This window comes from Molossus molossus, unplaced genomic scaffold, assembly GCF_014108415.1.
Source record: "Molossus molossus isolate mMolMol1 unplaced genomic scaffold, mMolMol1.p scaffold_m16_p_5, whole genome shotgun sequence".
NCBI lineage: Eukaryota > Metazoa > Chordata > Mammalia > Chiroptera > Molossidae > Molossus > Molossus molossus.
This window is the reverse complement of record NW_023425388.1, coordinates 79,413,409-79,557,587: the sequence shown is the minus strand read 5'-3', so window position 1 is coordinate 79,557,587 and position 144,179 is coordinate 79,413,409.

Genomic DNA, 144,179 nt, shown 5'->3' with positions numbered 1-144,179 from the left:
TTTATCCAACATTTTTCCCTCGGTGATTTAATCTATTCCCTTTTATAACCTCACTCTCATTTATCCTTTAATAACTCCCAAGTTCATTTCTTCAGGATGCAATCATCCAAACAGCCTACTCAACATTCCTACTTGAATATCTCACAGGCAGCTCAACTTGCTACCTGCAATATCAAATCATTGCTTTTTCTCCATCTCCAGTTTTCCTCATTTCAGGAAATGATGAATGACCTGTTTACTGAAGACAAGCCTGAAAATAAATACTAAACACTTCCATCTTTCTTACTTTTTAGATCCAATCAGCCACTAAGCACTGTTGATGCATATATATACACACACATATATATGTATATGTATATATATATGTGTGTATATATATATATAATTTTGCCATCTATTTCCAACTCAGTGGCCACCTTCCTAGTATAAGGTATTGCCTGACTTACTGGCATAGCCTTCTACATAGCATCCCACATTCACCTTTCCTCAACTACAATCTATTCACTGCACTGTGGTCAAGGGATCTTGCAAAAATTGCAAATTTTATCATGTCATTTCTTTGGTTAAAAATTCTTCTGTGACTTCCACAGTGCTCTTAGAATTATGCCAAAGCTTTCATATGGCCTATAAGATGCTGTACTGGATGCTCAGTTTTTCTTTCCTTGCTTTCTCTTCTCTTAGTTTAACTCCTGCTCATTCTCCATTAATCATCTTCTTCGAAATTCCAGAATGGTATAACCATCTTTCCCAATTAGATACCTTTAAAATACCTTTTACTTTTCCTTTTTTTACATTTGTCATTGCTATAACAAATTACTAATTTCTATAATTACTTCTCTACATTTATTTGACATGATGTATTTAAATTTTCATAAAGTCAGGGGTTTTCTTGTTCATCAGCATTAATGAGAGTGCTGGTCTATAGTAACTTCTCAATACACATTTCTTGGACAAATTAATAAGTACGTGGATGCATCAATCTTATCCCTTGCCATTCCCTACATCTCACTCCCAAGCTTAACTATACATGTATATCTGCCAGTTATGAACTATATCGTATTTTCTCTAACCTTGGCACCTTTCCACAAACTAGAATCTGTGCCTGGTTGCTCCTGCTACCTTCATTGGTTAAGTGATGCCATTTTTTAGCCCTCAACCCAGTGCCAACCCCATCACACGTGCTTCACTATCCACCAGCTGGGTCTTGCACTCCCCTCACCCACAACACTCACAGTCTGATGGGACTTTGCCCTCAGAGTATAACAGTGCTATCTCCTGCCCGGCCACTTTTCTCTTTGGAGTTTGGTTACCTGTTCTATGTTTATCTCCTGAGCTTTAAGTTTCTGGAGAGTGGACTAGCATGTTTTAGACGTGCATCTTCAGAAGCTAATACTATGCCTGACATTTAGATAATAACTAATCTATACCTAGAACAATGAATAATTTTTGAATAAAGACAATGTATTTGACATCTTTACATCTACCACTGGGTTTGGTACAATTATAAATAAGAGATGTTCAGCTAATATTAAATGGCTAATTATCTCTTTATTTCATTTAATACCTGTGACAGCTTCTCATTCTAATCCTTCCACTGTACATTTTTCTTTTGTATCATCCCTATACATTATAAGGCTCTTGATGCAAAAAAAAAGAATTTGCAGAAAGGGAAGTGCCAATGATAAAAAATGGAACTAGCGGTAACTACTGATTTATGTCCTTAACAAATTTTCTACTTAAAAACTCTCAGTGAAATATGAAACTAGGCAGGCATTTGAGGTGCATTTATACACTTCATTCTACCTGAAAAGTACCATTTTTATCTGATAAACTTTTCATAAAAGTCAGTAATTTAAATACAGCACTAAGTTTTAGAAATGTCTGTTCTTTTCTTGTCCATATATTTTCATGGAAAATCTTAGTTCTTTCTCTATATTAGTCTCCATTTTATCTTCTTTTCCACTTGAAAAAAGAAAAAGCAATACACCTGGGTCATGAGGTTTTAGCTATAAAAGTTACTGCTTATATTTTAATAATGACAATGATTACATGTGAGTTAAGTCACTTGACTTTTCAGGCACTATATAGTATAGACCTTTGTAGGAATAGATTTAAAATCTCTTGAAAATAGATCTTGAAGGAAACACATATTAGTAAACTACTATTTCCTTTCTTGTGATATATTATTGTACTTATTGTTTGGGTTATTTTTTTTTAATACATCCCAGATATATATTTCTTCCTTAATTTTTCTAGGAGAGTTTTTTAAAAGTTCCAAAAATCTTCTGAAAGATGGCACAATACTATTATGCTCTGTTCTTGTCACTCATGATCTGTGCAACTTTGGTGACAATTTATGATGGCTAAGGAGATCCAGCAACTGCTGTTTGAAAATAAAAGTTGTTGATAATATAATTTGAAGTCCTCGAATTTTTTACCAGACATGTAATTCTATAGCAAAATATGAAAATTAGTTGCTTTTAAAATTATAGAATCACTGACATTTCAGTAGGATCATTATCTAAAACTGCTTTTTAATAATTTGTTCATTACTCATTCAGCTATAATCACACGTCATTTAAAATGTGAAACATAGCCTTTATTCTTACTTAAGTATTATCTTTAAAATATATTGAAATAGTTTCTTTACAAAAGTAGTTTAAAATAATAACTTAAACACGAAAAAACTGTCAGTTCTCTGCATGACTAACAAATAAATCAGATCCCATTTGGTACTAATATAAATGGGTTGGAAACTTTCTGGACATTATCAGGGATTTTCCACTGAGGGCTCTGACCTTTATCCAATTGAAAAATAAAATCCCCAATGGTCAGAGAATTTTTTCATTTCCTATTTCTTACTTCATACAAAAATCCAAATTGAATGTTTGTCCCAGATGGTCCATGCTATTATTTCCTATAAGGCTAACTTTTCAGGCCCCTGTACATTTGTAATAATTCCTGAATGAGTACAATTGGCCCAAATTGATGTAAAATATATTGGTTCATTGAAATATATTCCCTTTGAGGCATTTTCTTTGCTAGGGGAGCTGATATTAAGTGGACCTAGCTATTTTATATTAGTAATGGCATTTTAATGCTGAGTCAACCTCACACATAGATCTTGGCTGACCCTTAAGAAAGACCCTCACAAGACTAGAAATGTAAATGGATTGATAGAGTAAGAAAAGCATGCTCCTTTTTCCTCTCCCATTAGTGGCCCTCACTTTCATCTTTCATTTCCCCTGCCTGGAGGTACCTGTAGTCCCTGGAATCCATCTGTAATATACTGACCATAATGGCTTTAATCAGAAGAGTTACAAATACTTATGTGGAATAGAGCTATTCGTTTGGGCTGAAAAGATGCATATCAGCATCAGATGTTTTATCCTTTCTTGGTACCAATTTTATGTTGTTGTTTTTTTTTAAATCCTCACCTGAGGATATTTTTCTATTTATCTTCAGATAGAGTGGGAAGGAGGGAGTGAGAGGGAGAGAGAGAGAGAAACATTGATGAGAGAGGGACACATCCATTGGTGGCGTCCCACACAACCCTGACCAGGGCCGGGGAAGAACCGCAACCAAGGTACATGCCCTTGATCAGAATCAAACCTGCAATTCACTGTTCCACGGGCCGACGCTCTAACTGCTGAGCCAAACTGGCCAGGGCATTTTGGTACCAATTTTAAAATCACCTAAAATATCTTGAGAACGATCATCTTTAAAGAACTCTACAAGGAAGGTATCAGTGAGATTTTACCATAGGAATTAACAAATATACCATTTAGCATATAGAATTACATGACATTAAATAAGATTAAGCTTATGTGTTGAGTAGGTTATGTACTAAGTATGAATGTATAGATATAAGTTGGAATGAGTACCGACTGAGTAGGCTGGAGACCTAGGCGAAGGCTTCCGCACAAAAACTAATGTGTACTAAAACTGAAGATACGTGTTGGAGCCCAGGCCTTCAGTTCCAGGGAATGGACCCTTGGCTTTAATTCTTAGGTAAGGGAGAGAACTTTGGGTCCAGAGACATGATCAAAGCAGTTAAGTATTCCACAGCCCTCAGCAATCTTCAGGTTCAGTGGTGACTCTCCATCACGCTGTGAAGCAAGATGCTTTTAATTCTAACGGCTCTGGAAACCTCAGGAAAGCAATTCATAAGGCTGATCATTTCAAACTGATTTTTAAATTCAGAAGTGCCACCTCGGGATGAATAGCACTCCTTCAGTTTTAATCTCTGGGAAGGTGCCAGCAGCTTCAGCTGGATGAAATAGATGGACACTTGAGGTGAAAATGAGTGACAGTGGGGGAGTTCGCATGCTACACGGCAGGGAAGGTTGGAAAACGACAGCGAGAAGTCAAGGTTAAGGCATGAGAGCCTATTCACAATGAGAGAGGGAAGATAAAAACCCACCTTCTATAATGACATAAAGGGATATTAAGTAGAGGCCAGGGAGCTATTATTTCTTTCAGACAAGGGGAAAGAAGTAGGATATAATGCTCATGTGCCGCAGTAGGGACTATTTAGGTCAAACTGAGAAAATTTCAACTTAAAGAACATTTAAACACGTATTCACTGGAGGTTTGAGAAGCCACTGTCATACTATGTTTTTAGCCGGAATCTTGGCATTTCTTCTTTAAGTAAGATTGAATAGCCTTCGACATGCTAAACTGACTCTGAGTGTCTTTGAAGAAAAATAATGTTCCTTTGACTGTATTTTATTATCAATTGGTTTGTGGAAGGAAGGAGAGCACATACTATAGAAACCACAATTCTTCTGAACTTGCATACAGTGTGGTTTAGATTGTGCTATCCCTAAGTGAAACAATTCACAAGCAGAGACAGTGACATCACGGGGCTTTAGTTACTAAGGAAAAAAAAAAAAAAAAAAAAAATATATATATATATATATATATATATATATATATCACAAAGCCTGTAAAACATTAAACAGTTTTCAACACCTGCTAACCGAACAGGTGATATGTTCTTTTCATTCACTAGTGGTTGGCGCATAAATCATATGGGCTGTAAGTTAACTTGAGTATAAAAGAGAGATCCCTTTATTTTCTGTAACCATCTAATGCCTGACTTTGTATTCAGTGGGCTAGTGGAAAATGGTAACCTCAATTCCTCTTTCTCTTCTCCAGGTTTGGGTCACAGCCCAGGGTTTGAACTTTGCCTCTGGTTCTGGGTTCTGAGTTCACATTCAGGGTTAGTCAGTGTCACTTGTTCTGGGTGCATGCGCAATCCCCGTCTGACTGAAACTTTCCGGTCAAGAGATCTTTGGCTACTTCCACTACCGGAGGAGAGAGGAAGTAAGGAGAGTGTGCGGGTCCCAGCCCAAGTGAACGGCCTCTGACGTCCCTGAGATAGGAAGAGTACAGCCCCGCTAAGAACCTGAAAGAAGGGCAATGTGGCTAGAACTCAGAGAATAAGGGGAGAGGGACAGAATCACTGGTAGATCTGCCCCTGGACCTGTCTGCTCACCCATCTTGCTAATTCTGCCTGCTAGTTATACTACTAGGGAATAGGACTTGGTCTTGAATTTCAGAGAAACATAGCCCAAAAGAATGTTTCTATGTATGATAAGAAAGGTTACGCCCCTTTCTACTCCTTGCTTCTCTAAGACATTTTCTTTTCCCAAGAATCCTCCTTCTCCTCTTTAGTTCCTACATAATCTTTAAAAAAATTTTTTTTTTTCCTTTACTGATTTTAGACAGAGAGGAAGGGAGAGGGAGATAGAAACATCGATTAGAGAGAAAATTGATTGGCCGCATCCTGCATGCCTCCCACTGGGGATCAGGCCTACAACCTGGGCATGTGTCCTGACTGGGGATTGGACCGGCAACCTCTTGGTGCATAGGTTGACGCTTGACCACTGAACCACGTTGGCCGGACTTTCCTACATAATCTTTAATGTATTTTTCTATGGCTTTAGATGTACCACACACCTTCTCAGAATCAATATAATGGAGATCCACTGTAGTTGAATAAAAGGAAGGGAAAGGGGGAAATATACTAAGGAAAAAAAGTATGTCAATATCTCCAAATATTATTCATTTCCATTTAACAGCAATAATTGAGTGCCAACAATGTACCAGGCACCGTGTTATGAATTCAGATAATTTGCCATGCCTAGGGGCTTCTCATAGCCTTGTGGGAGAATATATAAAAGAAAAAGGACAATTACTGGTAAATACATTTATATTCAGAGCATATTTTTGTAAGCTTAGAGTTTTGAATTTTAAAACTAAATTTACCCAAACTATTAGAAAACACTCAGATCCTATTTTCATAGAACCATAAATTCCAAATGGGAATGAATCTCAGCAGTCACTTGGTCTTCTCCTTAGGGATATCCAAATGCCCTCAGATATGGCCCATAAGTGATCATACAATTGTTGCTTGAAGATTTTCAGTTTGGGGTAAATTTATTCAATTTTTTAGCAGTTTTATTTCTTGGAAATGTGTTTCTAAAAAAAAAAAAAATGTACGTTTTATAATTCCACTCACTGGCCCTTACTCTGTCCTCTGGAGCCGAACAAAAAAGGACTAATCACTCTGACACTGTAGAAGTCTTATAATTAATTATGGAGCCATAGTTGACATATACTTCTCAAGAATCAGGAGCTTAACTAGGTGGCCCCCAAATGCAAAGATTTATCAGGGTGATTTGCTTAGTAATGCCTCACAATTAACGTTTAGGAAATTGCATGCAATTTAGGAAATTTATTGTTATTTTTGCATATTACCACATCAATATAGAATGCATTACTATGGATGTTCTATATGAACATGTTCATACATGATGAAACAGCTTTATTTGTAGCTAGGTTCACCAACATATTTCTGTTTTCAAAACCTAAGCATATTTTTTTTCACCAAATTAGAAGATATAAAGACTCTAATATGTTCTTTTCTTAATATAAAGAGAGAAAATGCACTAAACTTTTGAAATAAAAAAAAAAGATGTTAAAGAAAGGAGTAATTGAGCTGCTAAGTCAGGAACTGTTAAGGTGGTGATAAACTTGGTGTGGTTACAGGCATAGGGTGTGGCCATTAATTTTGCTGACCTAGAATCACAAACTTACTAGTTAACTCAAAATTAATTATCTCTTGCAAATGAACTTTCAATAACCAAACTGTCAATATGAGCAATGATATGTGTTTCAGAGACCACAGTTCACAAGAATTTATTTCTAGGAATGAAGGGTTGAGTTAAGCTGTCCTTCTCCCCTTGCTTTTCCATGGTACATTAAAAAAAATTCCCAAGCACCCCCTTTTCTTCTTTACTTCTTTCACCACATTTAAAGTGTTGTTTAAGGGCCTAGATGTTACTGCACACCTCCCGAGTCAGTGTAATTGAGATCTAGTTTCTAGCTAAATGGCAGAATAGGAAAGAGGGAAATATCTTTAGATTTTTGTGACATTAGAGAACCCCAGTGCCTAGGGTCCAGGGTACTAGTCTTTTCTCTTTCAGGGCACCCAGAACATAAAACAAACAAACAAACAAAAACAAACAAATAAAAACCCTCAAAGAGAATATAGCTTAATTCAGGAAAATTATTTATTCATGTTCTTACTAAGTATTGGCTAAAAACTAAGATGAACTTTGACTCTCCAAATTATTTTTTGGATTATTTCTCTCTAGTATCTTATGTCTACTAGATAAATTGAGCAGTTCTCTGGACAGTACTGGATATACACCAATACATTATTACTGTTCAATTATTTATTTTTGTTTTTTTTTTCATGGGGATTACCTTTCTAACTTGACATATTAAGCAGGCAATAAAACAGCTTCATTCTCTAAAGTTTAAATTGTAGCCTTGAGAATATATTTTGGTCACTTTAATTAGATTGAGGCACTCCACATTTTTTTAGCCATAAGAGATGACTTGCTAGTTTTGCAAATGGCTTGCTGAGTCTCATTAATACCCCTTTCAGATACTGTCTTATAGATGGTTGAACCTATCCATTTTATATTGGTTATTTATCAAAGAGCCAGTTTTCTAACCTGATCTTGTCACTAAATTAAACATAAGATTACATAGTCTTTCTAGAAATTCTAGGAAGAACTAATAACAGTCATTAACAAAAAACTAGATGATCACTGGATAATTTGTGAAATCTGTGAAGTTTATATTCAGATGAATCAAGATTATCACTCTACCCTTTATATTTTTTTCTTGAAATCTCATAAAAGAGTAATGTAATTATTCACCTTGAGATTCACATAACAAATGAAATAGTAATAACCTTTTAAAAAGTTGCATGCTTAAGATTCTCAAGCAATTTACTGTATATCATTTTATTTAATTCTTACAGCATAGCCCGGGGATAATATTTAGTAATTTTTAATGTTTTCACTAGAGTAGTAGTTCTTGAAATGTGGTCCCTGTACTAGAACATCAACATCACCTGGGAGCTTGATAGAAATGAAAAATTTTGGTGTTGTCCAGATGTACTGAATCAGAAACTATGTTTGTTTGTTTTGATATCAAAATGTTTTTCCTCACCTTAAGGTATTTAAATCTCTTGGGCACAGAGGTGGGAGTTTCCTCAACAATATCCTTTCCCATGTGTAAAGGACAACCATTGTTCTTGCTACTCAGCATCCACTTTCCCTGGTTTCCTTCTGTGGGACACCCCATTCTCATTTGCTTTGAGTGAACTACATTGCAGAACACTCCCACTCACTGGCTTGGGGGTGGAATGCTCATCGAACTTAAGCTAATCAGCCCAGTATATTCCCCTAACACAGTGATTGGCATATGGATGGGGCATATGGCCAAATAAAATCCAAGGCGTAAAGCATTTTGCTAGATTATACTTTTAAATATATATACTAGGGATATTTTCTCATATATACATAAGAGGTCATAGATGCTTATTTTAGGAATATCTGTTTTGTTCACTGATGTGTCTAATGTGCCTAATACAGTATCTGGTGCATTGTAGGGGTCTGTCACATTGTGAATAAATAACTTGTTTATAGTGTAGAGAATTGGGAGCAGTCTAAATGTCTATCACTAAAAAAAGTAAAATCTGGTAGATGTATGCTGTGGGGTATTACATAGCAAATGGAATAAATGGATTAAATGTACAGTAGTAATATAATTGGAACTTAAAAACATTTGCTTGGTGAAAAAGTAAGATACATAACATCTGTTTAGATAAGTTAAAACATAATTACACAAAAGGGTGCACATTTTGAAAAAACACAAGAACATAGAAAGGTATACATTAAACAAATTAAAATAGTTTTAATGGGGAGAGCAGAATAGGATTAGCACATAGTGATAGAAATATATAGGTAAATATATACATATGTACTTAAAGCAAGCTGCCTTGCAAGGTCCAATGTCGATGTGTCATGAACTGAGAGGAGTAGTTGACTCAAACCTGGGCACATGATTTAAAAATAAAATCGCTGAAAATTCTGAGAAAGAGATACTTGTTTTTCTTCTGTGTGAAATCCAGGTAGGATATAGCCCCCAGGAGCTATATGGAAAGAGAAAACCTGGAACCTGATCACATCACTAAAAGACCTTGGATCTAGGCTTGCCTGGAATGTGTTCACATACGGGGTATGTTTAGTTACCACTCCTCACCCCCAACCCCAGCTGGTTTGTTTGTGTTTTTTGTTGTTGTTGTTGTTCTTGTTATTTAAGATCATTAGAATTTATGTTTTCTTTCTCTCATAACCAAGAAAACCTTGACTGATATATCAAGACTAAGATTGAACACTTTTGCTTTGCTTCTTCCAACCAATTTGTGAAATACCTAATCTGTGTTCACTGTCTTCATCTCACCACAAACACACTCTTGCATGTGGCTGAGGCAGGTGTCACCCGTCACCTCTCTACTGATACTGCTTTTATTATTACCAAGAATTCCAATTGGCACATATGTTTGACATCTTCTTTAAAAGGTCTCCTCCTGTTATTTCACAGATTGTTCATCCTTCAGACTTCATCCTTTAAATAAATTTATTTTTTATCCTCCTTAAATAAAACAAATTTTAATTCATGGTGGCTGAAGATAAATATCTAACCAGCTCTGGGTGTCTGGTCCTGTGAACCAGAGCAGAGGCACCAACCATCGAGAACAGCCACTGCCCTGGAGACAGTGGGAATGGCCTTCTGGTGCTGGCTGGATATCAGCCTGGGTGGGAGGTATCCCTGTCCTTACTGGTAGTATTCATCTCCAAATTACTCCATCAGCTTTCTGTGAATTATATTTTCTCCCTCAACTAAAGTAGATCAACTGAAGCATCATTTCAAAGCTGAGGTCTCCCAGTTTTTGCTTTTATCCCTGACTTCTCCTGAATTCCAAACCTGACAAAAGACCAAGATTGAACACTTAACCTTATAGCATCCACTGACAATCTCTCCCATGCTGAGTTGCTTCTTTGGAAATGGCATTACCAGAGACCCAGTTTCAAAAGCTATAAATACTAACACTTTTTCTTTCTTCCTTTTTCTTTAACTATCTATATCCTCTCCTCCCTGAACAAATATATCAGTAGCCAATTATGAAGATTAAACTCTGTTTTTTGTTTTGTTTTGTTTTTTATGAATATGTCTTTTGTGTCCTTCTCACTGCTATTATACTAATTTGAGCTTCACAATTTTCCATCTAGATTATTGCATTAGTCAGCTAACAGTCTTTCCTTGCCTCTAATTTCCTGACTTTCTAATTTACCCTTTACATTGCTATTGGGATATTTTTTCCTAAATCACAGGTTGGATGATGTCACACGTCTCTTGTAGTCTCAAGTATATTCAGTGGTTTCCTGCTGTCTGCAGAAGTTGGTATACTCTCACACAGTAGTCCAAACATTTCCTGAAATAGCCATAAAGAAAATTTATCTTCCACTGAATCCTTTCATGAACTCTAGAATTCAGTCAAATTAGGTTTATTGTCATCCTGGAGGAGAAAATGAAATTCTAAGACTATGACTTTTTCAAAATACCATTTCTTGAGCCTGTATTTTTCCCCCTCCCTTTATATATATAACCCTTCCACCTCTTATACTTTAAGATCCAATTCAAGTTTGCTGTTTCCTTTATGGTTTCTCAAACCATCTAGTCAGAATGAATAACTTCTTCACTTACAGTCCCATAGCACATCTGTTCTGCTCCCCTCAGCACTTATTTGAATTGACTTTGTAGTATGACTTTTCCCCTTACAAGTCTCCTCACCCCTATCCATGACCCAGAATCTAAGCAACTTTAAGATAAAGAGTCTATCTTGCACATCTTTGGGACCCAACTCCAAGAACAATACATGACAAATAGATGGCTAGTAAATATTTTATTTAAATTAATATTTATTCATGTTTGTAAAACTTTTCTGGATTATAAACCCTTTGTGAATATGAGTAAAGTTACATTCCCTAAAAATAAAGAAACAAAAAAACCACCAACAAAAAAACCACACATAGACAGACATGCACGAGGATTTTGCATATAACTTAATGAGATTTGCGGTCAACTCTTGGACTGGCATACTCAACATTTGCTCCCAACTCATCCCATATATAGAGTCTAAAAAGCTTAAAATTACTTTGTAGGCTCCTTTGAAACTTTCATTTCCAGCTTTGGGATTTAGTTTTTCAAAATATCCTCCTCATTCTCCCTGCTTGTTAGACTCATCCTGAGATATCGTAGCCACTCCTGGCATTGCTTGAAGATTCAACTCCTGGCTTCTTTGTCGTTCCTTATAACACAACCTATTTTATAACTTATAGTGACTTAAATATTTATGTAGATAACCCTCTCATATGTTTGGTTTTACTATTTCTTGGTCTTCTACCCTCCATTGATCTTTTCCTTGGGCTTGCTCTGAGCCCCTGTTGTTAAGATTGTGCACCAGATTGTTTCACTATTCAAAACCACACTGACTCTGTGTTCTCAATCTCAGACCCCTCACTCTGTCAACTACTTCCCATGTTTCTAGCACGTTGCTTCTTTTATCCCGATGGTAAGAATGTTATGAGACCAGTACATAAAATTTAATGATCTTATCAATTTACTATTATTATTGCATGGTTCATCTTTCTGAGCATATTATTACTTATGATTTCAACAGTGTTGCTTCTTTATTCCTCTTTCACACCCACTTGGAAAAGTACTAGTGCTGATTAAATCCAACTCTCTTTATACTTTGCCAGTACCTGAGCAGGAAAAAAATGGTTACAGAAACCAACCACACTAATTAATCTTACTTAAATTCAATACCCTTGCCCTGGCCAGTTTGGCTCAGCAGTTGGATTATCGGCCTGAGAACCAGAGAGTTTCGGGTTTGGTTCCCACTAGGGGCATATACCCTCCCCCCAAAAATTCATGACCCTTAACTTCCGCTGCACTCTTTGTTCTGCTTTATAAGTGCACATTTCACCACTCGATTCACTCTTCTCCCAACCTAGATGACTTTACACACCTTCTTTTCTCAGAACTCACAACACCACCTTCACCCCTCTCATCCTCACTTTTAGTTCACTGAGAAAATATAAGCAACCAAACAAGATTGTTCAAACACCATCACCATTTACTCTTCTTGTCTCCTATAAGTTTAAATGGATTTCACTTGTTTTTCACTTGTGCTCAATGACCTTTTGACTTCTCAATGATATCCTTTTATTTTTGCTCCCCCTTTATCAAAGGCATCATCAATTTTTCAGCCTCAAATTAATCATTACATCAGAATATGAACATGCTATAATATCTCTTATTTAAAAACTCATTTGACCCACATCCCTTTCAGCTACAGCCCTTTGACTGACTATCTATATTTGTTGTCTCCTATTATCTTTCCTTTTATTCTACATTGATCCTATCTAATCAAATTTTCATTCTTGTAATTCTCCTGACTCACCTGTCAAGATCACCAGTGACTTCAACAGAGCTGCATCTAATGGTCAATTCCCTGTTCGTGTGTTATTTGACTTGCCAACAGCATTTGATACTGCATATTATTTCTTTCTGAAACATGTTCTTTTAGTGTACAGACAGGTACTCACTCTGGATGTCCTTCTTAGTCTCGATTGATAGATTTTCCTCTGTTTTCATACTACTAAACCTAACAGTATCTTGGAGTTCAATTCTCAGATTTCTTCTCTTCTCTACTTCATGTACATGTACTTTTAGGTAATGTTATCTGGTGAATGGCTTTTATTTCATATGTTGATAAGTACAAAATTTATATCTCTAGCTATCTTCCTTGAACTCCAAATGTACATACAATCACTAACTCAACATCTTTACTGGATGTCTGTTAAGCTTCTCAAATTTAACATGTCAAAATGAGACTCTTAATATTTCCTCTACTCCAAACCTGTTCTACCTCCGGTATTCATCATAACAAATAATGGTAATTTTATTCTTTTAGTTTGTCAGGTTAAAAATGTTGGTGTCATCCTTGACTTATACTTTTACATTTGACAGCAAATCCTACAGACTCTACCTTCAGAATACATCCAGAAATGGATACCTTACTACTTTCATCTCCGCGATCCTGGTCCAATTTAGTGACTTCTTGACTGTATTACCCTAGTCTCTTCACTTGTTTCTGTGTTCCTCTGCTGACCCTACGACTCTCTTCCCCATACAGTAGTCAGAATAAAATAATACAAAATTCTTTGCTTAGAGCCTCCTAATGTCTACTTCATGTAGAGAACAGCTAAGGTTTTAGAATGGTTTAAAAATCACCAATATAGGCCACTCACACCAATTTGGCCCCTTTCTCTTCCACTCACTTTTTTGCTCACCCCAACCTTCCTCATTGGCATTTATTTGCTATTTCTTGAACAGATCAGGTAGGCTCCTGCTTCAGAACCTTTGACCACTTTCTCTTCTCTTCCTAGAATCCTCTTCTCAAGGATATTTTAATAGATTTTTTCCCTCACTTATTTCAAGTCTCTGCTCAAATGTAACCATAATTATCATACATCATTAAAGCTTACCCTGATAGACGCACATTAAATAGTAATCCCTTCTGTTTTAACACTGCCTTTCCACCTTATTCTATATTAATTTTCTCAAAATCATTTATTATCATATTGCATAGTATATAAAGAAATTTATATTTATTTCTTGCCTCTATGAGGAAGAGAGTTGCATGTATTGTTTTCTGCTGTATCGCCAGAACCTTGAGCAGTGACTAAGTATATGGTAGATATTTAAGGAATGAATGAATGAATGAATGAATGAATGAATGAGGGAGGGAGATGCAATCTCCAAAATCTTTAACTAAAAAGTGTTTATGTTAAGAGAGGAAGGAAGTGAAACATCTTTTCCTGACCTGGATTGTGTAAGAGGTAACATGGCTTTATTCTCAGGAGCAGAAACAGCATTCAGTCTTCAACCTTTTGTAGTAATGTACTTGTGATAGAGGATTCTAGAGAGTGAGGTGTTTCTCAGAACTTAGTCTGAAGTCTGCTCCTGTACAGTTTTGCATTCATCTAATTCCCTCTATTAAATCTCCCCTGCTTGAACTAACTAGAATGAATTCTGTTGTCTAACTTCAGGTAAAATTTGACTGGTACAATAATTGCTTCATGAAGTGTTTGCAGGTAATCAGCGTTCAAAGAAATAGAAATCTCTTGGCTATGTAATCAGAGTCCAGTTACCATTAGAAGATAGGTATGTTCCCATGACAACTGATTGCAAAACAGTTAGTCAAATTATCTCTTATGTTGATCCAGATTTAGGTACTGTTTGCATAGTTCATTAATGCTTGTTCAAACATAAAAGAACTGTGTGGGTGGAATAGCTAACTGAAGTGCACTGTGTAGAGCTTTGAATTCCTCAAATTATCACCAGAGAACCAAATAATTTATATGATTGCTTTAAGATGATATCTTATCTCTTACATCATTAGAGTTGAAGTACTAAAAACATCAGAAGACTTTTGTTTTCCCAGTGTTATACAAACGAGCCAAAGATGGACTCTGCATGTATTGGTTATAACAGACTAAGTCCTGTTCACTCAAAAGCATTCCAATCCTAAATTTTTACACATCCAATTGTTTAAATCATGGCCCAAATAATATGTTTAGTTATTGAGAGACTGCCTGTTTTCCATACCCCCATGAAACTATACCCAACATTTGCTAGCTGTCAATAAAATGAATCCTGTAGGTACAAAAGATGGCAAACAGCTCTCTGACCCAGCCTCCCAGATGGACGGTTCTATGACATTACCTAAACAAGCTAGCACTGCTCTCTGGTCTCTCTTCCCTGGTAGTTCCCTCACCCTCCTCTCCTTCTGAATAGTGGTCTCTGTGCCATAACCTCTGGATGATCTCAAGCTGAGAGAGACTTCTCTCACATGCAAATCTGTCAAAGTGTTGGCAAGATCAAACTCTTTGTCTGGTACTGCCACCTCATTAACTTTTATCTTTTTTTTTTCTTGATCAGCACCAAAATCTCTAAAACTCACTATATCAGAATAGCTAAATTGTACTGTAGAAAGAATTCACAACCATCCTCAGGACTTTTGAGTAAAAATTAAGGCAATGCTTGGTAATAAAAAGTACTTGGATTGTCCATCAATGACATTTGGTGAACTGAGTAACTGTGAGTTCCTTGAATCCCCTAACTCTAATGTCAGCAGGAGCAACTCTCCTTCTCTGGCTCACGTGTCTGGTTCTTTCTGGCATGATGACCCAGTAAAGAGTTGTCTTGACAAGAGAATGCCAGTTATTCTCATTTCAATATGTCCACTTCTTTTTTTTTTTTTTTTTTACCTCAAGGCCCATAAATGGAGACAGGCTTCAATATGTCATAACAAACCAGGAGAAATAAGGCTGCCTTATCAGAATAATTATAAGATTTTGTTAATGTGTAAAGGAAAAATTTGAGGAATATTTATGGAAATAAAGTCTGAGAACCTAAACAAGGATGGGAAGGGTATCATTTTTGAATAGGCTTGATATTGTTAATAAGGTTTTATGTAGGGAACACATTTCATTATCTAAGAGGCAGACATTTTTCATCTCGGAATGGACTCATTCTGCATATGAATGGAATGACTAAATAGATCAGCTGAATATTATAAATAATTTAATAAGTTACTACATAAAAATAATTTATCTGTCTCTACAAATCTAATGAGAATTATTATATGGGTCTAAGCCATCACTATTTAACATCAAATCAAGGTCTAAGAACTAGAATAAATACAGGTTGAAAGTTGCTTGAAGCATTGGAAAGTGCTTGCTGAGGACTATTCTTTAATTCTTCTTAACAAAGTTAGGTATCTGTAATAGTCAGAAAGGATACGTTATACTGCCATCAAACAAAACCCCATATCTCAGTGCCTTAATATAATAGAATTTTATTTCTTGACCATGCCTCTTGACAATTATACATTGCTAGGTACTCATCACAGGAATTGAGGGATGCAGGCTAATTGACCTGTCAACACCTTGAATCTTACATGTTGTGCCAGAGGGAAAAGACTGCTCTGATGTGTTTCACGGTAGCCCAGAAGTGATTCCCTTCACTTTTGTTCACACGTCATTTGCCAGAAAAACCAGTTACATAGCCCCAGAAAACCATAACAGTTAGGAAGTTCAATCCTGTAATGAACTTGGGGCAAGGGGAACCAGGACAGTACTGCTGACTACCAAAGTATTTGTTCAGGAATTCTGTCAACCTTTTCTCAAGGCATTAATATTATTTTGGGAAGATATATGATAGATAGGTTTTAAATTTTTAGGCTTGATACATTCATTTATTTTATATTCTTCTTAGATTTTTCTTGGAGCTGTGGTGCCTTGCCTGATTTCCTTTTTCTCCCCTCTCTTTCTCCATTTCCCTTCCCCCCTGGTGTTGGAAGGCACTCTAAGAGTAACACATTTCATGTGAAAGCATGAACTAACTCAGTATAAGCAAGGGAAACGGTTCTGTTAGGAAAAGGTCAAGGACTTAGAGAAGATGATTCTGCAATATATTTTGTTGAAGGATAAGAAGCATTGCCTAAATTTAAATTTTATTCTAGCTATCTCAAAGTACTTGAAGAACAATAAATTAAAAGATTGGTACTAGAGTGACTGGAGGAAAATGTGGCCTCCATTATCCACTTAGCAACAGTTCAAACAGAGATGTGGATATTATAACCTGGTTTTGTAAACTGCACTATGAAAAGCTACCCAGGCCACCTCTGTTATTTCAAAGTGCCATGAATCTCTTTGCTTCCATCTGACATCCAGATGGACAGGAAGGACTGTGTAGATGGAGTGGTAAAGGAGGAGCATTTTATAGTCTGTCTCCTAGGGGGTGGTGGAGGAGACAGAGACCGAGGAAATACAATGCTGCCACAGATGCTAAAATGCCTATGGTAATAAAGCAAGCTAGATTGAGGACATCTCACCTAAATGGAACTTCATTAATATTAATTTTCCTATTACTATTATTGTTTAAAAAGCCTTCAACTTAATATTATATTGTATTGATGACTTAACTGGCATTTATTGAGTATTTGTTATGTGCTTAGCACATTGTAGTATTCAAACATGTTTCAGCTTCGAGTAGTTCTCCAAAAACTTCATAGAAGTGCTACAAAGATGATCACTGTATTGGAGAATTGCCTTTACAGTGCACTGTATTAGTGTAACAAAGATAGAGACCAGGAGTATGCTTTCACTACTAAGAAAAAAACAATGGGAATTAAAAGAGAAATACAAATTTATAAATGAGGCAGGTTTAAAGTGAATGGCATGATTTGCCCCCAAAATCTTAAAAGCAGTAAATTCTGAATGTTAAAATAAATTATTTCCCCCCCTGAACGTGTACACTTGAAATTCTGAACCCTGACATGGCTCAATTACACACTTTTAGACTTACATAGTATCTCTTAACTGATGAACTCAGAGCACATCCATTTTACTAATGTTTGCTTACAATATTCTCAAGAACCACAAAGGAGAAAATCTAATCTTCGTGTTAAAGGCAGAGCAACTGGGTCCAGATGAGAGATCATGAAAGCACCACCTGAACCTGAAATAGAATTAACTTCTCTCTTCCTGACTCACAATCTTCCCCTAGATCACGTTGTCCGTATGGTTCCCAAGTGACTCACTCTGTTGATAAACTAAAATAATGCTGAATCTCATTTAATTATGCCAACCAAGCAAGATTTAATGACTGTATGATATCCATCCCTCCAGAGATGGAACGGACGTGCCATTATCATTCTTCAGCAAATTACTGAGCCGTGACTAAAAAAAGTGTGACTCTAAATGCCATACTTTGAAGTCTACATTATGAATTCTGTCGTACAACTTTCACTTTCTTCTTCCCCAGAAGAAAAGTTGCCAAAACAGTCTGTAAGCTAATTAAGAAAACAGAACTAATGAAAAAAAAACAAAACTGAAATTAAAATTAAACTAATGCTCAAGCTAATAAGTAAAATTGACTTCTAATTAGTGTTGTTTATGATGTATACTGAATATTGTATTCCTTATGAAGGTAGAAAATTAGTTGCCCTTGTTAGACTTTCAATTGCTTTTATATAAGCCCCCTGATTGATAATGAGAAATTGAAGTATTTGAACCTTTATCTGCATTAAGTCCCAGGATAAGCTCAGTGAGAGGTCTTGGATTTCTTGGATTGTGCCTAATCCTCAGATAATATGTGTGGACACATTTGGATAGACTTAAATTATTGGTAGTTTGTGATGATGCAGTCAGGTAAATTATCCTTAGAAGACATATGAAATTCCACCATTCCACAGTGGTCTTAGTTCAGTGACAAAAGTCATTAAACTTGTCATGGCTTATGAGGGATCTAGATAGAAAAGAGGCACGCATTGTCGCAAATGTAAAATCCTGGCTTCAGCTCATGTCAGAGGGATAATGGTGTATGAATACATATTTTATAGTGAAAAACCAGCAGTTGGTAAGTGCTTCGGATTGTGTGTAACTTCTCTGAACCTGTAGAAGTGAGCCCAAATTAGTAAACTTTAAGCTTAAATTAACTACCTTGAAGCCTAAATTAGTAATTTCTATATATTTACAGGAAGATGAAAAATTATCCATGTCATTCTAATGGCAGAAAGATGTATGAAGAGCTGACATGGTGCAGCAGAAGGAATACTGAAACAGAAGACATGACACCAGAATTCTAGCTGGGCTGTGACTTTGGATTTTATTTGTGTTTTTTTGGCTTGGCCAAACTGGCCAAGGCTGCGACTTTAAATTTTAATCATTAGAGATATTTTCCTCATCTATAAAATGATAACTCATATAACAATTATAGTGGAAATAATAAATGTATAAAATGCTGTGCAACCATAAAACATGATTATATTAGTAAATTTCACATGTGCTAATGGATTATTAGCATGTTGTTTTATAATTATCTAGATTAATGTTTATTTTTCTTTGAATTACAATGGCTGTGTCTGTACTGTTTTCAAAAACATTCTCTGAAAAGAAAAACATTCTTTTCCAACAGTTGATACATTCATATCTGCATAGCTCAAAAGACACCGTCTCAAAGACATGACCATGAGATGTTCAGACAGCACAGTGAGGTGTTACTACAAGTACAAGTACTAGTAAACTCTGGCAAATGTCTCAATTTGCTATGTGGTGAAAAACACTGAAATTTTGCATTTCTAGTCCATATCTTACAGTGTTATGAGTTTCAGGACTTGTTCACAATAAGTATTTTAAAGTTTTTAATTATAAATAAATTCTTAGACTGAGGAAGCATGAGCATGTAGTCTTGGGATTTATGGGTCATGTCACTTATTCATATATCTGGAAGTGACTGATTTATTCACCCAAGGAGTTGTTTCCAAGTCAGGCAACTGTTTTGAGAACATGACTGATTTATAATCTCAGGAAGTGGTGAATGGTTCAGGCACTTGATTTATAAGATGCATTTCTGACTTATAATTCCTCAAGCTGAGGCAGAAGTCAGTGCTTTCTAGTTTGGATATAAATATCTGTTTTATTAGTAAAATAAATGATTTATTTTACTGATTTGTGTATACAGACTTTAACTTGTAGCTATAGTCGTGCTCTAGTCCCTGTGATTCTCCAGCGGGTCTCTTCTCTAAGGTACAGATTGTGTAATTATAGTTTATTTTAAGGAAGCATCTGTTGCAGGCTGCACAAGTTCTTTCAGAACATGCTTCGACTGAGATGGAGTCTTTGCTTATTTCTCTTTCATTTTAGGGCTGAATACACAAGTCTTGGCTTGTCTTGCCTGTCACCTCCTATTCTGTGCTCTCATCATTTTTTTTTTAAATGCATACAATCACAGCTGACACTTTGGGGCCTTAGCTGCCACTTCAGGAGCCAAAGCCTGGCTTCACGATCCCTTGTGAGTGTTACTGTTACGTGTTAGGGTGTCTCACGCGGGAAATGTTCCACAGCTTGCAACCAGCCCAGAGCCATCTGGACGTGGAGGACTCAGGGACAGACTAAAGTGGACTCGCTGCAGACACTCGAAGTGAAGAGAGCAGCAGGGTCTGGCCAAGAGCTTGAAAGGACCATGTCTGAATTTTGTTTGCGAAATTCTTGGAACTGAGGCCATCTAATCTCATGACTAAGGCACAGCATGTATAGCAGCTTGGAATTCATTTAGTGATCAGATCATTGGAAGCCAGGTGTTAACGATTCTGAGAAATAATACTAGTGACTAATATTTAGCAAGTGCCGACTGTATGCTAGATACTGCTCTGAGTGTTTTATATATACACTCGTCCTCACAACCATCTTCTGAAGTGGATACTAATAAGATCATTTTTCATAGAAGGACAGAGACCCAGAAATGTTACATATCTTACCACACAGAGAGAAAGACAGAGAGCTAGTAATCAGATGCAGCCTGTTCTCCATTGTCTCGCCAAAGGACAGAGAAGGTGGGAAGTTGGGCCCACATCCAGAAAAGGAAAGTTGAAAGAGAATGAGTGTGAGACTGTCAGATTGTCAAAATTTCAGCAAGAGCTTGAATTGTGCTTAAGATAACCAGTTAGAATGAAGACAAACAACGGTAGACTGTTGACGAGGTATGGGGAATTGGAGGTGGGCTCTGAGTGAGGACTAGAGAAGGACTTGGGTTTCAGGGTTCACTCGGAAGATCACTCAGTCCCGTAGTACTGTGCAGTCCCGAGTACAGCTTGGAATGGAATTGAGTGGATAAAATATTGTTAAAAGAAAAAGACTTGGAGAGAGACATTACAATCTATTCCAGACATTTTGAAGCCCCATTAAATTTCTGAGTTAGGCTATTTGTATACCTATCAATTGGCAGAGGAGCCAGGGAAGTGTAGAGGAACTGAGTCAGGGTAGACATTTACCATAAAATATTTGAAAAATACAGATGTTATAATGTTCTTGTCATAAACCAATGAGATACATGTTAGCTTTTAAAATTGATCATTTAAATTTTAAAATGAATTTATTACTGTGGTAAAAATAAATGTTTAAAGGCAGGACTTTCCTCTTCTTGCCATAAAATAGCTGGGCTTGGACATAACCTCTCATCATAAACCACTTAGAAAACTGAACAAAATACATAAAAACATCTGTTTTCAGACATTGAATGTCAGGAAGCACAGATCTGTGGTTGTTGTAAGAGGAAAACATGTGAGGTGAACTTTCTGTCTCCATGATCTTTCTAGATCTCAAACAAAGCACAGTGGCCCTGTGAAGTTGAAGAGGCAGAGACTGGAGGCAGAGGACACAGAGGTGACCTGAATTTGAAGGATGCATTATGAGATGGGAGGGCATGAGGCAGAAACAGAATTCCAAAATCTGCATAGGAGTCATTTGGAACCTTTGCCCAGATTCTCATATGTGCATGTAAAGGGTGTTGTGCAACATCTGTAACCAAATATCAAAACCAAATAAATAAAAACCAAGAACTGTGAAGCAGGAGGGTGAGGGTTGTTTCTTCTCCTCAATAAAAACATGTTCTTTCCCTTTGCTCTCATACCTGAGCCAGTTTTCAGATCCCAAACCCATTGACTGAAGTAATTGCTGGGTCTCTGGGAAGAAGGATCTTGCAAGACCACGGGACATATATACCCCCAATTTTTCCCCAAAGGGGCCTATGGCCAGTTACTTGTGTGCATATCTACCTTGGGGACAATTATAGGCATACCTCTGAGATAGAGTGGGTTTGGCTCCAGACCACCAATAAAACAGGTATTGCAATAAAGCAAGCTGTAATCTTTCTGCTGGTAGAGGATTTGGCCCTCAATTTGTAAAAAATACATTTCTGAACAGCAACAAAACAAAGTGCAATAAAATAAGGCATGCCTGGTCCTGACCAGTTTTGCTCAGTGGTTAGAGTGTTGGCCTGGGGACCAAAGAGTTGTGGGTTCAATTCTGGTCAAGGGCACGCACCTCAGTTTCAGTTCGTCCCTGGCCCTGGTTGGGGTTGTGCAGAAGGAAACCAGTCGATGTGTAGCTCTCACATTGATGTTTCTCTCTCTCTCTCTCCCCCCTCCCTCGCCCTTCCACTCTATCTGAAGATTAATGGGGAAGTATCCTTGAGTAAGGATTTAAAAAAAAAAAATGAAGCATGCCTGTATTGAATGCAAGGTCAAAGTTGACACAGATACCCAAAGTTTACAAAATCATCACAGTATCCCTCTAGAGTGGGGGGCCTATGTGAGTCAGGTGATAAACAGAGTCCTAACGCAGAGTGAGCCAATGTAGTAAATTCCCTGATTCCTGGGTGTACAGTTGGAATTCCTGTACTTGCAATTGGACTAACACATTAAGTTCCTGGCCTCTGGGATAAATATTATCATAGTGTGGAAGGCATAGCTGTGATCATGGCTACTTCATGTTTAAGTAAGAACTAGTCTACACTCACGTCCTATTTTCTTTAGGGGCCAGACTGCCAAATTAAAAAGAGACATGACAGGGACCACCACTCTTGTCTCCTCTCATTTTTAATGGTGATACCAATCTCTTCCATAACCTCCACCCTCACCCTGGCATACAATATTATTTTGAGAACCACTGCATTAGATTGACATAATGCTGACTGGACAGGGCAAGCAAAAGGTGGCCAGTATGCTGGTGGCTTTGATAAAACACTCCAGAGGGTGGGAAATAAATCCTGCACAGATTTAGGAAATAGCCACTTACTGATATATAGAGTCTAGTGGTCAGAGCTATGCTAGAATATCCTTTCTAAAGTCAAAGACAAATTGTTGCATCATGCATTAGTACAAAATAGTCTGGTAGGCTTCTTTAAATTCTGGAGGCAACATAATCTGTACCTAGAAGTATTAATGGTAGGAAAAGATGCACATAGAAATTATGGCAAACTCCTATATTGTGCTCCTCCAGTTGGAGGAGCACAAATGCTGGTCCCTAGGATTCTGGAACTTTCCATGGTATCTAAAATGTTTATATTTATAAAACTCTGATAGAGATAGATTATTTTACCAGGGAAAATAAAATGGCATATTGTTGAGAAGCAAGTCTCTATGGGTCTTTTGCATTTCTGCTTATAATAGCAGAGGCACTGACCACTGGCTGTCTTTATTCTGTGCCATCTTTTTAGAGATATCATTATAGCAAAGAGCTTTGCAAAATAGAGGTAGCCCCCCCCCCCCCCGTCCCCTCCACTTCTCTCTTGTGAGCAGCGATCAAAAGATGGGTTTGTTAATTGTCTAGTGTAATAAAGGCAATATTTCCTTTCAAGGCAAATGTAAGGTACTCTCATTACACATGACTGCCCATTAAAAAAATATCTAAGCTCAGCATCCCTCTCTTGTAATATAATCCACTGCTACATGCTGGTGTGACCTGGCCTTCTTCACATTTTCCTATTCAGGAAGTCAGCTCACATGTTGAACTCTGGTTACTGATGTTGCTGTGTGCACTAACATCCTTTTCCTCTTAACATCCTTTTCCAGGTGTAATACTGGAGTTTATAATAAGAAATATATATTTGGTCTTCATCCCCCTTTCTGGCACAGAACTCCCCAAACCCTTGGAATTTCCTAAGTGTTCGTAGAGATCAAATTTCTTTTGTTATGTTAAAGAAGTGACGTTTAGAAATCCTGGAAGGATGGGAACTGGTTGCCAATGAAGTCAACCAAGTGATGAAAAGGTTGGAACTTTCAGTCCTACACCCTGAGATCCAGGAAGGGAAGAGGGGCTGGAGGTTGAATCAATCACCAATGACCAGTGATTTAATCAATCAAGCATATGTAGTAAAGACTCCATAAAATCCCAAAAGGATGAGGTTCAGAGAGTTTCTGATTGGTGAACACATGGATATTTGGAGAGAGATTTGGAGAGAGAGTGGCCAGCTTGCTAAGCAAGGGCATGGAAGCTATGAACCCTTTCTCCATACCTTGCTCTATGTATCTCTTCCATCTGGTTATTCCTGAATTATATCTGTTTATAATAAACCAGTGACCTAGCAAGTAATAGGTTTCTCTGAGCTCTGTGAGTCACTTGAGCAAATCAATGGAACCCAGGAGGAGGTCATGAGAACCTCTGATTTAGTCAGAAGCACAGATAACAGCCTGGGCTTTCAACTAGCATCTGAAATGCAAGGGTAGGGAAGCAGTCTGTAGGACTGAACCCTTCACCTGTGAAATCTGAAGCTATCTCTGGATACATAGTATCAGAATCGAGTTGAATTCTTGAACACCCTGCTGATGTCTGAGAACTGTATCTTGAAAATGTGGCGAACCCCTCACCCCTTTGGAAAATTAGTCTCAGAACACGAATTTACCAGAGGATTCTCATGTATTCTGCCAGAATCTATGAAATTCTGGCAGAATAACTTGTTAGCTTGCATACAGGGTAGACACTCACTTCCTTCTCAATTTTTGACAACCTTGGTACTCATTTGTTGTTTATTCCTGAGTACATTCTTTTATTTTGACTCATAATGTGTGTTTCAAGTTTTAGGGATCTCTGTGGTTTTGAAGGAGCACTAGTGTTTAAATAAGGCATCTTTTAGGGCATGAGACGTTTAAACTCATGTCATCTTGAGAGGAGAAATTTTTGTTATCTTTTCACACATTCCCTCCTCTCCCTGACAAGACTTGTAACAAGTAAAGTTTCACACCACATAGGTCATGGAAACGTGTTGCTAAGACTCTAGAAAGCTTGGAGAATTTCATTTCTTTCACGCTGGGGCAGACCTTTTCTATTCAGGTCTTGCACGACCCCAAGTTTCAGTTTTGTTCTGTGATTCCTCCCAAATAAAGAGGAGTTCATGTAAAAGAATAATTAATATAATCTATGATGACTAAAAACAGACCAATAATTGTCTATGTATGTGGGGTGGTAATTGCAAAAGGACAAGAGAGAGCTTTCTGAGGTGATGCAAACATTCTATAACTTGATTGTGATGGTGGTCACACATTTACACATATTTGTCAAAACTCATCAAACCATATACTTAAAATAGATGTGTTTCATTGTGTGTAAACTATACTTCAATAAAGTTATTCTAAAAAGAAAAACAGTAGGATTATAATTAATGATGTTAACTGCCTTTATTTAAAATGTAGACTTAGAATTAGAAATACATTTTGTATTAGGTAAGAAAAGGCTCAGTGCTGGAAAGGATTCTGGTAACTATAATGAAAGTAAGAAGGTAGTTCTACAGCATCTGAATTTCAGTGGGTTAAAACACATGCTTAAGGCCCAGCCTGTGTGGCTCAGTGGTTGAGCTTCAACTCGTGCACTAAGAGGCTGTCAGTTCGATTCCTGGTCAGGGCACATGCCCAGGTTGTGGGTCCGATCCCCAGTGGGGGGCATGCAGGAGGCAGCCAGTTGATGTTCTCTCTCATTGATGTTTCTATCTTTCTCTCCCTCTCCCTTCCTCTCTCTCTAAAATCAATAAAGAAGCAAACAAACAAATAAACACATGCTTAAGGACCCAAAATGTTTAGTAATACAAAAGTACTTTTACATAATTAAATACTTTTATTTTGGAAACTCATATCTATTGTAAAATTTACTTTTACTTTAAAAATATGAGAGTCTGCACTTCAGAAACACTATTGTCACGTATATTCACACAAGTTGTGCACTGCACGACTCCAAGGGGTACCATTCATGAACTCTACAATATGATTTCACCAAAATTTTACTTGACATTAAAGTCTTTTCTACATGACCTTAATTTTTTTTTTTTTTTTTTTTTTTAATCCTCACCCGAGGACATTTTTTCATTTTTTGTTCAGATAGAGCGGGAGGGAGAGAGTGGAAGAGAGAGAAACATCAATATGAAAGGGACACATCGAGTGGTTGCCACTCGCACGACCAACCAGGGCCGGGGACAAACTGCAACCGAGGTACGTGCCCTTAGTGGGAACTGAACCCGGGTCTCTCTCTAAATCGCAGGCCGACGCTCTAACCACTGAGCCAAACTGGCCAGGGCTACATGACCTTAAAATAAGAACTGTCCCCAATAATTTTTAGATTTAGGGCACATTGGAGTCAAATGCTTTTATAGGCTTTCTTCAAGTATAACCTTTCTCAGCTTGTGAGAACGTTGTCAGCTTAAAATTTAACTGAAGAACTTTCCACTTGCTCTTCCAAATACCTGGTTTTTCTTTTTTGATCATTACCCAACTGAAAAAAAGTCAGGGATTACAAGAAGAATTGTGTAGTTGATTTATTTCTAACCTCCTTACTGCATTTTTAAACAATAATGAGGGAGAAATGTTTCTTCATAACATGTGACTAGTTAGTTTTAAAGTCCTTCCTCTTTTCTGATCATAACTCAATATGGCATAACATGTTTAAATTTATTAAATACTAAATAGCTGTAGGTTCCTTGAACCTTTTCTATCTGGGTCTCTGAGAGAGATCATAGACTCAATGTTTTTTTCCCATCAGACATAAAAGTTCAATCTCATTTTATTTATTATTATTATTATTTTTTGTTAATCCTCATCTGAGGATATTTTCCCATTGATTTTTAGATAGAGTGGAAGGGAGGGGAGGAGAGAGAGACAAACACTGAATGGTTGCCTCCTGCCCCAGTCGGCAATGGAAGCTGCAATCCAGACACGTGCCCCTGACTGGGAATCGAAACTGTGACCCTTTGGTCCATTGGCTGATGCTCTAACCACTAAGCAAAACCAGCCAGGGTTTAATCTCATTTTAATACAAAAGGATAGAAGGCAGTTTCCTACACATATATTCTTATAAAGCAAACCAGCACATCTTTGGGGATTTTAAGATTTTATGATATGATTATCTAATTTTCTGGTACTGTCCCCCGTCCCCAAAAGTAACAGAGAATATTAAATATTTTGCATTTTTTAAAAAAATAAAATGTTGGTGATAGACTAGATCAGAGCTTGAAAAACATTTCCTTAAAGGGCCAAACAGTCAGTGTTTTAAGCTTGTGAGTTCTGTGGTCTTTGTCGCAGCTGCTCAACTTTGTTCTCACATAGAAGAAAGCAGTCACAGACACCACTTAAATGAATGGAAGTGTCTGGGTCCCAATAAAACTTTACAAAAACAGCTGGTTGGCCCATGGGCCATAGTTTGCAGACCACTTAATTAAGTAATAGTTAAATTCCCCTAAGTGTCTAATATGTTATAACCTCACTTTAACAAAATAAGAAATATTCTAGAAAAATACAATGTAGTTTGATAACAGAAGTTCCTTGTCAGAAAACTGAAACTACAAATCTGTAAGCCAACCTTTTGCATGAATGATAGCCATTTAGCATTTAAGATTATTTTCGAAGCAAAAAATTCAATTTCTTATCTCTCTCACTATGCACACTTTCAAGAAATGTATTATACATATTTCCTTGATAGGAATTAAGAATGAGTATATTCAGATTAAATGAGCTTAAAATGCAAGATATATTTTAAGAAGGCTTTGATCAAGAGCCATGTTATATTGTAAAGGTAAGATTCTGTCATGAGTCATTTATGAAACAAGAATTTAATACTCACGCATGTCAAATTTAGGACATAACCCATTTGACATGGTCACAGCACACACATGATCTTTCTATGGTGGTACTACCTTGATAAAATATTATGAACATATATTGCTCTTTTTAATAAAATGCAAATTTATTTCAAAGTATATTAAACTAGAATAAATAAATTTTTAATGAAACCAAGGATTGTTTTTGAAATCACTGTTCTCTAAAGGGACTCTAAATGGCTTCATTTCTCTGTGCTTATTCCTTTTTCATGAGGTTTATGATTACTATTCTATGATTATTGAATTCTGGGCAGCTTCTTGTTTCTCTTACGTACTCTGAAGGAGGATTTCATGAGCAACAAGCCTGTAAGTTACTTGCTCAACTTCTATTAAGACAACTCATCAGAGATCACTCACAAACAGCTGTGCTCTACAAGTCATAGATGATAGGTCATGTGTGGTGACTCAAGTATGACTCTCAATCAGTGTTCGTGAAGAGCTACACGTCAAGAGTGCTATTTTAACTCTGAAAAGTTATTTTAAAGGACTCTACATTCCTGAGTTATCTGAACCCTTTATAGCACCTGCCAATTTAAAAAGTGACAGATAGGAGCTCATTTGTTCCTTCAAGTCCCAGGAAGATCTGTAAACCAATTGAGGGCTCCAATATCTGTAGGTACAGGGCTCATCTGTTCCTTAAATCATTCCCCTCTCTTCTTGAAGGCATTTGCCTTATAAATTTCATACAAGGTTCCCACAGTGTCAGTAACCAGAAGCAAAAAAGCATTCTCCCTTCTCCACCCCAATCTTCATTAATCTTTGATTTAATGTAAGTAGATCCTTCCTGCCTGAAATTGTATCTCAGGGGACTTGGAGTTAGAACTTTGGATAGCAATAATGTGTTGCAAAATAATACTGTAAAACTGGTTAGGAAAGCTCAAGGGGGAACTCATGCACATTTATGATTTCTGTTACTTCCTGGTTCCAGTCAGGGCTGAAACACCCACAAACATGAACATTTTTCCAAGTTGCGTTCTGGCACATGCTTTTCCGGTTCCTGATGAATTCAGAAAATGTGCCAGAAGGGAAAAATAATGTATTATGAGCAAAATTTTCTTTCTTTGCTTTTCTTTTTAAAAATCTCCAGGACACTGTTAATGCTATCAAACAGAGTGGCATGATTGTTTTTCCTTGAAACACAATACATTCCTAGAATTACACTGTTAGTACCTTTGGTAGAACTCCAAGTCAGGGTGGTGTATAGTGGTAGGATGTGTGTCTGTGACAGAGCCTCAGGGCCAGGAGTGGGTGTTTGCAAATGGTGGTTGACAGGAAGCATTATCCCACTTTGATTTCACCCTGACTTATGCCTTCAAACTGTGGAATGCAAGCCCAGGTCAGAAGGTACCAGTACATACACTTCCACATGTGATCTATTTTTTCCTTCCCATCAAATCTGTATTCCTGATTTTTCCTTACAAGTGTTATATATCATCTGCAGGACTATAGCCTTGCCAATGGTTATCCAAGATGATAGGATGTTAGTAACTTAAGAAAATAATATTTAGGAAGAATTTTAGAAAATAGAATGGTAGTTTATTATAAAGGTAAACATATACTCACCCTATGACCCAGCAGTCTCGTTACTAGGTCTACCCAAGACAAATAAAAATGTGTGCCCACTAAAAATTCTGTGTAGCAATGTTTATATAGCTTTAATCATAATAGTCAAAAACTGAAAACAACCCAAATGTCCATCAATTGATGAATAGATAAACTGTAATATATCCACACAATGGACTAATAGAAAAATGAAAAAAATTAAAATAAAGACATGAATTATTGATACATGCATACTGACACAACATGGATGGATCTCAAATGCATTATGCTAACTGAAGTAAGCGAGGTTCAAAAGTCTATACATTGATTCTATTTATATGACATTCTGAAAAAATCAAAACAGTAGTGACAGAAAGAAGATCAGAGGACTAGAGGAAGAAGACAGAAAAGGGAATTAGGAAAATTTCAGAGGCAATGGAAATGTTGTCTATCATGATTGCGTTGTGGTCATACATCTCTATGCCTGTCAAAAACCATAGCACTATACGCTCTAAAGAATGATTTTTACAGTATGCAAATTAGCTCAATAAACTTGACTTTAAAAATTAGAGCTTCCCTGCAGTATTGAGAAACTTAATGTACATTTCCTGTATTTCTTCTGGTCTCTTTTGTTTAAAATCCACCCCCTTATGCCCCGCTTCCCCTTCCCTGAAACCAACAAGTTGCATTCTGGTACATGCCACCTATTATGACAGACTAAGCATAACTGATTGTTCTTCACCAGTACTTAATTTAATGCTTTCTGACATCTTTTCAGTCTCTAATTATCTCATATTACCCTGTTTTCTTTCTTTACAACCCCGTCTCTGACATCCCCTACTCTCAGAACCAGTATGGGACCTACTCTATTGGTTCTCTCATTTAAACTCTTCAGAAAAGGTGGATGGGAGGGATTGAAAAATGTCAGCGGAGTGAACGGAGCTACACAGACCATCTCCCAGAACCAAACTGGGATTACAACTATAACACAGACAAACCGACGGGAAAAAGCAACAGAAAAGCAGCTTGCAAGGACCATATAACGAGGGACACTGACTCCATCCTGGTAGGCTTGCGAAGGTGCGAGACGGGGACTGGGAGCCCATGGTTGGCAGCTCGGCAGCGGCCTTAGCTGGGAGCAGCGCCCTCGGGTTACACTCCCAGGCGGCTCCACAGCGCAGCCGGGACAGAGGCTGAAACAGCCACAGCCACTCACCTTGGGCTCTGGCAGAGGGAGGGCAGACTGGACTGGAACTGTGTCGGGACACTCGGGATTTAGAGGGCACCCAGAGCGTTTGCGGAGTGCCAGCCACCCAGGATGGTGGCCACATTGCTCCTTCCCAGGGCTCTGAGGAGAGGCAGCAGCCCCTCCCTCGGAGATCCAACCACACCTGTGGGCCATTGAAGTGCTAATTGAGGCTCATTAACAACCAGCATCTGCCCCACCCCCATGAAAGCCCTTTGTGCTGAGCACCTGAGGGAGTTTTTCAATCTACTGACAATCCAAAACTCTTCAAGTAACCTGGACTGCTAGCCTCAGGCAAAAGCTAGAGATAACAGTACCTTTCCTGGGCTGGCAACTTTAACCAGGAAAGTAAGACTTGACAGTGGTGTTTAACGTGGATCCTCCCTCGCTCATCTAAACACAGGAGAGGGAGCCACAAACAGCAGAACACCAATACCCACAGGGAACACTTGACAGGCTCCAAAGCCCACAGTGATAGCCAAAATGGTGAAACACAGAAACAGAAGCCAAATGAAAGAGCAAGAGACCTCCACTGAAGATGAGATCAATGTGGAGCAATTAGGCACGTTAACAGAGCTAGAATTCAGAGCCATGATCTTGAGGAAGCTGAACAGCATGAGTAAGGACATAGAGACACTGAAAATAAGCCAATTGGAAATTAAAAACCATCAAGAAGAGATAAAAAATGACATATCAGAAATGAAAAACACATTGGAAGGTTTAAAAAGCAGAGTAGAAGAAGCTGAGGACCGGATCAGTGAATTAGAAGACAGGGTAGAAAAAATCAACCAATCAGAAAAACAAAAGGAAAAAACTATTAAAAAACAGGAAGACAGCTTAAGAGAACTGTGGGACAACTGGAAACGTAATAATATTTGCATCATAGGAGTCCCCGAAGAAGAAGAAAATGAGCAAGGGATAGAGAATATATTCAAAAAAATAGTGAGAGAAAACTTCCCTAATTTGGTGAAGGGAGAAGGCATTCAAGTTCAAGAAGCACAGAGAGCCCCAAGTAAGAAGAACCCAAACAGGCCCACACCAAGACACATAGTAATTAAAATGCCACAAATTAAGGACAAAGAGAGAATCCTAAAAGCAGCAAGAGATAAGCAATAGGTTACCTACAAAGGAAACCCCATAAGGCTCTCAGCTGACTTCTCACAAGAAACACTACAGGCCAGAAGGGAATGGCATGAAGTAATCAAAGTCATGAAAAACAAAAATCTGAATCCAAGACTACTCTACCCAGCATGCTATCATTCAAAATAGAAGATCAAATAAAGAGCTTCCCAGACAAAAAAAGGCTAAGGGAATACATTAGCACCAAACCAGCACTGCAAGAAATGTTAAAAGGACTGCTGTAATTAGCAGCAGAAATGGGAAGAAAAATGGAACCACACTAAAAAAAAATGGCAATAAATAATGATACATCAATAATCACCTTAAATGTAAATGGATTGAATGCTCCCATAAAAAGACACAGAGTAGCTGATTGGATAAGAAAGCATGACTCATCTATATGTTGTTTACAAGAGACCCACCTCACAACAAAAGACTCCCATAGGTTGAAAGTGAAGGGATGGAAAAAAATTTTCCAAGCTAATGGAAAGGAAAAAAAAGCTGGGGTAGCAATTCTCATATCTGATAAAATAGATTTCAAAACGAAGACCAAAACTAGAGACAAAGAAGGCCACTACATAATATTGAAAGAATCTATCCAACAGGAAGATATAACCTTGATAAAATTATGCACCCAATATAGGAGCACCAAAATATATTAAAAATCTTCTGGAGGACTTCCAAGGAAAAATCGACAACAATACAATCATAGCAGGGGACTTCAACACCCCGTTGACAGCACTGGATAGATCCTCTAGGCAAAAAATTAGCAAGGAAACAGAGACTCTAAATGAAGCACTAGACCAAATGGATTTAATAGATATCTACAGAGAATTACACCCCAAAACTACAGAATACACATTCTTCTCAAGTACACATGGGACATTCTCAAAGATAGACCACATGATAGGACACAAACTAAGACTCTACAAGTTCAAGAAGATTGAAATCATATCAAGCATCTTCTCAGATCGCAATGGCATGAAACTAGAAATCAGTTGCAACAAGAACATGCAAAGACATTTAAACACATGGAGGCTAAATAGCATGTTATTAAACAATGAATGGGTCACCAAGGAGATCAAGGAAGAAATTAAAAACTTCCTGGAAACCAATGAAAATGAACACACAACAACACAAAATCTATGGGATGCAGTGAAAGCAGTTCTAAGAGGGAAGTTCATAGCACTACAGGCCTACCTCAAGAAACAAGAAAAATTTCTAATGAATGTCTAACCTCACAACTTAAAGAATTAGAAAGCAAATCAAAAAGAAAACCCCAGAGCAAGTAGAAGGAAGGAAATAGTAAAGATCAGAGCAGAAATAAATGACATAGAGACCAAAAAAAACAAATCAAAGGATCAATGAAACAAAGAGATGGTTTTTTGGAAAAATAAACAAGATTGATGGACCCTTAGCTAGACTCACCAAGAAACAAAGAGAGAGAACCAAAATAAACAAAATCAGAAATGAAAGAGGGGAAGTAACAACCAACACCACGGAAATACAAAAGATCATTAACAACTACTTTGAACAACTATATGGCAACAAATTCGACAATCTAAGCGAAATGGACAAATTTCTAGAAACACACAGACTCCCAAACCTGGACCCGGAAGAGATAGAAAACTTGAACAGACCAATAACAACTAAGGAAATTGAAGAGGTAATCAAGACTTTCCCAGCAAACAAAAGCCCAGGCCCAGAAGGCTTCATGGGGCAGTTTTACCGAACATTCAAAAAAGAACTAACGCCCATTCTCCTCAAACTATTTCAAAAAATTCAAGAAGAAGGAAGACTTCCAAACACGTTCTATGAGGCCAGCATAATTCTAATTCCAAAACCAGAAAAAGACACTACAAAGAAAGAAAACTACAGGCCAATATCCCTGATGAACATAGACGCCAAAATCCTGATCAAAATATTAGCAAATCGGATCCAGAATTACATAAAAAAAAATATTCACCATGACCAAGTGGGATTCATTCCAGGGATGCAAGGCTGGTACAATATTCGCAAATCAATAAATGTGATACACCACATAAACAAAATGAAGAAAAAAAACCACATGATCATATCAATAGATGCTGAAAAAGAATTCGACAAAATCCAGCATCCATTTCTGATAAAAACGCTCAGCAGTGTGGGAATAGAGGGATCATATCTCGACATAATAAAGGCCATATATGAAAAACCTACAGCCAACATCATACTCAATGGACAGAAACTAAAAACATTTCAATTAAGAACAGGAACAAGACAGGGATGTCCACTTTTGCCACTCTTATTTAACATTGTACTGGAAGTCTTAGCAACAGCAATCAGACATGAAGAAAAAGGAATCCAAATTGGAAAGGAGGAAGTGAAACTGTCATTATTTGCAGATGACATGATATTATACATAGAAAACCCTAAAGACTCCATCAGAAATCTACCAGACTTAATAAACATATTTGGCAAGGTAGCAGGATACAAAATTAACATCAAGAAATCGACAGCATTATTGTACATCAATGATGAACTCACAGAAAGAGAAACTGAAAAAACAATCCCATTTACCATCGTGCCAAAAAAATTAAGATACCTAGGAATAAACTTAACCAAAGTAGTAAAGGACCTATTTGCAGAAAACTACAGGTCATTGAAAAAGAAATAGAGGAAGATATAAAAAAGTGGAAGCACATACCCTGCTCATGGATTGGAAGAATTAACATCATTAAAATGTCCATACTACCCAAAGCAATCTATAGATTCAATGCAATCCCCATCAAAATACCAATGACATATTTCATAGAACTAGAACAAATACTTCAAAAGTTCATATGGAACCAAAAAGACCCCGAATAGCCACAGCAATCTTGAAAAAGAAGAACAAAGTAGGTGGGATCACAATACCAGATATCAGGTTATACTACAAAGCGACTGTAACCAAAACAGCCTGGTACTGGCACAAGAACAGGCATATAGACCAGTGGAACAGAACTGAAAACCCAGAAATGGACCCAAAGCAATACGCTCAATTAATATTGACAAAGTGGCAAGAGCATACAGTGGAGTAAAGACAGCCTCTTTAATAAATGGTGTTGGGAAAATTGGACTGCTACATGCAAAAAAATGAAACTAGACCATCAACTTACACCATACACAAAAATAAACTTAAAATGGATAGAAGACTTAAATGTGACCCGTGAATCCATAAAAATTCTAGAAGGAAATTTAGGCAACAAAATTTCGGACATCATACGGAGCAGAATTTTCACTGATATATCACCTAAGGCAACAGAAACAAAGGAAAAAATGAACACATGGGACTACATCAAACTAAAAAGCTTCTGCACAGCAAAAGAAACAATCATCAAAATGGAAAGGCAACCCACTGTATGGGAGAACATCATTGCCAATGATGTATCAGATAAGGGGTTAATTTCCAATATATATAGAGTGCTCATACAACTCCACAAAAGGAAGACAAAGAACCCAATTAAAAAATGGGCAGAGGACCTGAATAGACACCTCTCCAAACAGGACATACAAATGGCCAAGAGACATATGAAGAAATGTTCAACATCACTAATCATCAGAGAGATGCAAATTAAAATAACAGTGAGGTATCACCTCACACCTGTCAGAATGGCTGCCATCAACAAATCATTAAACAACAAGTGTTGGCGAGGGTGTGGAGAAAAGGGGACTTCTAGTGCACTGTTGGTGGGAATGCAGACTGGTGCAGCTGCTGTGGAAAACAATATGGTGTTACCTCAAAAAATTAAAAATTGAACTTCCATTTGACCCAGTGATCCCACTTCTAGGAATATACCCTAAGAAGCCTGAAACACCAATCAGGAAGAATATATGTACCCCCATGTTCATAGCAGCACTATTTACAGTAGCTAATATCTGGAAACAGCCCAAGTGTCCACCAGTAGTCGAATGGATAAAAAAGAGGTGGTACATATACACAATGGAGTACTATGCAGCGGTAAGAAAGAAAGATCTCTTATCCTTTGCGATGACATGGAGGGACCTGGAAAGTATTATCCTAAGTGAAATAAGCCAAGCAGAAAAAGACAAATACCACATGATCTCACTTATATACGGAATATAATGAACATAACAGTCTGAGGAATACAGTAAACCCACAAACATGGAAGTAGGGCTCAGACTGACATCCCTCGGAAGAGGGGGTGGGGGGGTGGTGGGAAGAGATAAATCACAGAACTTATATGCATGTATGCATGATCAATGGACTTGGACAACTAAGCCGGGGACGGAGCGGGGCAGGGGTGGGGAGGGGGGTGCTAATGGGGTAAAAAATGTTAAATATCTTTAACAAAAAAATAAATAAAAAATTTTAAAGAAAAGGTGGATGGGACCCAAAATAATTCCCTTTGTCTTTACAATGGCTATGAAAATGTAGACATGGCCACTTAATTTAGTCATTGAGCGGTTATGTGGTGATGGCACTCTGGGTGCAGACACTGCAGGGCAGAGGTGATCTGCATGTGTAAGGGGTGAGTCACTGTCCTTGTGTTGCTCCCTGTCTAGCATTGGAGGGTCATAAATATAATTATAGAACATAGCAGGAAAGGAAAAGAGGGAGAAATGGCAGTGGTTACAGCAGGGGTCACATCATTTTTCCTGTCAAGGCACACTACTACACATGATGGCATATGACGACATAATGTTACATGAGCAGAGCAAGGACAATGGGACAAGTACAGAGATACTCACCAGGGAAGAAAGCCTTGGGTGCCTACCAAGGTTCAAAACTGGGAAAATAAGAACTTCACCCCCAGGGTAACCTTTGCTCCCTGGCGTATCGCTGGTCATGTGGTTTGGACCCCCTGACTTTTCATATTGTTAGTTATGCTGTTTAGACCAACTGACTTTTTCCTCTCTAGAGATAACATCTAGGTCTCAGTTGTATTTCAGCTCCAGACTCAGAAAAGCAGCAAAAACCAGACAAGAGACTCCATGGCTGACCTCAGGACCAGTTGCAATGACTAATGACTCCCTGCCCTGGCACTGATCAACTAGTGGAGACCACAACCTGGAAACCTAATGAATATTTTATTAATACCCTCCCCTGAGACCTCACCTAAGATTCCCACCTGAAATTGAGAGATAAATCCACTTAACACAAAGGACCCAGTTCGTTTCCTTCCCCATTCTTCCTTCTAAGAGACCTCACAAGACTTGCAACCAAGGGAGCAATGGGCAGCGGCAGCTCATCCCAGGCAAACCTTCTGAACTTGTCTTTAAGGCCCCCTTTTCTCTGACTTCCCAATGGGCAAAAGCAGTCAAGCCTAGGTTCTCTCTTCTATGCCTTTCCTCCTTCCACTGTCCTGAGTATTTTTTGCTGTGGCCAATAAATTCTTGCTTGCTTTGCTTTCATTTTCATTGGCCTTAAAATCTTTGCTGCACCATCGAGAAGAACCGAGGTCCCAGCTGGTAACTCCAAATGGTAACAATATGATTAGCAGTTGAGATCAACAGAGGGTAGAGGAGAGAAATGTCTCAGCTTATCAGCAACTTGTGTTAGGCTGCAGGGACTGGGAGGAAAACACTGGTTTTGGGAACTCACCCCATCTGGGACATTAGATAAGGACAAGTCTTAGCAGTAAGAGTAGTGGTGGTCCTGATGGTGGTGGTGGTTGTAATACTTGTAAGCAATAATAGTAGCAGTAGTAGTTGTAGTAGTGGTGATAACAGTAATAAAGGGTAGCTGTGTAGGCAAAGCATTTCAGGCACAGAAAGTATTAAGTTCAGGCTGTCCTAAGGTGATTAAATATAATTATAATAAAAAACCATGCTGTGACATATTTTGTAAGAATTCATATGTAAATCTTTAAAAATTAGGAGTTAGAGTAGATTGGATTTTGTACTAACATAACTTTGATTTTTATTCAGATCAAGTTTCCATAAATAGAACAATTTGGATGTTGTGTATGGACACTTCCTGCTATTGAGACAATAGTTTGGGGGGGGGCACACACACACACACACACACACACACACACACAAAGAATTACTTAGAAAATGGATATGGCAGAATTTTTTACATCCCCAAACATCTGATAAAATAAATAGGAAAGAGTTAACTGAGAAGGGTCAGGAGTGTCTTCATGTTGGAAGACAGAAGAGGTTGGAGGGTGTGGGACTTGAATCTACCTGGTTAAGTGAAGTGGGGTATAAGCCTTTCTAGACATAGGGTTCTCCTTGAGCAAATCTAGAGGTGCAAGGAAAAGAAATGTACAAGAGGAAGCAGGAGAATATTTTGTTGAAAATTATTAACATGATTTGCTTGTCCACTGTTTCAAAGTCCTGAACACCATGTTCCATTTTCATTAGAATCAATGTGCTGCTTGTTGCCATTAATTCTTGCTCCATTGGGGGGGGGGGTAGGGATTCATTATTCTCCCATTTTCTCTCTATCATCTTGCCATAAAAAGTGCTAGATGCTCAATGAAATTAGCAAGATTAACATCTGTATCAATAAAATGTATACAAGCTTCAGATAAAAAATGTATACAAGTTTTTGCACTTTTAATGTCTTTGGCCTAAATCTCCTCTGAGATGTTTCATCCTGGTTTGTTCTGTACTTCTTTCTCATTCCCCAGAAGAGGACTGGAAGCCTCTCAGGTATCTGTTCCCTGACCCTTATGGATGGTTCCATGTCTGAGTAAACCACAATGTTAATGGCCTTCAAAACCTTTACCCTTCAGACATCAGACCAGGAAAGGGTACAGCTGAAGTTGCAGTGAATCAAGAGTTTACGGTGAAAATCAGAAACCGTTCTCAGAGTTAAAATCAACATCAGAACCCAAAGCACAAACAATGTGAAAAAACAAGTCTCTGCCTGAATGCTACTAAGATGAGTTCATGATGATTTTCTGAATGATTACTGCTAGTACATTAGGGATTTCTTCTCAAAAGGTTGTGACTCTGGGATCTTAGCCACACCAGCCTCTCAGTCCAGTTGCCTTACCCATTTGGTCACAGTGCAAGACTACTACACTGTGTGAACATTTGAAAATACAATGACTATATAAATACATAATGAGAAGCCAAGTCCAAATGTTAGTCTAGTTTGTCAAATGTTAACCTATAAATTAGACTCTTGATATATTATGCCATCACCCTTCTGATTCATGTTTATTTCAGCCTTAGCCCTTATAAAGAGCTCTCATAAATCTGGTATAAACTTTTTTTTTTTTTGTAACTTTAGTGTCAATTCACTCTTACTTACAGGTTGCATTTTTTTTTTCTTTTCACAGATTTCAGAATACTCAGTCATCAATTTGGTACACATTTTGATTCAGTCCACCTAAATTGAGTTCCCCTCAGCAAATCACAGTGGATACCTCCCATGACTTCGGCACTAAGGGACTAGATTTGACTGATCCTCACTGCCTTCTGTTGGGGAGGAATAGCTTTTATGTTCATGCCTCAGGTGCTTGCAAATTAAACAGCCAAAAGACACATTTAGCAAGCGAAAAGACAGATTTTTAATCACTAAATATGTATGAGAATTCACAGGAAAATGTGACTCAAGGAGATGTCTAGAATTTGGGGCATGGATCTTATCAGGAGAAGAGGGAGGGGGAGAAAGGCACTTATGGGAAAATAAATGACTTTTAGGAAAGATAAATGGGCCCTTAGGAGAATAGATGGGAGATATCAGTTTGTGACAATGTCTGTTTACATGTGATGTGGGAAGTTCTCATCTCCAGTGATAACAGTCAATCTTCCCTGGTTGTTCCCAAAGCAGGAAATTTCTTCTAACTGAATTCTCTTGAGAAGCTCTACTTTTCAGCAGATAAGAGATTTTAGAAATTCAAATGTCTTCTACTCAAAATAATTTTTATGTCACAGTGGCATGTTCTGGACTCCTCACTTCAATCTAGTAGGAGAGAGAAAAGCACACAGAAATCATAAGCAAGTCACAAATGTGACATAAAAATAGAGGGGGGGAAGATGAGTTCTGACCAAACACATTTTGAAATACCTCTGGGAGCCATGGAGTACTGAACAGCCCTTAAAATGTTGGGTAGGACAGAGAAAGTTGGGCAGTCAAAAGGAGGAATGAGAGAGAAAGGAACCTGGTGATTTATTAGGATAAAGAATTCTTTTGAATACATCATCTTCTTGATACAAATTATATATATGTGTGTGTGTGTGTGTGTGTAAACTTTTTCTTTACTTAATCTTTGATTTTATTTACCTCTCTTTTGTTGCTTTTGTTGTTTTGTCTTTATTTTAATGTATATTTGATCAGATCAAGTTTTCTTCTTAACCCTATTTCTGTAGTAACAGTGGACCCATCTCTGCCACTTTGTTGCTCTATGAACTTAAGCAGCAATCTGAAGATTGTAGATAAACTAATAGTACACTGCTTCACACACAGAATAAGTAAGCGATAGCTAAAAATTCACTGCCACTCACACATCCATGTTTAAATGATTACTTTTGTAACCATCTAAATATCAAATAGTATTTCATTTATACAATTTTTTTCAGATTCTAATTGATTTCAATATATTCATGTATTATAAAATATGAGCTTTCAAAGCCAGCCAGGTAGAATAAGAAACCAGAATGGTCAAGATGTTTGAGTCTAAATTATTAGTGCTAAAGGGAATGGCAGACTGGTCACAAACCATGTAAAGTGCTGAGGGTACTTTTGAAAATGGCCCTTAAGGCTGCTTTTAGAGAAAGTTGGTCAGTAGCCCCAGTGTTATATGAGACTGGTCTAAAAGTCTAAACCACAGATTCTTCTAACCCAGGCTTCAAACTTCAATGAGATACTTCAGCACACAGGGATTTTCAGTTTGGACAATGACTGCAGTCTCATCATGTTCTAATTTTTCCAGTCCATTCCCTCTGTAAGTTTGACTCCAACTTAGAATTGGAAAGTCTGAAGCCTTAAAATAATCCTGAGCAAAAGAAATTCTTCATATGACTCAGAGAAAATAATTCTTTAGACACTTGACAATATGTAGTCATTTATTTCTTAGGTAGAATACTATTGTTGCCTTTACATATATTTTTTTAAAGCCTAAGACTTCCCCTCCCAGATGAAAGGCATTGGTTCTAGAATTGCCTTTAACTCCAGTGGCAGGATGCCCCTGTTTGCATGGTCATGAATAGAAAGAGGAAATGAGTACAATTGGCATTGTATTGCTTTTTTGGGTCACCTCAACACACCCTGTGAAAATGATGTCCATATATCTAGCCGTGTCTGCTCAGTGATGACTTTCATGAGGTGCAATGTAGCTTCACAAATCAATTGAAATTATTAATGCAGCACTCTCCCCTTTAGTACATAATCAAGATATTTAACGAGTATGATCTGAGTTAACCAACATTCTGCTTTAGTGTATCTAAAGATTTATGTGTTAAACTGTAGCAAAATGACAAATGGTCAACCTTTTTATTGTTGATTGACATTGCTAAAAATTTTTTAGGCATGTTAACATCCACTGAAAAAAACAGTGTGTATGAACTAGAGCAACAAAACAGTTGTGTAGTGGGACAGAAGTTCATGCACAATTGGCAGAGCAAGGTGACATGTCATGCAGCTGGGTCAGATCTTAGCACCATCTACTCCAAATAGTTAGTACAAATTCAGGCCGTTAGTTGGTGACAGTTCTTCATCCAACATGCTTACTAATTTGTCCACTTGCATTTTCATTTTGGCAAGTAATATGCAATTCTTTTCATACACGTTATTTTTAGCTGAACAGAGGTTGCCTGGAGCTAATGGGTTGTGGACATCAGCAGAACCAGGACCTGATGTGACCCCTTAGTCAAAATAATGAAAGGAGTTTATTCTTTTATTAAAAAGAAATAATTTTATTCATTAAGAAACAGATTAATTTTTCCAGACATGTCTTCCTCATATTTACATTATTTGTGCCAAGTAGGATTTACAAGCTGAACTAAAAACATTTGTTGATTTAAAAGTAAAAGAGAGAGAGACTGAATATTCTGTGAAGAATCTGACACTATGCATGTGGGAGAGAGACAGGTGAGACTGTCTATGTGTGTCGTATGTAAGGGTGTACAAGGTACACACACAAGTGTATGTGTGTAAGGAGGAGGGTGGGTATAGAACAATAGAAACAGATTTTTTCTTTTCCCATTTTAACAATAAATATTAACAGAACTAGTCCATTACATTATAAAAGTAATGTTAATATATTATAATCATTAAATTAATATATTAACCAACAATTGGGATAAACATCACGATCAAGGCTCAAACATTAGTTAAGATCCAGCCTCTACCATCTATTTCCTATGAGACACTGAATAGATCACTGTATTCTTCTGACCCTCAGCTTTGAATTTGCATAAAGGAAGTAATAATAACAACAGCTATTTCTTGGAGTATTTATGAGATTAAATGTGATGATACTTAGGCAGATAGCATAGTCCCAGCACGTTGTAAGGTCTCAATAAGTGTTAGACTAATTTTTGTGTGAGATTAGGCAAATTACCTTCAGTCTTCCTTTCATTTACCTGATTTACCTCTTTCTTAGGTGCTGAAGAAGCCCCGAGTGCTTTTCAGATACTTGAACATCAGGAAGAGCATCAATATTAATATAGTTTTCCAGGAAACCTTTCTTAAATGGATGGTTTAAAATTCATTTTTCTTGAGGATTACTTGGGCTTAGTCAGGGCGGACTTACACATTAGGTACAGCCAGCTCAGTAAATATTCTGTCTTTTAAAATCAGAAGAAAAACATAAATGTTTAGGTACAACGTTTTTATCTTTATTTATCTTTAAACCAATGCAGTTGTAAAATAACATTCAAAGAATTTTTTTTTTTAATGGATGAAGGGGCTTAAGAAGGAAGAACTGCCAACCTGTGAACGTCATAATGCAGCCCTGCTCATAATGTCCAGGGAATAGACCTTTCCCTAGGAGACATAGAGAGTCAGTTGAAAAAGCAGACAGTAGAGTTGTGCTTGTTATTTTTCTGCTTGATTGTTGGTGGAGGGATGAGGGGTGTGGTGGTGGCTGGGTGGAGGGGTGCACGAGCCTGGTTAGAGTGGACCGGGCATGTTCTCAGACTGATATTGACCTATTTCATTGCAGTAACTCTGGCATATGGAAGGACACAGTAGAAAGAAATATAGATGAATAAGACCAGGGTGAGTAATTCAGATAATAAAGAAGGGGTAATAAAGACAGAAACAATTTTTACTATTCTTCAGATATGAGGAATAGCACCTCATTTAAAATCATACAAATAATCTTTAAAACCCACTGGAGAGTTTAAATATAAAGTCATAGAAATATGTGCTGCTACAGCTATTACAATATCCCCTTTGCTCCAGAGGAACTAAACTCTATGTAAAACATGCTGACATGTAAGTGCAAAGTCTACCAAAAAGAATCTGAACTTGTTGCTAAGGCAAGCCCTGGGCTTAATGCTTTGGTGTAGTTATTTGAGCTCAGTATCTGATGTCTCATAAGATAATTTTGGACATATCAGGACATGTTATACTTAACCAGGAATAAGAAGGAGTCTTTCCTTTCTTGATGCTTGGCTTTATACAAAATTATATTTACAAATTGCTTTTATTAATAGTTTGGAGTTATTTACCAAGTCATAAAATGCTAGACATCTCCAAAATAAAAATGTAAAACAATTTCTCAAGAGCAGAGATTTAGAAATCGCTGATTTTTACTACATGCCCAAAATGCAAATTTTAATTATAGTCTATAGCACACATCAGCTAAACCATCTTGAGAACTATTATGAATATATTGTATCATACTCATTCAGTGAATCTTATAGCCTAAATAAAAATTTAAATACCCACAGTGTAGATAACACTGTGTTAAGCACTGAAACTTTTCATTGGCCCTGCCGACTACAGTATAGAGAGCTACAAATTACTCCAGAAAATCCTTTCAATTATGTTAGCCTCAGTTTCCTTATCTATGTACTCAAGGTAGTTATTCCTACTTGATACATTTATTGTGAGGCTGAAGTCAGACGATGCCTATAAAAGTACTTTGGAAACTGCAAAGAGCTATGAAGATGTAAGATATGGTTATTACTGTCCTTTGGGCTCAGTTTTAATATGTCAATTAATTGAGATTATTTCATAATAGCAGTATGGAATGTGACAGTAATTTGTGGACTTAAATTATTTGTATGTGTAATTTGATTTAGTTCTATGGCAATGTCCTGGGCCATAAGATTTGTCTTAGGACTAATGAAAGCAAATACATCTAACTAGCAACAAACTCAGTTGCCCTTTGCTGCCTACTTAGCTATTCTGCAAAGTGATTTGTTTGGCTCTTTGCAAATGTGTTAGTTTATAGAGTCTCCACTGAAAATTAATTGTCAATGAAAATAATAAATGTGCAATGACAACGAATTTATTCAGAATCTTTGGCTTCGGTAATTAATTCAAGCCTATTCAATTTGAATGTTTTCCTTTGAGGCCATGATTATAAGATCTTTATAACTAAAGTATGTCCCTAAAGTTAATAACCAGATGTCTAATTTTGCAGTATTAGGATTTAAATTGCTTAGGCAGATGAGATTGATGAATCTGTGACCGATAAAGGCAAAACTAAGTGGATGACTTTGGAAACCTCTTTGAGCTCCAGGTTCCACCTATCTTTTTTTAAATTTTCTTTCTTTCCACCGACATTTATTGAATACCTAATATATTCCACATACTACTACACATATTATCTTATGTAATCTTCATAAAGATTCCATTTTAGAAACAAAGGAAACAAAACTTCATAGAACATAAACAGTCTATCAAAGATGCTACAGCTGTGAATGATGACACCTCCTTTCACCAACTCCAAGACCAGCATTCTTTCAAAAACAACCCAATTTACCATCCAAATCTACATGCTAGGCAGAGCATGTCCTCATATTCTGTCTTTCTAATCAATATTTTATTTCAGGAAAGAATTTGACAAACTGATTCACAATAAGGTGGTAGGTTCATATCTAACACAAGGAGATGTATATTTTACCACCGGAAGAGACTATTTGTAATCCATGGGGAAAAGATTATTTGTAATCTATGTCAAATGCTTGAAACTCTTCCTGAAATTTCAGATACTGGGACACAAGGAGGATCAATACTCTAAAATCGTATTACAGCCCTGGCCGGTTTGGCTCAGCTGTTAGAGCATCAGCATGCAGACCAATCAGTCGTGGGTTCAATTCTGGTCAAGGACAAGTACCTTGGTTGCAGTTCATTCCCGGCCCTGGTCAGGTCATGCAGGAGGCAACCACCGATGTGCCTCTCTCCACCCACCCCCTTCTCTTTCCTTCCCTCCTACTCTATCTGATGATAAATAGAAACATATTCTTGGGTGAGGATTAAAAAATAATAATAAAAAATAAAATAAAATCATATTACATAAGTGATCTTCCCCAATTAAATAAGTGGCACCAAAACCTGTAACTATGACAGAGGACTGATGCTTTACTACTTTCATGCAAAGCCTGTATTTAGATTGGTAACTGCTTCTCACGGCCCTTGTTCACATAAAGTCACCTGCAATGAGGTTGCTGTTCAAGTTGGCACTGGCAGTTTATGTAGAATATTTTCCCTACTTCTCCTCCAAAAATCACAACAAGGATAGATGATATATCATGTATGTATTTAAAAGACATAGCTACAATCAAAAGCAAGATAAACATCTCTAAACACCAAAAGCAGAATAAAAACACTAAGAGTAAGTGTGGCTTAATTCACCGGCTTCCTGAGTTCCAGGACAAGAAACAAGCAGACATGGCTGTGTATTCGGCCCCTGAGGAACAAAGCGAGTAGAAGAACAGAGCCAGGTTCGGTGTATGAAATGGGAAATCAACCCAGCATCCAATCGACCCAGGCAAATATCAAGTTGTTGCCTAGAGGGTTGGGAGGAAGCACAAATAGTTGCCCCACCAAAGCTGGGCCAAGCCCCAACTAGCTTAGTAATATCCTTGCATTGTGAGAGGTCTGGTAGCCAATAAAAGAGCAAAGCAGGTCAAGACAGCTGCGAACCAGCCACACGTGGAGAGGTGAGAAAGGAGAGATTACACCAAAATAAACAATACAGAAACCCAAAAAGGCACATCGAAGAAAGCACACTAAAATTTCAAAGCATAAAAAGAGAAAAAAATTAATGCTGAAAGATAGTCCTTAAACAGATGTTAATCTGGTAACATAATTATATTTGAGTAATTTGAAAAAAGACTTGATATGTATATTTAAAATCCTAAAATGCATAAAAGAAGGAAAGAACAAAGTATTATAGTACTAGAAAGATGGTTAAGAAATAAAAACATGTGGCTATGAAAAAGTACTAAGGAGAAATCCTGGGGTGGGGGGGGATGTAGCCCTTGAAATTATACAACAATAATAAGCAAAAAACCCAAGTAAACTGGATGAACATAAGTTTGAAAGAACTGATAAGATTAATGAATTATAAAGAATACTCAGGATTTGATATAGAACATAAAAAGGAAAGATAAAGGAAGGGAAACTATGGTATTAAATTTATAATGGACTTGGAGAATTGTCTGACTTAAATTTTTTTTCCCATAGAATTTTCAGAAGATGTGAAAATGTCAATATTTAAACAGATCATAGCTTAGAAATATCCAGACTGAAGGACTGAATCCTCATTTAGAACATATAGATACAAAGCTAAGCAAGATAAAAGTGAAGAGTTCTATAGAACAGAAATATCAAAGTTAAAGAGAAAAATTTAAAACTTTCCTGGGAGAAAAGCAGAATAAGAGCAGGCTTGAGAAGCAATAGAAGTCAGAGGACAATGAAGTAATCACTTCCAAGTGCTGGGGAAAAGTCCTCAAAGTACAATTATGTACATTCTGAACTATCATTCAAGAGTGAGGATGCTAGAAAAACATAAGGATGCAGTCTCAATTGCTCTCACTCCAACATGACTCCTGGCCACACTTCTGCCTCCTTTGTTGGTGCCCTTGCCAAGCTCCCCAGTCTCCCTGGAGTCCAAATTGGACCCCAGAGCTTGCACATGCTACAGACTGTGACCTGTGTGTACCTAGTCCCTTCACTTCCAAACATGGATGGATTGCTCCTCTGTTAGATAATGCATCTTGGAGCTGTGGGGTCCACTCCTCATCATGTGAATTTTGACAGGTGGGAATTGGGAGATGAGTGAAAGTAGGGCACATACATATCTCTTTATCTTTTCCCTTTATGGATTGCTCCAAAGTAAAGTTTCTCCTTGCAAACGTTCCAGAGAAGTCTCACATACCGAGTGAAAACACTGCTGAGTGACCTGTCTTCTCTCTTTATAAAGTGTACTGCTAGCCCTGTTTCTTATGACATCATGCGCATGTTTCTTTGCCACATCTCTCTTAATTTCATGTTCACTACCTTGGACTTTTACCTACTAATAAAGTATACTTTAATCCCTTCTCAAACTTTATTTTCTGGAAGCCTGGAACAAAGACAAACAGTTACTAATACCTGTGATTATAGTCTGTGGAGACCAGAGGGATATCAATGAGAAACTTTCAAGGTGAAATAAAGAAGATGCTGTATTCTAGTCCAGTGGACACTTCATTTTTGATCCTGTGCTTAAGAAAAATGATGCACAATCAATGCTTAATGAGCCACAAGATAATTTCTTTTAATACTAAGATAATACTAAACTCTTAGTATTCTCATTTCCATGTATTAGTTTTAGGGTTTAATCTTAATTATTGTGTGTTTTTAACCATTATTGTAACCAGACATTATTCTACATTCAATGAGATCCATCTTTTAAATATCCAATAATGTAACATCTTGACATAGAAATAGAAAGTGAGTTTTTTTTAATGGAAGTTATTGGAGTGACATTGGTTAATAAATCACACAGGTTTCAAGTGTACAACGCTACAACACATCATCTGCATACTGCATCATGCACTCACCACCCTAAGCCAAGTCTCTTTCTATCACCATTTATCCCCTCTTTGCCCTCTTCCCCCTCCCCTCACCCCCTTTCTCTCTGGCAATCTCAGCACTGGTGTGTGTGTGTGTGCTTAATCCTCATCCAAGGACATTTTTCCATAGGAATTTAGATAGAGTGGGGGGAGGGATATATATATATAGATAGATAGATAGATAGATAGATAGATAGATAGATAGAGAGAGAGAGAGAGAAACATTGATGTGAGAGAGGCAGGAGAGGAGCCAGGGATGAACTGCAACTGAGCTATGTGCCCTTGACCAGGAATTGAACCTGCAACTCTTTGGTCTGCTGGCCAACACTCTAACAACTGAGCCAAACTAGCCAGGGCTATCAGTGTCTTTCTTTATTTTGTTTAATCCCTTCATCATATTTTGTTGTTTTTCTTAATAAAATGGAGTGAGAGTCTCACATGAAATGGATTAATGTAGGGTTAGTCATTGGGTCCCTCTGTTCCCAGCTGCCAAAGCAGCATAGAATTTGATGCAGCCATGTGATAATTGAAGGTCTCACTTTGTGTGACTCACAGAAGCCACTTTATTTTATGTTCTTAGACCAGTGCTAACCAGTACAAATTTTGTTGGTGATGAATATGCTCTGTGTTGTTTAATACAGAAGCCACTGGCTACATATGACTATTGAGCACTTGAAATATGTCTAGTAAAACTGAGGAGTCAAAATTTTGAGTTTAAAAAAATTTTAATTCAAATGTAAATAGCCACATATAACTAGTAGCTATCCTATTGAATTGCACAATTTAAACTGTTAAATGTGGCACTTTTGTAACCTAAAAATCACATCTATTTCAAGACCAACTCTGAAGAGAGCCTGTATCCTGATATTTCTAGCATACAACATGCCCTAAACTACAAATGAATGATGAGAAAAATCTCATACAGGTGGGGAAAAAATGAATGTGATAAAGCTCTATAAACCTGACCCTTAGAATAAAATAGAACCATTTAGTAGACATTTTCTCTATCAATAGTTGCTGAAAAATTAATGTGACAAATACTTCTAGTTTATTACTGTGCTTGGTAATACAGCTTTTTAAGGTATCCTGTCCACTAAAAATTCTACAACACAAATTGAAATACTACAACAGACAAATCAAAACCTCGTAATCAATAGTTACTTCTTTGTATTTATCAACAATAGTATTAAAACCATATTTTAGGAAAGATGTGTATGGACCCTCCTTCCTCTTCCTTTTGGGCAAGGATCCTTTTATAAATGATATCATAGTATAATGCTCATTTCACTCAATTCACTTTTCATAATTTATACATTCACTACTGTGATTAAAATCTGTCTCTTCTACCAGATTCTAGGCTCTGTATAACTAGAAGCATGACTCTTTTACTCACCTGGCACAGAGTCTGACATTTAATACATGATCAATAATTGAATGTGAGAGCTAAGCTTATTAATAGTTTTGGGAGAAAATTTCAACATATCTTGTCTTCCAGTATGTAAAATATTCTGAATGTCCCTGAAAGATTCTTTTCAATAATATGCATTGTCAGTTCACTGTATTTTTTTTTTGTACCACTTTCTCTTTTACTTAATATCATGGGCAAACCGACCCTCTTCAAATTTTATGATAAATAATGAGAAACTTAAGGAATATACCCTGGATTAATGTAAAGTTTTCAAAATAAATAGCTGCATTTGGAAGACTGAATGACCATTAAGCATTCATCTCATACAAATTGGCCAAATAATTAGCTTCAGAACTTTGAAGTTTAGTAATTATTTCTTGGTGTTGTAATTCTTTTTTTATTTTTATGTTTTCCATTTATTCATTTTAAAGAGAGATGAAGTGAGAGGGAAAGAGAGAGAAACACCAGTGAGAGAGAACATCAATTGGCCGCCTCCTGCATACCCTCCACTGGGGATCGGGCCTACAACCTGGGCATGTGCCCTGTCCAGGAACGGAACCAGCGACTTCTTGGTGCATGGGTCAATGCTCAACTACTGAGCCACACCGGCCGGACAGGTGTTGTTAATTTTGTGACCTTAATATACCCACTCATTCCAGAAAGAAACCACAGACAAGGTTAATATTTTATGAACTTTCCCTTCACCAATTTATATACTTCCTTGTTTTATCCTATTAGATAGTATTTTATCATTGAAATATTTTAAAGTATGATGACAGTTCCTTTCAAATGAGAAAGTTTCTAAAATCTGTTGGAGTGACTTACTGACGATATATATACTTTCATAGCCAAAATTTCTAATTTCTTTCTTTTTTCTTGTAATATTTTTTCCAATCTTCTCAGTGGCTGAATAGACTTTAAATCAATAAAATCAATATTAGCTAAGAAAACTCAACATTTCAGGCCTGTAATTTTACAAATCATTAAAAATGAGGCAAAATTGGACCACTTAGGTTAACGTCTAAAATACTTTTTTTCTCAAGTGCTGGTTGCTAGTAATCTCGAGAAATTAGCAATGCTGCAATCTACAACATTCACATACTCCTAGACAGTCTCAAAGGCATTCTTCAACAAGCTTTCAGTGAGTGCCTAGTCCAACAAGCACTGTGTTCAGATGGGATAAAGAAATTTGTAGGAAACAATCGTATATAAACTCATAATCTAGTAAAGAATATGGCATAAACTGTCAGGGGCTAATCCAGTATCAATTTTTCCTTTATTTAATACTAATTGAGTAATCATTTGGACAATAACTTACTTAGCAAAAAGACAATATTCCCATCCTCAATTCTAGATAAATGTGATTTTTTTTTTTTTTGGCCAATGACATGTATGCAAAAATATCTTGTAGGATTATCTGAAATGCTCCATAAAGAGAATTGGGAGATGTGTCCTTTACCATGATCATTATCTCTCTTGCTGCAACCTGGAAAACGGGCATAACCAATAGAGCTCCAGCTGGTTTCTGGACCAACAGGTGGCCTTGAGGATGGAAGTGACACTGAGGACGTCAGAACAAAAAGACGAAGGAGGCCTTGATGCTTCACTGGAGACTTCTGAAGCCACCACATAATTGTAAACTCTTATCTTGAGAAACAGTTTTTGTTTAATTCCATGTTTATTAAGTTGTCTTCTGTATGTAAATCAAGATAAAGTTAACTGGTATATGTTAGCAAATAGTAGCTATGTAGTATTTTTATAGCTGTGTAAACAAAATGTTGGGGAGAGAGTGATTATATCAGCATGGTGAGATCAGATGTCTGCTCAGAAGCACAGCCACCTGAATTAAGTCGTGAAGGCTAAATCAGAGTTAACCAGGTAGAGAAGAGAAGAAAGTGCATTACAAATAGTGGCAAACTACTGTGCGTTTTAATGCCTGCTAATCTTTTAGCAATGGTTTACATAGCTCAGTTAGGAGATCGAACCATCAAAGACTATGCACACTAAGGAGGTTTATCTGTAAATTATGAAAAGTTTTAAATCAGAAAAGTGAATGATCAATTTGGGGGTTTAGAAGTATGTTAAGCCAAAGATTGGCATAATAGAAATAGTTAGAAAACTAGTTAGGGTAAAATACTAGGGCAACATACTGGGAGATATTATAACATATAACTTAATGTATTATCCATGGAAATGGAGGGGGGTTGAAATAATAATATTAACCAATAAATCAGTTATTTTGGAAGTTCTCAGGTATAAAAGATTGAGAAATGAATTTCAATATTTATCCTTTTTATTTCTATATACTATCAATAAACACCTGAAAAATAAAATTTTAAAAATGTTACTATTTATACTAACATAAAATATCCAAAAGCACATAATAAAAAATATATATGTATATGACATTTATACTGAAAATAACCAATGTTTATGGATAGAAATCAAAAACATAAAGAAATAGGATATAGCATATTCATAGTTTAAAGAAGCTATTCAGGCCAGGATATATATGAAAAAAATGCTCAATATCTCTAATCATCAGAGATGATGGCAACCTTGAACAAATCCTCAGACAACAAGTGCTGGCAAGGATGTGGAGAAAAGGGTACCCTAGTTCACCGCTGGTGGGAATTCAGACTGGTACAGCCATTATGGAAGACAATATGGTGTTTCCTCAAAAAATTAAAGATCAAACTGCCATTTGACCCAGTGGTCTCACTTCTAGAACTATATCCAAAGAAGTCCTAAATACCAATCAGGAAGAATATATGTACCCCTATGTTCATAGCAGCATTATTTACAATTGCTAAGATCTAGAAACAGCCTGATGTCCATCAGTAGATGAGTGGACATAAAAGCTGTGGTACATTTACACAATGAAATACTGTGCAGCTTTAAGAAAGAGAGATGTCCCACCCTTTGAGACGACATGGCGGGACCTAGAGAGTATTATGCTGAACGAAATAAGCCAGTCAGAGAAAGACAAGTACCACATTATCCCACTTATTTGTGGAACAAAATGAACAAAATAAGTTATCAACCAAAAGAGATCCAGAATCTGAAGTAGGGAACAGACTGACAAACCTCAAAGGGCTAGGGGGTGGGAGGGGTGAGAAGAGATAATCTAAAGAATTTATATGCATATATGTACAACCAATCAACATGGGCATTAGAAGAGGAAGACAGGAGGGAGTGGGAGTGGTGAGGAGGGGTCACTAAAGAAAGAAGAGGGACATCAGTAATACGTTCAGCAATAAATAAATAAATAAATTAATTAATTAATTAATTAAACTAAATAAATAAAAAGAAAACTATTGAGAAAAAAGTCATTTTTCCCTGGGTTGAATAATGGACTCACTGCAATTGTAATAAAAATCTCAATACCTTTTAAAAATTTGATACATTGATTCTAAAATTACCCAATATAATTTTGAAAAAAGATTTACATGATCCGATATCAAGGGTTGTTATAAATCAATAAAAATTAAGACATCAAGTTGTTCACATAAAGTGAGAAAAATAAATCAGAATAGAAATAAATCAGGACAAAGATTATAAAAATAGACCCATTCATATTGATACATGATTATCACAAAATAAGAAACACAGTATAGTGGAGGAAAGAATGGGCTTTCAAAAATGGTGCTTGACCAATTAGATAGCTATATGAAGAAAAATGAATCTTCATCCCTACCCTTATACTATATAAAAAGATGAAAGGTAAAGAAAAACCTTCTGGAACATGATATAGGAAAATATCTTCATAAACTTGTAGTGAAATATTTCTTCAAAATAGTAGAAACAATTAACTATAAAAGTAAAAAATGATAAACTGGGTTACATTAAAATTGATAACTATATTCATCAAAGTAGTATAGAGCAAGCCACAGAAGGGGGAAAGATACTTATAATATAAAATACATATAGTCTACAAAGGATTCATAAACAAAATATATAAATAACTCTACATATAATAAAAAGGAAGAAAACTCAATGAAATGGACAAAAAACATAAGCAGTAACATGTCAAAAGTATTCAATAAATCTATAAAAATATTCTAACCTAAATAGTTACTATGGAAATGCAAACTGAAATCCAAATTTGTCATTACACATCAACTAAAATGGCTAAAGTAAAAAAAAAAGGGGCAATGTTTTGTGTTGGCAAGAATCTTGAACCATGGAAACTCTCAAGCACTGCCGTTGAGGGTGTAAACTGACAGAATTATTTTAGAAATGGTAGTATCTAATAAGATGAAACTATGCTTATCCTATGATCTAGAAACTGTGAATATATGTATATTCCTAATAAAAATATGTACAGATGTGTACCCAAAACATGCACAAGAATTTTCACAGTACTTCTGTAGGAGCCCCAAACTAGAAATAAACTAGATGTTCAATTTGAGTGAAATAGGTTAAACTAAAAAGGTACCAATTAGTGCAATAGAATAATTGAGTGAGAATGAATAAATTATTGCTACACACAATAAATAACATTTGCAAACATAATGTTGAGACAAAAAGTCAGAAAAAGAATACCTTCTGTATGACTCTATTCATACGCATTTCAAAAACAGCCTAAACAAATCTATGCTATGTGCAATCAGAATAAGGTTTATATGCTTCCATCTAGGGCAAAATAGTGACTGCAAGAGAGAGAGAGAGAGAGAAAAGAAAAGTTATCTAAGGCTGTGGAGATATTCTATTTTTGATTTGTAGTCTGGTTAAATAAATATGTTCACATTGTGAAAATTCTTTGAAGTTTACACCTATGGTCTTTATTAAAGAAAAAAATAATTCCACTTTATTTGAAGTATCTGAAATAAATGTTTCTCTAAGGTAAAACTAAGTTGGCAACAAAAGGAAAATGTAACTAAGACATAAAAATCTAAAGAATTAATATGGGATAAATAATTTGAAATTGCTTTGGATTCTTAGATATAGTATTGTCTTTTTTTCCCTTAAATTCCCTAGACTCAGGATTGCCACATTGTTGAACACTATAGTGATACTGTTTTATTTCTTTCTCTACATAAACATAAAAGGACACTGTTTAATATAAAGATATTGACTCTTGCAATGGCTTTTCCAATGTAGCAAGGGATTAGTTTTCCATTCATACTTTATCACTTCTCTAATTTAAGAAATAGGTAGGGGGAATAATATAAGTGCAAATTCTCTTAAAATAGTGTCATACTATTTTCAAAACAAAGTATTTGAATAAGTACAACACTAAAGGTCTTGTGTGTATGCTGTATTGGCCACATTTTATGTTAAATTACTCATCCTTAGAAAGTTAAATAGAAACATTTCTAGGAGTATTAAATACCAAATCTTCTTATGAATCCTGGTGTATAAAACTTTTCCTATTTAATGTCCTTCTTAATGGAATTTCCTGTTATTAGGGTTTTTGCTCCTTTGGTTCACAAGAACTCTTATATGCATGAAGTCACCAAAACAAGATTCTTAATCAATACATGAGAGTGCACAAAATATATAAAAACGTTACCTCCCAGTTATTACAACACTGAGATTTACTAGTCTTTGATTAAATCTTTACAAATAGACATAGACCCTACTGGATGACACCCGTGTAGAAAATAACTATACAACCAGACCCTACAATAAGCAACTCCCTGAAGGTGTAACCACTTAAAGAAGAATGCACAGAAATGAATGTGCTGTGCAGAGGACTGCATGCTCATAGGGAAGTCAGAGGTCTCAATTAAGTTTTTCTCTCTATGGCATTTAGTCTGGTCTAAGCTCAGTCTGTGCAGTGAGCGGAGCTGTGGCAGGGAACACACAGAAACATCAATACTCTTTATGATGGGGAATCAGACCCTGAAGCTTGGAAACTGTGAATGCTGATGAGAGCAGGGGAATCCCAAACCATACATTCCTAAATTCTGCTTAACCAATTCCTTTGACCCCTGAACTGTGTCTGAGTGGTACAGAAGCTAAGCAGTTGCACCAAATAAAAATATCAAAACAGAAGGGAGCTACTGTTCAAGAAAGAGAGCAGGCAGTTTTAGCCAAGTCAAGAATACAAGGGTGGGCAAAAATAGGTTAATAATAAATAACTAAATAAATAATACCAGTATAAACTTTGTGTTCCATGTACTCACAACTGTAAATCTACTCTTGCTCACCCCTGAGCAACTCTTGCTAGTTAAAAGAAAGAAAACAGCATACCAATAAAAAATAACAAATTCCAAACCGTTAAAATTTAATATGGACAATGCAAAATTATCCTACATAAGCAAAACCAAAAAGAAAAAAAATAACCTCAAGGGGAAAAAAATGGATCAAGACCAAACTCAAAACGAAACAAGATGTTGGAACTAACAAAGATTTTAAAATGGCTTTTATAACTATCATTAATGAACCCAAGACTAAATATGTTTACAATGATTCAAAATATATTAAATAAAAATTTTAGAACTAAAGACTATATTTTCTAAAATTAAAAAAAAAAAATCTCTGCTTGGACATATCAGCCAGATGAATATTCTAGACAAAAGAGTAAATGAACTTCACAAAAAACAATGGAGAGAGGATTCAAAAATGGTGGCAGAGTGAATGGAAGCTACACAGACCATCTCCCAGGACCAAACTGAAATTACAACAAAAATAAAGACAAATCATTAGGAAAAAGCAACAGAAATCAGCTTGGAGGACCAGATAACCAGGGACACTGACTCAATCCTGGTAGGTTTGCAGAGATGCGAGATAGGGGCTGGGAGACCACGGTGTGCAGTGGCCTTAGCTGTGAGCAGTGCCCTCGGATTAAACTCCCAAGTGGCTCCAAAGCACAGAGCTGGGACAGAGGCTAAAATAGCCACAGCCACTCACCTGGGGCACCGGCAGAGGGAGGATGGTCAGGACTGGAACTGAGTGGGGACACTCAGAATTTGGAGGGCACTCAGAGCTTTTGCTGAGTTGCAGCTACACAGGACAGTGGTCACCTTACTCCTTCCCAGGGCTCTGGGGAGAGGCAGTGGCCCCTCCATCTGAGATTCAAACCCACCTGGTAGCCATTGAAATGCAAATTGAGGTCCATTAACAACCAGCATCTGCCCCACCCTCAGGAAATCCCCTTACACTGAGCACTTGAGGGAGTTTTTCATTCAACTGAGAGGCCAAGGCTCTTCAAGTAACCACTACTGATAGCCTCTGGGCAAAAAGCTAGAGGACTACTGCACCATTCCTGGGCTAGCAACTCTAACCAGGAAAGTAAGACTTGACAGTGGTGTTTAACGTGGGTCCTCCCTGGCTCATCCAAACACAGGAGAGGGAACCAAATCAGCGGAACACCAACACTCACAGAGAAAATTTGGCAGGCTCCAAAGCCCACTGTGATAACCAAAATGGTGAAACACAGAAACAAAAGCCAAATGAAAGAACAAGAGACCTCTACCGAAGATGAGATAAATGAGGTGCAGTTAAGCAAGTTAACAGAGTTAGAATTCAGAGCCATGATCTTGATGAAGCTCAACAGCATCTGTAAGGACATGAGCACCATGAGTAAAGACATAGAAATATTAAAAATCAACCAGCTGGAAATTAAAAACAATGAAAAAGAAATGAATAATGACGTATCAGAAATAAAGAACACATTGGAAGGTCTAAATAGCAGAGTGGAGGAAGCTGAGGACCGGATCAGTGAATTAGAAGATAGGGGAGAAAAAAATCACCTAATCAGAAAACCAAAATACAAAACAAAACAAAAAAAACCAATTAAAAAACAGGAAGACAGCTTAAGAGAACTATGGGACAACCGGAAACAATAACATTCGCATCATAAAAGTCCCGAAGAAGAAGAAAATGAGCAAGGTTAGAGAATATATTTGAAGAAAGAGTGACAGAAAACTTCCTTAATTTGGTGAAGGAAGAAGGCATTCAAGTTCAAGAAGCACAGAGAGGCCCAAGTAAGAAGAATCCAAACAGGCCCACACCAAGCACAAAGTAATCAAACTGCAAAAAATTAAAGACAAAGAGAGAATCCTAAAAGCAGCAAGAGATAAGCAACAGGTTACCTACAAAGGAGACCCCATAAGGCTCTCAGCTGACTTCTCAACAGAAACACTACAGGCCAGAAGGGAATGGCATGAGGTAATCAAGGTCATGAAAAACAAGGATCTGAATCCAAGACTACTCTACCCAGCAAGGCTATCATTCAAAATAGAAGGTCAAATAAAGAGCTTCCCAACAACAAAAAAAAAGGCTAAGGAAATACATTAGCACAAAACCAGCACTGCAAGAAATGGTAAAAGGACTGCCCACATTAGCAGGAAAATAGAAACAAAAATATAACCACACTAAACAAAAATGGCAACAAATAAATATGTATCAATAATCACCTTAAATGTAAATGGATTGAATGCTCCCATAAAAAGACACAAAGAAGCTGATTGGCTAAGAAAGCATGACTCATCTATATGTTGTTTACAAGAGACCCACCTCACAACAAAAGACTCACACAGGTAAAAGAGTGAAGGGATGGAAAAAAATCTTCCAAGCAAATGGAAAGTCAAAAAAAGCTGAGGTAGCAATACTCATATCTGATAAAGTAGATTTCAAAATGAAGGCATAACTAGAGACAAAGAAGGCCACTACATAATATTGAAAGTATCTATCCAACAGGAAGATATAACCTGGGTAAACGTATGTGTACCCAATATAGGAGCACCAAGATATATTAAAAATCTTCTGGAAGACTTCAGAGGAGAAATCGATAGCATTACAATCATAGCAAGGGACTTCAACACCCCGCTGACATCACTGGATAAATCCTCTAGACAAAAAAATTAGCAAGGAAACACAGACTCTAAATGAAGCACTAGACCAAATGGATTTAATAGATATCCGCAGAGAATTACACCCCAAAACTACAGAATTCACATTCTTCTCAAGTGCACATGGGACATTCTCAAAGATAGACCACATGTTAGGACACAAACTAAGTCTCTACATGTTCAAGAAGATTGAAATCATACCAAGCATCTTCTCAGATCACAATGGCATGCAACTAGAAATCAGTTGCAACAAGAACATGCAAAGACATTTGAACACATGGAAGCTAAATATCATGTTATTAAACAACAAATGGGTTACCGAGGAGATCCAGAAAGAATTAAAAAACTTCCTGGAAACCAATGAAAATGAAGACACAACAACACAAAATCTATGGGATGCAGCGAAAGCAGTTCTGAGAGGGAAGTTCATAGCACTACAGGCCTACCTCAAGAAACAAGAAAAATCTTTAATAGACTAACCTCACAACTTAAAGAACTAGAGAGCAAACAAAAAGAAAACCCCAGAACAAGTAGAAGGAAGGAAACAGTAAAGATCAGAGCAGAAATAAATGACATAGAGTCCAAAAAAACAATTCAAAAGATCAATGAAACAAAAAGCTGGTTTTTTGTAAAGATAAACACGATTGATGGACCATTAGCTAGACTCACCAAGAAACAAAGAGAGAGAATCTAAATACACAAAATCAGAAATGAAAGAGGAGAAATAACAACTGACACCACAGAAATACAAAAGATTGTTACCAACTACTATAAACAATTATATGGCAACAAATTCAACAATCTAAGCAAAATGGACAAATTTCTAGAAACACATAGTCTCCCAAAACTGGACTGAGAAGAGAGAGAAAACTTGAACAGACTGATAACAACTAAGGAAATTGCAGAGGTAATTAAGACTCTCCTGGCAAACAAAAGCCCAGGCCCAGATGGCTTCACAGGGGAGTTTTACCAAACATTCAAAGAAGAACTAATACCCATTCTCCTCAAACTATTTCAAAAAATTCAAGAAGAAGGAAGACTTCCAAACTTGTTTTATGAAGCCAGCATAATTCTAATTCCAAAATCAGAAAAAGACACTACAAAGAGACAAAACTTGAGGCCAATATCCCTGATGAACATAGATGCCAAAATCCTGAACAAAATACTTGTAAATAGGATCCAGCAATACATAAAAAAAATTATTCATCATGACCAAGTGGGATTCATCCCAGGGATGCAAGGCTTGTACAATATTTGCTAATCAATAAATATGATACACCACATAAGTAAAATGAAGACTAAAAACCACATGATCATATCAATAGATGCTGAAAAAGCCTTCAACAAAATCCAGCATCCATTTCTGATAAAAATGGTCAGCAATGTGGATGAGAGGGATCATATCTCAACATAATAAAGGCCATATATGAAAGACCTACAGCCAACATTATACTCAATGGGAAAAAACTAAAAGCATTTCCCTTAAGAAGAGGAACAAGACAAGAATGCCCACTTTCACAACTCTTATTCAACATAGTTTTAGAAGTCTTAGCCACAGCAATCAGACAGGAAGAAAAAATAAAAGGGATCCACTTTGGAAAGGAGGAAGTAAAACTGTCACTATTCACAGATGACACGATTCTACACGTAGAAATCCCCAAAGTCTCCATCAATAGTTTACTAGACTTAATTAATGAATTTGCAATATAGCAGGATACAAAATTAATCTCCAGAAAAAGATGGTATTCTTATACACCAATGATGAACTCACAGAAAGAGAAACTGAAAACAATTCCATTTAACATTGTTGCAAAAAAAAATTAAGATACCTAGGAATAAACTTAACCAAAGAAATAAAGGACCTATTCACAGAAAACTATAGGCCCTTGAAGAAATAAATAGAGAAAGATATAAAAAAGTGGAAGCACATACCTTGCTCATGGATTGGAAGAATTAACATCATTAAAATGTCTATACTATCCAAAGCAATCTATAGGTTCAATGCCATCCCCATCAAAATACCAACGACTTATCTCACAGAACTAAAACACATACTTCAAAAGTTCACATGGAATCAAAAAAGACCTCAAATAGCCACAGCAATCCTGAAAAAGAAGAACGAAGTAGGAGGGATCACATTACCAGATTTCAGGTTATACTACAAATCCACTGTAATCAAAATATCCTGGTACTGGCACAAGAACAGTCATATATACCCATGGAACAGAACAGAGAACCCAGAAATGGACCCAAGGCAGCATGCTCAATTAATATTTGACAAAGGTGGCAAGAGCATTCAGTGGACAGCCTCTTTAATAAATGGTGTTAGGAAAATTGGACAGCTACATGCAAAAAAATGAAACTAGACCATCAACTTACACCATACACAAGAGTAAACTGAAAATGGATAAAAGACTTAAACGTGAATCATGTATCCATAAAAATCTTAGAAGCAACTGTAGGGTACAAAATTTCAGACATCATACGCAACAGAATTTTCACTGATACATTACCTAAGGCAACAGAAACAAAGAAGAAAATGAACACATGAGACTACATCAAACTCAAAAGCTTCTGCACAGCAACAGATACAATCATCAAAATGGAAAGGCAACCCAGTGTATGGGAGAGCATAACTGCCAATGATGTATCAGATAAGGGGTTAATTTCCAATATATATAGAGTGCTCATACAATTCAACAAAAGGAAGACAAAGAACCTAATTAAAAAATGGGTAGAGGAACTAAATAGACACCTCTTCAAATAGGACATACAAATGGCTAAGAGACATATGAAGAAATGCTCAACATAACTAATAATTAGAGCGATGCAAATTAAAACAACAATGAGGTATCACCTCACACCTGTCAGAATGGCCACCATTAACAAATCACCAAACAACAAGTGTTGGCGAGGATGTGGAGAAAACAGGAGTCTAGTACACTGCTGGTAGGAATGCAGACTGGTGCAGCCACTATGGAAAATGATATGGTGTTACCTCAAAAAATTAAACATTGAACTTCCCTTTTATTTAGTGATCCCACTTCTAGGAATATACCCTAAGAAGCCTGAAACACCAATCAGAAAGAATATATGTACCCCCATGTTTGTAGCAGCACTGTTTACAATAGCTAAGATCTGGAAACAGCCCAAATGTCCATCAGTAGACAAATGGATAAAAAAACCGTGGTACATATACAGAATGCAGTACTATGCAACTGTAAGAAAGAAAGATCTCTTATCCTTTGAGACAACATGGAGGGACCTGGAAAGTGTCATCCTAAGCGAAACCAGCCCCAAAGAGAAAGACGAGTATATGATCTCACTTATTTGTGGAATATAATGAATATAACAGTCTGAGGAATGGGATAGTCCCAGAGATGGGGAAGTGGGGTACAGATTGACAATCCCCAGAAGAGGGGATCGTGGGGGAGAGATAAACCATAGAACTTATATGCATGTATGCATGAACAATGGACATGGACAACAAAACTGAGGACAGGGCGGTGAGGGCGGAATCATTGTGGGAAAAAGGAGAAACATCTGTAACAAATATTAAATAATTTAAAAAAAAAACAATGAAAATTATCTAAGGTTAAAAAACAGAAGAAAAAAAACAAAAACAAATGATGTCTAAAGGACTTTGTTTCACAAGTCAGCAAACTATGGCCCATGGGCCAAACCAGCCCACAAGCTAAAAATGGTTTTTACATTTTCAAAGTAATGTTTAAGAAAAAAAGAAAAGAAAAAGCACTCATGTTCATAGGAGCATTATTCACAATAGCTAAAAGGTGGAAGCAACCCAAGTGTCCATGAATGGATGAATGGATAAATAACATGTGATACATGCATTCAGTGAAATATTATTCAACCTTAAAGAGGAAGGAAATTCTGATACATACTCTAACATGGATGAAGCTGGGCAGCATTATGTTAAGTGAAAAGACAAATATTGTCTGATTCCACTTAAACGAGTTACCTCAAGTAGTAAAATTTATAGCGACAGAAAAGTAGAATGGTGGTTGCTGGGGGCTAGGGAAGGGAGAATACATGCATTTTAAAGTGGCTCCATTTATTTTTTTATACTACATTAAGGTACTAAAATCTGTATTAATTTTCTGTTGTAGCCATAACAAATTACTGCAAACTTTGTGGCTTTAAACAACATAGCTTTATTATCTAAGAGTTCTCTGTAGATCAGAAATATGGCACAGGGCTCAATAAACTAATCTCAAGAAGGTATCAACATGGTGCAACAAGATTGTTCTGAAATCTCTAGAAGAGAATCTCTTTCCTGATCATTTGGGTTGGTTGTAGAAATCAGTTCCTTGAGATTATCTCTTGGCTCCTTTCCTTAATCTTCAAATCCAACCATAGTGAGTTGTCTTTCTCATGTTGTATCTCTTTGAAACTTCCACTGTGGTTGCATCTGTCTTTGACTGAATTTAAGAAGGTTCTCTGCTTTAAAGAATTTATGAGATTAGAATGGGCCAAATAATCCGGGATGATTACCCAGTTTCTTTTTTTTTTTTTTTTTTTTATCCTCACCCGAGGACATTTTTCCATTTTTTGTTCAGATAGAGTGGGAGGGAGAGAGAGGAAGAGAGAGAGAGAGAGAAACATCGACGTGAAGGGACACATTGAGTGGCTGCCACCCGCACGACCAACCAGGGCCGGGGACAAACTGCAACCGAGGCACGTGCCCTTAGGGGGAACCGAACCCGGGTCTCTCTGTACCGCAGGCCAACACTCCAACCGCTGCGCCAAACCGGCCAGGGCTGATTACCCAGTTTCAATGTCCTTAATCTTAGTCACAACTTCAAAGATTTTTTTGCCACGCAAGACAACATATTCACAGGTTCTGAAGATTAGGAAATGGATATCTTTGGGATTGATTTTTCTGCTTACCGCTTCAACCATTTTGATGACTATATTAATTATGAATGACCAAAAAACTCCAATTAAAAGACAGAGGTATCTGAATAAATATAAGCCCCAACTATGTACGGATTCCATAGGACACACTTCAAATATGAAAACAAAGATATTTTGAATGTAAAAAATTCCATGCTAAAGATATACCATGCAAACATGAAGCGTTAGAAGGCTGGAGTGGCTACATTAATATCAGATAAAATAGATTCCAAACAAAAATATTGCCAGAGATAAAGAGAAATCCTTCATGAAGATAAAATGGTCAATTAATTCATCAGTAAGATATAGTAATTACAAATAGAGCTTCAAATTATATGAAGCATAACTTTACATAATTAATAGATAGACAATTACACAATCACAATTGGAGATTTAAAAACCCCTGTCTCAGCATTTATTAGGATTAAACAAAAAAAATCAATATAGACATAGAAGATCTGAGCAGTACTATCAACCACCTTGACTTGATTTATATTTAATAGCTCAGACAACTGCAGAATACACATTATTTTCAAGTGCAATGATACTTTTAGCAGAATAGACCATATTCTGGGCTATAAAACAGTCTCAATAAATTTTAAAAACATCTGTAGAGATTATTTTTAACAAAAAGTAATAAAGGGAAAAATGAAGAAAGCAATGCCACATAGGTCATCAAGGAGAAGAATTACCACTGTCTTCTTTTCAATTACAGTGCAGTGTTTGTTTGTGTTTCCACAAGAAGCAATACAACAAGAACTCAACAATGGAGAGAGATAAAGGTGGAATTCATGGGTGACGGCAGGAGAAGCAAGATATTTAACAAGAAACTGGGTAATTTTGAATACATAGATTTACTTCTCTATGTCAAATATTGAAACAAACAAACACTTTAATGTTTTCTAAATGCGTTGTTTTTCTAAGAAAAATTCTTCAGAATTTTTGTCTTATTAGCTGTAATCACTCAAAATTTGGACTTCTTAAAAAGACTACCTCAGTAAGGATCTCTATACATCTTAGAAAGAGCACCAAAATACCATCCACAAATATTAAATTAAGACCTCTATATCCCTATTATTTTTGTGGTCAGTTGAAAAGCTTATTTTCAATAAAAAAATTTTTAATGCATACTTTTCTCAGTAATGAAACATCTCATTGAAAACCAGTAGCCTAAAATAAGGTAATCTAGGGAAGAACATTTTGTGTAAATAAAATCATTAAATATTCTATTGATATATATTAGCCAAGTGCCATGTGAGACCTTCATTTTATAAATTCAATTCTAACACCGGCTTCTCTAGGATTTTAATGCAATCTAATGAAGAACAATAATCTCCCCTAAAAATGAAAGCAAACTTTGCATTTTTGAAGACCCATATAGATTATATACTTTAGTGGTACAATTTAATTATGAGGAAGTAGTAATTTTATATTCTATTTATGAGCTACAGTCCTTCAATGTTCAGGTTCTTCCTCCAGAAATCCTTGATCTAACGCATTGTGATGCTTAGTTTTGTGTCTACTTCAATGGGCCATGGAGTACCCAGACATTTGGTCGGACATTATTCTGGGAATGTCTGTGAGAGTGTTTCTGGATGAGATTAACATTTGAATGAGTAGAGCAGAGTGAAGCAGACTGTTGTCCAGAATGTGAGTCGGCCTCACACAATCAATTAAAAACCTGAATAGAACAAAAAAGCTGGGTAAGAGGGAGCTTCTTTAGCCTGCTTGATTGAGTTGAAACATTGGTCTCCTGCCCTTGGACTGGAACTCCACCATTGGCTCTCCTGGGTGTCAGCTTGCCAACTGTAGATCCTTGGACTTCTCAGCCTCTATAACTGTATGAGCCAAGTTCTTACTAATTTTCTCTCTCTATATATATATATAATAGAGAGAACCCTGACAAATATACTCATTATTTCTAGGTAGCTGCATGTATGAATTTATACCTTTATGTAATGTATGTTATATCACTCTACATTAGAATTGTAGCTCAGTTTTAAGTGCTGAGAAAGCAGGAATAATAAATTTCTTTTATATCCTTTATTATAGTCCTTAGTGTGGTACCTGACCTAATATACAAAAAATAATACTTGATGAATAAGTGAAAGAATAGATGAAGTTTCCAATCAGAGACATAAGTAGATTGCTTTCATCATGTAAGCCATTTCTTTATGTATTTTAGCTATAACTGACCCACAAATAAGTTAAACCCAGGTGGACATTGCTGAGTTTAATTCTTCAGCCATTTACCCCTTCAGTCTATGCAGCAATTTCTTGTTTTCTGTTTGCCTATTCAGTTCATCAGTTTCTGAAGGAAAATGACTTTTTGACACATATTACTTCTGGAAAAAAACGAGACATTCCAGTGGATTTGGGCATTTCCATTTCCAGTTTGGTATTAAAGCAATCAGGGCCTGAATATAGAAAATGACCATAACATAAAGGAAATGCTCCTTCTTCCATTCTGCTTGGCCACTTGTTCAAAGTGAAACAGTCATATCATAATATTAAAAGCAGAGACAGCTATAGGTAAATCATTATCATGGTTGAAAATTTCTGATTTTAAAATAATTCTAATTAGATCTCATTCACAATTGCATTCATTGCCCTTGTCGAAATAGGGAAATGTAACGTAGGAAATGTTTTGACATTAGGCATACATCAGGATTTTTTCTTTTGTTGGGGTATGTGTATTAAGAATAGGATAAAAAAAATTTTAAAAGTAGGTCAACAATGGTTAAAATCACTCTGTTTTCTTCCTGTAACATTTTTTTCAAACACCACTTAAAGTCAAGTGTCTGGGTTCTGTACACATCAATAGAAAACACAAACAAGAAATAAAAAGAATACAGAGACCACTATCGATCTCTCTTTACACAAAAGGAGCGGTTTCTTTGGTATTGGCATTAAAAAGTGTTGTTTTCCCCCTCCCCATTCCCTTCAATAAAGAAGCCAATAATTCATTGTGTGTGAGCTGGAGCTGCAAGGAATTATTGAAAAGAAAAAGAAAGAAAACAAACAAAAACAAAAACATTGCACCAAAAGAGAGCACACATTTCAAGTCAGACTTATCTACGTTCTTGGGTTTAGGTGCACACATCTTCTGTGTGCTGAATGAATGAGAATGAATGAAATCCTGTGCTGATGGCACCTTACACCCAGGCACATTATGAAAATCCTTTTCTATAGACACTTCTATTCCTTTTATTCTCTACATTGTTGTATCACAAATACCTAGTTTAAACTGACACAAAATGCCTCTTTGTAAGCCTGTGGAGAGTCATTCATTTATGTACATGTTATAGCAAAGGGCACCCATTATGTTAGCATGCTCCTCCATGTAAAAAAATTATGTATTCCTGTCAAAAGCTGATATTTCTGATTCTAAATTTTAAACTAAAGTTGAATGATATAAGCTGTCCTCTCCCCCTCCCCCAAAGTTTAGGGCATTGTGTCCAATTTACTGAGGCATTTATAATTTTTTCTTATGTAATAAAAATGTTTTTAAAGCTCAATATTTACTGCTAGTTTTTTTTTTTTTAATTTGCTTCATTGTCTATTTTAAATAGAGACAGTTTTATAGTCAGCTTACTTCACTTAATACAGTGTCATAAACAGTTTACTCTGCTGGTACATGCATTTCTTAATATCATATTGTAAACACGGGCATAATTACCATAATCATTCCAGCTATTTACATTTTTCTTTTTATAAAACACACTGTATCATAAGCCTATTTGTATATGTAAGTTTTCATAGTTTAAGTAAGATACATTCTTAGGAATAGAATGCTATTGTGGTGACCTTCTTTCCTGGAGGTATAAAATCAATTGTGTATCCCAATTAAGTCACTTCGTTCCAGAACAGATAAGTAAGAATGCAAGGCTTTCACACAATTACAATTTTTAATAACTCCGACTTGTGCTGGATAGGTCAAGGTCTCAGTTCTATTTCCAATACCTGTTGACCTTTGGGAAGTGACTTACCTCCAACAGTTCTTAGTTTTCTTACTTTAAAAGGGGAATAGTGACTCCTGGTTTCTGATCCAGCATGTAAGGAGCTTGGAAGTTGCCACCCCAACCTAACAAGTAAAAAGCTGAAGAAATGAGAAAATAAATAACTCTTCTTGGAGCTGCGAGAAAAGTGCTGTCACAGGGCAAATTGAGGGTGACTGGAGGATGCAGAACATCACCACTTTGCAGGGCAGACACCGCGGGCACCATGGGAACCAGTGCCGGGTGGGCAAGTCTGAACTGTACCTGAGGAATTTCTGGATATCAATGAGGGCAAATCTGAGAGTTAAAAACCCCAGGAAGACCCTGTCACTGGGGGAGTGGGGGGAGTGTATATTTTTAGAAGTTCACCTTCTGGAGCTCTACCAGGTCCATCCAGAAAAACTCACTCCAGCTTCCACCTGGGAGAGTCTGAAAGGAATTATTTTGAAATACACTGGAACATTATGTTCTTACCAAGCCATGCCTCCAGGCCACACACACACACACCCCCCTTACCACTTATCGCGACATTACTAAATGCCTATTTACTACTGTTCTTTTTACCCAGTACATCATGTCTTCTAAGCACAGAGGAATTTTAGGACAGTGAAACTATTGCATAGTACTACAGTGGTGGGTACCCATCGGTCCAACCCATAGAACATACAATACCAAGAGCGAACCCTAGTGAAAACTGTGGACCTTAGGTGATGAAGATGTGTCAATGCAGGTTCTGTTGTAACCAGGGTATTACCCTGGGGCAGGATGTTAATAATGGAAGAGGTCATGCACATATGCAAACAGGGAATATATGGGAAATCTCTGCTCTGTACTTTCTACCCAATTTTGCTGTGAACTTAAAACTGCTCTAAGAAATAAAATTTATTAATTATAAAAATTTAGTAATGTTTAGTTGTCCATACAAGTGATTGTGCACATTAGAAAATGTGAGATCTACATAAATATGAATTGTATATTGCTATATAGTCAAGATAATTTTGATATTTGACAAATTAGCAAACACTTGGTTAAAGTGAACATAAAAAAAGAAATTCATGACATAAGAATATTAATGTGCCCAGCTGGTGTGGCTCAGTGGTTGAGCGTTGACCCATGAACCAGGAGGTTGCCGGTTCAATCTCTAGTCAAGCCACATGCCCAGGATGTGGGCTAAATCCCCAGTGGGGGCATGCAGGAGGCAGCCAATCAATGTTCTCTCTCATTGACGTTTCTCTCTCTTTCCCTCTCACTTCCTCTCTTTCTAAAATCAATAAAGAAAAAAATAAAAAAGACAATATTAATGCAACTGGATTTTATTTAAAATTAATTAAAAAATGAGATGATCATGTGGTGCTAATAGTTATATAGCTGCTGTAGGTGGAAAAAAAAAACAGATTTTTTATGAAATATTTTGGAGTTTTGGAAAATTGATGCTTCCAATTTGGAAAAAGTGCTACAAGGAAAAGATGTCAATAGAGAAACAAACAGCTCACTGATCTTTAAATTGTGTTTTTCAGCCACCTTTGGGCAATAGTTTTGGAATCTTGACATCCCATGTTTTTCTTTATGAGTTCTGAATATCACTGGTAGAACAAAGGGTCCCTCAGAGAGCTAAAGGTTTGCAGCCTTTATCCTCTGGGCAGATGTCTCTTTTAATTATGTCTGACTTTCCTTCTCCTTTGTCTGAAATACAACCAGTTTTCAACTCTTAAAATAAGTACACAGTTCCATTTGCTCTAAGACTTTGCTAAGTACAATGTTTTTCCAGTAAAATCTGCTACTGGATTTTTCTCCCAGTTTTAAATGTTCAACTCCATTATTTCAAATAATGTTTATCTTGAGAATTAGTAATTAATGAACCATCGTTCGAGTATGTTTTATGATATTTAAACATTCTACAGCTATGCTATAGTGTTTATATCAATATGCATTTCCACATGAAACTTGTGTTCTTACTTTATTTTTGGAAGTAACTGCTTATTTTAATTTTATTAAAAAAATTGACTTTATGACAAATGACCAAACAAGGTATTGAGGTGAAGTGGGAAGAGGAGGTTTGGGTATATAAGTAAAAAAATAAAAGCTGTTTAACTTTGGTGAAATAAAAGCTATTAAATTTTGGTTTTTATGCTGGCAAACATTAATTGAGTTCCCACTGTTAAAAGATAAATTGAGGTGTGTTAAAAATTTTTTAAGTTTATTTGAGCTAAAATTGATCTGAATTCTGCAACAACAAATAGGAATTGGTGAGAACTCCAATGACAGACACTGGGGAGAGACTTTTATAGAGAAAAGGTGGGAGCAAAGCAAGGGAATGATTGATTGGCTACAGTTTAAAGGCAGGTGGCTGTTTGTGATGAGTTAGTTGTTGTTAAGTTTCGATTTTTTAACTTGAGGCATTTACAGGCTTATATTTGCGTGTATTTATGTAGGTCACCACGACATTAGAGCCACCTTAGTTTAACGGTCTTCCTGTTTAATTAGTTTAACACCACTATTATCAAGGTCATGTCAGACTGTTGGTTTTTTTCTCTTTTAGGTTTTAAGTCCGAGAAATCAAGAGATAACTTTAGAATTTAATAGAAGGCCTCTATTGGTTGCACATAATCTGAAATAAGAAAAATCAGAGAAAAGATGAAAAAACAACAACAACAACAACCCAGAAATATGGAGCTGTATTTGAGAAAACATATCAGATGAATGAAAAGCATTATCAGTTTTGGTTAAAGGAGTATGGAATGCTAGGATTATCATTCCAACAAAAGGCAACATGCATGAAACTGGAGAAGATTTTGGCTCCATCCGTTCATTACATCCCTATAAGTGATCATATTTATCGCTACCACAAGCTTCTGGAGACCAAGAAGGCCATTGTGGGCTGTATGATTTGCATACTCAGATACTCTGAGTTGATGACAGGTTCTCCAGAGCCCTAGCTTCAGGAGTACCTTACTGACTTTCTGGGAATAAGGAAGCAAGATCTGGTGACAAATATTCAAGCCTCGCAGGACATCAGAGAAAGAAGAAATAATTGTGAGGAGGTTATACAAAAGCATGTCCTGAGGTTAGGAGTGGTGTGGGAATTTTTTAGTCTGTGTTTGGCCCGAGACACAGCCTTGTGATCAATAAGGAAAATATGCAGCATTGGGTTATAGCCTCTAATTCTCTTTGATCTTATTTCTAGAGACATCCTTTTACTACTTAATAAACAAGACTATAAAAAGGAAACTTGGTGCAATTTGGAAACCTAAAGAACTGTAAGGGCTGAAAGAAAAGAAAAATCTCTCCACGTTGTGGCAGTACAAGCAGCCCAGCAATGAGAAGGGGGTGGAGGGCAGCATCCATTATTGAGACCAGTAAGAAGACAAGACAACAGGTCCCTGGGGCAGTGGGCTAGAGGCTCCCAGGCCCTGCCTAGTACTAGGAGATATAGCACAGTCTGGGTGAAAAACAAACAAAACCAAATCAGTGCTAGAAAATTATCAAACATTTGTTAAATTGAATTGAAATAAGCAGTTAAAACAATCAGCGCGTGGTTAGAATTGGTTTTGTAGCTTTTGATCAGGTTAGATTTATGGATTTATTGTTACACAGTGCCTTAACTTATCTTTTACTTTTAGAAGTGGACATTTAATACATCAACAGGTCTAAAGCTTGTTAAGTTTAACAGATATCTTCTAAGTCATCTCAGAGGAATCTGGTTTATAGTCCCATAGGATAAGGGGAGAGAGTTATCGGTTCTATATATTATACTAACAAAGCTCCTCAAACTCATACCATCTTACAAGCCTTTTCCTCCAGGAAAAATGTGCAGAGGGTAGTTTTCATTGTTTTGGAGAGGCCACTCTGACACACCACCAATGACTTTCCTACATGATAATCATCCAAAAGTACAATGCTATGGTCATTTCCTGGATCTCACTGTGAATAGTACTTTAAAAAGACAAGAGTAGTCTGGCCGGTATGGCTCATTGGTTGAGCATTGACCTATGCATCAAAAGGTTGCTGGTTTAATTCCCAGCCAGAACACATGCCCAGGTTGTGGACCTGATCACCAATGGGGGCATGCTGAAGGTGGACAATTGCTGTTCTCTCTCATCGATGTTACTATCCCTTCCTCACTCTCTAAAATTAATATAGAGAGAATTGGGGATGATGGTGGCGGGAAGGACCAGAGGGTGGGTGAGTGTGTGAGAGTGAGCAAGTGTGTGAGAGAGTATGAGTGGACATGAAGGTGGACGACCAAACCCGAGCAGTACAGAGACGTGGAGCAGAAAGTTCCTGTGCTATGGAGAGGAGAAGCCAGATACCACGGTAAGCAACCCTTCAGGGCACTTCTCCCTTTGCCTCAGGTCTTTTCTGGGAGGAGGCAGTGGGAACAGCTAGGGCCTAGCAACCTGAGCCCACCAACACACATGGCACCATCAGACCAGTGGACACTCTGTGTCAACACAGATAAGTGCACAGTAGTGGAGCTCCCAAGGTGCTGGTTGCAGGAGCCACAGACAGCCCAGAACCCATCACCATCCCCCATAGTAGCAGCCCAATCAGAGTCAAGATATATCCCCAGCAACAGAGGCTGGGAAGCAGACATCCATCCCCAGGCAACAGAAGCACAGACAAGCAGCTGAGTCTGTACTCCCCCAAAACTGTAGCAAAATCTGAGCAGGAGTTGAGCCCCATGGGGCAGCAGCACTCCCCAGCCACCAGCAGTGGGACCTGGGGCTCCACAGAGGCCTGTGCAGTCAAGCAGCCCACAAAAGCTGTGGGAAGCCAGAGCCCAAAAGAGACTGGTGTGATCCAGCTGCCTGCCCAAGGAAACTGCAGGGTGTGGGGGCACCAGAGAGGCCTGTGCCACCCAGCAGGGACTGTGCGATCAACTTATCCACAGGACATGCAGGGTGCGGGGGCACAGGAGAGGACTGTGCAACCCAGCAGAGACTGTGCGATCTTGTTACCCATAGGACCTGTGGGGTGCTAAAGCACCAGAAAGGACTATGTGACGCAGCAGGGACTGTGCCATCCGGTTACCTGCGGCAACTGCAGGGTGCTGAAGCACCAGAGAGGCCTGTGTGACCCAGTAGCCCATAACATAGACATAGAGCCAGGTCCCCAAAGGGACTGTGACACCCAGTTACCCGTGGAACCTGCAGGGTGCGGGGGCACCAGGAAAGCCTGTGTGACCCAGCTGCACACAAGATAGGCTTAGAGGTTGTGAAAATGGAGGCAGGCTGAATAGAAGCTACACAGTGGATCTCCCAGGACCAAACAGGAATTAAAATAAAGACAAATCCTCAAAAAAAAGCAACAGAAAAGCAGCAGGACAGGACCATATAACCAGGGATACTGGTAGGAACTGCGGAGGCAATAGAGGGTGGTGGGCTGGGAGCCCGCAGACAGCAGCAGTCTTAGCTCTGAGCAGCACCCTTAGGGAATAAAGACCAAGCCCACTCCACAATGCAGAGAGCCAGGACAGAACACTAAAATAGCCACAGCAAATCACCTGGGGGCTATGGCAGAGGGAGGGCAGACTGGGCTGGAACTCTGTGGGGACACCAGGGATTTGGAGGGCACTCAGAGTTTTTGCTGAGATGCAGCCACAATGGACAGTGGCCAGTATGCTCCTTCCCAAAGCTGTGGGGAAATGAAGCAGGCCCCCTCCTTGGAGATTCAGCCATTCCCAGGTGAAAAAAAAAGCAAATTGAGGTTTATTAACAACCAGCATCTATCCCACCCTCTGGAAATCCTCTTATGCAGAACACCAGGGCTACATACCAAGGCACTGAGTAACTGAGACTACTAGCCCCCAGGAACAAGCTAGAGGATAACTGAACCTTCCCTGGGCTTGCAAATCTACCCAGGAAAGTAAGACTTGACAGTGGTGTTTAATGTGGGCCCACCCAGGCTCATCCAAACACATTAGAGGGAGCCAAAACAGCAGAACACCAACACCCACAGGGAAAATTTGGAAGGCTCCAAAACACACGGAGATAGCAAAATGGTGAAACAAAGAAACAAATCCCAAGTGAAAGAACAAGAGAACTCTATTGAATATGAGATCAATGAAATGCAGTTAAGCAAATTATCAGAGGCAGAGTTCAGAGCCATGATCTTGAGTAAGCTCAACAGCATGAGTAAGGACATCAGCACCATGAGTAACGATATAGAAATATTGAAAACCAACCAAGTGGAAATGAAGAATGACATAGTAGAAATTAAGAACATATTGGAAGGACTTACCAGCAGAGTAGAGGAAGCTGAGGACTGGATCAGTGAATTAGAAGACAGGGTAGAAAAAAATCAACCAATCAGAAAACCAAAAGGAAAAAACAATTAAAAAACAGGAAGACAGCTTAAGAGAACTGTGGCACAACTGGAATTGTAATAACATTCGCATAATAGGAGTCCCCAAAGAGAAAGAAAATGGGCAAGGGTTAGAGAATATATTGGAAGAAATAGTGACAGAAAACTTCCTTAATTTGGTGAAGGAAGAAGGCATTCAAGTTCAAGAAGCACAGATAACTCCAAGTTAGAAGAACCCAAATGGGCCCATACCAAGACACATAGTAATTAAAATGCCAAAAATTAAAGACAAAGAGAGAATCCTAAAGTCAGTAAGAGATAAGCAAGAGGTTACCTACAAAGGAAACCCCATAAGACTCTCAGCTGACTTCTCAACAGAAACTCTGCAGGCCAGAAGAGAGTGGCATGAAGTAATCAAAGTCATGAAAAACAAGGATCTGAATACAAGACTACTCTATCCAGCAAGGCTATCATTCAAAATAGAAAGTCAAATACAGAGCTTTCCAAATAACAACAACAACAAAAAAGGCTAAGAGAGTACATTAGCGCCAAACCAGCACTGCAAGATATGCTAAAAGGACTGCTGTGATTAGTAGAAGAAATAGGAAGAAAAATAGAACCACACTAAACAAAAATGGCAATAAATAAGTACATATCAATTATCATCTTAAATGTGAATGGTTTGAAGGCCCTGATAAAAAGACACAGTAGCTGACTGGATAAGAAAGCATGACACACATATATGTTGTTTACAAGAGACCCACCTCACAACAAAAGACTCACATAGGTTGAAAGTGAAGAGATGGAAAAAAATCTTTCAAGCAAACAGAAACCAAAAAAAAAAAAAAAAAAGCTGGGGAAGCAATACTCATATCTGATAAAGTAGATTTCAAAATGAAGGCCATAAATAGAGACAAAGAAGGCAACTACATAATATTGAAAGGATCTATCCAACAGGAAGATATAACCTTGGTAAACATATATGTTTCCAATATAGGAGCATCAACATATATTAAAAATCTTTTGAAGGACTTCAAAGGAGAAATCAACAGCAATAAAATCAGAGCAGGGCACTTAAATACCCTGCTGACATCACTGGAAACATCTTCTGTAAAATAATTTAACAAGGAAACACAGACTCTAAATAAAACACTATATCAAATGGATTTAATAGATATCTACAGAGAATTACACCCCAAAACTACAGAATTCACATTCTTCTCTAGTGCACATGAGACATTCTTAAAGATAAAACACATATTAGGGCAAAAACTAAATCTCTACAAGTTCAAGAAGATTAAAATCATATCAAGCATCTTCTCAGATCACAATGGCATAAAACTAAAAATCAATTGCAACAAGAACATGCAAAGACATTTGACAACATGGAGGCTAAATAGCATGTTATTGAACAATGAATGGGTTACCATGGAAATCAAAGAAGAAAATAAAAACTTTCTGGAAACCAATGAAAATGAACACACAACAACACAGAATCTGTGGGATGCAGCAAAAGCAGTTCTGAGAGGGAAGTTCATAGCACTACAGGCCTACATCAAGAAACAAGAAAAATCTCTAACAGATTATCTAACCTCACAACTTAAAGAACTAGAAAGCAAACAAAAAGAAAACCCCGGAGCAAGTAGAAGAAAGAAAATAGTAAAGATCAGAGCAGAAATAAATGACATGGAGACCAAAAAACCCAAAAAAACAAAAACAAAAACAATTTAAAGGATCAATGAAACAAAGAGCTAGTTCTTTGAAAAGATAAACAGGATTGATAGACCCTTAGCAAGACTCACCATGAAACAAAGAGCGAGAACCCAAATACACAAAATCAGAAATGAAAGAGAAATAATAACTGACACCATGGAAATTTTAATGGATTGTTAACAAATATTATGAACAATTATATGGCAGCAAATTCGAAAATCTAAGCGAAATGGACAACTTTCTAGAAACACATAGTCTCCGAAAACTGAACCAGGAAGAGATAGAAAACTGGGACAGACGAATAACAATAAAAACAATTGAAGATGTAATCAAGACTCTCCCAGCAAACAAAAGCCCAGGCCTGGATGGCTTCACAGGGTAATTTTACCGAACATTCAAAGAAGACTAATACCCATTCTCCTCAAACTATTTCAAAAAATTCAAGAAGAAGGAAGACTTCCAAACTCGTTTTATGAGGCCAGAATAATTCTAATTCCAAAACCAGAAAAAGCCACTACAAAGAAAGAAAACTACAGACCAATATCCCTGATGAACATAGATGCCAAATTCCTGAACAAAATACTAACAAATCGAATCCAGCAATACATTAAAAAAAATATTCACCATGACCAAGTGGGATTCATCCTTGGGTGACAAAGCTGGTACAATATTTGCAAATCAATAAATGTGATACACCACATAAACAAAATGAAAGATAAAAATCATATGATCATATCAATAGATGCTGAAAAACCATTTGACAAAATCCAGCACCCATTTCTGATAAAAACGCTCAGCAATATGGGAATAGAGGGATCATATCTCAACATAATAAATGCCATATATGAAAGACCTACAGCCAACATCATACTCAATGGACAAAAATTAAAAGGTTTTCTTTTAAGGACTGGAACAAGACAAGGATGCCCACCTTTGCCACTCTTATTTATCATAGTATTGGAAGTCTTAGCTACAGAAATCAGACAGGAAAAAAATAAATAAAAGGGATTCAAATGGGAAAGGAGAAAGTGAAATTGTCATTATTCGCAGATGACATGATACTATATATAGAAATCCTCAAAGACTCCATAAAAATTTACTAGACTTCATAAATGAATTTGGCAAAGTAGCAGGATACAAAATTAACATCAGGAAATTGATAGCATTCTTATACACCAATGATGAACTCACAGAAAGAGAAACTAAAAAAACAATGCCATTTACCATTTTGGCAAAAAAATTAAGATACCTAGGAATAAACTTAACCAAAGAAATAAAGGACCTATTCACAGAAAACTACAGGTCATTGAAAAAAGAAATAGAGAAAAATATAAAAAAAGTGGAAGCAAATATCTTGTTCATGGATTGGAAAATTAACATCATCAAAATGCCCATACTATCTAAAGCAACCTATAGAGTCAATGCAATCCTCATCAAAATACCAACAACATACTTCACAGAACTAGAACAAATATTTTAAAAGTTCATATGGAACCAAAAAAACCTCGAATAGCCACAACAATCTTGAAAAAGAAGAAGTTGGAGGGATCACATTACCAGATTTCAGTTTATACTACAAAGCCACTGTAATCAAAACAGCTTGGTTCTGGTTCAAGAATAGGCAGATAGATCAATGAAACAGAATAGAGAACCCAGAAATGGACCCAAGACAATATGCTCAATTAATATTTGACAAAGGGGTCAAGAGCATACAGAGGAGTAAAGACAGCCTCTTTAATAAATGGGGTTGGGAAAATTGGACAGCTACATGCAAAAAAATGAAACTATACCATCAACTTACACCATACATAAGAATAAACTCAAAATGGATAAAAGACTTAAATGTGAGTCATGAATCTATAAAAATTCTAGAAGAAAATGTAGGCAACAAAATTTCAGACATCATACACAACAGAATTTTTACTGATACATCACCTAAGGCAACAGAAAGAAAGGAGAAAATGAACACATGGGACTACATCAAACTCAATTTTGATTGAGTTTGGGACTCAATCAAAATGGGCTTCTGCACAGCAAAAGATACAATCATCAAAATGGAAAGGCAACCCACTGTATGGGAGAGCATAACTGCCAATGATGTATCAGATAAGGGTTAATTTCCAATACATATAGAGTGCTCTTACAACTAAAAAAAAAAAAAACCACAAACAAACAACAACAACAAAAAAATGGAAGACAAAGAAACCAATTAAAAAATAAACAGAGAAACTAAATAGACACCTCTTCAAAGAGGATATAAAATTGGCTAAGAGACATATGAAGAAAAACTCAACATCACTAATCATCAGAGAGATGCAAATTAAAACAACAATGAGGTATCACCTCACACCTGTCAGAATGGCCGCCATCAACAAACCATCAAACAACCAGTGTTGGCGAGGGTGTGGAGAAAAGGGGACTCTAGTACACTGCTTGTGGGAATGCAGACTGGTGCAGCCTCTATGGAAAGCAATATGGTGTTACCTCAAAAAATTAAAAATTGAACTTCCACTTGACCCAGGGATCCCACTTCTAGAAATATACCCTAAGAAGCTTGAAATACTAATCATAAAGAATATATGTACCCCCATGTTTGTAGCAGCACTATGTACAATAGCTAAGATCTGGAAACAGCCGAAATGTCCATCAGTAGACAAATGGATAAAAAAGCTGTGGTACATATGCAGAATGAAGTACTATGCAGCTCTAAGAAAGAAAGATCTCTTATCATTTGAAACGATATGGAGGGACCTGGAAAGTATTAACCTAAGGGAAACAAACCAAACAGAGAAAGACCAGTATCATATGATCTCACTTATCTGTGGAATATAATGAACATAACAGTCTGAGGAGTGGGGTAGTCCCAGAGACGTGCAAGTGGAGTACAGACTGACAATCCCCAGAAGAGGGGGTGGTGGGGGAGAGGTAAACCACAGAACTTATATGCATGTATGCATGAACAATGGACGTGGATCACAAAGCTGAGACAGGCAGGGGAGGGAGGGGGAGAGGGGAATCAGCGGGGGAAGAAAGTGAAACATCTGAAACAAAAATAAATAAATTAATTTAAAAAATAAAATTATAAAGAAAAATAATAATAAATTAAAAAGAGAAGAGTATTTCAATACTATTATTAGATGATTTCTTGCTAATGCCCGGTATTTATAGTTTTATAGTTTTGAATTTATAGTTTTGAATATTAGCCTATCTACCCTGAAATTTTAGCAATTTTTTTTTTCTCTTAAAAGCTGTTGGCAAAATAAATAAATAAACAAACAAACAAACAAACAAACAAACTCTACCAATACCTTCTACCTCTTACCAAGTTAACATATATGTTAACTAGTATCAGATGTCATCTGCTTAAGATTGTTTTTAATAAATCAATTTCCACTATTATGTTCTCTAAATATGAAAATACAAAGTGCTATCAGCAAAGGTAGTCTGCTGCATCATTCCGACTAGAAGGGGCCGCAAAGAGAAATGTCAGCAGCTCAGCCATGCTTGGAGCCTTCAGGTTCTTCCACCAGATTTCCTTTTCACACAAGAACAAAGGATGAATGGAAGGAGGAGAGTTTTATCTCAGGTCGCCCAGGTATGCGTCATTTAGAGAGGCTCAGCAGTCTCCCCTGCAGGAGGAGGCAGAGTGGGAGGGTTGTGAGTATGATGATCTTTAAAACAAACTGAACTGCATTTTATCTTCATTGCCACAGAGAGATAAAATAGGCTGTTGTCAGAGGGTACAGTCAGCAGGAAGAGGGAAGTGGCAGACTTCTCACTTCAAGGAATCTCATCTAATCAGGGTTTCAGCAAATCAGTCAAAGCAGATCTAAGCCTTACCTCTCAGAGGGACTCTTCAAAGATGGCCTTCAACCACTGGGACTCCTCAGATCATTTGCTCCCTGAGTGACTTCCCTGGCATCAATATTAGTGTTCTCTGTTCCTGCTGGGTGCCACACGCAACCCCGCAGTGGTATGGAAACAATAGAAAAAACAGACTCTCTAGAACAGTGATTTTCAACCAGTGTGTCGCAGGAATTTTTTAAATGTGCAATACCTGACTATTTAGTTGGGTGCACTGACCTCTTCTCCCTTAGATTGGCACATAAAAAGATGACAACCAACATAACAATAGAGGTCCAGTGTGAATGAATTAAAATTAGATCTGTTATTGTTTTTGTCACATCAGCCAAAAATATATTTTTTGCTGTGCTGCAGAATTTCTGTAATTAGTTTCTGTGTGCCATGAGATAAAAAAGGTAAAAAAAAAATTGCTACTCTTCAATAACCTCCTCATTCAAAAAGGCAGAATCAAAAAATATATAAAACACACTTCAACTCTTTTCCCCAGCTTTACTGAGATATAACTGACATATGACACTGTAAATTTAAGGTGTAAAACGTATTGATTTGGTACACTTCCTTATTATAAAATGGTTACCATCAGAGCATTGGCCATCATCTCACATCATTACCATTTGTGTGTGTGTGTGTGTTCAGGACATTTCAGATCTTTCTTAGCAAATGTCATGTATATAAAACAGTATTATTAACTATAATCACAATGAATACACTAGATCCCCAGAACTTATTCATCTTTTAACTGGAGGTTTGTATTCTTCAACCAAGATCTCCCCATTTCCCCCAGCACTCAGCCCCTGGCAACTGCTATTCTATTCTCTGTTGCAATGAGTTTGGCTTTTTAGATTCCACATACAAGTGATATCAAATATATTTGTCTTTCTCTGTCTGATTTATTTCACTTAGCATAATATTCTTCAGGTCCAACCATGTTGTTGCAAATGGCAGGGTGTCCTTTCTCATTAATGTTCCATTATATACATTTGCCACTTTTTCTTTTTCTGTTTATCTATTGATGGACACTTAGTTTGTTTCCATACCTTGGCTACTGTGAATAATGCTGCAGTGAACATGGGAGTGTGGTTATCTCTTTGATATCTTACTTTCATTTCCTTTGGATAAATACCCAGAAGTGGGATGCTGAATCATATGCTCTTTTTAATTTTTTGAGGGGCTTCTATACTGGTTTTTGAGAGACCTCTATACTGTTTTCCATAGTGGCTGCACCAATTTACATTTCCACTAACAGTAAAGAAGGATTCCCTTTTCTCCACATCCTTGGCAATACTTGTTACTGCTTGTCTTTTTGATAACCATTCTAAGAAGTGTGAGTATGTGGTAATATCTCATTATGGCTTTGATTTGCATTTCCCAGATGAGTAGTTATTTTGAGCAAATCTTCCTGTACCTGTTAGTCACTTGTACGTCTTCTTTGGAAAATAACCATTGAGTTAAAAAAAAATTCTCCCAGATGATTATTCTATGGATATTGCTGGTTAGCATATTTCCTTCATCCCTCCTTCCCTGTAATCTTGAAAATATCTTCTATTAGCCACACAAGTAAAATATTTAATTAAAGAAAAATACTATCTAAACAATCACATATTAACAGCACCCTCTATACCTAGACTCAAAATTCCTGGAAAAACTTAATCTACAAGTCAGTAATTGTTATAAAATCAATGGTTTATATTTTTTCCCCATGCAGTTTAGTAAGGCTTGATATGCCTTCACTTCTTTATTTGGTTCCTGAGCATTTCTTACAATTACCCTACATGTGCTGAACCCAGAGATTTTCTTTTGAATTCATCTCAGTTGAATTCAGTTCTCTGGTCTTTTGGCAATGGTCCCAGATTGTTGTTTCTTAGACTATCATCCTTCCCTTGCTGTGCTTGCTCTCGTTGCCAGTTCTGTGCCAGCAATCCTTTTGTCTGCAAATGTCCTCCTAAATCACCAGAAAGAATTGGCCTTAATGCCTTTCAGTGGCAATTGCCATCAACTTTCTGATATTCCCAAAATCTTTTCTGTTGAGAGAAGAAAGCAGTCCTTCAAACACCACTTTAGAGTTCAGTTACAAATTGGTATCCAACTGCCCACCACTTTAAAGGTTAGGACTATGTTTTGGTAGCATTTCAGAAGAAGAAAGCTGATGTTAAGATTGGTGAGGCTATGGACAATATAGCTATGAGAAATTCTTCCAACAGCATCCTGTATCATGAGGATAATACCCCAAGTCATTCTTTTCCAAACCACTAGTTTCACAACTTTGGCAAACAACATTTTTTTTTCTTTTGACATCTCTAGGCACTTAGTTGCAACATATAGACGGCTGCATTTTGAAGAACAGAAAGCCATATTCAGCTCAAAAATTTGGCTTCCTTTTTCTATTATTTTTCTGATAATTGTGCAATCTTCGGGTTGTTCCAAAAAATAAAAATCATTATTATCAGTGTAAAATCCCATCCAACCTCCTTTAGGATTTTGAATCACAATCCTGCTCTTTTTTGAGTTTTGCATTCAACTTTCACCAAGGTAAAAAATATAGATACTGAAGGATGGCAATGGTCTTCTTATCTAAAATCAGAAAGAAAAAAAATGTTTTTTTTATTTTCCTTAAAGCGAAATTTTTTTTAAGTAAATCAATTGAACTGGGGATTATTGGTATTATGAGGGACACTATAAAGTGTGCATCTTTGATACAAGCCTGAATATTTTAAATAAAATATCATTTCAGCTGATTGAATTAAAATTGTTCATTACATGCAGGGCATGATAAAGTTTTATATCTCAATTACAAGCCCAAATATTTTTTAATAAAGTGTGTGGACCATTCTATTATCACATTTGCTTTTGAATAGGTAATGACTACCAAATGTTTTCTCTTATGACAAAGTTTCAGTATAATTTCTAAAAGCCCTCGTATTAAAATGTGAAAATGAGTGGAAGTGATCTGTACCTTTGACTATTATTGTCATTAACATCAGATGATTCTTTTTAATACTTTTCACTTGAATGGCTATTATAAAATTATAATTTTTCAAATGGAGATTTAAAAATTACAGAAGAAAGAAATGGAGTGTGCAAAGGTGGAAACCATTCATATCGCAAGTGCTCTTCTTGCCTGGGGAGCTCTGTAATTTTCTGGGAAATATTGCCATAAAACACTTGATATTTTTAGAATACTTTTACCATCAAAACCTGCTCTTCTCTCTTCTTTTATTGAAAAAGAAAAGAAAAAAGGAAATTCTAAGTGTCATGTGTTTTAAATAAATGATTGCCTTCACCCACCCCTTCTTCTGCCTCCTACTTGCCAAGTTCACTATTACCTGGGTTTTTCTTTGCCTCTTTTGGAGAATGGAGTTGGCCTGGAATTATCAAACACATGCAACAGGGCCACTAAGTTTCAGATACTAAATTGTGTCCCCCGATGATGATGCTGGTCAAGAAAGCACATTCAGTTGGTGGTGACTTTTGAACTCCATTAAGACATTCCAAATTTATCTTTCTTGTATAAATAGGGAAACATTTTTTTTTAAAGGAAAATCAGACTTTAAAATAGTAGGACTTTTATTAACATAGAAAAATCACTGTCACTATGACTATTACAAATTTTATTTTTTTTATAAAGGCAATATCAAAATCAGGACAGACAGGGACTTTCTGATTCTGAGAATGGAAACCCATATGGCAGGAGACAAGGCCTTTAGGGACAGTGTATGTAAATTAAAACAGTGAGAATGCAATTCTCCTGAGTTTCACTGCTATAAATAATTATCTGAATGTCATTATATAAATAAATATTTTCCTCTGGGAATCACAGCGTCATTAAGAATTTCTGAGTACTGATTCTGGTTTTAGCATCTCTTTCCTATTGTCATTTTTAGCTTCTTCCTGTCTGCTTGTCTTTTAAGAAGAAATCCCTTATTTTCTGAAAGAAACAGAAAAGGAATTGCATAATCGACCAAACTAATATGAGTTATTAAGAGCAAAATGAAATTAGTGTTTGAAGGGCCTGGAAAAAATAGTTTTTACCTTATCATTACAAAAATCTATAAACTTCTAGTGTTGCAGTTCATAAGGAGTCCCACTATCTGTTCCTTACCTTGGGCCTTTATTCCATTTCTTTTTCTTGGTAAAGGACTGTCATTGAACAAGAGGAGGTAGCTTTCATTAGTCATACTTCTTTCTTTTTTCTTTTTAACATTATAGAGAACACCATGGGGAGTTAGTCTACAACTCTACTATCAAAAAGATAAAGACAAGTATTCAAATCTCATTTCTGAAGTCACAACAGCTCCTCTTTTTATCTCAGTATGATTCAACACAAAAGAAAGAAAGATGAATTACTGTTAAACACTTATTTCCATAAACAATGCACTTGCTAGTGCTAGTAAAATAAAATAAGCTGGAAGGAAGGCATCTAAAATAGGTAATAGTGAGATAAACAAAATAGACCCAGAGACATAGAAAAGAGTAAGGTTCAGACTGACAGACCTCAGAGAAGTGGGGTGGGGGAGGGTATGGAATAGATAAACCAAAGAACTTATATGCATGTATGCATAACCAATGGACATAGACAACGATGCTGGGGGATGAGGGGGTAGGATGGGGAGGAGGGTGTGTGTGGGGGGGAAGAAGAAACATTTGTAACAAAAATAAATCAATGAAAATTGAAAAAATAAAATAAAATAGTTAATAGTGATACATGCACAAACAGTAGCTTTTCACCTACCAGGACTTTGTAACTGACATATACCTAAAATCACTCGCATAAATCAGTTTCATAACTTCATCAAGGATGCTCTTTGCAAAGAGTGCTGTGCAAATTCTTTCACAATGTAATTGCCTCTGCAATAATCAGTCCTAGAAGTCAGAATTTTGTAGGTCACATTTTCTTAAATCAGGGAATTACTTACATTATAAAAGAATTTTTTTTCTGAAGTTTCTGGGGGCCAAGTTTGGAATGGAGGTAGGTTGGTAGAAATTGATGTTTAATGAGACAGATTACTTGTGCCTTCCGGATCCGTCATCTCTACTTCAATACTCTGGTCTGCAAAGGGGAGCTGGCCATGGACTAATCAAAGGCTTCCTTATCCTCTGGCTTCTTGTTGATGCTGATAGGAGATCAGCAGGTGGGAGGAAATAATTTTATTTTGCCAGGTTCCTCCCTTTCAGGTTGTCTCTGTGTGTGACCTCTGAGAGCAATCCCAGTTTCTGTCTAGCTACACATCAGCACTGAGGGTCCTGCAAACTTACTTTGTTTCCCATAAACAAGAAGACTAGACTGTAGCTAGTTTTGGAGATGTAATTTACTCTTGCTAGATCCAAAGTAATGATAAAACAAAAGTAGGTAAAACAATATTTACAGGGTTGCAACATTTCTGATGTTTCATTTTTCAATTCTAGAAATTTGTATAGCCATCTTATATTTTATTTATCTTATTTTCCTTTATTGATTTTAGAGAAGAAGGAAGAGGGAGAGAGAGATAGAAACACTGATGAGAGAGAACATCGACTGGCTGCCTCCTGCATGCCCCACACTGGGGATTGGGCCCACAACCTGGGCATGTGTCCTGACCGGGAATCCAACCAGGGACCTCTTGGTGCATGGGCCGATGCCCAACCACTGATCCACACTGGCCAGACTGGATAGCCATTTTTTAAACCTCTATTTCCTTCCCAAACTTATTTAATCTCTATTGTGGGGTGCAAGCTAATGATAGAAGAGGCAAAATAGAGGAGGTATATTAGTACACATCTTACTTTAATCTTTTGAGGTTTTCTTGTTTTGACCATGGAAAGTAAAGTTGTTTTGGTGCTTAAAACATAGAAAACAAATACTCTATAAATATTGGCTGATGCCCTGGCCGGTTTGGCTCAACGGTTAGAGCATTGGCCTGCGGTCCAGAGAGACCCGGGTTCGGTTCCTGCTAAGGGCACGTACCTCAGTTGCAGTTTGTCCCCGGCCCTGGTTGGGTTGTGAGGGTGGCAACCACTTGATGTGTTCCTTTCACGTCGATGTTTCTCTCTCTCTCCCACTCTATCTGAACAAAATATCAAAAAAAAGAGAAAAAGTTAAATATTGGCTGATTTTTTTTTAAAGTGCATATTTTAATGAATTAAAAAAGAATTTTCTGCACCCTTTTGGTATATAATCGAATTCGATATATTGAATTTGCTAACTTGCCAATTTAACCATGCATGCTGCTCTCTCGCTAGAGAATGAAACTGGGTGGCAAACATCTAACAAGGTAAGTGTGGGGTCAGGCCCAGAGAAGCAGCTGGAAAAGAGTTATTACCTACTGGTTGTTTTTACATACCCTGTCTTCCTTCCAAACTTGCTGGCTTTTCCGCTGCTATGTTTGTTCAGGTGACAATTACATGCACGAATACAACCTAGGCTTCAAGAACTGGTTTAGTGCTTTCGTGAACTTTATTTATTTTTATTTTTCAATTACAGTTGAGTTTTTAATACTTTTACATTATGTTATGTCTCTCTCTGTGTGTGTGTGTGTGTGTGTCCTCTCACAATAAACTATGAATTCCCCAAGGATAAGATATCTCTCTGGTTCACCTTTCCATCCATGCACATGTAACCAAATATATAACAGTATGTAATATGGAATATGCTCAAATAAGTTTGGCTACATTAATGAATGGATGGACTTGATATATCCTAAACTACAGTTTAGATTCTTCTGACTTATTTTACAAAGGATTACATTATTATTTTAATCAGGTAATTGCTTTTAAAATACCATTAAACCTTAAAACAAGGAATATGTCTACTTTTATTGGTAAGAAAATTGACATCGATAAAATATTTTGAAGAACAGAGCAACCTCAAATTCTACGCACTATCCCAATCTCCTAAAGTATTTGAAGAGAGTATGACAAATTAAATTTTGATTAAGAAAGATTTCAGTGTTTAGTCTAGATTACCTGGCAACTTGCATTTTTAGCTACTTTTAGGTATTCCTCTCTTTCCCTTTAATGATTCACTAAAACAAATCAGATGTTTCCTTTTCTTGTCAGAAGCTTTCATGAAATATCTAATAAATATAAGAATAAAAATATTAACAACCCAGTAAACAGGGATTTAATTTACTTCTATTCCTTCAAGTACAGGCCTATAAGTCATAGATGAAAATAACTAAATTTTTTGTCTAATAAAAGGATCCACACAACTGGGAAATATAAAAATTATAAAAACATCTCTGAATCTAAAACCATGAGTTTTGAATGTTATTGCCTTGGTCAAATCATTTATTGTCTCTGAGTCTCTCCCTTCAAATTACTCATGTTAGATGAGTAATTTCCAAGGTTTGTATAAATCTAACTTTCTTATTTCCATTTTTAATCCTGAAATAAAAAGAAATGGTTGAAAAATTCTCCTTTGTATAAATCTTTTCACACATTGTTCCATACTTATAAAACATTCTTTAAGTTGCCCTGGCCGGTTTTGCTCAGTGGTTAGAGCATCGGCCTGAGGTCCAGAGAGACCTGGGTTCGGTTCCCGCTAAGGGCACGTACCTCGGTTGCAGTTTGTCCCTGGCCCTGGTCGGTCGTGCTGGTGGCAGCCACTCGATGTGTCCCTTTCACATCGATGTTTCTTTCTCTCTCTCTGTTCCTCTCTCTCCCTCCCACTCTACTAAACAAAAAATGGAAAATGTCCTCGGGTAAGGATAAAAAAACAACAAAAAAACATTCTTTAAGTGGACAAAGCTTGATACATAAAGAATTTAAGGCTCAGAAAAGGCTGTTGAATCAGCTACCTAAGGTCACATATGCAGTTAATAAGATTCAGAAACAGAACACATGCAAAACACAAGCTCCTTGTCCAGTGCTTTTTCTGTATTAGCAGTCTGCTTCTCCAAAAGCCAGAGATCACACACACACACACTCACACTCACACTCCCTTCCTTTCTTTATATACACAGTGAGCTTGTATTGATATTGACATTGTAAGCACACTGTCTGGGTTGATTATACTACCTTGTAGAAAGCTGGAAGTATTTCAATTATTGCTTTTATGCCAATGCATAGTCTAAAACCTCACACATGAGGGCAATTATTTAAAGAGCTGTAACATGTCCAAAGTAATGCATCTGCCCTTCTTTAAACCCCTTATATTCCCAACATGCAGCATTTACTTTTACTGCAGCAGTAAGATGAACCCAAAGTTGACTGTACTGCATTGTTAGGTATAGGTGGAAATAACTTTTGCATGTATTGTCACATGGCAATACATTAAAAATAATAATGTCATAATTGTCTCTTTGCTATTTACAATGTCCTATATCATCTTGGTTTATAATTTTTAGAATCTTTTTTTACTCTACACAATATTTTTGCTATTGTATGGAACATTGCAATGAAAGATTAGATTTAATATAAATATCTCATTATAATAATGCTTACAATATCCTTGAAATCAAGAGTTTTATTCTCTTCCTCTCTGCCCACCCCCTCTAGAGAACATGATTCATAGTCATATGAAAATAAAAATGAAGTTATATTTTTCTTAATATCTTGTTTTATTCAAAAAATAATTTAAGGCATCTTACATTTAGTCATAAAATACAGAAAATGAAATAATTTAAAAGAAGATAGTTGGAAGATTCTAATGGCCATTAAACAAAAAGGTACTAAACTACATTAAATAAATTTATGGCAAAACATACACTACTGTTTCTGAATAAAAGAATAGGGGATCACTGTTTATAAAACAGTTATATTTGAAGGATATTTATCAAAAACAATAAATTTAATTTTATATAATTAATTTGAAACCATAATAAGAACACAACTGATTAAATGGTGTGACCAGATTCACCTTTTCTCTCTTTTAGAAACCTAATAATATTCATTATAAGTCAAATAATGAGAATATAACATCTGAGTATTAAAAAATATTGTTTTAATGGCAGGAAGATGTGCATTCATCTCATTTTAAAGATATATTAAGAAAAATACGTAAAAGGTGGTGAAGGTAACTTGTGAAATCACCAGTTGATTAGCACAATGCCACTGGTAAGTGAGGGTTCTAAAAAAGCAATAATGAATTGCGTTCTATGTTGAGTTCATGCAGCTTTGCTATCCAATAACAGTTAACATCCAAAGACTCAGAGAAGGTCAGTATAACCTTCAAACTATCATTTCATTATAGTCAGATTTTGCTTCAAGTTTGAAATATATAATGGAATAGCTAAGCCTGAATTCTATTTAATTTACATGTAAAAGACTGGTCTGATAAATTCTTTTAGCAACTTGAAAGAAGAAACAGTTATTGGGATAATATTTTAATACAAGAATTTACTGTCATTTAGGAGATTAAAAGACAAAGGGTCTCTAAAAAGAAAGTTATACATGAAAGCATGATAATAACCACAAAGCACAGTGTTTGTAGGAATGATAAAGGTAAACAAATGAGCAATTAATCAGAGCCCATTATCGAAAGTGTTCTTGAACAGATCAATGAGCAGGGTCTTCCTGAATGCTTTATTCAAGTTTTGATCATTATGAAGAACTGTTTTCAGAATCCAATAAGAGCAGTAAATGAGGTGGTTGACCTTGACCTACAATGCTTCTCAGGTAGAACAGATCTGAATTGCCACAATTCAAACAGGTTCAAACACAATTTGATAGGTTCAAACTGTGGATAACTGATTCAGACAGTCAACAAATATTTGCGAAGAGTTTTCCAAATGAACTTGTGTTTCTGTATTTATTCCCCATTCTCAACAATGAAAAATGCAGTTTTTGAGCAGGATAAATTCTTTGGGGATGTATATTAAGTAGAAACAAATCCTCTGTTGTGGTAGAGTTAACCACCTTGGGAATATAAAAAAAGTAAGATTGAATGATCCAATAGATGGTACTTCTTAGACTTGAAATGAGCATTTATGGGTCCCATCAAATAGGAAAATCCTCTATTTATTCATTCTATGCAGTATATCTTAAATCACTATTCAAATATCTTTTAAAAAGAGCGTCTTCACGTGCACTGTCAAATTGCATTTGGAAAAAATGTAGCAAGTTACATTCCCACCAACAGTATATGAAAGTGCCCCTATTTTGAAAAATTTCTCTTATTTCCTGAAAGACTCCATTGGGTGCTTATCTGTCTGTAATGCCTTTCTTTAATGCTTTATAAATTTACTTTTAACAAGGAAGGCAGAATAAACTACAGATGGTAGTAACTGCCAGAGTGAAAGCAAGCAATAAAGCAAAGTTGTGTGCTTGACAGTTCTCTACACAGGAAATGTCTAGAGCTGTGAATAACTGAATCCCTGAATCTGGAGGATGTCTTCAAATGAATGGGCAGTTATATTCTGTGAGTTAGTATTTTTGTCTGAAATGTTGAGAAAAGTATTAAAAGAATTGTTACTGAGATGAATATTCAAGATATGCATTAATGATTCATAGATGAAAGAAAATTTAACACTGATAAAATTTTATAGATATTAAAGAGAATAAAACTGTAGCAAATAATAGTATTTAATTAAAAATATATATGAATTGGCATGGTTTTAAAGTTGTTGTTAATATAAATAGTTAAGTTTTAATATACTGGAGTGATCCTCATATACACAAGAAGACTTAATGCTTGTCAATGATACAAACTGGGAGTGAGTATAAAGAAAGTGGTTGTGAAGGAAGATGAGATAATTGTCAAACAGAAAATGAGTGCTTCTTGAAAGTCATATTTTCAAAAGACAGTTTTGTATAGTCAGGAACTATAGCACAAAATTTATCATAACATTTTTAAATGATTTGGAAAGATTACCTTTCAATAAGAAAATTAACTTGCATTTTGTATTTTCAACAGACCTATAATGTGAAACATTTTAATCACACTTTGCAGCAGGTCAGTTACCATTCCACTTTTTAAGGGTCTTCTAAATAATAAGCAGTGTTTACTAATAGCTTACCATGAGTTGAGTAGTGTGCTAGGCATGGTAAAATAATCTGCTGAACATATATTAAATGCACAATTAATAGCTTAGTATGTATAGGAAGCCATGGGGTATGGCATAGGTACACACTGAAGGCTGGTATGAGAAAATAAGTTGTAAAAAAAAACCCACCTAAAATGTCGATTTAATTAGGTTAGGTAAATAGAGATTAAAAAAACACCTCATATGAGTAACAGTAAGTGTTTAGAATCAGAGAATCTCTAATTTTTGCTTTATTTTTTCCCAATAGAAAGACCAAATTCCCCTTTTCCTTACCCACACATACATAAAATGACCCAGAATACTTTTTGGCACCTGAATAAGAAAGAAGGAAGAAAGAAAGAGAAGAAAGAAGGAGGCATGGAGGGAGAAAAGAAAGAAGAAAAGAAGGAAGAGAGGAAGGAAGGAAGGGAGGAAGGAAGAAAGGAAGGGAGGGAGGGAGGAAGGAAGGGAGGGAGGGAGGGAGGGAGGGAGGGAGGGAGGGAGGGAGGGAGAGAGGAAAAGGAAGGAAAAGGAAGGGAGAGAGAGAAAGTCTAGTTTGGGCGAAAGTCATGTTCTTTCTTCCACACATTTCAACACCAATTGTAGAGAAAAATATCCTTGGATTTTAGGGATTACCAGCAATAACCTAATCTATATGATATAAAGAAATCAAACTTTTGAACCAAACTCTAAATTCACACTTTCTTTTTCATTGGTGTTAAATGAGCACCTTCCAGTAGAAATATCTATGATGATGGAAATCTGCATGGTGCAGTATGGTAGTGGCTAGTCACATGTACCTACTGAGAGTTTGAAATAGAGTTAGATCGGATTCCAAAATGGCGGCGAAGTGAACGGAAGCTACACAGACCGTCTCCCAGGACCAAACTGGAATTACAACTAAAACACAGACAAATCGATGGGAAAAAGCAACAGAAAAGCAGCTTGTGAGGACCATATAACCAGGGTCACTGACTCGATCTAGGACTGTGAAGGTGCCTTAGCTGTGAGCAGTGCCCTCGGGTTACACTCCCAGGCGGCTCCACAGCGCAGAGCCGGGACAGAGGCTAAAACAGCCACAGCCACTCACCTTGGGCTCTGGCAGAGGGAGGGCAGACTGGACTGGAACTGTGTGGGGACCTTCGTGATTTGGAGGGTGCTCAGAGGTTTTGCTGAGTTAGAGCCAAGCAGGATGGTGGCCATATTGCTCCTTCCCAGGGCTCTGAGGAGAGGCAGCAGCCCCTCCCTTGGAGATTCAACCGCACCCTGTGGGTTATTGAAATGCAAATTGAGGCTTACTAACAACCAGCATCTGCCCCACACTCAGGAAATCCCTTATGCTGAGCACTTAAGTTTTTCAATCAACTGACAATCCAAAACTCTTCAAGTAACCTGGACTGCTAGCCTCTAGGCAAAAAGCTAGAGGATAACAGTACCATTCCTAGCCTAACAACTCTAACCAGGAAAGTAAGACTTGACAGTGGTGTTTAATGTGGATCCTCCGTCACTCATCTAAACCCTTGAGAGGGAGCCACAAACAGCAGAACACCATTACCCAGAGAAAACTTGGCAGGCTCCAAAGTCCACTGTGATAGCCAAAATGTTGAAACACAAAAACAAAAGGCAAATGAAAGAACAAGAGACCTCTACCGAACAGGATATCAATGTGGATCAATTAGGCATCTTAACAGAGCTAGAATTCAGAGCCATAATCTTGAGGAAGCTCAACAGCATGAGTAAGGACATAGAGATGCTGCAAATAAACCAATTGGAAATTAAAAACCACCAAGAAGAGATCAAGAGTGACATATCAGAAATAAAGAACACATTGGAAGGTCTAAAGAGCAGAGTAGAGGAAGATGAGGACCAGATCAGCGACTTAGAAGACAGGGTAGAAAAAAATAAACCAATCAGAAAACTAAAAAAACACACACAAAAACCCCCAAAAGATTAAAAAACAGGGAGACAGCTTAAGAGAACTGTGGGACAACTGCAAACGTAATAACATATGCATCATAGGAGTCCCCGAAGAGAAAGAAAATGGGCAAGGGTTATAGAATATATTGAAGAAATAGTGACAGAAAACTTCTCTAATTTGGTTAAGGAAGAAGGCATTCAAGTTCAAGAAGCACAGAGAGTCCCAAGTAAGAAGAACCCAAACAGGCCCACACCAAGACACATAGTAATCAAACTGCCAAAAATTAAAGACAAAGAATCCTAAAAGCAGCAAGAGATAAGCAACAGGTAACCTACAAAGGCAGCCCCATAAGGCTCTCAGCTTACTTCTCACAAGAAACACTACAGGCCAGAAGGGAATGGCATGAAATAATCAAGGTCATGAAAAACAAGGATCTGAATCCAAGACTACTCTAACCGGCAAAGCTATCATTCAAAATAGAAGGTCAAATAAAGAGCTTCCCAACAACAACAAAAAAAGGCTAAGGGAATACATTAGCACCAAACCAGCACTGCAAGAAATGTTAAAAGGACTGCTGTAATTAGCAGGAGAAATGGGAAGAAAAACACAACCACACTAAACAAAAATGGCAATAAATAACTGCATATCAATAATCACATTAAATGTAAAAGGATTGAATGCTCCCATAAAAAGACACAGAGTAGCTGATTGGATAAGAAAGCATGACTCATCTATATGTTGTTTACAAGAGACCCACCTCACAACAAAAGACTCACATAGATTGAAAGTGAAGGGATGGAAAAAATTCTTCCGAGCAAATGGAAAGCAAAAAAAAGCTGGGGTAGCAATACTCTTATCTGATAAAATAGATTTCAAAATGAAGACCATAACTAGAGACAAAGACGGCCACTACATAATATTGAAAGGATCTATCCAACAGGAAGATATAACCTTGATAACCATATATGCACCCAATATAGGAGCACCAAAATATATTAAAAAACTTCTGGAGGACTTCAAGGGAGAAATTGATAGCAATACAATCATAGCAGGGACTTCAACACCCCGTTGACACCACTGGATAGATCCACTAGACAAAAAATTAGCAAGGAAACAGAGACTCTAAATGAAGCACTAGGCCAAATGGATTTAATAGATAACTACAGAGAATTACACTCCAAAACTAAAGAACTCACATTCTTCTCAAGTGCACATGGGACATTCTCAAAGACAGACCACATGATAGGACACAAACGAAATCTCTACAAGTTCAAGAATATTGAAATCATATCAAGCATCTTCTCAGATCACAATGGCATGAAACTAAAAATCAATTGCAACAAAAACATACAAAGACATTTGAACACCTGGAGGCTAAATAGCATGTTATTAAATAATGAATGGGTTACTAAGGAGATCCAGGAAGAAATTAAAACTTCCTGGAAACCAATGAAAATGAAGACACCATCACAAACAACACAAAATCTATGTGATGCAGTGAAAGCAGTTCTGAGAGGGAAGTTCATAGCACTACAGGCCTACCTCAAGAAACAAGAAAAATTTCTAATTGACTGTCTAACCTCACAACTTAAAGAATTAGAAAGCAAACAAAAAGAAAACCCCAGAGCAAGTAGAAGGAAGGAAATAGTAAAGATCAGAGCAGAAATAAATAACATGAAGACCAAAAAGGCAATTCAAAGGATCAATGAAACAAAGAGATGGTTTTTCAATAAAATAAACAAGATTGATGGACCCTTACCTAGACTCACCAAGAAACAAAGAGAGAGAATCCAAATGCACAAAATCAGAAATGAAAGAGGAGAAGTAACAACTGACACCACAGAAATACAAAAGATTGTTAACAGCTACTATGAACAACTATATGGCAATGAATTAGAAAATCTAAGAGAAATGGACAAATTTCTAGAAACACATAGTCTCCCAAAACTGGACCAGGAAGAGATAGAAAACTTGAACAGACCAATAACAACTAAGAGAATTGAAGAAGTAATCAAGACTCTCCCAGTAAACAGAAGCCTAGGCCAGATGACTTCACAGGGGAGTTTTACTGAACATTCAAAAAGGACTATAGACCATTCTCCTCAAACTATTTCAAAAATTTCAAGAAGAAGGAAGACTTCCAAAATCGTTTTATGAGGCCAGCATAATTCTAATTCCAAAACCAGAAAAAGACACTAAAAAGAAAAAAACTATAGGCCAATATCCCTGATGAACAAAATACTAGCAATTCGGATCCGGCAATACATCAAAAAACTTATTCACCATGACTAAGTGGGATTCATCCCAGGGATGCAAGACTGGTACAATATTTGCAAATCAATAAATGTGATATACCACATAAACATAATAAAGAATAAAAACCACATGATCATATCAATAGACGCTGAAAATGCCTTCGACAAAATCCAGCATCATTTCTGATAAATACGCTCAGCAACATGGAAATAGAGGGATCATATCTTGACATAATAAAGGCCGTATATGAACGACCTACAGCCAACATCATACTCGATGGGCAGAAACTAAAAACATTTCCCTTAAGAACAGGAAGAAGACAGGGATGTCTACTTTCTCCACTCTTATTTAACATAGTATTGGAAGTCTTAGCCACAGCAATCAGACATGAAGAAAAAATAAAAGGGGTCCAAATTGGAAAGGAAGAAGTGAAACTGTCCTTATTTGCAGATGACATGATATTATACATAGAAAACCCTAAAGACTCCATCAGAAATCTACCAGACTTAATAAATAAATTTGGCCAAATAGCAGGATACAAAATTAGCATCAAGAAATCGACAGCATTTTTATACACCAATGATGAACTCACAAAAATAGAAACTGAAAAAATAATCCCATTTACCATCACAGCAAAAATATTAAGATACCTAGGAATAAACTTAACCAAAGAAGTAAAGGATCTATTTGCAGAAAACGACAGGACATTGAAAAAAGAAATAGAGGAAGATATAAAAAAGTGGAAGCACATACTTGGTTCATGGATTGGAATAATTAATATCATTAAAATGCACATATTTCCCAAAGCAATCTATAGATTCAATGCAATCCCCATCAAAACACCAATGACATACTTGACAGAACTAGAACAAATACTTCAAAAGTTCATATAGAATCAAAAAAGATCCTGAATAGCCACAGCAATTTTGAAAAAAAAAGGACAAAGTAGGTGGGATCACAATACCAGATATCAGGTTATACTACAAAGTGACTATAATCAAAACAGCCTGCTACTGGCACAAGAACAGGCATATAGACCAGTGGAACAAAATAGAGAACCCAGAAATGGACCCAAGGCAATATGCTCAATTAATATTTGACAATGGTGGCAAGAGCATACAGTGGAGTAAAGACAGCCTCTTTAATAAATGGTGTTGAGGAAATTGGACAGTTACATGCAAAAAAAAAAAAAAAAATGAAAGTACACCATCAACTTACACCATACACAAGAATAAACTCAAAATGGATAAAAGACTTAAATGTGACCCGTGAATCCATGAAACTCCTAGAAGAAAATGTAGGCAACAAAATTTCGGATATCATACACTGCAGAATTTTTACTGATACATCACCTAAGGCAACAGAAACAAAGGACAAAATGAACACATAGAACTACATCAAACTCAAAAGCTTCTGCACAGCAAAAGAAACAACCATCAAAATGGAAAGGCAATCAACTGTATGGGAGAACATCATTTCCAATGATATATTAGATAAGGGGTTAATTTCCAATATATAGAGAGTGCTTATACAGCTCAACAAAAGGAAGACAAAGAACCCAATTAAAAAATGGGCAGAGGAACTAAATAGACACCTCTCCAAACAGGACATACAAATGGCTAAGAGACATATGAAGAAATGTTCATCATCACTAATCATCAGAGAGATGCAAATCAAAACAACAATGAGGTATCACCTCACACCGGTCAGAATGGCCGCCATCAACAAATCATCAAACAACAAGTGTTGGCGAGGGTGTGGAGAAAAGGGGACTCTAGTACACTGTTGGTGGGAATGCAGACTGGTGCAGCCACTATGGAAAACAATATGGTGTCACCTCAAAAAATTAAAAATTGAACTCCCATTTGACCCAGTGATCCCACTTCTAGGAATATACCCTAAGAAGCCTGAAACACCAATCAGAAAGAATATATGTACCCCCATCTTTGTAGCAGCACTATTTACAATCGCTAAGATCTGGAAACAGCCCAAGTGCCCATCAGTAGACGAATGGATTAAAAAGCTGTGGTACATATACACAATGGAGTACTATGCAGCTGTAAGAAAGAAAGATCTCTTGTCCTTTGAGACTACATGGAGGGACCTGGAAAGTATCATCCTGAGTGAAACAAGCCAAGCAGAGAAAGACAAATTTCATATGATCTCACTGATTTCTGGAATATAATGAACATAACAGTTTGAGGACAATCCCCTAAGGAGTGGGGAGCTGAGAGAGGGATGAACAACAGAATTTATATGCATATAGGCATGAACAGTGGACATGGACAACAATCGGGGGAAGGGGCGGGGAGGGAAGGGGGAGGGGGGAACCACTGGGGAAAAAAGGAGAATCATTTGTAACAAAAATTAATCAATAAAAAAAAAAAAAATCAAAAAAACAAACAAACAAACAAACAAAAAAACAATAGTGAAGTATCACCTCACAACTGTTAGAATGGCTGCCATCAACAAATCATCAAACAAGTGTTGGCGAGGGTGTGGAGAACAGGGGACTGCTGGTGGGAATGCAGACTGAGGCAGCCACTATGGAAAACAATATGGTGTTACCTCAAAACATTAAAAATTGAACTTCCATTTGACCCAGTGATCCCACTCCTAGGAATATACTCTAAGAAGACTAAAACACCAATCAGAAGGAATATATGTACCCCCTGTTCATAGCAGCACTATTTACAATAGCTAAGATCTGGAAACAGCCCAAATGTCCATCAGTAGACGAATGGATAAAAAATTAGTGGTACATATACATAGTGGAGTACTATGCAGCTGTAAGAAAGAAAGAGCTCTTATCCTTTGAGACGACATGGAGTGACCTGGAAAGTATTATCCTAAGAGAAACAAGCCAAACAGAGAAAGACAAGTATAATACGATCTCACTTATTTGTGGAATATAATGAACATAACAGTCTGAAGAACGTGGTAGTCACAGAGATGTGGAAGATGGGTACAGACTGACAATCCCCAGAAGAGGAGGTGGGGGGAGAGATAAACCACAGAATTTATATGCATGTATGCTTGACCAATGGACATGGACAACAAACCTGGGTACAGGGCGGGGAGGGAGAAGGAGGAGGGTGTCAATGGGGGTGGAAAAGGAGAAACATCTGTAACAAAAATAATAAATTAAAAAGAAAGTAAGAAAAAAAATGAAATAGAGTTAGCTCAATTGAGGAGCTAAATTTTTAATTTCATTGGATTTAAATTTAAATAGCCACCTTTGGGCAGTGGCTACTGTATTTGAAAGCACAGTTTTATTTTGTAAATATTTTCAAGGCAGGGCCTTTGTAAATGAACTTCATTTCTCAATGAGTTTTGCACAAGGTGGAGCTCATAATAAACATTCAGAAGTTTGTTAATTAACCCTGGAAAGTTACACTAATCATAAGAACAGAAATAAGTGTGTAGCAAAAGTTACTGTAAACTTAAATTGTTCTTACCTTTATTGTTTAGAAAGATAGAATATTTCTAATCATTATATCCATTGACATAGCTTAAGGTAAGTTTAAGTCACTGTCAAGTTGATCAAGGAGGCCACAAGGTTTTCTCTGAGAGCTGTAGGCTGTGCTTACATAAATCATATTTAGAAAAAAAAATATTTAGTTCAGAATTTATATCTGGAGAGTGTTTATATGTGTTGAAAAATTTTTAATTGCAAAGACTGGGTGTATGTTTTATTTCTGTTTTTCTAAATGACCTGCAGTACTTCATAGGTGTGCTAAAATGTTTTGGGAGTAAGGGTTGAAAATTTATAATAGATGTATGTTAATTTAGTAATTCTGTCGCATGAGATGTAAGCTTCCATTATGCTGGTTGGTTAATAGACTTGCTATGTACCTAGAAAGAACATGGTTCAATTAGATATTTTGATACATACAGGCATTACTCTTAGTGATACTTGTTTGCTGTCCTTTGTTGCTCATGCCACCTAAGTGCAGACAGAGACCTGTTCTCCTTGCAAGTAGAAAAAAATAATCCACCTTTTTTTGCAGACCCCATTCATAGGGTTAAAAAAATTAAGATTGCCTTTTACTTTTGAAACAGTTCATACTTAGATTCAATAAAGTTGTTATTTTGAATTTAGCATTGATATTGTGAAAATAAATGCAATTCGGATTTTATGTTTCTTAATGTATATTCTTCACAAATGGGTGATAAAGGAATTATGATAAACGGAACCTCTGATGTTTTTTTCATTTGTACTTCTCTGATTGCTATTGAAGTTGGTGATCTTTCTCTGTATTTAATGACCATTTAGGTTTCCCCTATTCTGTATTGCGTATTTATCTTCATGGTTTGTGCTTTTTTGTGTCTTTAGGTATATTCTGAATTTGGGGCTTATTCACATTTTGCTTCTTAATCATTTTGTTGTACAGGGCCAGATTTCCTATTCTTACCACTCGCTTGTTTATCTGTGACGCACGTCTTGCTATTGCCTTATTTTTGTAGATTTTAGTCATGACAAGAATTGTCAGTATGAGAATATATCTTTTATGCAACCAACTTAATAAAGAAGTTAAAAAATAAAAATAAAAATAAATAAATAAATAAAATTATAGTTGATGTACAATATTACATTAGTTTCTATCTTGCCACATTGTCATTATGGATGTTCCAACAAAGATGAGTTTTCCCATCTCTCCTTAGGCTCAGATCCTTTTTTATCCATGAAATCCTAACACTGCTTAGTACAAAGAGTCTATTGCAAGATGTCTTACAAGATTGTTTTAAGCAGCTCAAAGGAAATGAAGGGATACTGGCTTGTATTATGACCATAGAATTAGCCTATACCTGAATAGAAATGCAAAATGTTATTTTAAAAAAGGAAAACAAGCAAAGTGTAACTGTATTTTAAAGCTTCCTTTTATTCACTGGGAGCTGCACCCTGGGCACCAGAATGCTCATCGTCACACCGTTGTAGAAACTGTGAAAAAAAAAAAAAAAAAGAAAGTTACTTCTTTCCTGAAAAATTGACTTCCGTTCTATATCCTCGCAATCACGATAGATTGGTAACAACATTAAGAGTTAAAATGCACCATCAATATTGGAGATAACAGAGCTAAAGCTGAAAAATTAAGTCTGTATTTATATGTCTTATATATTAGCCTTACACTTTGATTTTTATTAATTTTAAAATTCCTTTAAAGAACTTTTGTATAGGTGATATATACATTTTCATATAAAAGTATGTGGAGGCTTTAGTACTGAAGAAATTAAGTCTGATTTACACACCAATAAAACAACTATATGCTTGGTGGTGCCAGGAATTAGGAATTGAAGGGAACAGGGCTGAAGTCCTCTAGGGTATAGGGCTTGCTAAGGTAGGGGTCAATTGGGCCAAATTCAGTGGCCTATTGCATCACTAGTTGTAAAATACTAGCTCAGAAATTGTGGCAAGAAAAATTCAGTGGCCTATTGCATCACTAGTTGTAAAATACTAGCTCAGAAATTGTGGCAAGAAAAACGTGCACCGAAGGGTTCACAACTTGGCAATTGAGGATATTGACTTTAGGAGAGAAATGATACAGGCCCTTAGGAGATAGGTAGTAAGAAACCGATGGGAAGTATATTTAGTCGATCCTCATTAATTGTAGGTTCTGTACTTGCAAATTTGCCTACTTGCTACAATTTATTTGTAACCTCAAAATCAATACTTGTGGTGCTTTCGCAGTCATTTGTGTTCATGGGCAGACCTGTGAAAATTTCGAGTAGTTCTCTGTTTACATTCCCAGCTGAGGTCATAAGGCCATGATGCTCTGTCTCTTTATTTCAGCTCTCATACTGTAAACAAGTGTCCCTTTCTCAGTCTATTTACTGTCTATTTTATACATATTTCTGATTTTTTAAAATAAATTTTCATTGAACTATTCGGGTGACATTGGTTAATAAAATTATATAGGTTTCAGGTGCACAATTCTATATTACATCATCTGTGTATTATACACCCCAAGTCAAGTCTCCTTCCATTATCATTTATCCCCCCTTTACTCTCTTCTACCTCCCTTTACCTCCCTTTCCCTCTGGTGATCACCATACTGTTGTCTGTGTCTATGAGTTTCTTTTTTTTTTCTTTGCTTAATCTGTTCATCTTTTCACCAAGCTCATCAATACCCCTTCCCCTTAGACAGTTGTCAGTCTGTTCTATGTATCTATGAGTCTGTTTCTATTTTGTTAATTTATTTTGTTCATTAGACTTTACATATTAGTGAGATCATAAGGTATTTATCTTTCTCTGACTGGCTTATACTTAGCATAATACTCTCTAGGTCCGTTCATGCTCTTAAAAGATAAGATTTCCTTCTTTTTATGGCATAGTAGTATTCTACTAGTAAATGTACCACAAGTTGTTTTTATCCACTCATTTACTGATAGACCCTAGGGCTGCTTCCAAATTTTGGCTATTGTAAATAAAGATTGTACTTTTGCCCACTGAGTATGATGCTGGCTGTGGGTTATTATGTATGGCCTTTATTGTGTTAAGGTATGTTCCCTCTATTTCCACTTTGCTGAGAGTTTTTATCATAAATGGATGTAAAATTGTATCAAATGCTTTTTTTTTTGCATCTATTGATATAATCATACAGTTTTTATCCTTCATTTTGTTTATGTGGTGTATCATGTTTATTGATTGGCAGATATTATATCAGCCTTGCATCCCCAGAATAAATCCCGCTTGATCATGGTATATGACCTTTTTAATGTATTGCTGCATTAGTTTGCTAATATTTTGTTGAAGATTTTAGCATCTATGTTAATCAGGAATACTGGTCTATAATTTTCTTTCTTTGTAGTGTCTTTATCTAGTTTTGGAATGAAAATAATGCTGGTTTCATAAAATAAACTTGGGAGTCTCCCCTCCTCTTGAATTTTCTGGGATAGTTTGAGAAGGATAGTTGTTAGTTCTCCTTGGACTGTTTGTAAAATTCACCTATGAAGACATGTGGTCTAGGACTGTTGTTTGTCGGGAGGTTTATTTATTTATTTATTTATTTTATTACTGCTTCAGTTTTACTAGTTTTAATCTGTCTACTCTGATTCTCTGATTTTTTTTCTGATTCAGTTTTGGAAGACTATATATTTCTAGGAATATATCTATTTCCTCCAGATTGTCTAATTTGTTGTCATACAGTTGTTTGTTATATTGTCTTACAAATCTTGTATTTCTTTGATATCAGTTGTTACTTCTCCTCTTTCATTTTTAATTTTTTAAATTTGAATCTTCTCTCTTTGGTTCTTGATGAATCTGGCTTAAGGTTTGTTAATCTTTTTACCTTTTCAAAGAACCAACTCTTGGTTTTATTGATCTTTGGTATTGTTCTTGTAGAGTCTATTTCATTTCATTTATTTCTGTTCTAATCTTTATTACTTTCTTTCATCTATTCACATTGGGCTTTTTTTTTTTTTTTTTAGTTCCTTTAAGTATAGAGTTAGAGTGTTTATTTGCAATTTTTCTTATTTCTTGAGGTAAGCCTGTAACGCCATGAATTTCTTTCTTAGGATTGCTTTTGCTGTGTCCCATAAGTTTTGGGTTGTGTTCTCATTTTTACTTGTTTAGAGGTATCTTTTGATTTCTTCCTTGATCTAATTGTTAAACCAATCATCATTTAGTAACATGTTATTTGGCCTCTATTTTTTGGTGAGTTTTTTAGTTCATTTCTTGTTATTTATTTCTAATTTCACACCATTGTGGTCAAAGAAGATGGTTGATTTGAGTTTAATCTTCTTAAATTTATTGAGACATGTTTTGTGGCCTGTCTGCTATTTGTTGGGTACTACACTGTTTAAAATGGTCCCCACATATATCAGAAGTGCTGTCTAGTTTTCCTAAGTGCAAGAAGGCTGTGATGTGTCTTATGGAGAAAATACATGTGATAAATAAGCTTTGTTCAGGCATACTTGAAACATGGTTGACTGTGAGTTCAATTTCAATGTCAATGAATAATGACTATATACCAGATAAGTTATCTTTAAATAGAAACACACAGGAAACATGAGAAATGACAAGTCACATGGCTGTCTAGATTTCAGAAATACTTACTCCTAGAATTGGAAAAAAGGCACTCTACTCACTAATTGGCAGTTTTCTTATCTTCTTCATTTGTTCCTGTCTTATATTTCTACTCTTGAAGTAAGAAATGTTCAAACCCATAGAGAACTTTTATGAGTTTATTTGGGCCAAACTGACGATGATTGTCAGAAAGTAAAATCTTAACAGGTTGAGGAAATGCTCCAGAGAATGGCAATCTTACTCCCTTATTTTACATATCAGAATTAAAGAAGAAGATATAAGGGAGTTACATAAAATCCATTGGTGGTAGATTAGGGAGGTGGGAGAAAGCAAAATGGGGAAATCTCTGAGACTGGATAAAAAGTAAAATGGATAGATATATGCTTCTTTTACATTGGTGGTTATAAAATAACAATGAATATTTACAGCACATAGAGATATTATGCAGAGGAACAAGATAACAGTCAGGGGTTCTGTAGTCTCATGCTTTGGTGGGGATTGTGCCATGAAGTGTCTGGAAAAAAAGAATTACTCTGACATTTCAAAGGCATATTATCATAGACACAAAAAGACAATAGACAGGCTCAGTTAAAGTATAAATTGACCTTTGCCAATGAAGATATCAGCCTAGGACATGAAACCCACTATGACTTGTTAGTTAAGATGTTTTCATTTCAGACCATTCTTTGTAGTTACTTAAGGTCTCTGAGTTTCTAAGGCTTGCCATGTAGACCTCCCCTGAACTTATCAGGTTTAGTATGTAGTCCCTTTTATATCCACACTACCATTGAATAACTAACTCATAATTCATGATCTTTACCCAGTAACTTCTTTAGACACATCAAATGCATTAATTCTTTTGGACTACCAGATTCTATTTATCAGACTTTTGCCTTAGTAACTTGCATTTGTAGAAACTTTTTTTACTCTTAAAACATGTTTATATATTAGACTTAATTTACCTTGTGTAGGCCATGTACAAACATCCCAGAATGTTTAAAGTAGTGATTAAGAGCATTACCTCTAGGATTACTCAAACAACAACAAAAACCCAACAGAATAATGTTTTCTATCTCAGATAGTTGTTGACTTAATTAGATGAGAGAATGTAATAAGAGGACCACTTAGCCTAGTATCTAAAAGACACTTAGCACTTGACACATATAAACTATGAATATACTGTTATTATATTACTCAAGTCAAATTCCTTGCTCTAAATCGCAAAACTAATTGGAAATTACATTTGGGACAAGAAACCAAGACCCTGACTTACAGGACAATGGTCTTTTGAGTGAATCAGTATCAAATATACACATTTGTCTCAATTTGAGCATTTGTTCCTTGAATTTTGATAGTCCTAGTATGCATTAACACAATGGAGAATTTGGCAAAGCCTCAGGGGAGCCTGCAGTCTGTTAATTGAGGCTGAAGTTGTTTTGAAATCAATTGGTTTTGTTTTTATTGCCAAATATATCTGTAGATCATTAACTCTCTGAAAAAGACCATTTTTATGGAAAAGTTTAAAAGCTCATTCCTCCCTCAGGCAAAAAATGAGGACTGTGGAACACATATCAGGCAATTACATCATTTTTTCTTAATTTTTATACTTGATCCCGAGGCATAGCTCTCATGCTCATAAATCAGAAAAACTCTCATAAGGTGGGATAAACCCATGAGGCCTGTTACATAACTGAGCTTAATAATTGTTATGCAACCTTAGTTGTTGCTGAGCATTCGTCCAACTGGGTGGTACATGGGTTGCTTCAATAGAAAATTATACATTGAAACACAACATTACATTTTCAAATACACTTCGCCATTGTTAATGGATTCAGATGTTCTTCCAGTGACATTAGCATTTTTACATATAGACAAACAGAGTAAATAACTAGCCCAAGGTCATAATGTATATTACTGGATAATTAGCAGCAAAAGCCAGAGTTCCTAGCTTTCATTTTAGAGTTCAGGCAATTTTCTCCATTGCTTCAATTATGATAGTAAAAAAGGATATGAATCTCATTAAAGCAAATTATCATTGTTGTTTTTTTCCCCCACAAAATGTGGGATTATGGCCTGAAAGCTAAATGTACTCCATAAGAGATAGTTTTCTTAAGGTTAAAGGAAATAATGGTACATAAAAGAGTTATAGACATTTGTAGACAGAACTGTCCTTGCTGATGGCCTGACACTTGGTCTCCACATTCACTGCTAGTAACTTTCCCTTCTCATGTAGCAACCAAAGATAATAGGGTTTCCAATCTCCCACCACTAACCCTGGAGGTGATTTTGGATGCCTCAGGGTAAATAAAAAGGCTACTGATATTTGACAAGTATTCATCCCTAAAATCTCTTGGCATTGAGTTGTCCCCTTTCCACTCACTTCTGTAAATTTTTGAGTGTTATATCTGAGCAGCTACTTTACATACAAATTCTTAGAAGTGTATAAGGCAAGTAATATTAAAGTCAAAAATAAGTGTTCTTATGCTTTTCTAAAACCTGGACCTAACATCCATTTAGAATGAAGGGTACCAGAGTATGTCACCAACACATGCCAGTTTGGTATAGGATTATTCTGAAGGCAACTGAGAAGAAGCAGATACAAGAAAACTTCTCTGCTTTCTCCCTATTAGCCTGAAAGTAGGACATGGATTTGTAAAAGTGCTCCTCCCCCGACCAGACAGGAAGGCAGTAGTTAATCACCAGAGACAACTCTAGGACTTTATCAACCCAGAGAGAGCAACAGAGAAATCTGTGTAACAAACTTCATTACAACTAGCTCTTATCTACCATTCATTTCCTAGTATATTTGCCTTCCCATAATTTGCCAATCATTTGAAGCTCTAAGTCCTTTTCCTTTGTCCTGTCACTTCTCTAAAAATTTGTTTATTTATTTTTATTAAGATGTTATATAAGTTCAAGTTCTAACCACCCACTTGAGGTACTCATCTCTGAGCATTTCTATGTGTATTCATGATGGACATGTTAATAAACTACTTTTTGTTTTTCTCTTATTAACTTGTCTTTTGTTGGTTTAATTTACAGGGCCCCAGACAATGAACTTAATATGGGTAGAGGGACAATACTATTTTTTTCTCCTGCAATACTAAAACACTTAAGTACCAGTAACTTGGATGAAATGAATTCAATAGTTTGTTTTCTTTCATCATTTAGTCTACAGCTGTCTCCTGTGTTTCTTAAGGTATTTTTTTTTTAGAGCAAAACAATTTTATTACATGCACCTGGGTACAGGTGGGCTGAGCTAAAAAGAGGTCAGCCTCTTAAACTTTTTCATAATACTTTAAGCATAAGATCATGCTCACTAACAACACATACATGTACTTCTTAAAGTTAATGAAATTGGACAAGTACACAAGAAACAGTAGAGACAAAAGAGAACCCTTAAAGCAATACAAATAATGCAGAAGGTTATCCATACTCAAAGCTACAACATATGCGAATCCTGAGAGGACAGTTAATGCAGCTTGTACCAGCTACACACTGACAAGGCACGGTGCCGCTTCTTCATACACGGACTTTGTTGAGTCCTTGCATATGTGAAGAAATGCTTTCAAAGCTGAAGTCAAGTCAAATTCTCACAATTTATGATTGAACCTTTTCTCATTGTAGTCCTAATGCCTTCTCTTGAAATCAAAATAAAAAAAAAAATGCTTTCTTTGGAAATAAATATGTTTTAACATTTCCTTAGGAAGAAGCAATTCATCTTAGCAGAAGAGCTCCAGCTATGGAGTAAGACTACCTGAGTTTTAATTCAGCTCCTGGGCTTCAGATTCTCTATGTATAAAAAAGGAATATTAGGAATATCTTCATTTTCATGAATATGTAATACATAATGTATATAAAGATATAGTAAAGAGCCTGGCTGGTGTGGCTCAATGGTTGAGTGTCAACCCATGCACCAAAAGGTCACTGATTTGATTTCCTGTCAGAGCACGTGCCCAGGTTGTGGGCCCAATCCCCAGTGGGGAGCATGCAAGAGGTGGCCAATCGATGTTCTCTCTCATTGATGTTTTTTTTCTCTCTCTCTCTCTCCTTCTCTCTTTCTCTCTCTCTAAAGTCAATAAAGAAAAAAAAGCAAAAAAAAAGAGATAAAGTAAAGACCTGATACATAGTAAAAAAATCATTTCATATGTATACATATATGTGTAGATATACACATATATATCTCTATACACATATCTATCTATCTATAATCTGTTGATAATGATGACACAACTCCACCCTATGGCAAAATCTTTTATCAATAAGTTGTTATTCACTTCTATTACATTTTTTTAAGTGTCAAGGTTTAGACAAATAGCTAAAATAATGACTGACATAGTTAATATTTGAAATTAGTTCACTAGATTTAAAAAATGGGTTAAAATCAGTGAGATGTGTTTTGAAAGGAATAAGTGGGAAAAGCCTGTATACCAATTTAAATGATTAATGGAGCAGTCAAAAATATCTAAGAGTTTTAATTCCCCAAAATGCAATATTGAGATGTAATAGGAAATAAACATAACTTTGAAATGAGTTCATCAGAATATAGTTTACAAGAAAGTTTACCATTTTGAAAGTTGTTCTTTGTGTTTGTCATACATTACTGTGGGATTGTATTTTGTTCTGGGCTGTAGATTTTAGTGGTAATATTGAAAAATGGAATAAAATTCTTAACAAAATCGTGTTCTTTATCATATGAGAAACAGCTAGATGAACCGCTACGATTTAGGCAAAAGAAGAGATAACGTTGGGAGATCTTGCTTTCTTGTCTTTAAATATTTGAAAGACAACTTTGTTGGTTATTCCATACTTTTAAAAATAGCTCACAGTTGTAAAAAATACATCATAAAATGCTTTTTAAAATACTCAGAAGTCATGATGTTTAACGGTAAAGAAAATAAGCCTCAGAGAGGCTAAATGATTTCCAGAGGTCCACAGACTTTTTCTGTAAAGGGCCAAATTTCCAGTATTTTAGACTTTTAAGGCATGTGCTCTTGGTTATGATACTCAACTGTCATTGTTGTGTGAAATTCACAATAGACTATACATAAGAAAAAGCTATAGCTATGTTCTAATAAAATTTTATGTGTAGAAATGGGCCCTGGGCTATGGTTTGTGAACCCTTGGCTTAAGGATTTCAATATATATATAATGGTAAAGTTAGAGTTGTAAAATTCAGAATCTTTAGTTCTACAGAAATAATGAATCATTTTATAAGAGTTAAAAGTATAAATCTCTAACTCATGATCTTTACAAGATAACCTATTTGTTGGGTTTATTCCTTTATTCATTTACTCATCTAATTTAAAAACATTGAGTGTCTAAAGAAATTCCAACAGATTTCTGTTAATGTCTCATTGGCTGGAGCTGTGTCACATGGCCATCAAGCTAGAAGAAACCCTGGAAAAGCAAATGTTCACACACCAAATCCAACTTTTCCTATCAAGTAAGAATTAGGAATAATATTGAGTAGGAAACTAATTATATGTGCCACATTGAAAAGTAATAAGTGATAAAAGTACGTGTGAAATCAAAAGTTGGAAAAAAATATCAATGTTGTTCTGATTCTCAGGGAAGATCAGAGAAAGTGGGCATTATTTAAAGGGGGGATTCATGGATTGATAAAAATATTGAAAATATGGCAGTAAAAGATTTTTTTAAATTTAATAATTCATGAGGTGGCGGATCAGCAAGATGACTCTAACACCTGGAGCAGCTCAATTTATTTCAAGTTCTTTCCTGAAAGCTATCCAATGAGACTGGTCTATGGACAGTGTTTAAACATTTCAAAAGTCACATTTAGCCAGAAATGAGCAGAATTAAATACTATTTCATTTTTAATTTTGAAATTTGGGAAAAAATGCTTTCCTGGAAAAGATAATAGATTAAGCACACCTATTTAACTGTGTTTCCATGGGAAACCATAAAGCAAGAAACCAGTGCAGGGCTTGTATATTAAATGGCATCCGGCGAGAGTGAAAGGGAAAGCATATCATTAGCACTCAGCTGCTAGCACCCGCAGCATCCTTCCTGATCGGCTCGTTCCAATCACATATCAGTCATTACATACTTTATAGCATTCCTGCAGTAGCAGCAGAAATTTGGTACTGGGAGAGGTAAAGAAAAGTTTTCCTTCTCACTGATTGACTACCTCTGGAAAAGCTCCATTCTAAGTTGACAGTAAGGACAAAAAAAGATACAACATGATTTATATGATAGAGTTGCTAATATGTTCAGGAACAGGCATAGTCTGCTAATTTTGTAAGTGGGCTAAATAGAGGAAAGAAAAAGATTTGTAGAGTGAGCTTGGGTAAAATACTAAGACTCACTGATCCCCAGTCACACTCTGTACAGGTGAACCATGTCTGTCCCCAACTGTATGGACTGAAACGTGCTCCAACCCCTCCTTTCAAATTTGTATATTAATAGTCATAACCCCAAAGTAACTATATTTGGAGAAAGGGCCATTCAGGAGGTAATTAAGATTAAATGAGGTAGTCAGTTCGGGGCCCTAACCCAATAGGACTGATGTCCTTATAAAAAGAGGAAGAGATGTCAGGAGTGTCTGCCCAGGAAAGGCTCTGTGAGTACACAAGGAGAAGCCAGCTCTCCAAAGTCGGGGGGAGGGGCTCAGGAGACATCAGCTTTCCTTGCCCTTGATCTTGAACTTATAGCCTCCAAAACTAGGAGAAAATAAGTTTCTGGAGTTTTAAGTGCCCTGATCTGTGATATTTTGTTAAGTCAATCTGAGCCAACTGGGTTAGGGGGAGTCAGTGTTTAATACTGAATTCTGAGAACACCTTACCCTTCCTCCCTCATTCAATTTCCAGAATGCTCGCAGAAAGACACATGTCTGGAATATTCTTTTCTGGGAAAGTTTTTACCAGACCAAGAGAAAAATCTAAAATAACAAAGTTCACGGTATTTCGATAAAACAGTCCAGCCAGGTCTTCCCACAGTGATGTCTGCAAAAGAAAGACTATCCCCTGTGCCCAGCTGGTGTGGCGCAGTGGTTGGGGCCCGCTTCCCAGTGGGGGTCATGCAGGAGGCGGCCAATCGATGTTCTCTCTCATTAATATTTCTCTCTCTCTCTCCCTTCCTTTCTCTCTAAAATCAATAAAGAAATAAAAAACAAAAAACAAAAATACTATCCCTTATGTTTCAGAAAACTTTTAAATCTATGACTTATGTTCAAACAGAAAATAAAACAAAAAGTTATGTGGAGGAAGCAGATATTATGCAGACTGAAGAAAACTTTTAAATACGTGTTATTACTCTGCTCAGAGTAATAATGCATTCACCAAAAAAAATGGAACATTATATAAAACAAGCAGAATAAATGTTTTTAAAAATTAAAAATAGCAGAAACAGAAACTTCAGGAAAGTTTTAAAAGATAAAGCAAAGAAATTCTCACAGAAAGTACAACAAAACAAAATAATGTTTAAAAATACTTTAAGACAGAGAATTTTTAAAAAGTATATATAAGAACATTAAATGACCAATTTAGGAGATCCAACATCTAGCTATTAGTAAGTCCAGAAAGAAAGACTGGAAAAACTAGAAAGTAGAAAATTATGAATAATTCAGGAAATTTTCTTAGAAATGAAGGATATGAGTTCCTAGATTGTGCCCAGCACAATAGTTGAAAATCAACAGACGCAAAGGGCATTTAATTGTACAGTTTCAGGACTTCAGGGGTAAAGAGATGATAGTAAAACTTCCGTAATTAGAAATTAGAAAATATTTTGATCTCTCAAAGTTGCTTCAAAGATAGAGAACAATGAAGAAATGCCTTCAAAATTTGGAGGAAAATTATTTTGAGTCAATAACACCATTCCCAGTGAAACTATTGGTTAAATACGAAGATAGATTTCAGATAATTTCAGATGTGTAACCTCTCAAAAACAGTTTATTTCTAGTCTCTCTTTCTCACAAAGCCCTTAGAAAAGATACTTCCTCCAGTGAAAGACTCATCATAAGAGAGATGCAAATTAAAACTACAATGAGCTATCACCTCACACCTGCCAGAATGGCTATCATCAATAAATCCACAAATGACAAGTGCTGGTGAGGGAGAAAAAGAGACTCTAGTACACTGCTGGTGGGAATGCAGACTGGTGCAGCCACTATGGAAAACACTATGGAATTTACTCAAAAAATTAAAACTGGAACTGCCATTTTGCCCAGTGATCCCACTTCTAAGAATATATCCTAAGAAGCCCTAAACACCCATCAGAAAGAATATATGCAGCCCTATGTTCATAGCAGCACTATTTACAATAGCTAAGATCTAGAAACAGCCCAAGTGCCCATCAATAGATGAATGGATAAGAAAGCTGTGGTACATTTAAGCAATGGAATACTAAGCAGCTATAAAAAAGAAGGATTTCTTACCCTTTGTGATAGCATAGATGGACCTAGAGACTATTTTTCTAAGTGAAATAAGCCAGTCAGAGAAAGAAATATTACATGATCTCACTTACATGTGGAAATTAATGAACATAATAAGATGACAAAAAAATAAGTTCAGAGGCGTAGATGCATGGAACAGACTGGCAGATTTCAGAGGGGTGGGAATGTTGGAAAGAGATTAACCAAAGAATTTATATACATATATGCATACTCAATGGACACAGACAATAGTGTGGTCTGTCAACAATAAAAAAAAAAAAAAAAAAAAAAAAAAAGAGTAAATCAAGAAAGAGTAAAGTGTGAGAAGCAAGAAAGAGAAAAAGGGAGCTCTGTATTCTACCTGAAGGTAAATCTCAGGATCACGGCATTTCCAAGGCATAGAACACAACCAATTCAGCTAGAACAGATCAGAAGCCCCTGAAGACTTGTCTCCAAGAAGAACTTGATACAGTCTTAATAAATTCAGAACAACTTAGACACAGTTAGAAAACCAGTCAATAAAAATCAGTATCCTCAATACCAACGAGGTATACAGAAGGTTGTTGAAGAAAGGGAAAATAATCCTACTGTGAAATATAACACAGTCAACACTTACAAAAATATAATCATGTGAACCCTGAATACTGACCTAACTAAAATGATAACTCTCAAGTATGGGAAAATTTTTGTAGTAGGGAGGGTGAAAGAATAAACAAACAAATACCACCACCCCCAATCCCCCACTAAATCCACATTTACACAGTGGGAAATGACAAATTGATGTTTAAACAAATTTTAAAGCACCAATGTAACAATATTATCTGACAATATGAAGGTAAATAAACATAAACAAGTGAAATCTGGGGTATGAGAAATGTAGGAGTCAGGAAGGCAGGTGACTGACTCTAATTTCGTAATTCTTATGGAAATGTTTGACTCATTAAAAAAAAAAAATATATATATATATAATTTTTTGTTGAACATAAAAAACTTAATTACATATTTAGGAAGAACTAATGCTGGTTATGCTTTATTATAGTATGTGCGTTATATTCTGTCTTACTATTGCGAACACTAAAAGCAAATTAGCCCACTGGTGTGACTCAGTGGATTGAGCATTGTCCCATGGACTGAGAGGTCCCAGTTGTATTCCTGGTCAGGGCACATGCCTGGGTTTCAGGCTCGATCCCCAGTAGGGGGCATGCAGGAGATGTTTCTGTCTCCCCTTTCCTCACTCCCACTCTCTCTAAAAATCAATGGAAAAAATATCCTTGGGTGAGGATTAACAGAAAAAGAAATGAGTAATAAGTGACTATAGATTATATATTCCCACCTCCCCAGAAAATTAGACATCAAACAATATTGATTGAACTTGAAGAGACTCACTAGCATTTTACCCACTTGAATAAAACATAAAATCCTTATCTGCAAGTTTCCTAAATGATTTCCACAGCTCCTTGTTTATTTGAAGATCTAGTTCACATTTTCCTGTCTTGATTTTCAATTTCATTTGAAAATATTTTCTTTTCTTCTCACCTCATTATCAGTTCCTTTGTTGTTGTTGTTGTTGCTTTATTATTTGTAAACACTTTGCTGAGTTTTTTGACACTTAGTTTACAGGAAGGATGCTTTGCTGTTTCAGTAAGTTCCTCATTGAAATTTAAGTTCAGAAAAATTGCAGAACTATTAAAAACAATGTTGCACAGTAATTGATGTAGAAGAGTTGAAACTGAAGTCTCGCCTGTTCTCATTGCCTTCCCTTTCTCCACCCTCTCTAGTATTCACTCCCTGGTCTCCCCAGGCCTTGCAACTCATTAAATTCTACTGATCACTTTTTTTTTTTTTTTTCCTGATTAAGGAGATTATTTACTGCTGCTGTTATTTTACCATGAAAAGAGAAACAATAAGGCAAACGCTATGAAAGATTAATGAACTTAAGAGACCAACAGGAAATGACACCTTTTTTATCTTATTATCTTGGTGTCAATATAATTAAAGGATTTCCAAGCCATTCAAGCCCTTTCTATCCCTCTAACACACATAATCACGAAGCCCCATACAAAGCCATACCCTTAAGTATCACCCTATAGACCCCTGGATAAATATCCCATTTTTCTCATTCATAGGCTGCATTTGATCCAAGCCAGAAGTTTCATCCATGTTACATTTGCATTCCAATATATGAAAAGAAAGCAACTCAGTCTTGCCATGACCGATGTCACCCGATAACAAGATTTTCATTGTCAGTTTGCCAAAAAGACACTCTAAACAAGTTGCTTTCTAGACAATTAAAAAAGCTCTTTCAGCACTGGTCGATGTGGTACAGTGGTTAGAATGTTGGCCTGTGCACCAAAGGGTCTCGGGTTTGATTCCTGTCAAGGGCACATACCTTGGTTGCAGGTTCTATCCCTTGCCCTGGTTGGGACACGTGTGGGAGGCAATCAACTGATGTGTCTCTCTCACATCAATGTTGCTGTCTCTCTCTCTCCCCCTCCCACTTTCTCTAAAAATCAATGGAAAAAATATTCTCTGATGAGGATTAATAAAAAATAAGATGCTCTTACAGTAGACCACTGAGTAAACGCAATGGTTTAGGCATGTTTAACAAGGATATAATAGCTGTTTGCTCTCCTTTTGGCATTTCTAAGAGTGCCCTCATTTCCTACTGGCTTTTCTCAGTGTGCAGTGTGGTAAAGAGAAGTCAGCCTGTGGGTGCTTAATCGAAGACACAGAAACGCTGATTTCTTCCTCTCGAGACTTTAGTCAGCCAAAGGGGGAGCCAATGGCTGAAGCTTAGCTAGCTGAACTGTACACTCTGAATCCTCAGCAAATGGTGCCCTGAAACAGGTTGGCGTTTCCTTCTTACAGAGGCACTGGCCACATCAGACTGTTCTGGTGACCAGTCCAGGCCTGTAGTTGGTTTCCTAGTCCTCTGAAATCTTGGTTGTTGCAATTACCAGTCTAATTCTGTGGCCTCTCCATCTCCACTCTGCATCCTTAGTATCTTTCCAGGAACTCCTCTATTGCTTAGGTAACCCAGCATCTGTTTCTGTAGTTTATAGTCAAAACCTCTTAAGTGATACAAAGGACTAGGAACACACAATTACCATGTACAGACTACCCTTTGTTATCACATGTGCCCTGCAAAAAAATATTATTCTGGTAGTAATCTTCAGGAAAAGTCAGCAATAATTTTTTTAATGGACAGGAAGAATAGGATTGGAAGTAAATCACTTTTTCCCCCCTCAGACTAGGCCTGATTTTGCTCAATCTTTTCAATGATGCCATCTCTCAAATTCATTTCTTGAGATTTTCATTAGTGGTTATTTGTGTTTTAGTTGGGATGACAGGACACCAGCTACGGACTTCTGTTGACTGCACCGGCTTTAGAAATGAGCTGTCGTGTAGACTCTTGTGCTCTCTAGTCCAGTGTAGTTCAGTCATTGTACATCATCAATGTTGAGGGGGAGGCAGCAGGTTTCTCTTTCCTGTGGTCCCCTGTGAGGCTGTGGACAGGCCACTGTCCCTGTGGGGCCTCAGTCCATTTTCCCAAACGAGTTCTAGCATTTTATGATTGTGTGATTATATAATTTCAACAAGGTTATTTCAATAAAAATAAACATCTGTGATGCAGACTATGCATGACAGTGGCATCCTCATATCACTCTCTGTATTCAGATTTTTGCTCAATTTTATATTAGTTTAATTTTAGTTATTTGAGGGAGGAAAGCCTATTTAATAAGTAATACTATAATTTTAGGTAAACAGACATATGCAATCCTGAATTTAATAGTGATAGTAATTCAATAATAATGATAATAATAACAACAGTGCCAAGCTACAATCTTTTAGTTAATGGCCCAGCTACAAGAAGTTGCATAATAAAGTAAATTTAAGGGAGGCCATATTATGAGATTTCTATAATTTCAATTACTCTGGCTGCACAAGTCAATGAATCTGTTTCTAATTGTTAAAAATGAAAACATTTCAGTGTTAACATTTCCTTCCATTGGACTTTTATGATCATAAAAGTTATCTTTGCACATTTGAAAGAGCCACGTGGTTCTACAATACTTACTAAGAAAAAATAGCGATGCCTGGAGCTTCCTCCCATTTCAGTTTCCTCAGAGGCAACCTTCTTTCAACCAGCTTAGCGTTAGCTTTTTGGCTGTTACTTTTGATAGTTTGACTCCACTGGTGTTAGTAACAACATTGCTATTTCTTCATCTCTCTGTTTTAGATAGCATCCACTGAATTCCCACAGCGGAAGATGAGAATTTAGCTCTCTTCTGTTCACTAGGTCCTAGAGATAAACATACATACTTCCCAACTCCTTTATCATCCCACTAAAATTGTAAAATGTGGATTAAAATTATTCAGGGTACATCACACTGTTTATGCAAGCACTATCCACAGAGAAGCTAAGTATAGACCATGAATGGTTTTTTTTTCTTTAAGCAATTGTTTTGTTTGTTTGTTTGTTTTCTGTATAGCTAATTATCTTATTTTTGTGGTTGGCTTTAATATCTATGTACTAATCACTGAAAAATGTCCTAAATCTCCCAGTTACATCAGCTATTCTATAATTTTTATGTTCTGAGTTGCTCCATTCTTGCTCTTGCTGTCCAAGGACTTGCTACATTCCTGGTATATTCTTCCACATTAATCCTAGAGACAGTCTTTGTCTCTTGTTAAAGAAAAGAAAATATCTCTTTTTGGATTTCATGTCTTTTGTTTACTTGGTTGGTCCCCCACTTTAGTACAGCATTCTTTCAGAAGTTTCCTAAGAAAGGATGCATGGCAGGTAAAGTTTTTGAAACTCTTGAAAATCTGGAAATGTCTGTCCTTACCCTTGATTTGTGAGTTTGTCTAAGAGTAGAAAACTAGAGTCAAATCATTTTACTTTAGAGTTTCATTTATTTTCATAGTCTTTCAGCTTTCTGCACTGCTCTTGAGAAGTCCAAAGCCATCCTGTTTTCTAATCTCTGCACGTGGTCTCTTATTTTTCCGGAAGCTTTAGGTTTTTCTATGTACGTAACCCATAGTTCTGAATTTTCATTCTTAAGTGCTCTGGATTAGATCCATTATATCCACTCAATAAGCACTTAATTCACACTTTCAATTTAAAATTAATGTTTTTCTAGTTCAGAGAAATATTCTTGATTGCTTATTGAATGATTTCTTGTGCTCTGTCTTCTCTGTTCTTCATTTGAACTTATCATTCAAATGCTGTGCTTTTTGAATTGTTTCCTTAATCGTCTTACTTTTCTTTTCTCTTTTCTTTTTCCCATTTAACTCATCTTTTTGTCACTTTGCTCTGCTTTCTGGGAGAATTCTTTGATTTTTATCTTCCAACTGTTAGGCTAAGATTTTCTTCTTTGTTATTTAATTTTTAAATAGTTTTCTTACTTTGAACAAACACATTATATTTTTATTATTGTTTCATGAATGCAATGTCTCTTTTTATTTTTCTGGGATTATTTTTGCATACATATTTGAACTTTCTTCTCCTTACCTAATCTGCTTCCTCTTCGTACTTCTCCCCTGTTTTTAAAGTTTGTATGTTTTGGTTTTATCTTTCGTGTTAAAGGCTTGAATGCGCTGTCTAGTGATGCCTTGTTGGCTATTCATGTATTTAATGGAGTATAAACAATTGTCTAAAAGCTTCAGGTGTGTTGAATTTAGCCTTCATTGGTGATTTGGTTCTAAATTTTTTTTTGCTGGGAAACCTACAACGATAGAATTTTTTTTAGATATGGTAAGATTAGTTAGAGAAGAATAGTTTTACATCTAGTTAGCAGTCTGACTGCCAATCTCTGGAAAATGAATGGGAAAAGATACACGGTGAGTTTTATTTTTTTTAATTTTTAATTTTATTTTTTTTTTACATTTTTAAAATCTTTATTGTTGAATGTATTACAGATGTTCCTCATTTTCCCCCCATTGACCCCCTCCTCTCCACTCCCATCCCCCTCCTGCCTTTCCCCACACTGTTGTCTGTGTCCATTGGTTATGCATATATGCATATAAATTCTTTGGTTTATTTCTTCCCACCCCTCAACCCCCCTTCCCTTTGAGGTTTGTCAGTCTAGCAACCAATTTGTACTTCTTAATCCCTTCACTTTTTCACCCATTCCCCCAACCCCCCTCCCATCTGGCAACCAACAAAATGTTCTCTGTATCTATGAGAATGTTTCTGTTCTGCTTCTTCATTTTGTTTGTAGATTCCATGGTCGATAGATATATATTCATTGCCATTTTGTTTGTTCATATTTTTTATCTTTTTCTTCAAGAAGACCCTTCAACATTTCATATAATAATGACTTGGTGGTGATGAACTCCTTTAGCTTTTCCTTGTCTGGGAAACTCTTTACATGGCCATCAATTCCACATGGTGAGTTTTAATGCTGCATATAAACTCAGGGTGCCCTTGTTTGGGGTATAGTGCCCTTCCCACTCCTTCACCTTCTGAGACGTCAGGGACTTTCCAGATTATTCTCATCAGAGAATAAGTCTCCAGTCTTCTGCTGGGGTTTTTGGTGGGATCTGGACTTTTAACTGCTTTTCTCTCAGGCTTTTATCAAATCTGAATTTGTTTTAACCCCACTTTTACCTTCATCTTCAGATACCTATACTGTTGTCATTTCTTAGCTTTTAGGAATTCTAATGTACATTAGATTGCTTCTTGCCTTATTCTACTCCTTATCAAGTTTCAGCATATTAGGAACGTCTAAATCAACAACCATTTATTTTTATACATTTCACATTCCAAAAATTATTCCTATTGTGCTTTGTCTTACGATTTGTATCTCTTTTAATCTATGTTTTAAAATCTCTTTACTGGGTCCAGCTGGTGTGGCTCAGTGGTTGAGTGTCCACTCATGCACCAAAAGGTCGCTGGTTTGACATCCAGTCAGGACACATGCCCAAGTTGTGGGCCTGATCCCCAGTGGGGGGCATGCAGGAGGCCACCGGTAGATGTCCTCTCTCATCAAAGTTTCTATTTCTCTCTCCCTCTCCCTTCCTCTCTCTCTAAAATCAATAAATAAAATCAAATAAAATCTCTTTACTGGTATTCTCCATTTGAGAAAGGAGAAGTAAATGTAGATGGACAATCTGTCCCATTTAACTGGAAGTTTGAGCATTATATATTTATTGCAATATAAATAATTTGATAGATATCTAATATTTGTGAAACTTCTTAAGTTACCACTGTTGAGCCCTCAGGTTTTATAAAACAGAGTGTAAAACTGTTGGCCTCTTTAAAAGGAAATGGGCTTTGGAATTGTACACTTCTGGGTTTTAATCTTTCCTGGTTGTTTTCCAGAATGATAGAAAATAAGAGTTAATTATGTAGCCATTTGTAATTGCTTTCACCAGCCCTTTCCCCCTTTGAAATAAACTCAGCCCTGAAAGCTCCCCCTTTTCTTTTAACTAAACTGCAAAATAGAGAAAAATTAATAAATTAGCAGAATTAATTTTAAAATGCTATTTATTTATTTTTAAGTTTTACAACTGTTCAGAAGCATAGGTATCACCTCAATTTCACATATGAGGGAACTGAGTCTCTGAAATAATTTCCCCAGGTTTTTCAAAATTGTGTAACCTGAATGTAACGAGTATCCCGGCACCTTCCTATATAAGAAGCACATGCACCCCAAACTGATGCACAGGATACTGTAACAGGAAATCGACAAATAAGCCCAGCAGCCGCTTCCCAGACGTTGGCAAGTTTTTAAAAGTGAGAATTTGTGAGGATCTATGGGAAAAGAGAAATATTTAAAAGAAACATTTAAGAAGTTTGTGGGGTATCACGTTTCTTTTTTTCCAATAAAATCTCCATTATCCATAAACATGTGGGTTAATTTAATACTATTTATTTATTTATTTTTTAATCCTCACCTGAGGATATATTTTTACATAGCCTCAGATAGAGTGAGAGGAGGAGAGAGAAACATAGATGTGAGAGGAACACATCGACTGGCTGCCCCCTGCACGACCCTGACCAGGGCCAGGGCTGAACTGCAAGCGAGGTACGTGCCCTTGACTGGAATCGAACCTGAGACTCTTTGGTCCATGGGCCAATGCTCTACCACTGAGCCAAACTGACCAGGCTAATTTAATATTTTAAATAAAGTAATAAGAAAGATTATTCTCAATGTTAGAACATACCAATTATATTCACAGTGCACTGTTTTGGAAAATGTGTCAATTTACTCTCAATCTCAGTTTTTTCATATGTAAAATGAGACTGATACCTACCCCCATTGAATTGTTTCAAGGATTTGACATAAGCACTAAATAAAAATCAGAAAATACTAGGGAGATAATAGATTCTTCAAGATTTCTACCTGCTTTTAATGAATGCAAATTCAAAACCATATATAAACTTGGGAGAAGTTGGATTCACTGTGTCTCCCTTCCTGTTTTGCCAAGACTAATTTTGGTGATATACATTGTGTCTTAAGAAGAAACTTTCTAGCCTGGCTGGCGTGGCTCAGTGGTTGAGCATCAACCCATGCACCAAAAGGTTGCCAGTTCAGTTCCTGGTCAGGGCATTATGTCCAGGTTGTGGGCCCCATCCCTAGTTGGGGGCATTTAGGAGGCAGCTAATTGATGCTCTCTCTCATCAGTGTTTCTATCTCTCTCTCCCTCTCCCTTCCTCTTTCTCTAAACATTAATAAAGAAAAAAAATTTAAAAAAAAAGAAGAAACTTTCTATTCTAATTACAGTCTATTTCCTTGTCATCCTATTCCCAAGAATAACCAAAAGGAACACTAATTTTCAGAGTGTTCTATTAGTAAGAAGTGAACTAAGATTTAATTTATTTTAACAAATTTGTGTATCTGTGGCATCTCACATAGTGATAGACAGAGAGTAGGCTCTTTACAAATATTTACTGAGTGAATGGATGAACCAAAAATATGGCTAAAATAAAACCACTGTTTTTACTAGTTATGCTTTCAGTTTACATTATCACCCTTTCTTAACTTTAGATCTACAGCTTATATTAAAGCAGGGTATGCAAATGTTTTCTTTGAAAGATTAGATAATAAATATTTTCTTTTTTTTTTTTTTTCTCCTCACTCGAGGATATTTTTCCATTTTTTGTTCAGATAGAGTAGGAGGGAGAGAGAGGAAGGGAGAGAGAGACAGAAACATCGATGTGAAGGGACACATCGAGTGGCTGCCACGCGCACGACCAACCAGGGCCGGGGACAAACTGCAACCGAAGTACGTGCCCTTAGCGGGAACCGAACCCGGGTCTCTCAGGACCGCAGGCCGACGCTCTAACCGCTGAGCCAAACCGGCCAGGGCGATAATAAATATTTTCAAATTTGTAAGCCATATGGTCCCTGACGAAGCTACCAAATGCTGCCATTATAAGCAAAAGCGGTCATAGAAGGAACATAAGCAAACATCCATAGCCATGTTCCAATAAAACTTTAATTATAAACAATCAAATGTGAAGTTTATGTAATTTTACATCACAAAGCATTCTTCTTTTGATTTGTCTGTCATTTACAGTTGTAAAAATCATTTCTTAGCATACAAATTGTCCAAATGCTGGAAGTGGTCAGATTTGGTAAACAGACTGCAGTCTGCTGCCCCTTTATTAAAGTACTGTTCTTTGTTTAAAAGCATATATAGTCCGGCTGATGTGGCTCAGTGGTTGAGCAGCGACCCATGCACTAAAAGGTCTCCGGTTTGATTCCTGGTCAGGGCACATGCCCAGGTTGTGGGCCCGATCGCCAGTGGGGTCATGCAGGAGGCAGCCAGTCAATGTTCTCTTTCATCAATGTGTCTATCTCTCTCTCCCTCTCACTTCCTCTCTCTCTAAAATCAATAAAGAAAAAAGAAAGCATATCCAGAAATTTAAATAACCAATTCCTTCTAGTTGTCAGCATAGCCATTTAGCAAATGTAAGATGTCTTTATCATAAATTGCAGTAGGATTTCTTTTCAAACTATTTTCAATAAGACTAGTGTGGTAAATTTGAAATCTGGTTTCCTCGGGTATCATGGTTTCCGTGTTATGACAATGATGTTAATCAAAGCATTTTGTTCACCTTTCAAAGTTCTCACTGGCTTCAGAAAACAAATGAACAAGCAATTATTATTTCAATTCTTTCACCTTACACAAAATCTTAATCATCTTGAAGTCCTCCCTCTCCTTGCATCGTCCCCCATCCCTCAGAGCCAATCAATTCCCAAATCTTGTCAGGTTTTCTTTTCTTCAAGTCCTACATGTCTTCTTTTCTATTTCCGTTCACAGCCCAGTTCAGGGACCTCATCAATGATTATATTTTCTGGAATAAACATTTTATATACTCCATTTCTCTTCTGTCAGTCACCTGTCGTCATAATCCTCTGAACTGGGAAGATGATACAAATACGGCCTCTCATTAGAAAAACTGACACATAGTCATTTTCCTTACAAGGACAGGCGTAGGGCATTTGTCAAAATTACAAGACAACCAGTTTAGGAATAGGTACAGAGAAAATGGTTTTCAATGTCATAGGTCATGACAGAAAACAAATTGCATGGCTAGGTTACATTTAACCTAAACCGATTATTCACAGAATTTGCAACTGAGCAATTGAAAAAGAGAAAGAGCAAGTGGCAGGCAAAAAATAGCTACCTTCAGGATCAGAAAGAAAATAATCCTTCAGTCTTAACTCTCTGTTTTTAGACTTAAAGGCATGGGTTTTCCCATGTAAAAGTCTTTTGATTAGATTCTGAATATCAGACATTAATATTCAGACACCAGGATATTACTTTAAAAATGTCTGCTAGTCAGATTTCTTGAACTTCACCTAAATTAATAAGTATTATTATATATGAATTAATGTGCAACCAAGAACTTTTTCAGGTCCCATTTGAAAACACCACATTATTACTTTTCAATTTTCTGTTTGCAGTCATACATGTAACCCTCCCTATAAGGCACCAGTTAAATTTAAAAAGTCTAGAAGATGCTGTAAGATGACTCTGATACACGAACTCTTAGAATGCTCCAGAAATCTGTGTACCCCAGACACATCCTCCCAAGTCTACAAGAGCAAGTTTAATGTTCAAGGCAGTTGAGCACATTTTGAAATTTCCCTGCCCCTAAGCAATAGTTGGTTTGATCTTTCCTTGACAAGGGCCCTAAACCCAAGAATTCTCCACTGCCAATCTTGATGCTCATCTCTGGACCTTCTAGGCTTCGTGTTCGTAGCTGATCTTCCTGTTGGGGAACCTTGACCTTATACAGTGGATTGTTGTTCAGTTTTCTTCTTTGCCTCTGGAAAAAAAATCTTCTGCCCCACAGCCAGGTCAGATAATTAAATATTCCCCACCTGTTTTATGCTGGCTCAAGCCTAGACCTGCAGTTATTAATCATTCCCCAGAAGACCCCAAGGAAAGAGACACCCCAACACAGAATGAGAAGTTTGTAGGAACCATGTGTTGGATTTCAGTTGCTTGATAACTGCTCAGTGAGAAGCCAAGAGGAAAGCTGGAAACCTGCCTGACACTATTAATTTTTTTCATGGTATAAATACATTTTTTGATGGTACAAATAAAGCTTATATATCAGATTCCCAGATGACCCAATTTTAGGTGATCTGACTAACATGAAAGATGATAGAACTAATATTCAAACAAATAGTTGTCTTTGAATGAATAGGTGTAGGGTTACCTTTATTTTTTTGCCTGAAAATATATCTATTTCCTAGATATATTATTATGATTTTGTTATTCCTCATCGAAGACATTTTTTCCACTGATTTTTCTAGATAGAGTGGAAGGGAGGGAGGGAGAGAGAAACATTGATGTGAGGAAGAAACATCAGTTGGTTGCCTCTTACAAAACCCTGACTGGGGCCAGGGAGAGAACCTGCAACTCAGGTACGTGCCCTTGACAGGGAATCAAATCCATGACCCTTTGGTCTTTGGCGCAGCACTCTAACTACTGAGCCAAACTGGCCAGGGCTGGATGTATTATTTTTAAGATGCAGAAAAGATCAGAACATATTTGAACATTGACCTAAACACAAGATTATATCCAAAGGTAAGATATAAAAAGTACTGCACTTGTGTTGTATTTTTAAAAAACTATTATAAAAATATAAAATAGTAAAGACATAGCTTGACAGGTGTAAGAGACAGACTCATCAGCTGTCAGCATGTGGGGAAACACTGGGATCCTGTAGGCATACAGGCTGACTTGATAACAACAGAACATTAATGATGGTAGGCTGAATAAATAGAAACATGGTGTCCAAATAAAAACAAACAAACAATAAAACTATTAATGAAAGAATATACCTAAATATTTCTATGCTGACATATTTGAATATGAATATCAATATAGTTTGAATTTTATTCATGAGACGAGAAATTCAACTTAAGGTAACATCAAAATATATTTTACCTTTCAGATGACTAAGACCAGAGTCTGATGTAACAATATATCAGCTAAGAAATGGTGGAACCACTCATATAATTTTTATGAGTTTAAATTTGTAATACTTTTAGAGAGAACAATTTGGCATCTACCAAAGTTATAAACATACCTACCCATTGTGGCGAATTGTGCTGGTATTCTAAATATTTATTTTCTTTCTCAAATACACTGATGTCAAGCTTGACCATGCGACTTTCATAATGAACTGTGAACACAAGTGACATGCAATATTCCCAAACAGACTTCAAGAGCTATCATATGATTAACCATGGCCTCTTTTCCTTTTACCAGAAACCTTGTGTATACTGGAAAGGCTCTTATAGCCTAGGTCTTAGAGCAAGGATGAGGTAAGAAGAACCAAAGCATCCTGCCATGGAGATGTAAGGTGAGTGAGAGATAAACCTATATTGTTAAACATGTTTGACTCAGTGATTCTACTTATTGTCATTTATCCTAAAATTATATTCATGAATGTGTATATATATGTATATACATATATATATGGAGAGAGAGAGAGTGTGTGTCTAATAACATATGATTAGAAACAACCTAAATATTCATCAATAGAGAAGTAGAGAACTGGCTAAATAAAGTATGATTCAATCATATAAAAAACTATGGAGCTGCAAAAAAAAAAAAAAAGATAAGAAAGCTTTTATATATTAACATGGATTGATCTTACATATATATATATTCAATTATGTAAATAAGGAGATAAAAAGTAGTTATGTATCTGTATAAAGACTATCTCTTAAAAGTGACATAAACTTGCCTCTGTTTAGGAAAACTGGATGACAGATGAGTACATGTCAAGGGCATGTACCTCGGTTGTGGTTTGATCCTCAGCCCTGATCAGGCAACTGATCAATGTGTCTCTCTCACATCGATGTTTCTCTCCCTCCCTCCCTTCTGCTCTATCTAAAAATCAACGGAAAAATATCCTCAGGTGAGGATCAACAACAACAACAAAAAAGGCAGCGGATACAGCAAACATTGGAAGAGTAAGGTGGATGCATACCCAACAAAATGTTAAGCTCAAATGAACAGTCATAATTAATACCTTACTCAATTTCCAGTATGATTCAGGGCTTAGCTAAGAACCCATTGATTGAAAGAGAAACCAGTTTCTCATGAGGAAAGATCTTATAACATTATAGAACAAATATATGGTAGTGAGTCCCCCAGTTCTTCCATAAGTAATGTGTTATCTACTTAAGGAATAATATACTAAAAATAAGGTAATACCCAGCTATTTTGAAGACTTATTCAAATGATCTACTTCATACTGAAACTTTGCAGTAGTTTGTTTTTTATGAGGATTCATTTATTTTATTGAAGTTGTCAAATTTATGTGTCTAGAATTTTTGTAGGATTCCCTTATTTTTCTTTGATGTCTGTAGGGCCCGTAATAACATCCCTGTTTCAATTCTCATATTGATCATTTCTGTCTTCTCTCTTTCTCATTATCAGCCTTGCCGAGGTTTATCATTTTCATTTTTGATCTTTTCTAAGAATCAGCTCTTTCCTTATTGATTTTTCTACTGTTATTTTTTCTGTTTTCAATTTTATTTACTTTTACTCTTATTTTTATTATTTCCTTTTTTCTGCTTGTTTTTGGTTTACTTTACTTTTCTTTTCTAAGATGTTGAGATGAGAAGCTTAGATGATCGATTTGAGATTTTTTTTCTCTTTCTAATGCATGTATTCCATGCTATTCATTTCTTTCTCAACACTGCTTTAGTTGTGCCTTATAAATTTTGCATGTTGTATTTTAATTTTTATTCAGTTCAATGCATTAGTATGATTTTTCTTAAGATTTCTTCTTTGATCCATGGATTATTTAGAAGTGTGTTATTTAGTTTCAAGTGTTGGGAAAATTTTCTATTATCTTTGTTATTGATGGCTATTTTTATTCCATTGTGGTCAGAGAACTCATCTACATGATTTCAATTCTTTTACACCTTTAGAGATTTCTTTTATGTGCTAAGATAAGGTCAGTCTTGGTATATACTTCATGAACATTTGAAAATAGCATGCAGTTTAATGTTTTTGGGTAAAATGATTCATAAATGTCAGACCCTGTTGGTTGATGGTATTGTTGAGTTGTACATCTTTGCTGAATTTTCTCTCTAGTTGTTTCATCAGTTGTTGAAGTCTCCAGTTATATTTGTTTAGGATTTCTTTATTTCTCCTTTAAGTTCAACCAGTTTTGCTTCACATATTTTTAGCTCTTTTGTTTGGTGCATACAAATATTGCTGTTTTATCACTATATAATACTATATAATATCCTTCTTTGCCTCTTACAATATTTTTTGCTCTGAAGTTGACTTTATTTGATAACAATATAGCATTCCTTTTATTCAATTTTTCATTTATTTACTTTTTTTTATATACTCACCTGAGGACATTTTTGCATTTATCTTTAGACAGAGTAGGAGGGAGAGAGGGGGGAAGAGAGAGAGAGAAACATCGATGTGAGAGAGACAATCAACTGGATGCCAGCCACACAGCCCTAACCAGGGCCAGGGACAAATTGCAACCTAGGTACGTGCCTCTAGCGGGAACCCAACCCGGGACTCTCTGGTCTGTGGGCCAAGGCTCTAACCACTGAACCAAACCAACCAGGCGCATTTATTTACTTTCAATGAGCCTATATTGCTTATGTAAAATGAGGTATTTTTGGTTTGTTTGTTTATTTTTAAGAATGCATATAGTTAGGTCATGTTTTTAAATCCATTCTGCCAATTCTTGTCTTTCAATTAATTTATTTAGACCACTTACATTCAATGCAATTACTGATATATTAGGGCTTAAGTTTATTTTATATTTTGTGTTTTCTGTTTTTGTTTCTGTTTTCTTTTTCCTACCTTCTTATGGGTTAGCTGAATGTATTTTAGAATTACATTTTGTTTTGGCAGTAATGTTTATCCGAGTAACTGTATAGGTTTTCTTATTGATTGCTCTTAGCATGATGTTGGCCATTCTTTTAGTGTAAGTCTTTTGGTGACCAATTTCCTCAGTTTCCCTTCACCCAGGAGTTTACCCCTTTATTCCAGATAGATATTTTCACTTGACATGTTTATAGGATGATATTTCTTTTCTTTTAGCAGAAACAGTGACACCTGCCTCTGGCCTCCATGGTTCTGATGCGAACGCTGATGCCTGGTGGTGTTTCTCTCTGGCCGCTTTCACAATTTTTACTTTATATTTACTTTTAAGAAGGTTAATTATGATACATCTTGGCATGAATATCTTTGAGATTATCTTATTTGGTGTTTACTCAGCTTACTGAATGTGCAGACATATCTCTTGTCAAGTTTTATATGTTTTCAGCATTATTTTTTAGAGTATTTTTTCAGCCCCAGTTTTTTTTTCTCCTCTGTTTTAAGACTCCAGTAACACAAATGTTAGATCTTTTATTATGGTGCCACAGGTCACTGAGGTTCAGGTTTTTGTATTGGTCTCCCCACCCCCGCGCCCCAGCCTATTCTCTCTATTGTTTAGATTTAATAATTTCCATTGCTCTATAGTCGAGTTCACTATTTCTCTCCTCTGCACATCCATCCTGCTATTGAACACCTCTACTATTTAATTGTTTTATTTCAGTTATACAAATTTCCTTCTATGTCTTTATTAAGACTTTCTATTTCTTTGTTGATATTTTCTATTTTCAGTTTGTTTCAAGTGTGTTTATAATTGCTTGTTAAAGCATTTTTATTGAGGCTGATACAAATTTTTTTTTTTATCCTCACCCGAGGATATTTTTCCATTTTTTGTTCAGATAGAGTGGGAGGGGGAGAGAGAGAGAGAGACAGAGAGAAAGAAACATCGTCATGAAAGGGACACTTTGAGTGGTTGCCACCTGCATGCCACCCAACCAGGGCCAGGGACAAACTGCAACTGAGGAATGTGCCCTTAGCAGGAACCAAACCCAGGGTGTCTCTGGACCACAGACCGATGCTCTAACCACTGGGCAAACTGGCCAGGGCTGATACAAATTCCTTTTTTAAAAAAATATATTTATTTTTTATTAATTTTTGTTAAAGATGTTTCTCCTTTTTCCTCCACTGATTCCCCCTCCCCCTCCCTCCCTGCCCTGTCCCCAAATTGTTGTCCATGTCCACTGTTCATGCATACATGCATATAAGTTCTGTGGTTTTTTCTCCCTCACCACCCCCTCTTCTGGGGATTGTCAGTCTGTACCCCACTTCCACGTCTCGGACTGCCCCATTCCTCAGACTGTTATGTTCATTATATTCCACAAATAAGTGAGATCATATGATACTTGTCTTTCTCTGGCTTGTTTCACTTAGGATGATACTTTCCAGGTCCCTCCATGTCGTCTCAAAGAATAAGAGATCTTTCTTTCTTACAGCTGCATAGTACTCCATTGTGTATATGTAGCACAGCTTTTTTATCCATTCGTCTACTGATGGACACTTGGGTTGTTTCCAGATCTTAGCTATTGTAAATAGTGCTGCTATGAACATGGGGTACATATATTCTTTCTGATTGGTGTTTCAGGTTTCTTAGAGTATATTCCTAGAAGTGGGATCACTGGGTCAAATGGCAGTTCAATTTCAAATTTTTTGAGGTAACACCATATTGTTTTCCGTAGTGGCTGCACCAGTCTGCATTCCCACCAGCAGTGTACTAGAGTCCCCTTTTCGCCACACCCTCGACAACACTTGTTGTTTGATGATTTATTGATGGAGCCATTCTGACAGGTGTGAGGTGATACCTCATTATTGTTTTAATTTGCATCTCTCTGATAATTAGTGATGATGAGCATTTCTTAATATGTCTCTTAGCCATTTGTATGTCCTGTTTGGAGATGTGTCTATTTAGTTCCTCTGCCCATTTTTTAATTGGGTTCTTTGTCTTCCTTTTGTGGAGTTGTATGAACACTCTATATATATTGGAAATTAACCCCTTATCTGATATATCATTGGCAATTATTCTCTCCCATACAGTGGGTAGCCTTTCCGTTTTGATGATTGTATCTTTCGCTGTGTAGAAGCTTTTGAGTTTGATGTAGTCCCATGTGGTCATTTTCTCCTTTGTCTCTATTGCCTTAGGTGATGTATAAGTGAAAATTCTGCTGCGTATGATGTCTGAAATTTTGTTGCCTACAGTTTCTTCTAGGATTTTTATGGATTCATGAATCACATTTAAGTCTTTTATCCATTTTGAGTTTATTCTTGTATAGGGTGTAAATTGATAGTCTAATTTTATTTTTCTACAAGTAGCTGTCCAATTTTCCCAGCACCATTTATTAAAGAGGCTGTCCTTACTCCACTGTATGCTCTTACCATCTTTGTCAAATATTAATTGAGCATATTTCCTTGGGTCCATTTCTGGGTTCTCTGTTCTGTTCCACTGGTATATATGCCAGTTCTTGTGCCAGTACCAGGCTGTTTTCATTACTGTGGCTTTGTAGTATAATCTGAAATCTGGTAATGTGATCCCTCCAATTTTGTTCTTCCTTTTCAAGATTGCCGAGGCTATTCGAGGTCTTTTTTGGTTCCATATGAACTTTTGAAGTACTGTATTTGTTCTAAATCTGTGAAGTATGCCGTTGGTATTTTGATGGGGATTGCATTGAATCATTAGATTGCTTTGCGTAATATGGACATTTTAATGATGTTAATTCTCCCAATCCATGAACAGGGTATGTGCTTCCTTTTTTTTATATCTTCCTCTATTTCTTTTTTTCAATGAATTGTAGTTTTCTGTGAATAGGTCCTTTATTTCTTTGGTTAAGTTTATTTCTAGGTAAATGGGATTGTTTTCTTAGTTTCTCTTTCTGTGAGTTCATCATTGGTGTATAAGAATGCTGTTGATTTCTTGATGTTAATTTTGTATCCTGCTACTTTGCCAAATTCATTTATTAAGTCTAGTAAATTTTTAATGGAGTCTTTGGGATTTTCTATGTATAGTATCATGTCCTCTGCAAAAAATGACAGTTTCACTTCCTCCTTTCCAATTTGGATTCCTTTTATTTTATTTTTTCATGTCTGAATGCTGTGGCTAAGACTTCCAGTACAATGTTAAATAAGAGTGGAGAAAGTGGACATTTCTGTCTTGTTCCTGTTCTTAAGGGAAATGTTTTTAGTTTCTGTCCATTGAGTATGATGTTGGCTGTAGGTCTTTCATATATGGCCTTTATTATGTCTAGATATGATCCCTCTATTTTCACATTGCTGAGCGTTTTTATCAGAAATGGATGGTGGATTTTGTCGAAGGCTTTTTTGGCATCTATTGATATGATCATGTGGTTTTTATTCTCCATCTTATTTATGTGGTGTATCACGTTTACTGATTTGCGAATATTGTACCAGCCTTGCATCCCTGGGATGTATCCCACTTGGTCATGGTGGGTAATTTTTTGTTGTATTGCTGGATCCGATTTGCTAGTATTTTGTTCAGGATTTTGGCGTCTGTATTCATCAGGGATATTGGCTTGTAGTTTTCTTTCTTTGTAGTGTCTCTTTCTGGTTTTGAAATTAGAATTATGCTGGCTTCATAAAATGTGTTTGGAAGTCTGCCTTCTTCTTGAATTTTTCGAAATAGTTTGAGGAGAATGGGTATTCTTCTTTGAATGTTCGGTAAAACTCCCCCGTGAAGCCATCCAGGCCTGTGCTTTTGTTTGCTGGGAGAGTCTTGATTACATCTTCAATTTCTTCTCTTTTAATTGGTCTGTTTAAGTTTTCCATCTCTTCCTGGTCCAGTTTTGGGAGACTATATATTTCTAGAAATTTGTCCATTTTGCTTAGATTGTCGAATTTGTTGCCATATAATTGTTCATAGTAGTTGTTAATGATCTTTTGTATTTCTGTGGTATCAGTTGTTACTTCTCCTATTTCATTTCTGATTTTGTGTACTTGGTTTCTCTCTCTTTGTTTCTTGGTGAGTCTAGCTAAGGGTCCATCAATCTTGTTTATCTTTTCAAAAAACCAGCTCTTTGTTTCATTGATCTTTTGAATTGTTTTTTTGATCTCTATGTCATTTATTTTTGCTCTGATCTTTATTATTTTCTTCCTTCTACTTGCTCTGGGGTTTTCCTTTTGTTTGCTCTCTAGTTCTTGAGGTTGTGAGGTTACATAGTCTATTAGAGATTTTTCTTGTTTATTGAGGTAGGCCTGTAGTGCTATGACCTTCCCTCTCAGGACTGCTTTTGCTGCATCGCATAGATTTTGTGTTGTTGTGTGTTCATTTTCATTGGTTTCCAGGAAGTTTTTGATTTCTTCCTTGATCTCATCGGTGACCCATTCATTGTTTAATAACATGTTATTTAGTTTCCATGTGTTCAAATGTCTTTGTGTGTTCTTCTTGCAATTGATTTCTAGTTTCATGCCATTGTGATCTGAGAAGATGCTTGATATGATTTCAGTCCTTTGAACTTGTGGAGACTTAGTTTGTGCCCTAACATGTGGTCTACCCTTGAGAATGTCCCTTGTGCCCTTGAGAAGAATGTGAATTCTGTAGTTATGGGTTGTAATTCTCTGTAGATATCTATGAAATCAATTTGCTCTAGTGCTTCATTCAGAGTCTCTGTTTCCTTGCTAATTTTTTGTCTATAGGATCTATCCAGTGGGGTTAACAGTGTGTTGAAGTCCCCTGCTATGATTGTATTGCCATCAATTTCTCCTTTGAAGTCCTCCAGAAGATTTTTAACATATTTTTGTACTCCTATATTGGGTGCTTATATGTTTATCAAGGTTATATCTTCCTGTTGGATAGATGCTTTCAATATTATGTAGTGGCCTTCTTTGTCTCTAGTTATGGCCTTCATTTCATAATCTGTTTTATCAGATACGAGTATTGCTACCCCAGCTTTTTTTCCTTTCTGTTTGCTTGGAAGATTTTTTTCCATCCCTTCACTTTCGATCTATGTGAGTCTTTTGTTTTGAGGTGGGTCTGTTGTAAGCAACATATAGATGAGTCATGCTTTCTTATCCAATCAGCTACTCTGTGTCTTTTTATGGGAGCATTCAATCCATTTAAATTTAAGGTGATTATTGATATGCACTTATTTATTGCCATTTTTGTTTAGTGTGGTTGTATTTTTCTTCTATTTCTTCTACTAATTACAGCAGTCCTTTTAACATTTCTTGCAGTGCTGGTTTGGTGCTAATGTATTCCCTTAGCCTTTTTTTTTGCCTGGGAAGTTCTTTATTTGACCTTCTATTTTGAATGATAGCCTTGCTGGTTAGAATAATCTTGGATTCAGATCCTTGTTTTTCATGACCTTGATTACTTCATGCCATTCCCTTCTGGCCTGTAGTGTTTTTTGTGAGAAGTCAGCTGAGAGCCTTATGGGACTTCCTTTGTAGGTAACCTGTTGCTTATCTCTTGCTGCTTTTAGGATTCTCTCTTTGTCTTTATTTTTTTGGCAGTGTGATTACTATGTATCTTGGTGTGGGCCTGTGTGGCTTCTTCTTATTTGGGCCTCTCTGTGCTTCTTGAACTTGAATGCCTTCTTCCTTCACCAAATTAGGAAAGTTTTCTGTCACTTTATTTGAATATATTCTCTAACCTTGCTTATTTTCTTCTTCTTCAGGGATTCCTATGATGTGAATGTTATTACGTTTCCAGTTGTCCCACAGTTCTCTTAAGCTGTCTTTCTGTTTTTTAACCGTTTTTTCCTTTTGGTTTTCTGATTGGTTGATTTTTTCTACCCTGTCTTCTAAGTCACTCATCTGGTCCTCTGCTTCCTCTACTCTGTTTTTTAGACCTTGCAATGTGTTCTTTATTTCTGATATGTCATTCTTCATTTCTTCTTGGTGGTTTTTAATTTCCAACTGGTTGATTTTCAACATTTCTATGTCTTTACTGTTGGTGCTCATGTCCTTACACATGCTGTTGATCTTCCTCAAGATCATGGCTCTGAATTCTAGCTGTTAACTTGCTTAACTGCACCTCATTTATCTCATCTTCCATAGAGGTCTCTTGTTCTTTCATTTGGTTTTTGTTTCTGCTTTTCACCATTTTGCCTATCACAGTGGGCTTTGGAGTCTGCCAAATTTTCCCTGTGGGTGTTGGTGTTCTGCTGTTTATGGCTCCCTCTCCTGGGTTTGGATGAGGCAGGGAGGACCCACTTTAAACACCTCTGTCATGTCTTAACTTTCCTCGTTAGAGTTGCTAGCCCAGGGAATGGTAGTTATATTCTCACTTTTTTTGCCTGGAGGCTATTAGTAGCAGTCACCTGAAGAACCTTGGTTTCTGAGTTGCAGGAAAAACTCCCTCAGGTGCTCAGTGTAAGAGGATTTCCGGAGGGTGGGGCAGATGCTGGTTGTTAATGGGCCTCAATTAGCATTTCAATGGCCACCAGGTGGGGTTGAATCTCTGAGGGAGGGGCCACTGCCTCTCCCCTGGGCCCTGGGACGGAGTAAGATGACCACAGTCCTGTGTGGCTGCACTCAGCAAAAGCTCTGAGCACCCTTCAAATCCGGAGTTTCCCCACACAGTCCCAGTCCAGTCTGCCTTCCCTCTGCCGGAGCCCAAGGTGAGTGGCTGCTGCCAATTTAGCCTCTGTCCAGACTCTGCGTGGTGGAGCCACCTAGGACTTTTAACCCAAGAGTGCTGCTCCTAGCCAAGGGTGGCTGAGGCTGCAGCACCAGCTGAAGGCGGAGCACCCAGCCGAGTTCGCAGGACTCAGCTGCGGTCGCCGGATGCAGCCGAGGCGGCAGCAGCTTCCAACCTAGTCCCCTCATCCCAGCCGAGTCCTCTGGTCCCAGCCCAGGCCGCTGCGGACCGTGGGCTCCCGGCCCCCTCTTGCGTCCTCGCAAGCCTACCAGGATTGAGTCAGTGTCCCTGGTTATGTGGTCCTCCAGGCTGCCTTTCGGTGCCCCTTCCTGATGATTTGTCTTTATTTTTGTTGTAAATCCAGTTTGGTCCTGGGAGATGGTCTGTGTAGCTTCCATTCACTGTGCTGCCATTTTCCCCTAATGATACAAATTCTTTATTGGATAATTCTAACATCTCTGTTATCTTGGTGTTGTCATGGATTATTTTTTTAATTCAGTTTAGAATTTTCTGCCTTTAGATATGAGTGATTTTTTTATTGAAATGTGAAAATTTGATTGGTTTTATAATTTATAAGACTGAATCTTATTTTATATTTCTGTTTTAGCTGGATTTCTCCCCCACCGATCCCATGTCTGCCTCTTTCCTGCCAGGTGGTGGTAGATGTTCAGGTTCTTCACTTGGTCTCCTTTGCCACCTGAGATAAGGGAATCCTCATTTTTGCTAGAGTGGTATGGAATCTCAGTCACCCGTGCACTTTTCGCTGACAACACAGAGTGAATGTCCATGTTACTGCTCTGGTGATAATGAAAGTCTTGACCCTCCACTGGGCTTCTTCTAATGACTCCACCTCAGTGAGGAATCGGAGGAGCACCTTATCACTGCTGGCTTAGGTTGAAGTCTAAACTCACCATATGCTTTTCACTTACACTGACATGGGGTTTGGCCTGAGGACCACAGCATGAACATTCCAGGACCCTACTTGACTTTTGCTGAAAAGACCTTGGTGGGGTGTGGGGATATCTCATTATCTTATATACCCCAGGAGAGAATGGAGTCTAGGTTTCCCACTCACCTTTTGCTGGCAGAGGTAGGAGTGAGCTATAGTTTTATCTGTGTTGTTTGCCTAAAGTAGAAAGGTTATTGTCTAAGAGTTGTTCATTTTGATAGTCTGCCTATTCCTGGTCTTTGGCTAGAAGTAGTAAACTTCTGCTGGGCCATTTTTTTCTGTCTGTACACATTGGTGTTTCTGGGTTGCCAGCATCTTCAGTTACAAGTCTGGAATATATGGGAAAAACACCCCCAAACAAACAAATAAACAAACAAAACACAAGGAACTCATCACTGTGCCATTCCTTAGATCCTCAGCTAACCAGCTTTCTACTCTCTATTTTTCAGTGTCTTCTTGTATTTGTTTTATACATAATGCCCAGAGGATTGTTTTTTTAAAGCCCTACTTAGTTAGAGGAATAGGAAAAAGTACATCTGTTCCATTTTCCTGGAAGCAGAAGTCTTAATACTTTCAAAAAAAAAATAAAAATAAAAAGGAAATAAAGAAGAACTTCACTGTTTTAGGACTTATGTTTTCCCTATTCAATCAAAACTAAATTTCATATTGTGTTTTACTCCAGAAACAGAAGTTTTCTAAGGCCTTTTTATTCTCAGAGGTTTAAAAATAAATCCTCTAGCTCTTCTCCATTCTTCAAACTGATAGTTCCCTATTCTGACTTTAATAAAGCTTTCATCAAGTGTCAGCTGATCAGATGGTTTGTGTGACCTGATAGGGTGACACAGAACCTCTTTCAAACTGACAGAATATTCAAAGACTTTACTCTTCCCACCAGTAGAGCTGCTTTGTAAATGTCAGATTCTTTTAAAATTGTGTTGCTTGCAAGTGCATGTATTATTCATCTGACTGAGATATCCCACACTGTCAACGGGGAAAATTGCAAGAAATCTATCTCTGAGCTTCCCTTTGATGCTGTGAGAAGATTCAGAATGAGTGGACTGGAAGATGATTGTATTTTTCCTTAACCTTCTGGTTAAAGTGACAATATCTGCCTCGTGCTTTATATTACCATATGACATGTCACCCAGGAGGATGACCCTAAGAGCTTGAGTCACCCCTCAAAAGAATAATTAGTTGTGTGATCTAAGTTACTGAGGAGATACTGATGCTGACAAATGGCCACTCACGTTTCTTTAGCATTGCACATAATGTTTTGTGAATAGGACATAAAGCAGCAACAACAGCAGAGCTGAACAGTGTCTAAACATGTTCTTCTAGTACATAATTTACAAAGCCATGTTTTAATGAAATAAAATTATACAAAGGTAAGACTGGAAAGGACTTTAAAAGACAACGATCATCACCCTTCCATCTGTTGAAATTTTGTAGGTGAGAAAACCAGACAGCTTCAGTGACTTGTCCAAACTAACTAGTAGCAAAACTAAGACTCAAGCCTACACACCTTTCATTCTATATCTATATCTATATCATCTATATCTATATCTATATCTATCTATATCTATATCTATATCTATATCATCTATATCTATCTATCTCTATCTCTATCTCTATCTCTATCTCTATCTCTATCTCTATCTCTATCATCTATATCTCCATCTCCATCTCCATCTCTATCTCCATCTCTATCTCTCTATATAATTTTTAAATCCTCACTCGAGAATATTTTTCTATTTATCTTCAGATAGAGTGGGAAGGAGGGAGAGAAAGAGAAAGAGGGAAGGAGAGAGAAACATCCATGTGAGAGGGACACAGTGACTGGTTGCCTCCCACATGACCCAACCAGGGCCGGAGACTGTGCAACCGAGGTATGTGCCCCTGACCAGAACTGAACCTGAGACTCTTTGGTCCAAGGGCTAATGCTCTAACTGCTGAGCCAAACTGGCCAGAGCATTCATCCAATATTTTTTTATGCATACTATATGGTTACCAATAATGACTATCAAATGCTGGTTAATTATTCCGGATTTGAGCAGACAATTATCAATCTATCGTAAAAGTCGATCGATGTGATCTTTGGGAACTATTTTATGTAAGAGTCAAGATTTTGATGAGTAAGTCATTCAAAATACCAAGAAGTTGCAGGAAATGGGCTATGATTCATCCAGTGGGTAGGACTCTTCCTTGTAACAATCTGCTCTAAAGTCTTCTTCATGGTCAGCTGAAATATGAGCCAAAACTGGGCCCCTCTGAGGTCTCCCACCAGCAAATCACAGAGTACAGCCCAAGTTTACTTGTCTTCCAAAGTGAATCTTAGTTGGGCAATAGTTCTAGGACTTCTTTCTAATTCTATTTTAGAGAATGACCTCTAGCTGAACTTTACTCTCCTGAAAGCTTAAATTGGATGTGGTTTCCAACTTCTTTGTTATCCTAAATTACATAGTTCAGCTGTTTAAAAGTTGTAGATTTCGTACAGAGTTATGAGTATTAGTAGTTCATAAAATAGCTGTTCACATTTTAAATATAATCTACATATGTAGATATGAAGGTTTCAAAATGAGTTTGTATCACCTAAATATATTTTATGAAATATATTTGATGTCAAAATCTACTCTAAATAAGTGTTTCTGTTATTATGTACTGTCAGAAAAAAAAGAGGAATGTAAAATACTGTCATGTGAAATCAATTTATGTTTCTAATAACCATATTTTCTGAATCCCAAGTCAGGGTACATAGTATGAAAATATAATAATAAATAAAACCTGGACTCAAAAGATCCAGATCTTATGACTAATTAAGATCCATTAATTCCTCAAGACTCTTAATTGTGGCAATGACCAAAATTTTTCTCTTAATATTTACATTGAATAATTTTGAATCTTTTATGTCAATTGGATCATAGTTTTTACAAATATATGGTAATTATTCAAGTCTAATAACATACAAAAGCAATAAATAAATATTGATTAATAAGTGAGAAGAGAAAAAGTTTATCTAGTAGATAAGAAAGGGCCAGTGAGGGATTTTAATATAAGGCTGTTGGGAGACTTTTCTCCACGAGTAGCTCTTGTTTCTGACCATTTTTTGAGTAAAGACATAGATAGCTTTTGTTCCTATCTTTTCCAGGGTGTTTGTATGGCAAACAGTCTTGAAAGACAGGGAAAGTACCTCCCTTGGACTATAGGAAAGCTTTGTTTTCTCTCCAGGATAACAAAGACAATATCTCCCTCCATGGAAAAGGTGGGGCAGGTTTATTAATAGAACTTGGGGAAGATTGAGATTTTATTAACCTGAGATTCTGTAGATGTAATGTGTACTCACTGTGTACACAGCAGCTACTTGGGCATCATCCCATGGAACTTGGGGGGCAAAGAGAACTGATGAGAACATGTAATAAATGTAATAAAGTCCTTTGTTTCTGGCCCAGGAGTCTGATATCATCTATGAAACTATGGCAAGCTAATTTAGTAACTTGAAAGCAGAGTAAAATCTTAGATCTTTCACAGTTCTTGACATAAAGTTATATTACAATGTTCAAATGCTACACTTCCACCATATTTAGCTATGACATCTACCTTAGCCATTCAAACTGAATGGGTCTATAAGAAATTCCCCGTCAGACCACTACTGGCCAAAGAAACAAGATTACAAATTATGTGGGTCATTTACCTCCTGGTCAATTATGGTAACATATTTTAACTGAAGACACTGTCCCACATGTCACATTCTTGCAGAATATAAATGTGACCGTGCCACCACAGGTGGTCTAGAAAGGTAATGATAGGGGCATTACCCTGTTAAATGCTGTCATGGGCACAACAATTATATCCTCTGTTTTCCTAACTCTGTGTGTTCTTTCAGTGGCTTACAGCACCCATTTACATTTCCTGTCCAGGGCTATAATTTTATGTTGCCATTTTGGTTCTTTGACCCCGAATGTTAAACTTTTCTAAATACAGTTAGTAAGACATATCAAAGCATGGCGACTGACCAAACACTGGACTTAAATTCAAGAAAAATGAGCCCTACCTTGTCTCTGACATCAGGATACTGGGGCACATGCTTCTCTGTTCCAAATAATAATGAAGATCTGAGTGTAAGGGTAAATGCAGGGTGAGAACATTTGACTGTAGATACACCGTTGAAATGAATAACTTGACAACTCTGAGGAAATGCTTGAACTGGGCTGTCAATACACTAGCCACTTGCAATGTGGCCACTGCAGACTGTGATGTATTAAAAGTAAAAAATACACATGGATTTTGAGGACTGAGTGCAAACCAAAGTAAATAGTCATTGGTATATTTTATACTGATTTCATATTGAAATAATGGTATTTTAGATATGTTAAATTAAATAAAATAGAGTATTAAAATAATGTTACTTGGGTTTGTACCTTTTTATCATGGCTAGTAGAAACATTTTTAAGTACGTATGTAATTTTTTTTTCTATTCTATTCTACTTGTACTGGACAGTACTGTGCTAGACTATTTGTTGTCTTCTACCTTAGTGATGTGAGCTGAGTGGGCCTATAAGGAATCTTAGGGCTGACCTAATAGTTATAAACTAAATGGTGTCAACTGTTACACAATAGATGAAAGAATTAAATCACTGAAAGTTTTTGAATAGAAAGCAAGTCTCTTCAGGGCAAATGTTGTGCATTGTTATAATCTTTTCTATTCCCTAGTGGTATGTTTAGTCTCTTACTTAACTCAATTATTTTTACCAGTTGAATGCATAATAAGGAAATTCAAGAAAAAGAAAACCTGTAATGTAGTGGTTCAGTATATGAAGAGATGGTACGTGCTGATCCTGAATAGGATGCTTGTACACCACTTTTCTTAGCAGTTTTTTATATCCCTTTAAGACTGCAACCTAACAGTGCAATTTACCTTCCACGAGGTCTCACTGCCTCTCCAGAGACCTAGGCTGGAAGTGCTTGTTTTTCTTATGCATAGCTTCTTCCTTTAGAACACACAGAGCAGTCATGGGGGTTAATTAAAGTGGGAATCACTTGGTCACAGATGAGCAATTCACTAAATATAAAGCATTGCGTTCCTGAATTATTTTAACATTGTGGCCTTAAAAAAAAAAACTCAGTATTTTGTGTGTGTAAGAGACATAGAAAGTCCTAATAGGAAGGACAAAGCCAGCAGACTCTCCATGCTGTTCTTATGATGTCTCTGTATATTACTTCATCTGCTGGTAGGGAGTGATACCAGTAAACAGGGAAAATCCCCCAAATGTGAGGTCCATGGCCATTAGCACTCATACGTGTTGCAGCGGAAACTAATGGCTGACATATGAGACAGGAAGAAATGAAGGGACCATTGGTAATCCAAGCCATGTAAAGTATACTTTCTGTGTTGCTCTAGGTGTGATTAATGTAGATTCTGGTCAATGAAGGATGATTGCCACATATCACTTATAAATAATAATATTATGTGCACTAGGAAATTCATCTCATAAATTGCTGAAGCTTTGGAGGGGAGATGTTTTCTTTCTTTTATAAGTAAAAATAAACTAAATTTGAAAGAGATTAATCACTTTTCTTAGAAACATCATAATGCTCATCAGTGGAAGAGTCAGAATTTGAATTTAAGTTACTCTAACTCCAAAACTCATGCTATCTTTGTTAAACCAACTATGACCTCTTCTCCAATGTAACAATGGCATTATTATAATGATAATGAAAAACAGAAATAGTTTCAGTGGCATTATCCTTACTAGTCTCCTGTCCTTCCTCCCTTCCTTCATCTCTTCTTTTTTTTTTTTTATCCTCACCGGAGGATATTTTTCCATTTTTTTGTGCAGATAGAGTGGGAGGGAGAGAGAGGAAGGAAGAGAGAGAGAAACATCGACGTGAAGGGACACATCGAGTGGCTGCCACCCGCACAACCAACCAGGGCCGGGGACAAACTGCAACCGAAGTACGTGCCCTTAGCGGGAAACGAACCCGGGTCTCTCCAGACCGCAGGCTGACGCTCTAACCGCTGAGCCAAACTGGCCAGGGCTCCTTCATCTCTTCTTATCTCTTCCTTCTTCCCTTTCTTTTCCTATTTGTCTCCTCCTCTCTTTCTCCCACTCTGCTCCTTCCACTTTCCCCTCCTTTTCTCCCAAACATCTCTGCCTTTCGTTTCTTATTTCATCCATTTTTCCTTTCCTCTTTTCCCAGTTTTTACTCCCTAAGCTGCCAATGCTTTCAGATAAGCTTGCTGTGTGATAAAGTTCCGGCTACTGGAAAAACGCAGTACTACAAATATTACACCAGCTTAGACTCCTAGAATGTTAGAGTTGGAAGGGAACTGGGAGCTTACGTACCCTTACATAGCAGATGGAAACCAGCCAAGGGCAGCTGTGGAACTGCTCCAGGTTACTGACAGGTTAGTGGGAAAGCCAGAACTGGAGTCCCGCAACTCTTATTTTAGTTTCTAGTAAAGTGCAGGGAAAATTAAGTGAAAATGTGAAAATGCAAACCTATTGACTGGTACTGAGTGAGGCCTTAAAAGGTGAAGTTCATTTTCTTGCTACATAAATTTGTTGAGAAGATAAATTACATAATGCATGTAAAATTGTTCAAAGCTCTTAGAGAGGGAGGCTGATTTAAATGTGAGCCAATACCTATTGCCTGAATATTAAAGAACAACTTTTCATAGCCTTAAGCCAAGCCTGAAAAAAGGCATTGTTTGACTACAGACCATTTTATGCTGTTGAACTCAGATGATAAGAAGACCTCTCTTTATATATAATAAATGAGTATCGAATGAATGCCAAGGAGATGTCTGTTTTACCATTGTTTCAGCTTAATAAAAAAGCTTTTTCTAGGTAAGTGGATAAAGGAGTGCCTGAACCCCTGCAGATGCTGAGATGGGTTCATCTTTCTCTTCCTATTTCTGATTCCCCAGCTGACCCTAAAAGAAAGTTTATTGCAGCAATCTAATCTGACTCACTGTTAGGTTCATCTTTTCAATCCAGCGTGTATTTTAGTTGAGGGAGGCAACTCATTTTAGAAGAAAGATGCCAGGATTAAGAGGCAGATCTGCATCCTCTGCTTGGTTGGAACTCCAGCTCACTGGCCAGTTGATCTGGGCAAAACAGAGAACCATTTGCTTCTTCACTTTCTCATCTGTAAAATGCAAATAATATCGCATCCTCCTCCAAAAGTAATGTACATGAGGAGTTTGCTCAGAGTCTGGAGCAGTGTTAGGATCCAAACATTTTAGCTCTTATTGTGTTTGTCTGGATAGAAGTTTGTCTTAAGGTGTAAGGATTTAGACTGTCAATATTTCTGCCTTTCAAAAAACAGCTTCAGAAAATTGTGTTTCTCACTCAACAGATCAAAGCTCTGTGAGCTGGAATTGTGTTTCAGAAGAACAGATTGATGCCTCACACACAGATGTCTTTCCCCATCCCCGAACCAACGGGGTAAAATGTTTTACAGATTGGGTGCTTGGCACAAAGCAGAATCCTGAAATAAAACTTCTATTGTTTTTCCTTCTTTCCTTTTTTTTTTTTTATTAAAAAAATGTATTTAAAGGGAATTGCAACCTTAGTTATTTATTTTCTTCCAGGAAGGGGGGGCGGGGAGAAAGAAAGAAAGAGCACATCTGTTTGCAATAGCAGATTGAAAGGTCTAAAAATAAATATGCTTTAAAGAAAAGAAGCAAAACTTTTTGGCACTCTAAAGCCAATCAACACAGGGAAAATGTTTGTTCTAGAGATGTTTGGTTTCTTTTTAAAAAGAAAAAAAGAGCAAAATAATGTAGAATTATACAGTTCTAATTAAGTGGTTTACCACATAAAAATGTGTTATTTTTACTCATCTGGTAAATAGTTTTAACCGTGACATAATGTCTTAACATTTACATTTCAATTCGGAATATACCCTGGAAGCGATTGTGAGACCTAAAAATGATGTCTTTACTCTCATGATCTGTAATTAGGAAGCAAAAAGTCAAAGTACCAGTAAGATATCTGCAGTTTCTGTTGGCTATGATCTTTAAAAATTCAGTTGTCCACTGTGGTGAAGGTGCTTTATTTAGATACCTATGTTGGATTGTGTTGTCACCTCTTTTTCACTTCATATAAAAAGTAAAAATTGTTTATTGTAAAAGAGTCTTACAAACACTGCTGTGACCATGTCACAGAGAAGGGAACAGTCCTGCCGAATGACTTACATGGCAGTTGTCCCTTGTGAAGCCTGGATAAGGGAGAGCACAGCGACAGGGATTAGGGTTGACAAGTTAAAAGGAGCTTAGAGGAACTGGAATAGAAAACAGATGGAGTAGATAAATATGGAAGGGCTGCTGGAGTATCTTGAAAGATAAACATTGGTTACTCAGAAGCAGTTGAGCTAGTAAATCCTTGAGAATGAGGTAGTGAAAGGGATTTTCAGGCAAAAAGAAGATCAAGAAAGGGAAAGCTGGATTCGGGAGGATTTCTATAGGTGAGAACACAGGCTGGATAGTTATAATTCATCCTAAAAAATGACACAGGAAAAATATCCAAGTGTATGGTCTCCTTTATGAGTCCAGGAAGTAAAATAGACTGTTCTAGCCACATCAAAGGTGTCTCTTAAATGTTAAATTGGAAGCAATTCTAAATAACTGATTAATATGTTAAACAATTAAATATTTTAATGTAGTTTGAAGCTGAGATCTTTACACGTTTAAGTAAATAGTATTTGTGCCTGAACGGTGTGGCTCAGTGGTTGCACCAAAGGGTCACCGGTTCGATTCCTGGTCAGGGCACATGCTCAGGTTGTGGGCCCAATCCCCGGTAGGGGGCATGCAGGAGGCGGCCAATCGATAATCTCTCTCATCAATGTTTCCATTTCTCTCTCCTCCTCCCTTCCTGTCTCTTTAAAATCAATAAAGAAAAAAAAAAAGTATTTGCAATGGAAATAGTAGTTTTGGTGAAGTAGTATCTGCATTAAAAGCCAGGAAGTTTGTTTGAATATTGAGCCATTGACCAGTGGACCTGGCTAAGTTAGATTTTATACTTTCATTTTACCTATCTAGAAATGGATAAGTACATCCATATACTACATATTGAATATGTAGGTATGCCTAAGTGGCCGAGAATATAAAGCCCTTGTCTTGTAATAGGGTACATTACGTTATTCCTGAGTAAATCTTATAAATAACTATTGGCACTGCCTGCTATTCTGAGCATTTTTATCTTTTTCACCAGTCAACATTTACTGGGGTCACATTTCCTTGAGCTTGTAATATTATAAACAAGTATTTGATGTGGGTCAGTGCCCTCAAGGCCATGGACAAAAATATATATTTTAATAGAGTCCTTTGGAAATATGAAAACTCTCCATAATGGTAGCACAACCTCAGACTGTCTCTAAAACACATCTTCTGTTATTTCTTTAGCTTTTAATATCATTGTGATTTGGACATCTAAAATGTCAGTTCACATAATTCCTCGAAGAGTTCCCCGTTGTTGCCCTCTCTATTTTCTCACCTCTTTTTACACTCTAGCCCACGAATCGGCTGACTGCCCACTCCATCAAAACTACCCTTGGAAGGTCACCTGGGTTTCCAATTTTCATTCTTTGTCTCACTTGTTAAATCGTCAGCAATTTTGATACTTTAAAAAGCGCTTCCTTTTTATTCTGGAAATCATTCTCTATTTGTTTTCTTTCTCTCAAAAATCTTTTGGAGGATATTTCCTTTTTTTTTTTAATCCTTACCCAAGGATATTTTTCCATTTATCTTCAGATAGTGTGGGAAGGAAGGAAGAGGGAAAGAGAGGAAGAGAGAGAGAGAGGGAGAGAGAGAGAGGGAGAGAGAGAGAGAGAGATGTGAGAGAGACATATCGACTGGTTGCCTCCCTCACAACCCCAATCAGGGCTGGGGACCAAAGTGCAAGCAAGGTACTCAAACCCATGACTCTTTGCTCCTTGGGCTGATGCTCTAACCACTGGCCAGGGTCGGGGGAATCTTCCTTTGAAACCTGATGGATAAGTATTTGAAATCTTCAAGACTCTGTATTACCACTTCTTATCTCTCTCTACCTTTTCCTCCTAGATGATCTCCAGCTACTGCCCTGGCTTTATTTATTATTACAAATTTATTTCTTTGTCCCAGATGCCTTCTCTAAGTCTCTGATGTATATCTATCAACTTAACACATCTATTTTGATTAAATGGTTCAATGCTATTCTTGAGATTTTCATTTTGATTCCTATCTTAATAAATGACACCATCATTCATCCACTTAGTTATGCCAGAAAACTGGGTGTCAGCTGGTGACATCTTTTTACTCCATATTCAGTCCAACACCGAGGCTTATTAAGAATCTTCCAGTGTATACTCAACAAAAGGAAGACAAAGAACCCAATTAAAAAATGGGCAGAGGAACTAAATAGACACCTCTCCAAACAGGTCATACAAATGGCCAAGAGACATATGAATAAATGCTCAACATCACTAATCATCAGAGAGCTGCAGATTAAAACAATGAGGTATCACCTCACACCTGTCAGAATGGCCACCATCAACAAATCATCAAACAAGTGTTGGTGAGGGTGTGTAGAAAAGGGGACTCTAGTACACTGCTGGTGGGAATGCAGACTGGTGCAGCCACTATGGAAAACAGTATGGAGCTTTTTCAAAAAATTAAAAATTGAACTTCCATTTGACCCAGTGATCCCACTCCTAGGAATATACCCTAAAAGCCTGAAACACCAATCAGAAACAATATATGTACCCCATGTTCATAGCAGCACTATTTACAATAGCTAAGATCTGGAAACAGCCCAAGTGTCCATCAGTAGATGAATAGATAAAAATGCGGTGGTACATATACACAATGGAGTACTATGCAGCTGTAAGAAAGAAAGATCTC